At 46.3% G+C, this 137,592-nt stretch overlaps 4 protein-coding genes, 2 long non-coding RNA genes and 1 pseudogene across 29 annotated transcripts; 3 read left to right on the top strand and 4 right to left on the bottom strand.

Annotated features, from left to right (window-relative positions):
• The first annotated feature begins 1,121 nt into the window (after positions 1-1,121).
• LOC100009259 (serum amyloid protein A) lies at positions 1,122-5,653 on the top strand. The gene is made up of 4 exons (XM_089327895.1): positions 1,122-1,153; positions 1,584-1,678; positions 4,824-4,962; positions 5,407-5,653. Exons 2-4 carry the CDS (start codon positions 1,588-1,590, stop codon positions 5,543-5,545), a joined length of 369 nt encoding a protein of 122 aa, XP_089184021.1. The 5' UTR covers positions 1,122-1,153; positions 1,584-1,587; the 3' UTR covers positions 5,546-5,653.
• A 4,185-nt stretch (positions 5,654-9,838) lies between these two features.
• Positions 9,839-15,681, bottom strand: LOC100009168 (serum amyloid protein A). Of its 4 annotated transcripts, none has more exons than XM_089327772.1 (4): positions 15,573-15,681; positions 10,968-11,117; positions 10,533-10,671; positions 9,839-10,088 (listed from the first exon to the last, which is right to left on the bottom strand). In XM_089327772.1, exons 2-4 carry the CDS (start codon positions 11,056-11,058, stop codon positions 9,950-9,952), a joined length of 369 nt encoding a protein of 122 aa, XP_089183898.1. In that variant the 5' UTR covers positions 11,059-11,117; positions 15,573-15,681; the 3' UTR covers positions 9,839-9,949.
• Positions 15,682-19,292: 3,611 nt separating this feature from the next.
• On the top strand, positions 19,293-21,274 carry LOC149128380 (uncharacterized). The gene is made up of 2 exons (XR_016212737.1): positions 19,293-19,393; positions 21,034-21,274. It is a non-coding gene; the product is annotated as an uncharacterized LOC149128380 (long non-coding RNA).
• Positions 21,275-28,662: 7,388 nt separating this feature from the next.
• HPS5 (HPS5 biogenesis of lysosomal organelles complex 2 subunit 2) lies at positions 28,663-79,213 on the bottom strand. 10 transcript variants are annotated; one of them, XR_016230662.1, is made up of 23 exons: positions 78,828-79,119; positions 72,562-72,729; positions 70,776-70,886; positions 70,573-70,637; positions 69,959-70,151; positions 67,996-68,129; positions 62,238-62,450; positions 61,869-61,940; positions 55,132-55,220; positions 52,368-52,546; positions 51,566-51,724; positions 49,797-49,989; positions 49,021-49,144; positions 47,611-47,760; positions 46,253-46,330; positions 45,407-45,987; positions 39,254-39,374; positions 38,890-39,045; positions 37,565-37,684; positions 36,721-36,834; positions 34,824-34,930; positions 30,943-32,033; positions 28,663-29,372 (listed from the first exon to the last, which is right to left on the bottom strand). XR_016230662.1 is itself a non-coding variant. In XM_008275123.5 (23 exons), the coding sequence occupies exons 2-23, from the start codon at positions 72,667-72,669 to the stop codon at positions 29,312-29,314; spliced, it is 3,399 nt and encodes a 1,132-aa protein (XP_008273345.3). In that variant the 5' UTR covers positions 72,670-72,729; positions 79,075-79,213; the 3' UTR covers positions 28,663-29,311. The 10 variants fall into 10 exon arrangements, 6 of the variants coding, with proteins under 6 accessions (XP_008273345.3, XP_069928730.2, XP_008273344.3 ...); XM_008275123.5 differs by having other exon boundaries at positions 30,943-31,213; positions 79,075-79,213; XM_070072629.2 differs by having other exon boundaries at positions 30,943-31,213; positions 49,021-49,123; positions 79,075-79,213.
• Positions 43,297-43,854, bottom strand: LOC127487668 (COX assembly mitochondrial protein homolog pseudogene; annotated as a pseudogene).
• A 75-nt stretch (positions 79,214-79,288) lies between the features above and the next one.
• Positions 79,289-122,414, top strand: GTF2H1 (general transcription factor IIH subunit 1). 11 transcript variants are annotated; one of them, XM_070072659.2, is made up of 17 exons: positions 79,424-79,619; positions 86,075-86,310; positions 88,619-88,787; positions 93,350-93,542; positions 94,395-94,560; positions 95,463-95,556; positions 97,957-98,106; positions 98,551-98,630; positions 104,816-104,943; positions 105,056-105,134; positions 111,265-111,353; positions 111,731-111,848; positions 115,912-116,002; positions 116,451-116,566; positions 118,767-118,859; positions 121,135-121,275; positions 121,386-122,414. In XM_070072659.2, the coding sequence occupies exons 3-16, from the start codon at positions 88,634-88,636 to the stop codon at positions 121,225-121,227; spliced, it is 1,644 nt and encodes a 547-aa protein (XP_069928760.1). In that variant the 5' UTR covers positions 79,424-79,619; positions 86,075-86,310; positions 88,619-88,633; the 3' UTR covers positions 121,228-121,275; positions 121,386-122,414. The 11 variants fall into 11 exon arrangements, with proteins under 11 accessions (XP_089184004.1, XP_089184007.1, XP_089184019.1 ...); XM_089327878.1 differs by lacking the exons at positions 86,075-86,310; positions 121,135-121,275 and adding an exon at positions 82,795-82,922 and having other exon boundaries at positions 79,289-79,619; XM_070072658.2 differs by lacking the exon at positions 86,075-86,310 and having other exon boundaries at positions 79,408-79,619.
• Positions 116,336-126,765, bottom strand: LOC138849370 (uncharacterized). 2 transcript variants are annotated; one of them, XR_011388143.2, is made up of 3 exons: positions 126,502-126,765; positions 125,643-125,761; positions 116,336-116,554 (listed from the first exon to the last, which is right to left on the bottom strand). It is a non-coding gene; the product is annotated as an uncharacterized LOC138849370 (long non-coding RNA). The 2 variants fall into 2 exon arrangements; XR_016230689.1 differs by lacking the exons at positions 125,643-125,761; positions 126,502-126,765 and adding an exon at positions 120,043-120,139.
• Between the last annotated feature and the right edge of the window lie 10,827 nt (positions 126,766-137,592).

Raw genomic sequence — 137,592 nt, 5'->3', positions numbered from 1 at the left:
TGGCCAGGGAGTGCAGTGGAGGATGGTCCAAGTCCTTGGGCCCTGCACCCCATGGGAGACCAGGAGAAGCACCTGGCTCCTGCCTTCGGATCGGTGCGGTGCGCTGGCTGTGGCGGCCATTGGAGGGTGAACCAACGGCAAAGGAAGACCTTTCTCTCTGTCTCTCTCTCTCACTGTCCACTCTGCCTGTCTATATATATATATATATATATATATTCACCAAACTCATTTATGTGCCAGCACATGGTTGCCAGGCAAATACAGCTCATGCCATGACACTTCCACGCTAATGAGGAGGGAGAGAGGAAGGCAGAGGGACAGCAGAGATCGCTCATCTGCTAATCCACTCCCCAGATGCCCACAGCAAGGCCAGGAAATGGGACTGCAACTCAAGTCTCCTGTATGGGTGGCAAGGACCCAACTGCTTCAGCTACCACCTGTTGCCGCCCAGGGTATGCGTTAGCAGGAGGCTGGAGTCGGGAACTTGAACCCAGGTACCCCATCGTGGGCTATGAGCACCCAACCAGGGCCTTAGCCACTGCTGAAATGCCTGCCCTCAACTTTCCTGTTTTTCTGTTCTTCCTGATGGGCCAAGCCTCTGAGCCAGGGTTTTTGCATCTTAGAACTCCAGGCTTCCCACAGCCACACAGAGCAGTACGATGTAGCATCCAGGACACGAGAGACGGAGCAGGGGGAGGGCGAGCCTGTCAGCTTTAGAGCTCAAGGACTTTAGACATGAACACAGGGGGACTTAACCTCTGACACGTCTGCTGGGTGTCCCAGTGGGGCCACCCTAGGGCAGTGACCGGCAGAGCGAGGTCCTGCCTGGAAGAGCCATCCTCAGACAACACCGTCACTGGGCTCCCCCTTCCTCTCCACCCACAGCCCCCATGGCCGCCAAGGCACAGCACATACACCCTGAGCCTGGCCTCCACAGGTTGCACAACTGGGGACGGGATCTGCGGATGAAGAAACCATGCATGTCCGGGAAGCCTCTTCTGTGCTTTCCTAGGGGAAATGACCTGAGGGGCTTTCCAGGCACCAAGGCTGGCTTTGCCTTCTCCCCAAGGTCCCAACAGGGGCATTCAGTATAAAGGGGCAGCCTCCTGTCCCTAGCAGGTAGCGACCACAGAGCTGCTCCACCAAAACCCAGGTGAGGGCTCCTCCATGGGGTGACTCTTTAAAAAACAAACAAAAACCTTACTCTGTTTTCTGTGCCCTTGCAATGCAACTGTCCTGCCTGTCTTTATCCTGAGTGAGGTCTGGGCTGGGCACAGGGGCCCCTGTGGGTAAAGCTTTCCGGTGAGTTGTAGGGCTCTTCAGGGAGTGACAATGTGGTCCTTCCCCCTCTTGCTCCGGCAAGGCCATCTTGGGATTCTCTTAGATTCTGGCACTCAGGGCTATGGTCCAGAGCTGAGGGCTGTGGGTCTGAGAGGGGACCTTTTGCAGGAGCTCCTGGAGGAACCACGGAGACTCCTCCGAGAACCAACACAAGTAACCACCAGGCTGTCTTTGGAACACGGATGCCAAGGGGCTGGGGCCGGTCCTGTCCATGTGTGTCTGACCCTCTCCTTGCATTGCAGCACCATGAAGCTCCTCTCAGGCCTGCTTCTCTGCTCCTTGGTCCTGGGAGTCAGCGGCCAAGGCTGGTTCTCCTTCATCGGTGAGGCTGTGAGAGGTAAGGCTGAAAGGGGAGGGAAAGGCATCCCTGGACCACGAGGATCTGCCCTCGGGTAGTTTCCAGCCCAAGCAGCTGTGAGTGGCGCCTGGAGAAGCCATGCAGGCCGAGCAAGAGCCTGCCTTTCCTCTAGCCCATTCGCCACTGGCCAGCGAGGTCTTGGCCCCTGTCTCTGGGGTGCTGAGGCCCAGGAGAAGTAGCCAGTGATGTTCTCAGATCAGGTCAGGACACCAGGGCTCTGGGTCACCCCGTGGCTCTGGGCTGCTCCCAGGTGGCCCAGTGGGAAAACACTTATCCCTGCCCTCCATCCATGGGAGTTAGGGCCCCTGGAGGCTCCGCAGGGGATCTGGAAGGGAGAAAGGATTTTCTGGAGAGGAACCTAACGATATGGCACAGTTCTGCTTTCTGAGGCAGCGTTTAAACTTTCAGAGGTGTGCAGGACTGGATGGGACTAAGGGTTTGCTGGGTTGCTGCCGCCCCATCGACAGACACCTCGTGGCTGCTGTAGTATGTGCTTTCCCCGAGGGCAGGGTTTCTCACGTGTGTGCGAGGCATCGCTCTTATTTATCAAACAACTCAGAGTCCTGGCATTCGGAAAGGGAAGGGAGTTGGCCACAGCCCCAGAGGACTTGGGGCCTCCGTAAGGTGTGATTTCAGGGGTACATGGTGCTGTCCAGTGTGGCAGAATGGGCCAGGTGTTTCAGGAGCTTAGGGTTAGGATTCACATCAATCAATGACTCAGAGAAAACACAATTATCTTTCCCAGGAAAGCTAAGCCATTTGTGTTAGGTAGAAGATAAAAAGATGGGGATACTTCCTAAAGTCCATGGACAATTGCAATAAAAAGATAAATTTATTTTGGTGCCAAAAAATTTTGAATTCTATGCGTAGTTTTCTCATAATGTGCATTTCCGTGCATTTTTTTTCTACAGGCAGAGTTAGACAGTGAGAGAGAGAGACAGATAGAAAGGTCTTCCTTCCATTGGTTTACCCTGCAAATGGCTACTACGGCTGATGCACTGCACCAATTCGAAGCCAGAAACCAGGTGCTTCCTCCTGGTCTCCCATGCGGGTGCAGGGCCCAAGCACTTGGGCCATCCTCCACTGCCTTCCCAGGCCACAGCAGAGAGCTGGCCTGGAAGAGGGGCAACAGGGACAGAATCCGGCGCCCCAACCGGGACTAGAACCCGGTGTGCCAGCGCCGCAGGCGGAGGATTAGCCTAGTGAGCTGCAGCGCTGGCTCCGTGCATTTTCTGAATGCATGCATTTCAAAACTTTGTCCTCTAAGATAGACATGTTTTAATTTTTTCATACACCTTTTGAGGCACTCTCGTAGGCCTAAAATTGATATAAAATGTCCATCCAAGCAAACCCCATAAAAGTGTAATTAAAGGGCTGCACTAGCACTTAAGTCTTCTTCCTTCTTCCGGTTTCCTGGCTGGGTCATTTAAACAGGCCTGGCCTGACTCTCTCTGTGACTGCCCTTCCTGATTTGGTGACAGGAAGTGGGAACCAACACCCATCAAGTCCCCACAAGGACCTGTCAGTTTGTTCATTTCTAGCAGAATAAATCTGTGAGGCAAGTGTCTGCTCCCACTTTAAGGTGAGAAAACTGAGGCTTAGAGCACCTGGGTCCATTGCCCAGGGAGTTGCAGCCGGGAGGGCGTAGCTGAGTTGAGGTTGGAACGCAGAGGTGCATGAGGCTTAAGGCCTTGCCAGGTCTATCCCCTAGCACCTCCTAAAGCCCAGAGGTTGTCAGCGTCAGCCTGCGGCAAAGTCACCTGCAGCTCCTGAAAACTACCCTCACCTGGAACCCCCACCCCCACCCCACCCCCGCCCAAGAGTCTGGCTCATGACCTGGCCCTTAGGCTGCTCAGTAACTCTCCAGGAGGTCAGCAAGTGCAGCCCAGCCGGGAAGAATTGCGTCACTGCTTCCTCAGTCAGCTTGCAGCATCAGCACATCTACTTAGATTTTCAGGACATTAGTGGCCCTCGTCGTCGGAGGCACGACGCAAGCCACGATTCTGTGCGTTCCGTCTGCAAGGAGAGCCAGGGCGGAAGTGTTCTCTAGCTGTGCAGTTCTTCTCAGGCTCTGCCTTCTGCATCCCCACTCCACTCGGTCACTGCCTGGACCTCCCCCTATGTGGCTTCATTCTACGGCAGTGTGGCGGCCCAGGGCTCACTGCACACAGTCCAGAGGTGTGTTTGGATGTCCCACAGGGTGAATGTGCTGACAGCAAGTGGTAGCGGAAGCCAGGGATGCTTGCAAACACCTACAGTATTCAGGACAGTCCTGGAAGACGAAGACTTATCCGGCCCAGTATTTCAACAGTGCTAAAGTTGAGAGATCTTGTTTTTTCACAATTTTTCCTCCATCATCTTTAAACACTGAGGGCCCATCCAGCGAGGCCTGCACTGTGGGCATGGTGGGGTGACGGCGTTCTTCGATAAGAAGCACCAGAGACAAGTTTTCGGTGGACATGTCCATTTATTAACAACCCGGCAGAGGCTGTTGAAGGGCAGGCAGAGGGGAGTAGCTAGTTCAGGGCAACACTGATTCTGTAGGATAAAGCTGATGTTGGCGCCGCAATGCTTCTCCAATCAGCTTGAAGATCACGTAGCCTATGGAGCCTCCCAGGTGGTCATATGGGTCTGGCCACACCCGCGAGCTGTTTACCTGATGGACAATTACAAGGCCCTTCAACAGGAAGGGGGGGGGGGGTGTGCGTGGGGCTCCTGCCACCTGCCAGCGGTCAGGTCATAGAGTCCTTCCGGGGAGGCATGGTGTGCCATGCCCTCCTAACCTCCCGCATGGGCTAGGCAGTCAGTCTCCTAGCCAGCCAGGCACAGGGTCACCATGAAACACGTCACAGAGCCCATCTTAGTAAGATGCAGCACACAGCACCACAGCAGGCAACCCATGCAACACAGCTGCACCCACCTACGTGACTCCTGTAGAGTGAAATAGAGAAGCCCACTGAGACGAAGGGTTGTTCCTCTCAACCCAGGGTGCCCCAGGGCGCTATGATCCAGGGCTAAAATCTTGAGTCAAGAGAAGCTTATCGATTCTTTCACTCCTCTCTGCGCTGTCTCTCAGTCTCACTGTGTGTCTGACTTTCCTATCACCCATGCATTTCCTCTCCAGGGGCAGGGGACATGTGGAGAGCCTACACTGACATGAGAGAAGCCAATTACATAAATGCAGACAAGTACTTCCACGCTCGGGGCAACTATGACGCTGCCCAAAGGGGCCCTGGGGGTGTCTGGGCTGCCAAGGTCATCAGGTAACTGGGCTCCCAGGGAGGGCAGGGCTGGGTGGGCAGAGTTCACTGCCCTGGGGCTGACAGGGGATGAGCCCTGGAGTGGGGTCCAGTGGGCTGGGCCGCCCTTGACCCTGCCTGTCTGGCCCACCCTCTCCATCCAGGCCCAGTGCAGGCCTTGGGCTCATGGTAGACTCTGAGGATGGCCAGGGAAGCTGGGCCAACCTGCTCCTGAAAAGGAAAACCAGGGCCACGAGCGATGCCCAGGCCCCCCCCACCTGCTGCTCATGCAGCCCAAGGGGCACCAGTGGGGCTGAGCGGGGCTGTCCCAGCAGGGTCAGGGCTTCGGCCCCTCCTGCCTGGGCTGTCCTGGGCTCCCCTCAGAGCCCACCTTGCCAAGGGCTGATTGGGGAGTGGCTGTGGCTCAGTGGCTGCCGCTGACTCCCCTTGCTGCTGCCTGGATTCCAGTGACGTCAGAGAGGACCTTCAGAGACTCATGGGCCACGGAGCAGAGGACTCGATGGACGACCAGGCTGCCAACGAATGGGGCCGCAGTGGCAAAGACCCCAACCACTTTCGACCCAAGGGCCTACCCGACAAATACTGAGCTCCCTACTCTGCTGCCCCTGAGGACTGACCCAGAGTACTGAGTTCCGTGTGCGTGAGCTGGTGGCGGGCATACAACTGGTGTCTAATAAATGCGTATAAGACTGAATCTGTTGAAACTCTGCTGTTCTTTGTGGTGAGGATTGCCTGTCTCGTACAAAAGGTGATCACTGGGGCTGATGCTGTAGCGTAGTGGGTAAAATCATTGCCTGCAGTGCTGGCATCCCAGATAGGCGCTGGTTCTAGTCCCGGCTGCTCCTCTTCTGATCTAGCTCTCTGCTATGGCCTGGGAAAGCAGTGGAGCATGCTGGGCCCCTGCACCCACATGGGAGACCCAGAAGAAGCTCCTGGCTCCTGGCTTCAGATCGGCACAGCTCTGGCTGTTGCAGCCACTTGGGAGGTGTACCAGCAGATGGAAGATCTCTCTTTCTCTGCCTCTCTGTAACTTTGCCTTTCAAATAAATAAATCTTTTTTTTTTTTTTAAAAAAAAAAAGGTGATCCACGAACACCAAGGAGAAGGTCAAGGCTGGGCCTGAGTGTGGCCAGGGAGAGATGATCTCAGTAGCTACAGAGCGAAAACCCCTGCACCCACTCACCTGAGTCAGAGCTGCTCTCTCCAGGCCCAGGTGGCTGCACTGTTGCTGTTTCCAGGCCCTTCATGCCCAGGCCTCCTCACTCCCTGTCAGTGGTGTCCTGTCACCTTCTGTGGCCCCAGGGCCTTAGGTCTCAGTGGTCTCTGCCCGTGGGGACAGGGCACACATTTGTGGACTACTGGGCCATGGAAACCTGCTCCACTGCTGCCACGCTAATCTCCTGTTCATTTCTCAGCATCACCTGGAAGTTCAAATATCACTCAATATCTGTCCAGTCTAAGAACTGCCTTCAAGGAAATTTCCAGGAAGAAGCTCTCTCAGGAAGCATAGGCGTGCGGACATCATGATCAAGTTTCAGGAGCCTCCTGCTGCCTCTGACACGTTGTGTGTCCTTGGGGGAAGCTCCCCACTTCCTAAGCCAATTCCAAAAAAAGGGAGCCCGACGCATGGAATTTCCTGTTAAGGAAAGCATGGCCACGGATCACAGTGGTTTGGGTTCGTCAAAGCACAGAAAGAGTGAGTGATTCTCTCAGTCTTAAATTCCTGGGCAAGCCAAGCAACACTTACTCTGATATTATTATTATTATTATTATTATTATTATTATTAAGGTTCCAGCAAATGAAGTGCTCTGGTCGTTTGCAAGCTAGTGGATGGACTTCTCCATCCTAGTATTATTGCTGTTGCTCCCCCATTCACGGAGGAACGACACTAGACCCTGCACTGTTCTTTCTGCCCGGCTCTTCCCGGGTTAGCTGCCGGCCTCACTCGTGGAGGAACAACGCTGACGCTGTCCCGGGTTAGCTGCCGGCCCCCTCCACCTCCGTGGAGGTGCATGTTGTCTCTCTCCTCCTTTATAGTCCTCTTCCACCAATCCCAACTCTGCTACCCACACGCCGAGTACGCTGCTCTCCTCCAATCAGGAGCAGGATCAGCTCCTGCAGCTTATCAGACTGATGAGGCAGCTGCGTAGAGGTTGTTTGCGCTCTCTCTCAGCGCCATATTGTGGGAGAGCAGATGCATAGAATAAGTCTTAATTCCAGTAACTTAGTCTAGTCTCAGTTGCTCCCCACAATTGCCAGTAATAATATGCTGACTTTCCAAATTTCCGATTTGCAGAAATTTGGAAAGTTGATTTTTAAGTTAAAGACAGTGAGAGAATGGCAGACTTCCCAAATGGCCACAATAGCCAGGGCTGGGCCAGGACAACGCCAGGAGCCAGCAACTTCCATCTTGGTTTCCCCAATGGGTACCAGGTGCCCAGTGCTCAGGCCATCGACCACTGCCCTCTCTGCTGCGTTAGGAGGGAGCTGGATCTGAAGTGGAGCAGCAGGGATTCAAACCGACGCTCCAACACGGGGTGGTGGTGTGCAGGCAGCGGCTTATCCTGTGGCTGCACCGCAATGCCAGCTGCTGGCAAGCTTACAAGGCATTCTTTCCTTGACTCCTGCTGTCTTTCACTGCATTTCACAAAAGTTGAGAGCTTCAGCATGTGCCGCAGATACTAACCACGGGCATTCTCACCACAACAGATGGAGTCCTGACGCCTGCGCTCAGCAGTGCTCTGAGCCTGCTCTCACCAGCCCCCTGCCACCGCTGTCTCCCCAACCCCATCTGTCTTGTCCAGCCCCTTTCATTTCTCCTGGTTCAGTTCTCTACCACTCACTGAGCCCTCCTCCGCCCACACTTCTGCCCCCGCCCTCTGCTGTGAGCACCTCCACTTCCTGTTCACGCTTTGTCTTCCTCCTCCCTTGGGAGCTTCAACTTGTCTTTTCCCGTCGGTGTAAATTTAGCTGTGATTCTCTCCCGGGAGTCCTCTTCGCGCCAACTTTGTGGTGGTAGTGTCTGCAGGTGTTACACCCACATCGCCCCTTCTTTTCCTGTTTGCACTCCTGGGCCGGGACCTGTGTTTCTCCCATGCCAGAGAGGCACAATGTCAAGTTTGATCAGCAGAGGCCACTGGCAGGACTAGAAGGAAACCCCGAGCGGCCCTCGCCACGGGCACTTTCAGTGGTGCTCATAGGCCACGGCAGCTCCCCCCAAATTTCTGTGGTACCTCCACTGGATTTGCACTGCTCCTCCTTGTCAGCTCCGGGGGCCACAACAGAATATCACAGACTGGGTACTTAGCACAGGCACTTACACCTCACCACTCTGGAAGTGGAGATGTCCAGGGTCAAGGTGCAGGCTGGGCGGCTTCCTGGTGAGAATCCTCTGCCTGACGTGCAAACTTCACACCGTGCGCTCACATGGAGGAGACAGAGAGGGAGTCCTCCCCTGTCCTCTTACAGGGCTACGGGACCAGGGCTCACCCACTGTCACCTCACCTATCCATAGTCACTTCCCTACTTCCAGTAGAGCCATACGTGGGATTAGGCCTTCGATATGTGGGTTTTGGGGGACACGATGCATTCCTGAGAACTTTTTCCGGGGAATCCTAGCTCCTGCTCCCTTGTGGGCAGCTTCCAGGCAAGTTTGCAGAACCACAGCTGCAGCTCGGTGAGTCCAAGTGCCCTCCTGGGCAGCGTCATGTCGAATCTCGCAGGCAGCTCAGCGGGGCTCATGCTTGTCAGTGGAGGCTTGTGGCACCTAGCTCAGGTCATTTGCCACCCAACGAGCGACAAATTCAGGCAATCTCAGTCTCCAAAGGGGGCTTTTTTACAAACTGTAACTTCCTCGTATTCTTTGCCCTTGATCCTTAATCTTGTTACAGTCTACAATGCCCAGTATAAAAATTTTGGTTATAAAATTATGTCTGCAGGGGGCCTGTGCTGTGACGTACTTGGTAAAGCTGCTGTCTGCAGTGCTGGCATCCTATATGGGCACTGGTTCTAGCCCTGGCTGCTCCACTTCTGATCCAGCTTCCTGCTGATGGCCTGGGAGAGCAGTAGAAGATGTTCCAAGTCCTTGGGCCCCTACGCCCATGTGGAAGACCCAGAAGAAGCTCCTGGCTTCAGATTAGCACAGCTCCAGCCATTGCGGCTATTTGGGGAGTCAATCAGTGGATGGAAGATCTCTTTCTCTCTCTTTTTTCTCTGCCTCTCTCTCTGCCTCTATAACTCTGCCTCTCAAACAAATAAATAAATCTTTAAAATTACACCTGCATTCTTGTTCTGAACGTGCTCCCAGACTATTGCAAGGGGACAGCTCTATCCTGCACTCTCATGCCTGTAACATCCATGATTTCAATTGACTCAAGCTGCAGAAAGCATAAGACATATCCACAGTGGGTGACACAGCATTTTCACTGTGCTTAAAAAAAAGACAATGAAGCTAGGGCGACTGAGAGTGCTTGGGAGCCATCTGCGTGATAGAATAGACAGAAATGGAAGGAATTTGCAGGTGCTGCTGAGAAATGAACAGCAGACCAAGAGGCAGCAGCAGAGTGGCTGTGTCTTCTTTGCTCAGAGACACAGACCCCTGTGGACTGAGACCATGGGGGCACAGAAAGTGACAGGACACAGTTGGCAGGGAGTGTGGAGTTCTGGCATGTGAGGGCCTGGGAATAGCAGCATTGCCACCGCGTGGTCCTTGAGAGCCAAGCAGGTTTGATTCTGCAGATGCCCTCCCTGTGTGACACGGAGGTCATCTCCGCCAACCAAACACTCAGGCCCAGCATTGACCTTCACCGTGGTGTGCACGGATCATCCTTTGTACCAAACAGGCAGGCCCCACCACAAAGGACAGCAGAGTTTCAACAGATTCAGTCTCATACACATTTATTAGACACCAGTTGTGTGCCCGCCACCAGCTTCACGCACACGGGACTCAGCACTCTGGGTCCCAGTCCTCAGGGGCAGCAGAGCAGGGAGCTCAGTATTTGTCGGGCAGACCCTTGGGTCGGAAGTGGTTGGGGTCTTTGCCACTGCGGCCCCATTCGTTGGCAGCCTGGTCAGCCATCGAGTCCTCTGCTCCGTGGCCCATGAGTCTCTGAAGGTCCTCTCTGGCGTCACTGGAATCCAGGCAGCAGCAAGGGGAGTCAGCGGCAGCCACTGAGCCACAGCCACTCCCCAATCAGCCCTTGGCAAGGTGGGCTCTGAGGGGAGCCCAGGACAGCCCGGGAAGAAGGGGCCAAAGCCCTGACCCTGCTGGGACAGCCCCGCTCAGCCCCACTGGTGCCCCTTGGGCTGCATGAGCAGCAGAGGGAGGCGGGGCTGGGCATCACTCGTGGTCCTGGTTTTCCTTTTCAGGAGCAGGTTGGCCCAGCTTCCCTGGCCATCCTCAGAGTCTACCATGAGCCCAAGGCCTGCACTGGGCCTGGATGGAGAGGGTGGGCCAGACAGGCAGGGTCAAGGGCGGCCCAGCCCACTGGACCCCGCTCAGGGCTCATCCCCTGTCAGCCCCAGGGCAGTGAACTCTGCTCACCCAGCCCTGCCCTCCCTGGGAGCCCAGTTACCTGATGACCTTGGCAGCCCAGACACCCCCAGGGCCCCTTTGGGCAGCGTCATAGTTGCCCCGAGCGTGGAAGTACTTGTCTGCATTTATGTAATTGGCTTCTCTCATGTCGGAGTAGGCTCTCCACATGTCCCATGCCCCTGGAGAGGAAATGCATGGGTGATAGGAAAGTCAGACACACAGTGAGACTGAGAGACAGCCCAGAGAGGAGTCAAGGAATAAATGAGCTTCTACTCACTCGGGAACCCACCTACAATCATAACCCCCTGGATACGGTGGGTAGGAGGAGCATTTCTTATTCCTGGGGGATCCTGCAGGTAACTACCGACAGTCATTGAGGTGGGCACACCTGTGTTGTATTCGACAGTCCACGGTGCTACTTTATGCAACATCATAATTAAGGCTCTTTGGAAGCCATCTGTTCCCTCAGCCTTACCTTGAGTGGCCTCACCGATGAAGGAGAACCAACGTTGGCTGCTGACTCCCAGGACCAAGGAGCAGAGAAGCAGGCCCGAGAGGAGCTTCATGGTGCTGCAGTGCCAGGAGAGGGTCAGAGTCAGCGCCCAGGGACAGGACAGGTGCAGCCCTGCAAAGAGAGCTGTTGCTTGTTTCCATGGGCATCTCAGTGTTCTCACCGAGGAGCTCTGCAGCAGGACCTCACAGCCCTCTACTCTGATCCTCGCATCCCTGAGCCCAGGATTCTCTACAAGGGTCCCAAGGAGGCACTGATGGAGGAAGTGGGAGGTTGGAACCAGACTGTGGCTTTTTTTTTTTTTTAATGTATTTACTTATTTGAAAGTCAGAGTTACACAGAGAGCAAAGTAGAGGCAGAGAGAGAGAGAGAGAGAGAGAGAGAGAGAGGTCTTCCATCCGCTGGTTCACTCCCCAAATGGCCACAATGGCCAGAGTTGTGCTGATCAGGAGCTTCTTCCAGGTCTCCCACGTGGGTGCAGGGGCCCAAGGACTTGGGCCATCCTCCACTGCTTTCCCAGGCCACAGCAGAGAGCTGGACTGGAAGAGGAGCAACCGGGACAGATTCCGGCGCCCCAGCCGGGACTAGAACCCAGATTGCTGGCACCGCAGGTGGAGGATTAGCCTAGCGAGCAGCGGCGCTGGCCCTAAAACTCATTTTTAAAAGCACTGGTAATTCAGGGCCGGCCTAATGGTATAGTGGGGAAAGCTGCCACCTGCAGTGCCTGCATCCCATATGGGCACTGGTTCGAGTCCCAGCTGCTCCATTTCCAATCCAGCTTTCTGCTACGGCCTGGGAAAGCAGTAGAAGATGGCCCAGGTCCTTGGGCCCCTGCACTCACGTGGGAGACCTGGAAGAAGCTCCTGGCTCCTGGATTTGGTTCAGCTCAGCTCCGATCATTGAGGTCATTTCTAGAGCGAACCAGTGGGGAAGGACCTCTCTCTCTGCCTCTGCCTCTCTGTAACACTGCCTTTCAAATAAATAAATCTAATAAAAGAATTCTAAAAGCACTGGTAATTCACCAGAAAGCATTCCTCACGTGTCTCCTGTGCCCAGCACAGACCTCACAGGATAAACCTAACGCAGGATAATTATATTTTGAAGGAAATTAACAATCTTGCTGGGCAACAGAAAACAATAATTTTTTTAAAGAATCACTCCGTGGAAGAGCCCTCACCTGGGTTCTGGTGGAGCAGAGCTGCGGTCGCTGCCTGCCAGGGACAGGAGGCTGCCTTTATACGGAGTCTCCCTACTGGAACCCTGCGGAGAAGGCAAAGCCAGCCGTGGTGCCTGGGAAAGTCCCTAGGAAAGTGCAAAGGAGACTTCCCGGACAACGGCGGTTGCTTCATCCACAGGTCTCGTCCCCAGTTGTGCAACCTGCGGAGGCCAGGTGGGTGTGCTGTGCCTTGGCGGCCATCGGGGCCGTGAGCAGAAGGGACGGGGGAGCCCAGCAGTGGCCCCAGGGCTGCCGGGAGGTGTGCAGTCCGTGGGTGCTTTTCCAGGCAAGACCTTGCACTCCTACTCATTGCCTCAAGATGGCGCTGCTGGGACAACCGGTACTCCTGCGATCAAGTCTAAAGCCCTTGAGCTCCAAAGCTGACAGGATGGCCACCAGATCTCCTGTGCCTGGCCGCCTCCTTCCACTGGTTTGGAGCCTGAGCTCTAAGGCACAGCTACCCCTGCTCAGCTGATTTAGCCCGTTAGGAAATGGATCATCTGGCTGGCTCCTGAGGGGGTCGATGCAGTAGAAGGGACTTTCTGCTTCCCCGGCCCATGCCTGGAGACCCTCGTGGTGGGAGTAAGAGTGTGGTGCCTAATGAGCAGTGCCTGGGTCTTGCTCAGGGGAACGGTGGGGAGAGCTCTTTATCCCCTGGGGAGGGGGTCCTTGCGTGCATCCCTGAGACATCACAGGGCTCCTCCTGCCCTGCAGCAGCTGGTGGAGGAGCACGGGGGTGGGAGAGGCAGTACCCCCACCCAGCACAGGGAGGCCAGGATATGAACAGAGGCAGTGCACACATCAGCTCCCTTGGGCTCCGCCAGTGCAGCCCATCTTCACGCTCTGAGGGCTGGGCCTTTTGGGGTACCCCCCTGGAAATTTCTAGGAAAGGGGCAAGGCCAGGTGGAGGGCGTGAAGGGGACCCCACAGGCCTGGTAGCAAGTGAGTGGCTCTCATCCAGACAATGGTCTTGTGTTCTGGAACCCTCCCCCGATGCCCTCCCCTGTCTGTATGCCACCCCCTTAAGCCCACTGCACGGTCCATTCCAGAGCTTGGTTTTCACACACACTCAGGCAGGACAGCTACTGTCCCCAGAGAGAATGCCCACAGGGAAAAGCTAATGGCCTCCACCCGGTATAGAAAGCTGTAGCATATCATGATCTCCTGGGGTTTATTCCAGGGATCCCAAAATGGTTCACTATCTTTGTGATTTACTCCATCTGTAATGGAGGGAGCACGACATATTTATTTTACTAGACACGGAAAACATCTTTCACAATGGCCAACAGTTAGTAATGGTAAAGAAAATGGATAACAAAGCAAGAAGGGACCCTTCTAACTTGATAAAAGCTAATAAGCACCAATGATATTTATCAGCAGATCTCAAACTGCTCCAGGGAACACTAAGGGTCCCTCGGTCTCTTTCAGGGCATCTGTGAGGTCAGAATCCCTTTTCTTGTAATACTAAGACATGGTCTTTCCTTTTTCGCTCAGGTTCATTGATAACGTTTTGGACTTCACACTGCCAGTGGTCTTTAAAGGCACGATGACTTATTGGGTTCTGGTGTCAAAGAACAGCCATGTGCTTCCGAAAATGTTACTGCACACTACACATCTGTGCACAGCTGTCTTCACACACAGCTTACCCCCATGATGCATTGCAGCAGACAGAATGCAAATCAGACATAAGAATCCGCCACCATCTCTTAATCCAGACACTAAAAGACGTTCAAGTATATAAAACCATGTTACCCTTCTTACCAATTTTTTGTTTGAGGCAAGCTATTTCTCATAACAGTATATTATTTATGTAGACATTTAGTTGATTTTTTAGTTTTAACAGAACTAACAAATGTTTTCAGATTTCTGTTTCATATGGTAAATATTTTTAGATAGAATCTCTTCAATCAACGTTACTTGAGAACCTGACACGTTTTAGAGTGAGGAGGGGTCCAGAGGGAAAGTGTTTGGGAAAGAACGCTCTATAGCAAACAGCAGGTGCAATGAAGAAACTCTGGTGCCTCTCAAGAAGGCCGTGAACGAGACAAGGGCGTCCACCTCTCACTGCCACTCTTGCACGCACTTCTGGACGACCTAGACAGAGCTAAAGATGAGAAGCATGAGGATGGCAAGAAGTGGAAGACATGCACCCACGTGGGGAGACATGGAGGAGGCTCCTGGCTCCTGGCTTCAGATTGGCCCAGCCCCAGCTGTTGTGGCTGTTTGTTTCTCATGGTGATGGGAAATCAGTGGCCCAACCTCTACCGGAAAGGTGTTCTGATGTTATGTCAGGGGACTTGCCACCAGTTACGTGTGAAAAGATGGAACGGGCCAAAGTCCAGGCTTCTGCTGCCAGGTGCTGAGGCTACCGTGACCCAAAGCATTCTCCCAAGCCAGACTATGCAATCTGGAATTCCCCAACCATCTTTGTTTTGTCCAGGGGCGGCCACATCCCCAGAAGTGAAAGCAGGAACCTGGCATAGAAAGTGCACCAGCCAAGGCCTGTGTGTCCTGGGCTCTGGCCCTCGAGGGGGCCACTTCTGCGCTGCAGCTTCTCCAGCAGGAATGGGCTTGGAGGTGGATTTTTTTCTTAATGAGTTCAAGAATCATTCTTAGGCAATGTGGTGTACACATGGGGAAGGATTTAGCTGCAAGAACACAAAAGATGAATTCTTCAATAAACAAAATAACCCCATCCTAGGGAGTTCACTTAGATTCTTCCAGGAATTAGAGATTTCAAAAAGTACAAGGCCTGGCTTAATAGGCCTGTTGCTTGCAAGGTTGAAAGCTGGGCATCCGTTTTAAAAGCTAGCTTCTCGGGCAGGCATTAGACCCAGCAGTTAAGACTCTCACATTCAGGGGCCAGTGTCTTGGCATGGTGGGTTAAGCTATGTCTGTGACGCTGGCATCCCATATGGGTGCAGGTTCAAATCCCAGCTGCTCCATTTCCAATACAGCTCCCTGCAAATAGATCTGGGAAAGCAGCAGAAGATGGACCAAGTCTTTGGGCCCCTGCACCCATGTGGGAGATGCAGATGAAGCCCCTAGCTCCTGCCTTTGGCCTGGCCCAGCCCCTCGGGTTCTCTCCTTTCCTTCCTCTCTCAGAGAAAGCCCTGTTACACTCAGCAGTGCCCTTCCCAGGGGCCCTAAGCTTGTTGTTCCCCATCTCTCACCTTCAGTCTCTCTCTCTCTCTCTTTCAACACCCTTCCTGTGCTCTGCAACCCTCCCTCCTCGTTCCAGGACTCCTCTGACCTTTTCATTCATTCATTCATTCATTCATTCCATAGCTCAGCAAGAATCCATGAAGCAGTGACACCGAACTGCTGACTACAAGCCCGCGCGCTCACGGTACCTGACACCAGGCATCTGACAACACACCCTTCTCTCCTCCCTGGAAAACGAGTCTGCCGTGACAGCGGATGTGCCCAGGGAGGCTGGTCGCGCTCTGATGTCTCATCATAAGCCAGGACTGCCCGCCCCACCACCCACTATCCCCCTCAAGTTCCCTCACTTTCCCCTCTCCTGGATGACCACAGTTTACTTGCAACACTTCCCCCTTGGTCCTCCTCAGTCGATGACTTGCCTTCCTGTTTTGCAGTCAGAAATGAACTTCCAGCTGCTGGCGTCATGGCATAGTGGGGTAAACCACAGCCCGCAGTGCCAGCATCCTGTGTGCGGGCGCTGGTTCGTGTCCTGGCTGTTCCGCTTCCTATCCAGCTCCCTGCTAACGTGCCTGGGAAAGCAGCGGAAGATGGCCCAAGAGTTTGGGCCCCTGCACCCACATGGGAAACCCAGATGAAGCTCCTGACCCCTGGCTTCGGCCTGGCTCAGCCCTGGCCACTGTTACTTCTGGGGAGTGAACCAGCAGAGGGAAGATTCGCTCTTCCTCCCCCTCCCCCTCCCTCTCCCTTTCAAATGAATAAATAAATCTTTTTTTAAAAAAGGAATGAACTTCCAAGGACTCCTACCATCTCCTGCACTGACTCAGTCACATTTATCCCCAGATACTCTGTGTTCTTTTGAGGTTCAAGGGTGACCTGTCCACAGCGCTCCCTGAGGCCAGCCTCCACCTCTGCTCAGATCATGCAGACAAGAGGGAGTCCTGTTGCTGGAGACTGGGACCAAGGTGGAAACATTAGCACAGTCACAGTGTAATCATACAGTATATTATCAGCACCTCACTCATCAAAAGGCAGGTAAGGCTGCTGCCTGAAGCACTGGCATCCTATATGATCGCCGGTTCGAGTCCCGGCTACTCCACTTCCAATCCAGCTCTCTGCTATGGTCTGGGAAAGCAGTAGAAGATGGCCCAAGTCCTTGGGCCCCTGCACCCCTCCCTGTCCTGGGATTCAGCAGCCAGGGCTGATTCTCCTTCATTGGTGAGGCCGTGAGAGGTAAGGCTGAAGGAGGCCTGGGCTCTAGGGGGTTAGAGCCACTGTCTAGGCCACATTGGCCTATGCAGTGCCAGATGTCAGAGCAGAGGCTGAACATGAGGCCACAGTTGGCCCGGCAGGTGTGTGAAATACCATATCTTAAGGCTCAGCTGTCATCAGTGTCAGGGACGCATGGAAATCACCTGGAGAGTGCTGCAGACCCCCACCGACCCTGCAGAGGCTGGGGGAATTGGCCTGAGTGTGGTCTGGTTATCAGGACGTGCAGTACCTCTCCAGGAGATCAGAAAATGTAGACACAGCTGAGAACCATGGGCTTAAACCCAGGGCCACGAGCGATGCCCAGCCCTCCCTCTCTCTGCTGCTCATGCAGCCCAAGGGGGACCAGAACAACATTGTGTGGTTCTTTGAGGTGGGGACTGCCTGTTTGGTACAAAGGGTGATCCGTGCACACCACGGTGAAGGTCAATGCTGGGCCTGAGTGTTTGGCTGGGGGGAGATGACCTCAGTGTCACACAGGAACACCTGCACCAGCCCCTCCAGAATCAGACCTGCCTGCCTCGCCAGGTCCATGTGGCTGCACTGCTGTCACGTGCAGGCCTCCTCCCTCCTTGCCCCTGCTGGCAGTACCCAGTCTCCTTCTGGGCCCTCAGGGTCTCGGTTCTCAGTGAGCTCTGCCTGTGCGTGGAGAACTGGACTGTGAAATCCCGCTCTTCCCGATCGCCTGTTCACTTCTCTGCATGGTAATCAGTTTCCTTCCATTCCATCTAGAAATGCCGTCAAAACAATTTCCCTCTCCTCTAATTACAGCCACTCAGGTAGAGTTTCCCAGGAGCCAGCCCTGTCAGGAAAGCTAGGCCTAGGGACAAAATCAGGACCAGATGTTGGGAGACTTGTGCTGCCTTTGACAGGTTCAGTGTCCTTGAGAGAAGTCGCTCTCTTCCTGAGCCCTTCCAAAGACGGAAGCTTGCAGCATGGCACTTCCTACTAAACAACAACAACAATAACGACTAAACCCATGGCCATTGATATTAGTGATTTGGGTTGATTCAAGCACAGAAATTGTAACTCTCTGATTCATAAATTACTGATTAAACCAACCTTCTTTGTTTTTTTTTTATAATTTATTTATTTATTTATTTGAAAGGTAGAGTTATAGACTGAGAGAGAGAGACAGAGAGAAAGGTCTTCCTTCTGTTGGTTCACCCCCCAAATGGCCACCGCGGCCGGAGCTGCACTGATCCAAAGCCAGGAGCCAGGTGCTTCCTCCTGGTCTCCCATGCGGGTGCAGGGCCCAAGCACTTGGGCCATCCTCCACTGCCTTCCTGGGCCACAGCAGAGAGCTGGCCTGGAAGAGGAGCAACCGGGACTAGAGCCTGGTGCCCATATGGGATGCCGGATGCCGGTGCTGCAGGTGGAGGATTAGCCAAATGAGCCATGGCGCCAGCCCCTCTTTGTTTCTTTTTTAAACAAACACTACAGTTGGGTTTTTGTTTTTGTTTTTTTTTTTGTTTTGTTTTGTTTTGTTTTTTGGTTTTTTTTTTTTTTTTTTTTTTTTTTTTTGACAGGTAGAGTGGACAGTGAAAGAGAGAGACAGAGAGAAAGGTCTTCCTTTTGCCGTTGTTTCACCCTCCAATGGCCGCCACGGCTGGCGCGCTGCGGCCGGCGCACTGCACTGATCTGAAGCCAGGAGCCAGGTGCTTCTCCTGGTCTCTCATGGGGTGCAGGGCCCAAGGACTTGAGCCATCCTCCACTGCACTCCCGGGCCACAGCAGAGAGCTGGCCTGGAAGAGGGGCAACCGGGACAGAATCCGGTGCCCCGACCAGAACTAGAACCCGGGGTGCTGGCATCGCTAGGTGGAGGATTAGCCTATTGAGCCGCGGCGCTGGCCCAACAAACACTACAGTTCTAAGAAGTAAAAGAACCTGGATTGTTAGAGCTGGTAGGTGGACTTCTCTGTCCAGGTATTATTTCAAGGAGTCCCGTGCTGGCTGTTCTCTCAGACGCAGGCTTAGGCCTCCTGAGTCCGCGCCTTCTCATGGGAGAGTTCTCAGACAGTTGTGATTATACACGGGAGTACTTCCACTTCATGATCACAGCTCTTCTTCCTTGGGAAGAAATGGAAGCTTGTCTTTCCCTACAGACGTTCTCTTCAATTCCATTTTATTTCTTTTTTTTTTAAAGTTATTTATTTATTTGAAAGGTGGAATTATAGAGGCAGAGAGAGAGAGGTCTTCCATCCATTTGGTTCACTCTTCCAAATGGCCACAACGGCTGGAGCTGGGCCGATCCAAAGCTGGGAACCAGGAGCTTCTTCCGGGTCTCCCACACAGGTGCAGGGGCCCAAGGAGTTGGGCCATCTTCTACTGCTGTCTCAGGCCACAGCAGAGAGCTGGATTGGAAGGGGAACAGTCCATAAGGGATGCTGGCACTGCAGGCGGCGGCTTTACCCGCTACACCACAGCGTTGCCTCAATTCCATTTTCAAAGTAAAAGTGTATGCCAGTAATTAATTTATTAATTTTGAGTTCCAAATCCACCCTTCTCTCTGGTTGTGGTAACGAGCTGAACCCTGTAAACATTTCTCCTTACCAGTTGGGCAAGATGCTCATCTTTGTCAGTAGAGGGCGCTAGAGTGCGAGGCAGGAAACAAAACCTTTTCTTCCTGCTCTTGCGTGCGTGGCTTCCTTCTGGTTCCGGTGGGGCAAGACTCCTCAGGGCAGGAACCTTGGTGGCACTTGTGGGGCTTTCACTGGTATTCCAAGGCTGGAGCAGCTTCTCGGTGGGTTCGGAGGCACCTTGCCTGGCTTCCCACCAAGTTCAGCAGCTTCCTGCCTCCTACCCCTGCGTGTACAAATTTCCAGTGAATTTGCAGGGAATCCCAGCCGCATGCATGCCCACTGAATTCTGCACCCCTGAGCACGTTGTGTGGATATCTCCCGGGGGGGGGGGTTGCATATCGCCTTTGGCTTGTGTCATGCAGCAAACAGCACCTGTGACAGCCATACGCCTTCCAACACCTTGTGGTGCAAACCTCAGCCTGCCAGCGTCCTTTCCCATGTTGCTTCCTTCCTGTCTTCTGCATGCCCTAGTAGCCAACCTCCTGCTGCTGCTTAAGAATTCTTTATGTCAAACTCTCCCTCTTGAATGTCCCGACTCTTGGCTGGCCCATGAGTGGTAAAAGGCGTCTCCAATGTCTTTGGCATTTTACACACCTTCTCTCACTTCATATCTACAGCAACACAGATCAACTCTCACCCCTCACCCACCCACCTCCGACCCCGGGCACCCTGGGCCTCTGCAGTGATTTTATTGCCATTCCCAGACTCCCTGTGTCCTGAAGGGAACCCCAGCCAGCTGTGACTTCCCCCTTGTCTGCCACCACGTCTTGTCCCGCAGCATCTTCTTTCCGTTAGGCGTTGGGAAGGCTAATCCCACGAGTCTTGGCAGTTGATCCTCTGGTATCATCAATGCCATCTCCTATCTCTAATCCAATTTTTATCCTGTTCCTTTTCATTCTAACTAAAGAGTGGCTCTTGGCCGGTGCCGCGGCTCACTAGGCTAATCCTCCACCTGTGGTGCCGGCACACCGGGTTCTAGTCCTGGTCAGGGCGCCGGATTCTGTCCCGGTTGCCCCTCTTCCAGGCCAGCTCTCTGCTATGGCCAGGGAGTGCAGTGGAGGATGGCCCAAGTGCTTGGGCCCTGCACCCCATGGGAGACCAGGAGAAGCACCTGGCTCCTGGCTTCAGATCGGCACGGTGTGCCAGCCACAGTGCACTGGCCGTAGCAGCCATTGGGGGGTGAACCAATGGAAAAGGAAGACCTTTCTCTCTGTCTCTCTCTCTCTCTCTCTGTCCACTCTGCTTGTCAAAAAAAAAAAAAAGAGTGGCTCTCCTGTTAGTTTCCCTCATCTTTGGCCCAACTTTGAATTCAGAAGCAAGTGTAAATCCCGCTTCCTCAAAGAGCCTTCCCAGTAGCCATGCACCACATTCTGGGGTGGAGTTTGTGACTTCCAACCACTTAGTTCACACCTGCTGACTCATCTGTACCCCACGCTCTACGACCTAATTCTTTTATATGTGTTGGTTCCCTGCTAGTTTTCAAGGCCTTCTAACATAACTCACATTTGAACAGCAACTTACATAGTATTTTCCTGCAAAACTTTTCATTCCCTCGTTTGACAACATTTATTGTTCCAAGTGGGAAGTGAGATATGTAGATAGACACTCACAACATATCTTAATAAGGACCTCAACAGGGGCACATGCTGGTAGCAATTCAAACATTGCAGAGGTGTAGGAAGCCAGTGAATAATAATTATAGGGGCCAGCACAGTGGAGTAGCAGGTGAAGCTGTCACCTTCAGTGCCGGCATCCCATATCCGCACTGGTTCAAGACCTGGCTACTCCTCTTCCTATCCAGCTCTCTGCTGTGGCCTGGGAAAGCAGTAGAGGATGGCCCAAGTCCTTGGGCCCCTGCACCCATGTGGGAGACCTGGAAGAAGCTCGTGGCTCCTGGCTTCGGATCACCTCTGCTCCAACAGTCGTGGCTATTTGGGGAGTGAACTGGCAAAATGGAAGACCTCTCTCTCTCTCTCTCTCTCTCTCTCTGCATCTCTGTAACTCTGCCTTTCAAATAAATAAATAAATCTTTTAAAAAATTATAATAGTTGCCATTTCTTCAGCGTGGATGCAAGACTGCTCTTTATGTTAACTGGCTTGATATAAGTTGCAGAGAAATCTTTGACGTTCTCAGCTGAGGAAGCAAAGCTTAGAGGTGTGTGTGCAGAACGCTCTCTGAGATCACGCGTTAAAGGCGCAGACCAGGGTTGCAGGCTGCTTCGTCTGCCCCTGGAACCTGTGAGACACTTGTACAAGACCAAGAGGTTCAGCACTGGGGCCTCCCTCTCTTCTTCAGGGATCCCTCGCACTTGGTTTAAATGGCTGGGAGAGTGTTTCAATGGCTAAGCATGGCACTGCGTCTTGTTTGTCGCTCTGTGCATAGTGCCACGCAGGCACTCAGTCCCTGCTGTTGGAACGAGAAGATCATGCTGGAAACCCAGACTTGAGTCCACAGTACTCTTGCACATTGTCCTCCTCCTCGTCGTAGTCGAGTTTATGGAAAGAGTCGCCTTACTTCTTCACAAAAATAATTTGTGACAGCAAATTATTTCTTAGCTGTCTGCTGTGCACAGACTTAGTTACTTTTAGTTCAATCTGCAAGAAATACTCTGCAAGCCTTAGTATAGTTTATTTAAGTAGCAAATTTTAAGAAGCAGGGCAGAGAGAGAGGAGAGAGAGAGAGAGAGAGAGAGAGAGAGAGAAAGAAGCGGGGCGGGGTGGGGGGAGTCCCTAAGAGTAGGGACTCAACCCGGGAATTTACCACTAGGCAGTCTTCACATAGCACCAGAAAAGGATCCATACTGAGAATCAAACATCATCAGTAATCATCACGGGCACGTTCAACGCCCAGCATGACTGCGTGTTCCCCAGGGATGGAATGCACACTTAACCCAAACCCAGCCTGAAAGAACATTTGAAGTGGAAACTTTAGGACAGATGGTAGCATGATGCCAAGGGAGAGAATCTTTCAGGGAGGAGAGGAAAGGCAATTGTATTGAATGTTGCCCGCAGGCTTATGATACAAGGGAAATGGGTCCCATTTTTCCTATCACTTGGAGGTCAGTGGTGATAAGAGCTACTTGGCTGGAATGGTGAGGACAGAGGAGGCTGGAGTTGGGTGCCTAAAGCCAAATGACTGTTTCTAAGTCCTATTGGAACCTTCCAAGGAATGTACTAAAAAGTGTCTCAGCATTGTCTACCAGGAGTCCGAAAAGAGAAGCACGTGTCAGTTCATCCAAGGTGGCTCCGGAAATGTGAACTTCCTGGCATTTCTTTGCACCCAGTGGGTTTCTTTGGGGCACAGAGTAGGTCTGTGCAGCAAGGTTATACATCAGGGCAGGTTAAGACAGTACTTCGGAGGGCCAGCACTGTTGTGTGGCTGGTAAAGCCACCATCTGCAATGCCAGAATCCCATGTGGGCGGTAGTTCAAGCCCTGGCTGCTCCACCTGCAACTCTCTACAAATGTGCCTGGGAAGATGCAGCAGAATATGGCCCAAGTGTTTGGGCCCCTGCACCCACATGGAAGACCAGGATGAAACTCCTGGCTCCTGGCTTCAGCCTGGCTCAGCCCCCGGCTGTTGGAGCCATATGGGGAGTGAAACAGTAGAGAGAAGACCTCTCTCTGTTTCTCTTCTCTGTAACTTTTTCAAATAAATAAATAAACCTAAACAAACAAACAAACAAACAAACAAAAACCCACTTTGGAACAGAGGTTAAGACACTGCTTGGGACGCCTGTATCCCCTATTGGAATGTCTGGGTTAAGCCCTGGCTCTGCTCCTGATTCCAGGGAGACAGCAGGTGAAGGGAGACTGAATTGAGTTCTTGGCCCCTGGCTTCAGTGCTACACCTCCAACCCTGGCTGTGGTGGGCATTTGAGGAGTGAAAGTAGATGGGAGTGCTTTCTCTCTGTCTCTGCCTTTTGGAAAAAATAAATAAATTTGTAAAAAAAAAAAAAAAAAAAAAAAGGTTGGACTTGCATGAAATGGATCAAAGCCTATGAGGAACTCATTGTAGTGGTGGCTAGAAGATGAGGGGTCACAGGGAGAGGGACTTGGCTTCTGGTACACAACACAGTGCTGTGCCTGTCCAAAAGGGGTGGGGAAGTGCAGGCCACCCCACGGCCTGGGCTCCGCAAGTTGACTCAGAAATGAAGGGACTAGGGGCCGGCGTTGTGGTGCAGCGGGTTAACACCCTGGCCTGAGGTGGCGGCATCCCATATGGGTGACGGTTCAAGACCCAGCTGTTCCTCTTCTGATCCAGATCTCTGCTATGGCCTGGAAAAGCAGTAGAGGATGGCCCGGGTCTTTGGGCCCCTGCACCTACGTGGGAAACCTGGAAGAAGCTCCTGGCTCCTGGCTTCGGGTCGGCCCAGCTCTAGCCATATCAGCCATCTGAGGAGTGAACCAGAGGATGGAAGACCTCTCTCTCTCCGCCTCTCCTCTCTCTGTGTAACTCTGCCTTTCAAATAAATAAATAAATCTTAAAAAAAAAAAACATTTAGAAATGAAGGGACTGACTGTGTCTTAGACTGGGAAATAGAGGAGGGTAAAATACACTTGGCTGCCAAGAGCAGGAGGGAGGTGAGCAACCGGGAAAGGCAGGGAAATGTACATCACCATGGACTTACGTAATGAATGAGCGTAAATCTTGTGGTCCCACACTTGCAGAAGAGCACAGAGCTCCCTAGGACACCAAGGGAGTCTGGGAAATCTACGGGGCTTCCGGAGGTCAAGGGACACCGTGGCATTCCTAACAGCAAGACTCCATCTGGTACACACCTCCCAATGTTTTGCCAAGAATAACTTCTTTTTGTGTTCTTACAATAAAAGGACTTTGTGAGAATTTGGGATACAATAAGGGTACCATGATGACTGCTCGGGTTGGGGGAATCCAAGGAACACAGGAATCTTATGCCCAACCAGAACCGACAAGGTCTCTGATGGAGACAAGTTACAGCAACTTCATTGTTAGCTGGGGTTTGGCCTCCAAGTTCAAAGCAGAACTGTGGTAAGCTGGGCTGCATGGCGTGGTCTGCACTAGAAGCGCGGAGGTCTTCCTAATTCCAGACCCAGTCTCCAACCCCAGATCAGAAGGGCCATAACACCAGCAGCCAGGAGCCTTGGAGGAGGGGAGCCACAGAACCCGAGTTTGTGCTTGACCCAGCAGGAGCCAAGTTCCCACTGCACACCCCACAGAATGTTTTTTCCAACATTACTCAAGGCTAAAGAAACAGAGAACAGAGCAAGCTCTGAGGCTTGCCCTCTTCCACTTCCTTCAGTGCGGTTCAGGGTACAGTGCTGTTACCAAGGATACTCCAAAATACAGAAGCTTAAAGACACAGACACTTGGGCTTCACTTCACGGTTCGTGGCGGGTACTCCAGCTGCCAGGGGCTCCTGCTTCCTAACAGCTTTCAGCTTCCTACACGTTGTGGTGGGACCACACAGTGAACTGAACCTGGCTACTCAGAGTCTGATCTGAAGACAGAGACATCTTATAAGCAATGTAAAATCTCAGGCTAGGCCCTGGGTGTACTGTGGTAGTCAGTAATTTGTGGGTACCGGTGCAAAATAAAAACGTGGGGACCCTTGTCTCAAAATTAAGAATTTCAAGAGAAATTGAAACCAAGCAAGGAGCCCTGAGCAAATGCACAGGCCCCAAATTCATGAAGCCTGATGTTTTACCAGGAAGTAGCCCAGCCCAGGGGATCCAAAGCACTGATACTGGGGCAGGTGTTTGGCCTAACAGCTACAATACTGCTTAGGATGCCCACGTTCCTTATCGAATGCCTGGCTTTGATGCCCGGCTCCAGCTCCTGACTAATGCACATCAGGACAATAACGATGGCTCAAGTGATTGGGTTCCTGCCACCCATGTGGGAGACCTGGATTGAGCTTCCAGCTCCTGGCCTTGGCCAGCCTGGCCCTGGTGGGCATTTGGAGAGCGAACCAGCAGACGAGAGCTCACTCTCTCTGCCTCTCAAATTAATACACAAATCACTGCTGCGGTGTCACTAAACTCAGGTTTTGCCTACTTGTGTCAGATACGGATAGTGCCTGCATCACTAGGGGAATGCATTAACTTGGTTGACAGTAAGTGCAGAGTCGCCTGCCTGGAGTTACTACAAGCAGGGCGAGATGGAAAACTGGCTGTCTGGAAGAAAGTCCTCTGTGTTAAGAACACAGCAGTGCTAAACCCTCTAGGAAGAACTACTCGGCAGGCTCATCTGGGGGAGCTGTGCTGTATTCAGGAAGTTCAATGTTATCACTTCCACTTATGAAGGTGATGCGAAAACCTGGTTTCAGCTGTGATCTCAATTTCAGTACCGTTCCTGGCAGTGTGTGTGTGTTGGGGGGAGGGGCTGGGAGGCAGATTTTAACCCTTTGTTCTACCACATGCCATACAGAACCTGAAGGAATGGAACCCCCAGGGGGAGGGAGCTCTCAGCAGGTGGGCACTGGGTAAAAGGTCATGTCAGGATTGAGCAAGACTTAACCCGAGAGAACAGTGTGCCGGAAGTTTCCAAAAGTCAGAGGATTTAGGATGAGGAATAAACTTATGATCTGAGGCTAAGAAAAACTGTTGAGAAACAAGTCACAGTGGGCCTTAAAAGTGAAGCTCGCTGGTGCTGCAGCTCAGTAGGCTAATCCTCTGCCTGCGGCGCCGGCACACCGGGTTCTAGTCCCGGTTAGGGCACCGGATTCTGTCCTGGTTGCTCCTCTCCCAGTCCAGCTCTCTGTTGTGGCCCAGGAGTGCAGTGGAGGATGGCCCAAGTGCTTGGGCCCTGCACCCGCATGGGGGACCAGGAGAAGCACCTGGCTCCTGGCTTTGGATCAGCGCAGTGCGCCGGCAGCAGTGTGCTGGCTGCAGTGGCCACTGGGGGGTGAACAAATGGAAAGAAGACCTTTCTCTCTGTCTCTCTCTCACTGTCCACTCTGCCTGTCCAAAAATAAAAAAAAAAAAAAAATGAAGCTCAAGGAGCTGGCATCGTGGTGCAGCAAGTTAAGCCGCTGCCTGCGATGCTGGCATCCCATACCTGAGCACCAGTTCAAGTCTTGGCCGCTCTGCGTCTGAGCCAGCTCCCTGTTAATGCACTTGGGGAACCTGTGTATGATGGCCCCCTGCCACCCATGTGGGAGATCCAGATAGAGTTCCAGGCTCCTATTTCAGCCTGGCCCAACCTTGCCTGTCGGGTCCATTTGGGGAATGCGTCAGTGGACAGAAGATCTATCTCTCCTTCTCTATCGCTGTCCCTTTCAAACAGATACATCTTAAAAAAAAAAAAAAAAGTTGAGGCTCAAGGGTTTGGACTTGATTCTGAGAGCGACGGGGAGCCGCTGGGAGTTCTTATCGGCAGTGTGTGATTAAGGCGGTGCCTACACAGGACAAGGATCCTGGCAGTGGATCTACAGTTAACTTCCCATGAGACCAAGACAGTCGCTCTTCCTCAGAGGCCTCGGCCTATCTGTAAACGAGGATAAGGCTTTATCTAAAGCTAGGAACAGGATCGGGGAGTGGGCAGCAAGCGGAGGGCAGTTAAAGTCAGTTCCTCGATCCTGGGCCGGGGACAGGACCCCTGGGACGTGCGTTTGAACAGGCCACTGCGGTGTTTCGGTGTGTACAGGTTTGTGAATCCCCCAGCCGGGTGATGCTGCATGCTGACGTGCTGATTGTCTGCTGGCAGCGGGGAGGTCGGTGTTTAGGGGTGAGGACGGAAAGGTCACTGGACCTGCAGCAGTGGTCTAGGAAAGAAGTAGTGGGCTAGGAACAGAGACGGGGGAAAATCTCTCGTGGAACAGCCAAACAGCAGAGAGTTGACTTACTTAGTACTTAGAAAGCTAAAGGAAGGGGAAGAGGCAAGGTTCATCGCAAGGTCTGAGCCTTGAGCAGGACAGGGACAGACTCCACACGCACTAGGGCATTAGCCCTGGCAGCCTTGGTCTCCCCGCTCACCGGCTCACGTGAACCCAATGTCTGCGGACGTGATCCCTGCCAGGTGAAGCAGTGCCATCCCAAACCTCGCGCACGACAGCTAACACTATGGCCTGCTCACCACGTCACAGCTGTGTGCGTGCCGGAGGCTGTGCCACAGGCTTCAGTCATTGGCGTCCCCGAGCTCCTCAGAATGACTGCTGCCATTATCCTCATTTTCCATAGGCGAAAGCAACCACTTAGTGAGAAAAGCTGCCTTCCTCAAGTTCATTTAGGGAAAGAAACAGATGTTCAGATCCTTGGCAGTCTGCCTCAGAACGCAAGCTCTTGGCCACTCCGCCGCCCAGCAGCACTGCTGAACAGGGGTCAGGCCCCGAGACACGGCAAAGTGAGGCAACCATGAATCACCGTCTGTGTGGAATTTTTAGGTAACTGAAAAATACATGTTCTTTTCGAAAACACTGCCTAATATTCAAATAGACTATCCAAGCTTACATATTTCAGGGGATTTTTTTGTTTGTTTGACTTGGAAAGTAAATTCAAATCATGTTTTTGTTTCTTATGCTAGAAATTTCTCTCGTACCCTTTGGCAAATGAGGATTACCATGCCCTGAGCTGGTCTGTCAGGAAATGATTGCACAACCCTGCCAGTTCTTGCTGTCTGCTTGTCAGATTTTTTCCTCTGGGCCCTGTTTTTGTCACCACCTAAGGACCAAAGCTGATAGTGAGAGAAGGGCCTTCATGCCGTACCTCAGCCCAAGCTCAGTCAACAAAATCCAATATAGCCAAACTTGGCTGATCCAAGTGGGAAGGTTGTCCATACTTCCCAAAATTCCAATCAGCTCTGCAAAACCTCCTTTCCTGGAAAATCTCTTCAGCCCATCTGGTCACATCAGATCCTCGTTGTCACGTTAAGTACGTGCCCATGTTCTCTGGTTGTGTCATGAATGAAATACAGCTCTTGGCCTACTCCACAGTGAGCTTACCCCACATCTTCCTGCAAATTGCTCATGATGAGCCCCATTACACATTCTGTTCCAAAGAAAACTTTAATCAGATTTTATACTTACAGTGAATATAACACACTAGGTTAAAGTACAGGAGCCTGGGGCCTGTGCTGTGGAGCAGCAGGTTAACGCCCTGGCCTGTAGCACCAGCATCCTATGTGGCCACCGGTTCGAGACCCAGATGCTCCACTTCTGATCCAGCTCTCTGCTATAGCCTGGGAAAGCAGTAGAAGATGGCCCAAGTCCTTGGGCCCCTGCACCCACGTGGGAGACCCGGAAAAGGCTCCTGACTCCTGGCTTCGGATTGGCACAGCTCCGGCCGTTGCAGCTAGCTGGAGAGTGAACCATCGGATGGCAGACCTCTCTCTGCCTCTCTTATCTCTGTGTAACTCTGACTTTCAAATAAATAAATAAATATTAAAAAAAAAATAAAGCAAAGGAGCCTGACAAATGACACTCAGCTCAAACTGCACACACACTTACACAGTCTTTATTGGCACTCAGCTTTTATTGTGGCTTTTTAAAAATAATCTTTTAAAGTGCATGATTCTTTTGAGAATCATTAGAGATAACACATGTCCAGTAATTAATCAGTCAGTTCTATACTGGTTCAGATTACAAAATGTCAAACACTGGGGGAAAACATTAAATTAGTTCAATTTAGATATGAGACCATTTTATTTAAATATAATTTGAAATTTCAGTGCTTCGCTTATTTTACATGTGAATTCCATTATACCAAGTCCTACGTCAGTAATTTCTACATGGCCCTAGACAAGATAAAAAAAAGAATTCAACTCCAGTCAATAGCATTAGCTGTCTTCACGTGACTAATGCAAGGGACACAGTAGGACAGAATCCCCCTAGACCACTAGTGACAGCAAATAATACTGTAGTTCAGGATAAATACTACACAGCTGCGAATATTCACACTCCTTTCAAAATCCAACCGTGGTTGGCAACTGTTGAGGTCACAGAGCCACAAATGGCAAGGTTACAGACACTGGCAAAAGGGGCCCTAAAAACGTGGCAGGGGTTTGGTGGTGCCCTCCTTTCTGTAACAGACGCATCCAGAAGGCTGAGGAGCACGACTCCATCCTTCCCGAGACGTCAAGAAATCCTGCTGAACCTTCTTCCACTAGGCCTGCTGAGACCACAGAAACCGATCACATTTTTCAAGCATGCTTTGTATCAAGGCCCTGCAATCCCAAAGAGAGGAAACAAGCAAATTTAGGTGCAACTGTTCATTCTTCACAAAAAACTTACAACCCACAAAGAACCTGGAGGATTCCAAAGTTTGACTGATTGTGCATCAAAACCACAATCAACGAAGTGAAAGGCCAACTTCCAGAGTGGGAAAAAATAGTTATTATATATCTTATAAGGGGTTAACATTCAGAATCTAAGATAACTCCTACAACAAAAATAATAATCATCAAATAATTCTGATTTTAAAACGGACAGAGAGGGAGGGGTTGTGGTGCAGAGGTTAAGCCACCCCACCCACACTGGCGTGCTGGTTCAATTCAGCTCCTGCAAACACATCCTAGAGGGAGCAGATGACACATCAAGTGCCTGGGTTCCTGTAACCCGTGTGGGAAACCCAGGTGGCCTGGCTATTTACAGGCATTTGGGGAGTGAGTCAGTAGATGGAAGATCTCTTTCACTCACTCTCTCAATCTCTCACTCTGCCCTTCAAGTAGATGAAAATAAACACAAAAAACAAATGGACAGGCCGCTGCCGTGACTCACTAGGCTAATCCTCTGCCTGAGGCACCGGCACCCCGGGTTCTAGTCCCGGTCAGGGCTCCGGATTCTGTCCTGGTTGCCCCTCTTCCAGGCCAGCTCTCTGCTGTGGCCAGGGAGTGCAGTGGAGCATGGCCCAAGTGCTTGGGCCCTGCACCCCATGGGAGACTGGGAGAAGCACCTGGCTCCTGGCTTCGGATCAGCGCAGTGCCCCGGCCGCAGCAGCCATTATGGGGTGAACCAACAGAAAAGGAAGACCTTTCTCTCTGTCTCTCTCTCTCACTGTCCACTCTGCCTGTCAAAAAAAAAAAAAAAAAAAAAAAAAAAAAAGGACAGAGGACCTGCCTGAATAGGTATTTCTCCAAAGATGATATACAAATGGACACAGCATTATAGCAGAAAAGCCAAGTGGCAGCAACCCAAAACAAAATGTTTCTGGCAAATTCTGACACACGCTACACCATGGATGATTTGAGGACATCATGCTAAGTCAAATAAACCGGTCATACGAAAGACTAATATGTATGATTTAGACGAGGCATGTAGAACGGCCAACTTCACAGGAACAGAAAGCACAGTGGAGGCTGCCAGGGGCTGGGGGAGGAGGCGGAGGAGTTGCTGCTTATTGAGTGTGGAACTGCAGGCTCGCAAGATGAAGGAGTTCAGGAGACCGGCTGCACAGCAGCACTTAGCAGCACTTACCGGCTAAGATGGCAACGTTTATTTACTGTGTATTTATCACAATAAAAAAAATACTTGACTGAGACAATTAGATGTCGAGCACCAATAATATTCTTAAAGGATCGAGTCCACATCAGACTTGGGTACTCACATTAACCAGGGTCTTGCTCAGGACGCTGAATGAACTATTACTTCAGCCTCTTTCCTTAGTCAGCTCGGTCACCTGGTCACCTGTCAGTAAGGGGTCGGGGCTGGATGGTGCCTACACTCCAACTGCCTTTCCCCCTGGGTGGGGCTCTACAGTCTCAAGCACTAAGGGGAGCGCGGGGCAGACTGTATTACCTCTGTCTTTTCTCGGCAATCCTCAGGATATCACAGGTTCTGGTGAACTTTTCCGACAATTCAAGGGCCAGACCACATTCCTGCAGCAGCGACCAGGCCCGGTCTGGGCCCATGGCCTTGGCTAAGAGGAGTGCCACATTCTCCACGTTAATGGGGGAAGGCCCATCGCTGAGACTCCCATTTAGCGACTCCTCAGGGGCTTGCCTTGTGCTCTTGTTCTGTACGAGATGGAGAAGCAGCTTCCATTCCTCCACAGTCTCTGGGATCCAACCTACACGGTACACAGGAACAGCATTGGCCTTGATGGCTCAGCACACTGCCTGTAGACAGGACAGGCTCCAAGCCGTTTGTGAAAGCATTCGATATTAAAACATAAAGATATTTAATAGTATAATCTTATTGCCCTAACACCAAAGTTGTTTTCTAAACATTCACGGGATAAATGGCTCACGATAACTAAAGAGAAGCCATGAAATTAGCTTGAGAACTCTTTCACTCAGTAATTACCCACTGCAGACTCTGTGCGAGGAACTAGATATGCGCTGCTGAACCAAGCAGGCACACTCCCTGCTCTTCCGCGGAGCTTACAGTCTGGCAAAGGTGACAGAAATTAAACACACATATAAATATGCATTTCGTATCGTGCTAAGAACCATGATGGAAAAGAACAAGGAACCATTAGAGAGAATGGCTGGTTTTGTTTTGAGGACGTGAGAAGGGCTCCATGAGAAAGTGACATTTAAGCAGAAAGCTAGAAGATGAGCAGAGCTGAGAGGGTGCATGCAGGTGGGCCACACAATGCACAGGGGTGGAGCAGGGGCCACTGGGAAGGGAAGGGGCAAGCGAGGAGGGTCTGAGGACACAGGGAAGAACCTGCGGAGCCGAAGGAGTTTCTAAAAAACCAAAGGTGCACAGAGGTGGTAGTGGGCAGTGAGGATGAGCTCAGCAGGCCAGGCGTCAGGACCAGCTTAGGAATCTGGATTTTATTATGCATTCAGAGAAGGAAGATACATAATTTGTATTTGGCAATCAAATCAACACACCTTAGACAGCAGCTGATATGTGTCATCAGAAGTATCTAGAAAAGACTCCTGTTTAATAGACCAGATGCTTATTTTTAATATTATTATTACACAAACAGAAGGCTTAGGAGCACTCTTATCTGGATGAGGAAGATTTTAGGTGATATTTATTTCCTTAGTACTTCCTGAATTTTTTATATTTTTCCATAACAAACATATCATATTGTAACTTTTAAAATATAAACAATTTATAGCTAATTTTTCTGGTTGTATTTTCTCAAGTATATGTAGGAGAGTCCTCCAAAACTGCCTAGCCTGCTTGCTTCACTCCTAGAACCAAGGTGATCTCAGCTGTGACATCTGAAGCTATCCCTCTGCAGTCAACTGGCTTTGCTCTGTCTCACTGTCCTTTTCCCATGCCCACAGGCTGCACAGGGCCTACAAAAGACTGTGGCTCCTTCTGCTGCCGGGTGAAGGACCCTGATGTCATGCAGTCGGCGTCTGCACTGAGATGAAGATGGCAGCACACAAAGCACACCAGGACCACCCGTCTGAGTGCAGAATGGACTCTCAGACTTCAGATGTAGTACGTCAAAGTCGTGGCCTCCCGACTGTTGATCTGAATTGGATTGATGAAAATTTTTTCTTTGGGGGGATGGAACAGGCAGGCTGGCATTTGACACAATGGTTAAGCCACCATTTAAAACACCTGCCTCTTGGGCTGGCACTGTGCCACAGTATGTAAAGGCACCGCCTGCAGTGCTGGCATCCCAGTGATGGTTCGAATCCCAGATGCTTCACTTCCAATCCCACTCTCTGCTATGGCCTGGGAGAGCAGTAGAAGATGGTCTAAGTCCTTGGGCCCCTGCATCCACAAGGGAGACCCAGAAGAAGTTCTTGGCTCCTGGCTTCGGAATGGCCCAGTTCCGGCCATTGTGGCCATTTGAGTACACCAGCAGATGGAAGATTTCTCTCTCTCTCTGCCTCTGCCTCTCTGTAACTCTGCCTTATAAATAAATAAATAAATAAATAAATCTCTAAAAAATAAATAAATAAAAAGACACCAGCGTTCCATAGCTGTCCCATCTCTGCTCTCCATTCCAGTTCTTGTTAATGTGCAATCTGGGAGGTAGCAAGTGATGGCTCAAGTGCTTGTCCCTGCCACCCTTGTGGAACACTGGACTGAGTTCTAGGCTCCTGGCTTTGTCCTGGCCTAGCCCTGGCTGTTGTGGGCATTTGAGAAGTGAATCAAAAGATGGAAAATCTCTCGATTTCTCTGTCTCTCTGCCTTTCAAATAGATTAAATAAATACATTAAAAAATTTAAGTATCAAAACACCTGTGAAGACTTAGATAGCTGACTATTTTTTATTTAGATTTTATTTACTTATTTTCATTTTATTTGAAAAGCAAAGAGAGACACAGAGAGAGATCTTTGATCTGCTGGTTCACTTTCCAAATGCCTACAATAGCTAGGGCTGGGCCAGGCTGAAGCCAGTAGCCTGAAACTCAACCCAGGTCTCCCACGTGGGTCACAGCGAGCCAAGTACTTGAGCCATCAGCTGCTGCTTCCCAGGATGTACATTAGCAGACACTTGATCAGAACAGAGTAGCCAGGACATAAACCAGGAGCTCTGACCGGGATGCAGGCGTCCCAGGCTGCAACTTAACTCTTGTGCTACATGCACACTCCAGTAAGTCCACTTTAAGTTCATCTTATTGAGCTCTAACTTTTGGCTATGTAAAAAGACAACCTGATGTAGTAAAAACTTGAATAGCAGTTTTGGGTAGTCAGGCTGCATCTGAATACTAGCTCTAACATTTACCAGTTGTGTGGATTTGGGCCAGCAAACTCTTTCTGGGCTCCAGTTATAAGAGCTGGAAAGGGTTAATAAGAGTAACTATCCCAAGAGTTTTGTCCCTCTTGAAACAGCATATGGGGCCAGCTCTGTGGTACAGTGGATAAAGCCACTGCCTGCAATGCCAGAGTCCATATGGATGCCATTTCAACTCCTGGGTGTTTCACTTCCCTTCCAGCTCTCTGCTAATGCTCTTGGGAAAGCAGGGGAGGACGGCCCCAAGTGCCTGGGCCCCTTTACCTGTGCAGGAGACCTGGAATAAGCTCCAGGCTTCTGACGTTGGCCTGGCCCAGCTCTAGCTATTGCAGCCATTTGGGGAGTGAACGAGTGGCTGGAAGATCTCTCTCTCTCTCTGTAACTCTCTCTTTCAAATAAAATAAATAAGTCTTTAAATACAACAACAAAAAAGCATATGGAATGCACATCATATAATGTCTAACACAGTAGGCAATCATCAAATAGAAAAGTTGCCTGTAGTTTATAATTAATTATGATTTCAAAATAAACCAAATAGTACAGATAAAACCCTCTGCAAATCTGACAAGTAGCTAGAATTAAATATATGATCATTTAACTGTTCACTATATATATATTTTTAAAGATTTATTTATTTATTTGAAAGGCAGAGTTACAGAGAGGCAGAGGCGGAGTGAGACAGAGAGAGGTCTTCCATCCACTGGTTCATTCCCCAGATGGCTGCAATGGCCAGAGTTCCACTGATCCAAAGCCAGGAGCCAGAAGCCTCCTCTGGGTCTCCCACGTGGGTGCAGGGGCCCAAGGACTTGGGCCATCTTCCACTGCTTTCCCAGGCCATAGCAGACAGCTGTATCAGAAGTGGAGCAGCCGGGACTCGAACTGGCACCCACATGGGATGCCGACACTGCAGGCAGCGGCTTTACCCACTACACCACAGCACCAGCCCCCACTATATTTCTTTACTGAAAAGTCTGGAGTGACTTGTAAAATACTACAGCCAAAAGTAAGCAGTGGGATTCACATACCATTGTCCCCTTCCATCAGGCTCATATCATTCAGACACACAATGTTGGTGAAGGCCTCTCGTCTTCTCTCCAGCTCCAAACAGAGAGTAAGATATCCAGGCCAGAAACTTTCAAGAAATCAAAGTTGAAGAAAGGAATAAAAGGCAGTGAATTTATCTGGAGCTGCACGGTCCAATATGGTAGACACCAGCCACATGTCACTTTTTATGCTGAATTTAAAAGTTTATAAAATGTGAAAGTTAGTTTTTCAGTTGGTATATCCATATTTTAAGGACTTAATGGCTGAGGCTGGCACTGTGGTGTAGTGGGTGGAGCTGCCACCTGCAATGCTGGCATCCCATATGGGCACTGGTTCCAGCCCCATATGGGTGCCAGTTCGAGTCCCAGCTGCTCCACTTCCAATCAAGCTTTCAGCTATGGCCTGGGAAAGCAGCAGAAGATGGCCGATGTCCCTGCACCCATGGGGGAGACCTGGAGGAAGCTCCTGGCTCCTGGCTTCGGGTGACCCAGCTCCAGCTGTTGTGGCCATTTGGGGAATGAACCAGCACGTGGGAGACCTCTCTCTCTCTCTCTGCCTCTCCTTCTCTCTCTGTGTAACTGACATTCAAATAAATAAATAAATCTTTAAACAAAACAAAACAAAAAACAAAAAATGACTCAGTAGCCACATGTGGCTGGTGGCTATTATACTGGACAGTGCAGAACATTTCCAATGTCACAGAATGTTTTATTTGATAACAGATCTAAGGCATTTAAGAAAATAATAAAAGCTAATGATAAATACTGACATTTGAAACCAAGTACCAATCCTGAGGCACTTTTAAGCTTTATATACTTCATAAACTTTAAGATTCAATACCAAAGTAGCATATTTCTTCTCCAAATATGCAAACCATGGGAGTTCTCTTTTTTGATGCTTCCCTGCCTTCATCTGTCATATCCAGTATCAACAAATCCCACTGTATTTTCCTTTGAACTATCTCTTGCGTGTGCTCCTTTTGCTGTTCTGCCAGTCACCAATTCACTTACACCTGAACTACTTACTGCAACAGATTCCTAGCTGGCCTTCCTTTCTCCAGACTTTTTTAGAAAAGACTTTAGAAACTTTCACTTTCATTATGTAATTTTCACACCAAAGAGTTCAAAAGGGTCTCCACTGATAACTAAATTCTTTGGACCAGCTGTCAAGATGCAGTATGATCTCATTACCCATCACCTAACCAATGTTCTCTCTCATTATTAATGAACAAGTATGTATCTAGTGCCTCCCACTGCACAAATTAGACTCTAAGATAAAAAACAACAGACACACATCCCTCTCTACAAAGGATTATAATCCAAGAGGAGCCATCAGACATTGCCAGGCAATCAATAACTGACTCACGTGCGAGGTGTGTAATAAGCAACACCAGTTTTTCAGGCCCTTGCTCGTCCTGTTTCTCCCCCCTGATCCCCCTCTTCCTGGCTCCTTTACGGACAGAAATCCTGCCCAGCCTCCAGGGGTTACCTCCAAAGTCTCATCTTCTCCCTGAGCCCTTCCCCAGCAATTCTACTGAGCCCATTCTGATCAATCTCATCCCAGAAATCCCACATCAACCATAACTGCTGCTTAATTAAACACCATCCACAGGTCTGAGAACTGTGGCGAGCTACTAGGCAGAGAGCATTGGGAGGAATTAGCAAGGGTCAGCTTCTCCCACACCAAAAACATGTGCAAAATTTAAAAGGAAACAGATGTTTATTTTTCTGTCAGTTAAAACAAAAAGCTATATTTATTTTAATGTAGCAAAGAGAATTCCCAAATGATAAAGCACATCAATTCAGGCCCTTTAACTGCCAGGACATTAACTGAAATGATTCTACTTCAACTTCAGCTTCTATAAAAATCCTTACTTACCCACAAGACCTACAAATTTCAATCATTTTTTCTTTGGTTGTAAAATCTGCAGGAAGTTTGATTAGAAGAAGGATTAGCTGACTATAACCCCAGGAAAACAAGTGTGAATGAGGCCTGTGAAATGAAAAAACAGCAGTAAGTTAGGGGTGAAAGAAGCTCCAGAAAGTGCCTACTAGGCGTCTAATAAGAACAGAGATAATATTCCACTGCCATATCTTTAAAGCATTTTATAACCTAATCATTTCTAAAGTCAGGTGTTTTAGACAACTGAGAGCAAAAGAAAGAGAAGCCTATAACCCATCATTCACAGAGAGCCACTGTATATCCTCCCAGGCCTGTGCCTGGGCATACAAGGCAGGCATTTACAGGGCTTCTACAAAGGTTTTCCTGGAGGGAAACACAAGGAACATTTCTCATACAAGTGCCAGCACCTGTTTTTGTGAAATTCTTCATTTTTTTTTTTTTTTTGTAAATTCTAAAGCAGGTTGGTTGTGTACAGAAATTCCTTGACAAATTTTTGGTGCACACGTGCACGTACACACACACACACACACACTTTTCTCCCTGTGGGTTCATGAAAGAGCTTCAAGGGTCATTTTAATCGTCTCTCAAGTCATATGCAAAGCTGCATTAATGTGTACTCTTCTAAAAGGAATCTTATAAGGTCTGTGACCCAAATATTCACAACCACTAAGAAGTACACTCTAGATACCACCACCACAACTTAGTCAGTCTTTTTCATAGCTATTCCGAAAGTAACCCCTGAGTGCCGAATGTGAATAAACTGTCTCCACTCCAAAGGAACTTTGGAGCTTAGTCCTTAGGAAGAGGACTCTTTCCATACCTGGGGTATCCTTCATCATCCATGGTACTTGTGCTTGGTGGAGCATTGTGGGACACTGCCAAGAGCAGCCAATCCAATCTTAAAGACTCTGGTTGCAGAAGGGACTCAAGGAAGAATGACCTAAGAGAAAGTTGGAGAGAAAGGTCACCAATCTTCATGCTAAGAAAGGAAACATAAAATACAGGGATGCGGGGGCAAGAGTTTGACCTAGCAGTTAAGACCCTGGTTGCGATGCTCCTGTTCCATATTGGAGTGCCTGGGTTTGTGGCCTAGCTCCACTGTCAACTTCAGTTTCCTACTAATTCACATGCTGGGATGTAGAAGGTGATAGCTCAAGCAATTGGGTCTCTGTAACCCATGTGGGAGACCTGGATTGAGTTCCTGTCTCCAGCCTGGCTCAACCCTAGCCATGGTGGGCACTCAGAAAGTGAACCAGTGGATAGGAGCTCTGTCTGCCCAGTTGGCTGTCTCTCTGCCTTTCAAATAAATAAATGAATAATTTTTTAAATGTCGGAGGGATGAATAAAATTTAGAGTTCAATACAACAGATGGAAGAACTTGAAAACTCTCCTGCTGCAAATGTATAGAAATGCTGGTGAAAATAACAGTCTTCTAAATGAATAGCTGAGCCTTAAGATAAGGAGATGCCAGGCTGGCACCGTGGCTCAATAGGTTAATCCTCTGCCTGCGGCACTGGCACACCAGATTCTAGTCCCAGTCAGGGCGCCAGATTCTGTCCTGGTTGCCCCTCTTCCAGTCCAGCTCTCTGCTATGGCCTGGGAGTGCAGTGGAGGATGGCCCAAGTCCTTGGGCCCTGCACCTGCATGGAAGACCAGGAGAAGCACCTGGCTCCTGCCATCGGATCAACGTGGTGCGCCAGCCTCAGTGGCCATTGGAGGGTGAACCAACAGTAAAGGAAGACCTTTCTCTCTGTCTCTCTCTCTCTCACCTGTCCACTCTGCCTGTCAAAAAAATAAAAAATAAATAAAAAAAAAGGTAAGGAAATGCCAAAGGATTCACAAAAACAAAACAAAAAAGAGAAAGAAAAACCCCTGTGGCACATATGCTGTTATCAGAGAAAGCAGAAAGGAGGGAGTCACCAGTCTAAAATAACAAAAAGAACGTGGGTGTTTACAGGGACATGGGGAGATAGGAAATGAAGCATTAGTCTAAAAAGAGAAGAACTGGAAATAAGAACAACCTGCAAAAAGTTCAGATATTGTCCACAAAAAGGTAGTCAACAGGAAAAACATCACACCTGCTTATAAGAGCCCCAATGCCCTGTCAAAAGAAAGAGGAGTTAGCAAGCATGCACTTCTTCTCACCGCTGATCTTCGGGCCTTGATTTCACCAGACTGTCTAAATAGGCCAAAAACTGAGCTGGATGATGGTGACACAGTTGCATGATATCTGAAGGCAAAATGGATGGGTAAAACCTGATCAAGGATCGAAGGGCAGATTCTCCAAACTTCTCATACAACCTGCATTTAAAAGCAAAAATACAAAACAAAACACTTTAGTCTCCAATTTCAATGTTTATTAGAAATGCAAATAAATATACTAACAAGAAGCTGCCCAATATGCAAATGAGTGAAACTTTGGGGACTAAGACACAAAAACAATGCCTGTACGTTAGTTAGTTCACATAAACATATTTAGTTCATATAAACAACATTTAGTTCAACCTACCGGGAAGCATAGGCAATCAACAAAGGACTGTCACAAGGAACCGAGTCATCTAATAACTTTAGTCTTGTTGGGAGATCTCCTTCTTCCATCTCCCTGTATGTAGAATTGGAACTCGCCATTTCTAGAAGATAAAACACATCCTTTCCTCTTCATCTCTAACTTGCAAATATTCAACTCATAAACACATTCATTTAACAATGTTATCATCAGTCAGACTTACTGTATCCACCTATTATGTGCAAGGCCTAATGTTTCTTAAGTGTTATAGGACAAACCATAAAAAAAAGACACGTAATTTCTACTTTTAAGGACCTTAAAAACAAATTGAGAGGCAAAGCATATGGAAAGTTTTAAACAAAACGAAGGAACAGATAACAAATACACAGTGACTATTATATTATCCTTGAAAAAAATGAGTACCTGGGGCTATATATATATATATACATACACACACACACACACACATATATACACAGTATAGCTTATATATATATCTTATATATGTCAAATAACACAGTATATATACAGTATAGCTTATACATAATATATAGCTTATATATATAATGTCAATTCAATTATTCCTAGACTAGTACCAATATTCTTTTAGAATCTAATTTATTGGGGTTGGTGTTGTGATAAACAGGTTAAGCCACCGCCTGCAATGCCAGTATCCCATATGGGTGCAAGTTCAAGTCATGGATGCTCCACTTCCAATCTAGCTCCCTGCTAATGCACCTGGGAAAGCAGCAGAGGATGGCCCAAGTCCTTGGGCTCCTGCAACCATGTGGGACTCCTGAATGAAGCTCTTGGCTCCTGGCTTGGCCTGGTCTATCCTCAGCTGTTGCAGCCATTTGGGGAGTAAACCAGAGGACAGAAGATTGATCTCTCTCTCTCTCTCTCTCTCTTACCCTCTCTTTCTGTAACTCTGCCTTACCAAATAAGTAAATCTTTAAAAAAAAGTAATTATACTCAACGAAATTAATTTTATTAATGTCGCTCCCCCTCTTCGTGGAGGAACGACACAGGACCCTGCGCTGTTCTTTCGTCTGCTCGGCCCTCCCCGGGTTTGCTGCTGGTTCTTCCCGGGTTGGCTACTATCCCTTCCACCTCCGTGGAAGGGCAGTTCCCCCTGGCCACATTCCCCACTTCCGCAGGGGAGCGGCACACCGCCGGCCGGCTCTCTCGGGGGGCTGCACAGGTGTTCCCCTTAGATGTTCCCCTTAGATGTTCCTCATAGATGTTCCCGGTGCATGCCGTCTCTCTCCTCCTTTATAGTCCTCCTCCGCCAATCCCAACTCGGCTGCCCACACGCCGAGTACGCTGCTCTCCTCCAATCAGGAGCAAGTCCTACAGTGTATTAGCTGAACTGGAGGCAGCTGTGCGGAAGCTGTTTACTTCTCTCCCAGCGCCATATTGTGGGAGAGCAGATGCATAGAATAAGTCTTAATTCCAGTAACTCAGTCCAGTCCGGGCTGCTCCCCACAATTAAAAACATCAGTCTAGGGGCCGGCACTGTGGCACACTGGGTTAATGCCCTGGCCTGAAGCACCGGGATCCCATATGGGTGCCAGTTCTAGTCCCGGCTGCTCCTCTTCCAATCCAGCTCTCTGCTATGGCCTGGGAAAGCAGTAGAAAATGACCCAAGTCCTTGGACCCCTGCACCCACATGGGAGACCTGGAAGAAGCTCCTGGCTCCTGGCTTGGGATCGGTGCAGCTCCAGCCATTGTGGCCATCTGGAGAGTGAACCATAGGACGGAAGACCTTTCTCTCTCTCTCTGCCTCTCCTCTCTCTCTCTGTACCTCTGACTTTCAAATAAATAAATACATATTTTAAAAAAAAATCAGTCTAGCAAATATCCATTCCTTGAAGAATGATCTGATTTAGGGGGAAAGTCAAAAATCTTTTAAAACCAAGCCTGCCAAATAAAGTTAGTGAGGATCTAGCTAATACTATTTGTGTGTGTGTATGTTTTATTTTTAAAGAATCTAAAGTAAAATGAGTTTTTGGTCCAAGTAGTTTTTAATTAGTTCTTGAATCTCAAAGTTCAGTTCCAAAAGTTATTTTCAACAAAAGGTTCTAAAATCTAACCTTTGCTTTCTGATATATTTGTTTCTAAAAACATCACTGGTGTGGGCATTGTGGTTTAGTGGGTTAGGCCACTGCTTAAGACATCAACATCCCATATGAAAGTACCTGGTTTGGGTCCTGTCTACTTCACTTTTTTTTTTTTTTAAAGATTTATTTATTGGGGTCAGTGCTGTGGCATAGCAGGCTAGGCCTCTGCCTGCGGTGCCAGCATCACATATGCAACTGGTTTGAATCCCAGCTGCTCCTCTTCCAATCCAGCTCTTTGCTTATGGCCTGAGAAAGCAATGGAAGATGGCCTAAGTCCTTGGGCCCCTGGACCCATGTGGGATCCTGGGAAGAAGCTCCTGGCTCCTGGCTTCAGATCAGCCTAGCTCTAGCTATTGTGGCCAATTGGGGAGTGAATCAGTGGATGGAAGATCTTTCTCTCTGTCTCTTCCTCTCTCTGTAACTCTCTCAAATAAATAAATAAAATCGTTAAGAAAAAATTGAGTTTATTTATTTATTTTAAAGTCAGAAATGCAGAGGGAGAGGAAGAGGCAGAGAGTCTTCCATTTGCTGGTTCACTCTCTGAAAAGGGCACAACAGCTGCCACCCACATGGAAGAACCAGAGTTCCTAGTTTTGGCCTAGCTCAGCCCCAGCTGGGGAGTGAACCAGTGGGTGGAAAATTCCACACACCCCCCTCCACGTTGCTTTACCTTTACATAAATAAAAATAAATAAACTTCCCTAAAGTCATTTTTGGTTCCAGTCTCACTGTTTCTCGTTTAATTGTTTCAGGCAGTTAAGTACCTAAGAAATTCAGGAGGAAAGCCTCATTTAGAGCAGAAGAAGTAAAGGGAAACTTAAGGACTGGGTGGGCTCTAAGCTAGACCTAAATCAAGTGAGTGGTTACATCATCTCAAAAATGCCCACCACACCTGCTCCAGGCAGCTTGGGTATAAACAACAACCACCACTGAGGCTGATGGAGACTCTTCTGCTATTCTCCTGTGACCAGGGTTGGGTATGATCTTATAATAGCAATAAGACACATTTCCAAGTATGTAATGTCACACAATTGAACACATCTGAAGAGCAGTGACTTGCTTCTTATCTTACATTACAATAAATCTACCACAACACAGAAAAAAGAAACCAAAAATCATTTCTTGACTTGCTTTTTTTTTTTTTTTTTTTTTGACAGGTAGTTATAGACAGTGAGAGAGAGAGAGAAAGGTCTTCCTTCCATTGGTTCACTCCCCAAATGGCCGCCATGGCTGGTGCTGCACCGATCCGAAGCCAGGAGCCAGGTGCTTCCTCCTGTTCTCCCATGCGGGTGCAGGGACGGACCCAAGCACTTGGGCCATCCTCCACTGCCCTCCTGGGCCACAGCAGAGAGCTGGACTGGAAAAGGAGCAGCCAGGACTAGAACCCGGCACCCATATGGGATGCCGATGCCACAGGTGGAGGATTAACCAAGTGAGCCATGGCGCCAGCCCCCCAGAAATCATTTCTTAGGCACTTATCTGCTGCATGTGAACTGAAGCAGAAGTGAAACTCTACAGGCGCCGGGGCTGTGGCTTAGTGGGTAAAGCTGTCGCTGCAGTGCTGGCATCCATGGTTCAAGTCCTGGCTGCTCGACTTCCGATCAAGCTCTCTGCTATGGTCTGGGAAAGCAGAAGATGGCCCAAGTCCTTGGGCCCCTGCACCTGTGTGGGGGACCCAGAAGAAGCTCCTGGCTTCAGATTGGCTCTGCTCTGGTTGTTGCAGCCAATTGGAGAGTGAATCAGCAGATGGAAGACCTCTCTCTCTGCCTCTCCTTCTCTGTGTAACTCTGTCTTTCAAATAAATAAATAAATCTTAAAAAAAAAAAGGAAAAGAAACTATACATAAGTCAGATAACATGAAAATTTATCTCTACTTGTGGCTATGCAGGGTTTTTTTTACTTCTATCTCATTTAATAAATCAGAACTTTGAAATAAAGATCTGTATTTTAGGTAATATTTTTCATAATTAGGATAAAAAATTTTTATGCTGAGTCCATTATGCGAGGCGATTTACATTGTAAATGACTTTCACAGATATTCCAGTCTCTGAATGTCACTGGAATATTTTCTACGTGCTGGTGGGAAGTTTCTTTAGTCTTTTCTTAGTAGGAATTCCGCTTTTTCTGAATTCTTCCCTTTCCTTCAGGTATTCCATTCTGCATCCTTCACCAAAGGCTGGATCACTATGGTAGGCAGTTAGATATTCTTTCAATGCAGAATTTTCCTTCCGACATTTTACTACCATAAGGATTCTAGATTCCTTGCAACATTTGGTAAAATCTTGAACTTGTTCAGAACACTTCTCTTTGGCCTCCTCTCTCATTACTTCAGGGATCAAAACGTCTTTTTTGACATGTCTGAGATGCTGCTCTGCGGGGGCGAGCGCCATCTCAGTGGGCAGGAAAAGAGCCACATGGAGGCTCCGGGGAAGTGGGTGGGAAAGGGAGGAGCCTGCACTTGACAACAGGTGCCACTGCCTGGAGGTTCCCCAGCTATGTGCTTTTAATAATGAGCAAAAACCTGCCTAAGTCCAAATCGATGATTAGAAACATGTCATCATCTACTTTAGCAGAATTTTGAACTAAGAAAATTCACCTTGGAGCCGGCATTGTGGCACAGCAGGTTAAGCCGATGCTCACAATGCCAGCATTCTATATCAGACTGCTGGTTGAGTCCCAGCTGTTCCACCTCCAATCCAGTTTCCTGTTAATGCACCTGTAAAGATGGCAGATGATGGCCCAAGTGCTTGAGCCCCTTACACCCACACCGGAGACCTGGATGGAGTTTCTGGCTCCTGGCTTCAGTCTGGCCCAACCCTGGCTGTTGAGGCCTTCTGGGGAGTAAAACAGCAGAGGGAGGATATCTTTCTCTCCCACTCTCTCTGATGCTCTGCCTTTCAAATAAATAAATTTTTTGAAAAAAGGAAAGAAACTTTGCCTCTTCAGAAACATGGGACTACAGCAGTAGAAAGGGCAGTGCATGATGTTTAGAGTATGAAAGCTGGTTTTTGTAGCAGAATGGCTCTGTGACCTTCAGTCAAGTCTAAGGTAGACACAGCTGGCTGTGCACTGAGGTATCTAAGGCAGACATGAAACTCTATACACATTCATTCTCTTCCTCCTGGGCACCTAGATAGATCACATCTCCTGGTTCCCTTTGCAGTTGGCGGCATTGTGATAGACTTTTCACCACTGGAATGTGAAGGGAAGAGATGGAGGCCTCTAAGACAGCGTGTTCTACATGCTTTCCCCTGGGCACAGCAGCCCAATCTCAACCCCAAACCCAAAGGAAGGACAGAGCTTAACATAATGGAAAGAACATGGAATGCTAAACAACCTACCACATGGCAGGGAGCTGCCATTGACTTGGGACACCTGTATATGGGCTGTTAAAATATGAGTGAGAAGTAAACCTATATCTGAGTTATTACCATATGAACATTACAGTGCAGCCAACTCAGCTGTTATTATCTTGAAGTGTTTCAGTTTCTTCACCTATAAAATGGAATAATATCATCCACTCTGAAGAACATTACAAGGACGGAATGAAATGATACCTGAAAAGTATTTACCACCATAGCTGGCACACTCTAGTACTCGATATTTGTAAATACTTAGTCTCCAGATCTAGCGACAGTCCTGGAACCAACCCACTATGGATACTAAGGGATGACCTATAATTTCTGTCTTAGGAAGTTACATGAGGGATTTTCTTGTTCTTATTTATCTGCACTTATCAACGTTTTACTTTAACCCCTATTTCTCCAATATTGCTACATCATTTTCTGAATGTGATTGTGATGGAAACAAAATTCTCTTACAATACAGTTGCAAATTAATATTAATTATTATATTATTAAAATTTATATTATTATTAAAATTATATTATTAAAAGTTAAAATGAATGGAAAACAGAATGGACAGTCGACCAAAACAGAGGTAATTTTCTACTTAAATCTTGTGTTAAGCCCCAGACTTCCCAAAAGCTACTCCCTCTACACCCAAATCTACCCTTGATACGGCATTCTGGTCATTACCTTTCAAACCTGCAATAAAAGTATCCCAAACACGAGGGGTGTTTCCATAGCTAAGCTTGACGACCTCCTTTGCTCTTTTCAAGTCCAGGAGGAAAAAATACTTCCTCAGGAACTGGCAAGCCAGAGTATCTTCAGGAGAGCCCTGCTGCAGTCTGTGATCCACATGCTCACTTGGGCTTCTGATCTTAGAACTCAATACATTCATTTCCAAACACAAAGTCGTCAACTCAGCCAGGTCTTTCTGAAGACCATTTGCTATGGGGCAGGGAGAACATATTTGAAAAAAATTATCCTGTGGCTCCTCCAGACCACTCACAGACTCACACGCTGCTTGGTCCACAGGTTCTTCATCGCCCAGAGAGTCCCTTTGTTCTTTCTCAGTGTCTTCATCCACCACTCCCTTTTGTGACTCATCAGGCAACAGCACATCCTGGTCCACTGTCACGGATGAGCTGCCAGTATCAGCAACATCTGAATCGTCCTTCATGGCAAGCGTTTTTTCCAATTGTGAAAGCCACTCCTGTAAAACCATTCTCAGAGCCCCGGGTTCAAATAAAACCAGAGGGTCCTGCAGCTCGGTCCTATATAAAATAGACAAGTTATGAAATTTATGTTTCGTGTGTATTCTTAAAAAGAAATTATTTCAGGCTAAATAAACCCAACCAATATGATACGCTCATCTGGAATAAACGTTACTTTTCAATTCTTAAAATAACAATTATCTCGGCAAGATGACAAAACAGAGAACATTAACAGTGTCACCTTTTACCAATTCGCAAGACCATTACTGATGAGACCAGAAAGTCTTATGCCCCTTCACCGTAAAGCTTGCTCATTCACACTTACACTGCTGCTGCTGTGGCTACTTTGAGCTCGTGGAACCTGTCTTCTTCTGGGGGTTGACTTGCCACCTCTTCTTTCTCCCTAAAAAAGGTGAAAAGTAAGAATAAAATCCACAAGAGTTATAGGGCATCAGAACTTTCCTAGACAAATACTTCTGAGCACTTACTAACTTGTACTGGGATTGTATCATGTTTCAAGAGACAAACAGACGGGGACACAAAACAGTCCATGGGTTCAAGGTGACTAAGCTCAAGTCAGAGCAAGCTCTCATTAAGAAGAAAGGCATGCAAACAAGTAAGGTAACACAAAAACAAAATAACGAATACTAAAGGGTAGCACTTCCCAACAACACTGTGCCACAGAAGAGAGAAGAAGGAATAATTACTCCGACTAGGCGATCACGGGAAGAGTCCCATGGAGGTGGTGTTTATGTCACAAAAAATAGCACAGTGCTCCAGGCGCAGGACACTCTAGGTGTCAGAGGACACACTGCATCCAGCAGGACTGGAATTCAGTGTGTTTGGAAGGATGAAGCTGAAAAAGGTGGCCACATTCAGGCTGATGAGGGCTGCCTTAAATGCCATGTCAGAAAACTTTTCTTCCATGAACTAAGGCACCCTTTATTTTATCTGACTGCCCAGACTTTCTGGGCCTGTGTGTGGGTCTCTCCCAGTTCCAGGACCACTGTTAGCTGAGCTTGCTTCCTGCTATGGCCCAGAACCCCTGAAGTGAGACAAGGCGAGACCAAACAACATACTTCACAGCCTGAGAGACCAAGGGCCTACTTCATCTGTGCTGCATGAGGACATGCCACCAGCATACCATGGGAAGGTACCTGACAGGACATCAACACCAACAGCTTGAGTGGTTTATTCATTGCCTAAAGAGTCCCTTTCTTCTTCACTATCTTCACACACCTAATATTCCCTTTTAGATCCATCAGGCAACAGCATATTCTGTATCCTGGAGGCCAGCAAGCATTACCCACAGTCACATGCTAGTCAGAAGCAGAACAGAGACAGCGCCTAGAGCCATGGCAGTCATATGAAATCAATCTTAATCTTAAATTCCTCGGACATCCTAGAAGTTTGAAGAGATTACAGGGGAGTGAGAGCATGGTACATGGGAAAGATGGAAAAATGTGCTAAACTGTCTTAATTAGGTGCTCTTTTTCTTAATAGATTCGTTATGGACTGATGTAATTTTTCAAGACTGTGACATCAGAAGTTTTTTCCGAGCTGCACTATCTTCAGTGAGCAGGATCACACACGTGCCTTCTCCTACAGAACGCAGTCCGTGGCTTTCTTCAAACTGACAGCTGACTCCTCTAGAATTCACACAGATTTAATACAAGAGCTTACTCAGTGTCTTCCTCCTTTGGGCAGGAAACTGAACTCACATCCTCTTCACAAGATTGCTCTTCACCTCTGGGTTCTGGTCTCACTTTCAGGTCAGGGCTGGTATGAAGGGTACCAATCTTCTCAGTAGTTTTACGCACAAAGGTAGAAACACTGGAAGGCAAATACCAAAATGTTAACGTGAAAAAAAAATCTCATTACAGCCAAGAATGAAAAATTCAGTACCTGAGATTTTTATGTTCCTATAAGTTCTAGGAAGGCATTTTGGACTTAATATAAAGAAACATTCTGTTTACAGCAACTTCTCCAGTCAATGATATGTATATATTTCACCTAAGTCCCAAGTAAAACTTATATTATAATAATTCAGTATAATTTACTTAATTGCCCTGAAAAACCAATGTTTCAAAGCTAAAGAAAATGTCTTGTGCTGACACTGTGGCGTAGTGAGTTAAGCCGCCACCTGCAATGCCAGCATCCTATATGGGTGCTGGCTCAAGTCCTGGTTGTTCCACTTCTGATCCAGCTCCCTGCAAATGGCCTGGGAAAGCAGCAGATGGCAGCCCAAGTACTTGGGCTCCTGAACTCACATGGGAGACCCAGACGAAGCTCCTGGCTCCTTGTGGCCATTTGGGGAGTGAACCAGCAGATAGGAGATCTCGCTGTCTCTCTCTCTCTCTTTCTCCCTTTCTGTCTCTCCCTCTGTCTCTGTGATTCTGACTTTCAAATATATTAATAAATCTAAAAAAAAAAAGAAAGAAAATTCCTTCCACACTCGTTATATCTATAATGTTTCTGTCAGTTTATGCAGAGTAAGCCATGTGATCATCAGCCCCTTCTGGGCAGAGAATAACAGAATTTCTTCATGACACTCAACTGCCCAGCAGTCACAATACACCCTTCTTAATAAGCACAGTTTGTGTCCAGTAAGACTCAGATAAGCAGTTAAGTAGCTATACAAAGTCTTCTCTCTCAAACTCAAATGCCAATCTTGGTCTCATAGAGGAGGAAAAAAAGAATTCTGAAAAGTCTCCAATTCTGAACCCAAACAGAAAAGGATCAAGAAACAATTAATGATATGGGAAAAATGTTCCCTTCAGGGATAAGGAAAAACAGATTTAAAAATTTCAGTTCTGTCTGGAGGGGGAAAAAATTCACATCTGTATCAACTCAAAATCCCAGCTGCACAAACAAAAGGAAGCTAAATGCCTCAAGGTTGAAATGAGAAGTTAGCAGTTCTCAGGCTATATGAGAAACCAAGTTAACTATTTAGTTAACAGGCTTTAGAAGAAATCACTTAGGGACCTTTTATTTTTTTCTCATTTACAGTGTCTCCATTCTCAGCACAAGGAGCCTAATATGACAACGGAAGTTACAGTAGAACTGGAATTAAATAAACACTAACTGTTTTACCTTTCTTTGACAGCCTGAAGAGACACAAGAGGAGATGGAGAACGAAATGATAATGGAATGCCGAAGGGGAGGAAAGTTTCGCTCTTATCTGTCGCACACGTCACTGGAACATGAGAAACATTGTCTAACGAATGGAATCGGGGCAGAAAGAAACAAAATCTAATCACATGAGCAGCTTTTTAATCTTATAGAAATTCTGAGATGAATAAATTAAAGGAAATGAACGCTTCAATACCAAAATCACAACTGACTCAGATACAAAATGGGCAGAACTCAGTTTACAAGATGCACGGGATGGTCCACATACAACACTTAGGGAGGTACCTGCATTGGCCTACTGACCCTCAATCCCCATAAGTCAAAAAAGAAGTTTAAAGGCTTTATTAATCTCTTCTCAACAGTCCAGTCACAGGAATACTCAAATTGAAAATGGAAGGCATTGGCCCCCAAAACTGTAGCAATTTCTCATTCCTGATGGAAAATAATTTGGTTAGTCAAGATAAAATCTGCTCACTTCTACCTTAAATTTTCCAGCATTTTGATGCATGATTGAAAGTAGGCACTTTATTATCGTTAGCCCAAACATGAGGGGTGAAAAAATAGGCATAAGCCTACTCTTCTAGTGGGGAGCAGATCCACGGACCTGGATGGAAAGTCTACGGCAGGTTAAAAATTGTCAGCACCTTATAGAAACCCTATGCACAAGCCAATCCTTGTAACAAGAACTCAGAGAATAACTGCTTCATGTCAGCAACCACCCCAGACAGAGTCAGCACCTTCATGTCCCTGGGAGCCACAGCACTGATCCGGCGGCGGCTGCTCCTCCTCCTGATGTGGGGCGAATTCTTTAAGTCTCTCATCTTCTGAGAGGGTTTGGCTGTGAAGGGAGCAAGAGTCTTCATCTGACTGACTGCCTCTTCTACTACTAATAATACGGTAAATACCAGAGTCCAAAATGCTGAAACTTTCCTAAAAATGAATTAAAAAAAAAAAAACACACAAAGTAAAACTTTCCTTTATAACACAATGCACCATTTTCAGAGAAATACTCACTCTAAAGTGGAAAGTCAAGGAGAACAATTATGGCTCACCAGAACAAATGGATGAACAAGGTTTTGATGCCTGCAGCTGTGTGCCTTGCGTGTGCCAGTAGCATACGCAGCCATATTTCTCTGGCTTGTCTTCAGAAGGTGCAGGGATTAAATGAGACAATCCTGAGCTGCATGAAGAATCTCAAATCACGTGCTAGGGGCAACATGACTTGTGCTGGAGGTTGTGTGAAGTAGAGTGACAAAACCAGATGTGTCTCCAAGACATACCTGAGTAAAGGCTTCATTTAGCTATCTTTTTTTTTTTTTTTTTTTTTGACAGGCAGAGTGGACAGTGAGAGAGAGAGACAGAGAGAGAAAGGTCTTCCTTTGCCGTTGGTTCACCCTCCAGTGGCCGCTGCAGCTGGCGCGCTGCGACCAGCACACCGCGCTGAACCGATGGCAGGAGCCAGGTACTTCTCCTGGTCTCCCATGGCGTGCAAGGCCCAAGCACTTGGGCCATCCTCCACTGCACTCCCTGGCCACAGCAGAGAGCTGGCCTGGAAGAGGGGCAACCGGGACAGAATCCGGCGCCCCGACCGGGGCTAGAACCCGGGGTGCCGGCGCCGCAAGGCAGAGGATTAGCCTAGTGAGCCGCGGTGCCGGCCTCATTTAGCTATCTAATAGCTGAAAGCAAGTTGCCTTCTTCAAAAAAAGATGGACCACAAGACAAGTTTTGAAATCTCAATGATAAAAGAGTGTAACCTAAGCTGGAGAAATATTACTCCACAATACAATCCTCTTAGAAGTGAGGGTATGGGGCTGGCGTTGTGGTGCAGTGGGTTAACGCCCTGGCCTGAAACACCAGCATCCCATATGGGAGCTGGTTCGAGATCTGGCTGCTCCACTTCCGATCCAGCTCTCTACTATGGCCTGGGAAAGCAGCAGAAGATGGCCCAAGTCCTTGGGCCCCTGCACCTGTGTGGGAGACCCAGAAGAAGCTCCTGGCTCCTGGCTTTGGATCGGTGCAGCTCTGGCCGTTGTGGCCAATTGGAGAGTGAACCAACGGATGAAAGACCTCTTTCTCTCTCTGCCTCTCCTCTCTCTGTGTAACCCTGATTTTCAAATAAATAAATAATAATCTTCAAAAAATTAATTCTAGTATGGTGTTTCATTAAAAGAAAAAAGAAGAAGAAGAAGAAGTGAGGGTAGCAGGGTGAGAGGCTGCTTGGAACACTGACATCCCATATAAGAATGCTTGGGTTTGAGTCCTGACTCTGCATCTGATTTCAGCTTGCTGCTAACGCATGCCTTGGGAGGCAGTAGGTTGGGTCTTTGCCACCTCCATGGGAGATGCAGACTGCATTCTAGTTCAGCCTGGCCTCATCTTGGATGTTGCAAGCATTTGGGGAGTGAAGCATCAGATAGAAGATCTCCTTATCTGTCTCTATATCTTTCTCTCTCTTTCTGATTTTCTGATTTTCAAATAAATAAAAATATAAAGTGAGAATACATACATGTGATGAAATGGAACTTCTTCGACTGCTGCAAGTAGAATCCAAAGGTTCAAATCTTAAGATCAATTCTTCCAGTTGAGAAATTAGATCACTACAGGTTGCAAGGTCCAGCTGAGATTTCAAATGCTCCAATTTATCTATCGTCAAGCTTTTTCTTGTCTAATAAAAGGATAAGAAAAACCCAATGAACTAGCTTACTGTTTGTAATTAAGCCTATATCTAAAGGCCAATGTACTGAAAGAAGTTTAACACAGAAAATAAAACTTCAAAGATAATTTTAAAAAGTCCTTGGGCCCCTGCAACCACACGGGAGACCCAGGCTCCTGGGTCCGAAGCTCCAGGCTCCTGGCTTTGGATCAGCACAGCTCCGGCTGTTACAGCCAATTGGGGAGAAAACCAGTGGATGGAAGACCTCTCTCTCTCTTTCTCTGCCTCTCCTTCTCTATCTGTGTAACTCTGACTTTCAAATAATTAAATAAATCTTAAAAAAAAAAAAGCTAGGATAAGACTTAATGAGAATTATGTTAGGAATTAGCAATTTAATTAAGAATAAGCATTCACACAAACATTAAAAAGGAGTTTTGAAATTCAAATAAATTTGTGGGTAAATATGGTATTCTTCTGTATGGAAAGAGTCCCTTCCTTACCCTCCTCCAACCCAGAGATAACATCTGTCATGCTTCCTTTGGAGAAGGGTTGCAGTACTATAGGTCATACAGACAAGGCTAATAGATAAACAATTTTGTATACAAATCCAGATGGTTTTACCAACCCATGTGAAAAGTGTCTAGCTCTGACTCACTCTGCTGGCAATGATAGAATTTTGGAAAAGACAGCACGTGTGAGCAGCCAGGTTCCATAGGCCTCTCCGTAGCAGTCGTTCCACACAGCGCTCCACAGACAACAGAGAGAGATGGGAGACTTTCCCGTTTAGGTGTAAACAGAACAGCTCGCTCTTGCAGACAGCCACATCCTGAATATCTACAAAAACCATGCAGGTGAATTAACCAAACACTCCTTCTCAATGTTGGCAAGGGCTGAAATTATCCATTCACTCCTTGTATAGGGTTTGGTTTGACTGAATTTAATCTCTTTTTATAATTGCATTTCAATGAAGAAGTCATATTTTAACACTACTCTTAAAAGATCAAGAATAAAAGATATGGAGAAAGAACCACATTTCTCTGATCTAAAATCCTATCTTTAAGGGTGATCAATTTTCATAATAGTTGAGATCTCACTTAAGATAGCCACATCCCGCATCAGAATAACTGGATTTGATCCCAGGGTCCAGCTCTCAATTGTAGCTTCCTGCTAACTGAACCCTGGGAGGCACTGTTGATGGCTCCAGTAACTGAGAGACTGAATTGTGTTCCTTGCTCCCAGCTTCAGCTCTTGTTAGCTCCCCATTGCAGGCATTTGGGGAGTAGGCCAGGGAATAGGAGTTCTGTCTCTGTCTCTCTGATTAAATTTTAAAAAATTCTTTCTAAATAAATAAAATCCTTGGTTAAAATGATATTTTAACAGGCCGGCGCAGCGGCTCACTAGGCTAATCCTCCATCTTGCGGCGCCGGCACACCGGGTACTAGTCCCGGTCGGGGTGCCGGATTCTGTCCCAGTTGCCCCTCTTCCAGGCCAGCTCTCTGCTGTGGCCAGGGAGTGCAGTGGAAGATGGCCCAAGTACTTGGACCCTGCACCCCATGGGAGACCAGGGTAAGTACCTGGCTCCTGCCTTTGGATCAGCGCGGTGCGCCGGCCGCAGCGGCCATTGGAGGGTGAACCAACAGTAAAGGAAGACCTTTCTCTCTGTCTCTCTCTCTCACTGTCCACTCTGTCAAAAAAAAAAAAAAAATGATATTTTCCATGAAAAGGAATTGGAATCTTAAAAATCTACACTGTAGGCTAGACTGTTTCTGAGAGTTACAACCCAATACTCAATGAGTGGATTTTTACAACAGTATGAACATCAATAAACACTTCATGAGAAAACATCTATCTTGGCAGAACATCTGCAAATGACTGAAAAGTAGTTTTCAAGAGACATCAGTAAGGAATTTAATCTATAAGAAGCCAATGATGATCCCACCAGAAAATATGGTTTCTATTTTTTATATGAAAAGTAGAAAAAAAAAACAAAAGGTGAACATAAACTCTCTACTGTGCAGCAATGTTAAAAAAGGTAGATTTTCCTTGTTTCTGATTTTATCCAAAAGAATACAGACATAAATTTTCCCTGTCTCTGTCACATATAACAGTTATTGTTCCAGCGAGGATTTTTTGAATCCCAAATTATTGAGACACAAAACAGGAGTCAAAGCAAAATGTCTAGCAGGGAAACAGATTAACCCATGTGGGCTGAGCGTTTGATGCCCTGAATAAGCTGCCATCCTAGAATGCTTGCATCTCATGTTAGAGTTTAAGTCCTGGCTCCTCTGCTTCCCATCCAGCTCCTGCTAATTGCACACCCCAGGGTCTAGCTCAAGATGACTTAAGTACTTGTGTCCCTATCATCCATGTGGGGGACCCAGACTCAGTTCTAGGTTCTTGACTTCAGTGAGGCCCAGCTATTGTGGGCATTTGGAGAGTGAACTAGAAGATCTTTTCTATCTTTTTGTCTCTCTGTTTCTCTACCTTTCAAAAAAATGAAAATAAATAGGGGGAAGTGCTGTAGTAAACCAGATAAAGCTCCCTGCAGTGCTGGCATCCCAAATGGGCACCGGTTTGAGTCCCAGCTGCTCTACTTCCTATCCAGCTCCCTGCTAATGTACCTGGGAAAGCAGTGGAAGAAAGGCAAGTGTTTGGGCCCCTGCACCCACGTGGGAGACCCGGAAGAAGCTCTTGGCTCCTAGCTTCATATTGGTCCACTTCTGGTCATTACAGCCATTTGGAGAGTGAACCAGGAGATGGAAGATCTCTCTATATCTCTCCTTCTCTCTCTGTAACTCTGCTTTTCAAATAAATAAATCTTAAAAAAAGAAAATAAGTAAAATTTTTAAAATATATTAGCCTATTTGTTCTTTGATAGTAGTCATTAATATCTAAACATAAATGAAGATTGTTCTTAAAATTATCCATGAAAAAATAAACAGCTGAATACAAATTCATAAAAACATGTTTGACAAGTATCTTACAATTGAAAATACCTATGACCTTAATCTTTAAAAGAAATGCTCTCACACCCTATTTTTCAGCTTCTTATACCCCAAGAGACTTCTCCTACAATAATTAAATTGTTCAGGGCTGGTGTTGTGGCATAGCACATTAAGCCTGTGGCGTCAGCATCCTATATGGGTGCTGGGTTTGAGTCCTAGCTGTTCCTCTTCTGATGACCCTGGGAAAACAGCAGAAGATGGCCCAAGTACTTGGGCTCCTGTACCCACACTGGAGAGCCAGAGGAGCTTCCTGGCTATGGGCTTCAGACAGGCCCAGCTCTGGCCACTGCAGACATTTGGGGAGTGAGCCAGCAGAGGGAGATCTTGCTTTCTCTATTTCTATCTCTGTCTCTTTCTCTCTCTGCCTTTCAAATAAATAAATAAATCCTTAAATAATAATAATAATACAATTACCTTTGACTTCACTCCAAAGAAGAACTTGAACATTCTGAGGAATGAAAATATAAATTCCTCTTTTTGTCCAGGTCAGCACACAATGTTCACTGCAGGAGAAAATGGAAGAAGTCAAGAGATTTAGAGTTTGCTAGGATACAGAAGTCCTCTCATTAGCTATTTAGAGTGAAATCATACCATGCAAAGAAAATAACAGTCATCCAACAAATCAGTTCCTAACACCTCCTTCCTGTCTGTACCAACAACTGATAAAATGACGTCAAACTGAGAAACATATACACTATCTCCTAGAAAAACAAAAGGCTGGTATCTGCAAGAAGAAAAGCTTACAGACTACTTATCTGTTTGTTAAATATGATGAATAATACGTGATCCAAAAGGGGCATATTTAAAACGAAGACTAAAATGCTACCACCCATCACTATACTGGCAAGCCACTTATATAAATGGCAATATTTTTTAAAATTTATTTATTTATTTGAAAGTCAGAGATACACAGAGAGAAAAGGAGAGCATAGAAAGAGAAAGAGAGAAGTCTTCCATCCGCTAGCTCACTCCCCAATTGGCTGCAACAGCTGGAGCTGCACGGATCTGAACCCAGGAGCCAGGAGCCTCCTCCAGATCTCCCATGTGGGTGCAGGGTCCAAAGGACTTGGACCATCTTCCACTGCTTTCCCAGGCCACAGCAGAGAGCTGGATTGGAAGTGGAGCAGCCGGGACTCAAACTGGCACCCATATGGGATGCCGGCACTGGAGGCAGCACCTTTACCCACTATGCCACAGCGCTGGCCTCAAATGGCAATATTTTGATGTCCTTAATTGTATAGTTGAAAAAAAGGCTTAGAGCCCTTGGTCAACTATGTGCCAGAGCTTTAGTAAGGGCTCTTCCTATACCATGTAACTTCGTAGCTGCTTATCAAGGTGTATGCATTACTCCTACTTTACATTCAAAAAAAAAAAAAGATGAAGAGAAGAGAAAAGAACACAGGCTTAGAGAGATGAAATAATACGTCCAAGGTCACTCAGCGAATATGGACGAGTTCAAATTTATACCAAGAATGGTCTGAGTTCAAACTTAAGACTTCTTCTCTCTGTGGTTAATAGACTCTACTTCCTCTGTTACTGATCCACCCACTGTTATCTGGAATTCCGATTAGTTTGACCGAATTCTCAGAAAGGCATAGACTGCTTTTGCTTTTTTTCTTTCTTTTAATATGGCCCATAGAATCATCTAATTAGGCTTTTTAAAAAAAAAGTATTTATTTGAGAGGCAGGAAACAGAGAAAGAGAGCTGCCATCCATTGGTTCACTCCCTAAATGCCCACAAACGTCCCTCCAGGGGTTGGAACCAGGAGGTGGGAATGCAGTCTGGGTCTCCCACATGGATGTAAGAACTCAACTACTTGAGACATCACTGCGGCCTCCCAGGGGCTGCATTAGCAGTGAGCTGCAGCCAGGGGTCAGAGCTGAGTATTAAGCCAGGCACTGCAATATGGGACACAGACTTCTAAATTGTTTAGGCCAAACTCCACTCCCATTTCCAGGTTCCTGACCCCCAAAGAGAGGCCAAGCCTGCTGACTTTTCCTCCTCCTAAATCTCACCCCCCCTCCCCCCCGATTCTAGGACACTACACTTCCTTGGTTCTCCACCTTCCTCTCCATCTCTGCTCATTTCCTTCTATACTCATTTGCTGACATTAACATGAGTATATTTCAAGTATCTCCCTCTCTCAAGGATGTTGCTTTTTATGTATACCACCAGTAACTTTCTATTCTTACCTCTGGTCAGTGCATTCCCCAGCTTAATAATGTTTTCACTCTCATCACATCCCAAGGATCAGCAAAAGTTCTGCTCCTATCTGAAATCCACCTACAGCCAACAGCAATGGGCTCCTCCTGCACACAATCTTGTTCTGGTCATCTCTGCCCTTACAGCACTTAATCATGTCACAACTCTTATTTTTTATTGTTGAAACTTGCTATAGAAATAAACCATATCTTTCCAAAAAACCACAACCTTGAGAACAGGACCATTTATTTTTTCCTTTATGTCTCCAAGAGTTCCATATGGCAATGAAACTAAGGGGAATATTTGACAGGTTTTGGGTTCTCACATAAATAATAACCATTTTTTCAATATGAAAGAGAGATCATTATCCTCATAGGAAAATAATCTTTGTCACATGATCAAAGAAATGGTCAGAATTCTGGTCCAAAGTGAGTAAAACTGGGAGGCTACTTTCAAGATTCAGAGGAGAAAAAAAAAAAAAAAAAAAAAAAAAAAACAAGGCATCAGAGGACCCTTGAGTTGAGAGATACAATATCTTGGTTTTGATAACTTTACTTGAAATTCAGTATGAGACATTTCTCAGAAATAGCAACCTAGGCCAGTGCCGCGGCTCACTAGGCTAATCCTCTGCCTTGTGGCACCAGCACACCAGGTTCTAGTCCCGGTTGGGGCACCGGATTCTGTCCTGGTTGCCCCTCTTCCAGGCCAGCTCTCTGCTGTGGCCAGGGAGTGCAGTGGAGGATGGCCCAAGTGCTTGGGCCCTGCACCCCATGGGAGACCAGGAGAAGCACCTGGCTCCTGCCATTGGATCAGCGCGGTGTGCCGGCTGCAGCGCGCCAGCCGCAGCGGCCATTGGAGGGTGAACCAACGGCAAAGGAAGACCTTTCTCTCTGTCTCTCTCTCTCACTGTCCACTCTGCCTGTCAAAAACTAAAAAAAAAAAAAAAAAGAAATAGCAACCTAGATTAAATGGGAATGTGGGACCTAAATAAGAGTTAACACTTGCAATTCATATATTCCCCTTTCACTTATCCCTTCATTGATAATAAACAGACTGGAACATTGCCTAACAGCATTGTTTAAAAAGACAAAGAAAGGTGGCAGGTGTTTGGAGTAGCACTTAAGCATCCACTTGGGACACTCACATCCCATATGGGAGAGCCTGGGTTTAAGTCCTGGTTCCGCTTCTGATTCTGGTTTCCTGTTTATGTGCATGCAGGGAGGCAACAGGCTCAATTAGTAGGGTTCCTGCCACCCAAATGGGAGACACAGATTGAGTTCTTGGATCCTCGCTTAGGCCTGGCCCATTTGGGGAGCAAACCAGTGGATGGACGCTATCTCTCTGACTGCCTCTCTCCCTCTGTTTCTCCCTCTGACTTGCAAATAACTAAAATAATAAATAAATTTCTTTAAAATGTCTCCTTTAAAAAATCAAGTAAAGAGATACCTATATACTCAAAAGAAAATAAAATATAGCATAGAAAGATGTCACCTTGTGAGATTTATGGGTTGATAGTGAAGGTACCAAAAGACACAAGGATATAAATGGGGAAAAAGTAAATAAACAGTAACAAAAAGAAGTCTTCCTGTTCATTTTTTTTAAACTTTGTTGAGTTGGCTATTTGTTGAGAGCTTTTTTTGTGCCTAGCACTGTGCCCATGGTAAAGAAGTTGCGATTTTGGTGCTGGGAAAGAAATGTATAATACATGAATGTGACAACAGACCAAGCCTGCTGCAGGAGTCAACAAAGTATCCAAAGTGGCATTAATAATTGCTTAGGCTGAGGAGAAGGCAGAGACATGAGAAGCTTTGTTTGCAACACTAGGGACAGTAACAGGACCTTTTAACAGCTAAACTCTAAAAAATAACTCTACCGGGAGAACCAAGCCTACTTGGTCCAGCTATTAGAAAAACATAAGGTAAGGGACCTCCCCACAGCCCAGACGTCACACAACAGCCAACAGGTATCTAAGTGTTTGTCACGTGCCAGGTACTAGGCCAAGCACGGAAAATATGGTAGCGAGCAAAACAGACATGGAACTTTCACGGAGCTTACCTTTTAGAGGTAAAAAAAAAAAAAAGCATAAATATTACATGAGTATATAGTTATAATCTGTAATAAGTATCATAAAAGAAGAGTGCTAAAGGAAGATTTTAAAATTATGCTTTATCTAATTATGGACAAATAGCTATCTTTTGTCAATAACTTTCATGGTAAATTATGGATTTATTAATATATTATATTGCTAGAATTAATTTTTAACCACTTCAGTGTAGACCATATGACATATACATAAATCAGTTTTTAATCTCACACTTAGGGGCAATTAGTTAACATTACAATTGTTTTCTGTTTTGAAAGGCAGGAGACAGAGAGAGATACAAATAGAAGGGCCAGTGCTGTGGCATACCAGGTTAAACTGCTGCCTGCACAACTGGCAATCCATATGGGCACCGGTTCAAGTCCCAGCTGCTCCACTTCCAATCCAGCTCTATGTTAATGTATCTGGGAAAGCAGTAGAAGATGGCCCAAGTGATTAGGCCCCTGCACCCATGTGGGAGACCTGGAAGAAGCTTCTGACTCCTGGCTTTGGCCAGGCATAGCCCCAAGCTGTTGCAGCTATTTGGGGAGTGAACCAGAGGATGGAAGACGTCTGACTCTCTGCATCTCCCTCTCTGTAATTCTGCCTTTCAAAAATAAATAAATAAACCTTTAAAAAGAAAGAAAGAGAGAGAGAGAGAGAGAGAGAAATCTGCTGGTTGACAGCAGCTGAGGCAGAGAAACAAGGAGATGGGAACTCAGTGCAGGTCTCCCATGTGGTATGTGGTAGGAACCCAATTACTTTGGGCTGGCACTGTGGCACAGCAGATTAAAACATTGCTTAGGAAAGGTGGTTCAAGTTCTGGCTCCTCTGTTTCCAATTCAGCTTCTTACTAACACACCTGGGAAGGCAGGAAATGATGGTCCAAATACTTGGGTTTCTGCCATTCCGTGTAGGAGACCCAGATGGAATTCCAGCCCTGGCTATTATAGGCAATTAGAATCAGCAAATAGAATATCTTTTGGTCTCTCTCTCACCCTGTCACTCTGCCTTTCAAATAAATGAATAAATGTCTCTCTAATTAAAAAAAGCAGAGGTGCCAGTACTGTGGCTTTGTGGATAAAGCTGCCATCTGCGGCACCAGCATTCAATATAGGCACCAGTTCAAAACCTGGCTGCTCCACTTCCTATCCAACTCCCTGCTAATGCTCCTGGGAAAGCAGCAGAGGATGGCCCAAGTGCTTGGGCCCCTGTACCTACATGGGAGACCTGGATAAAACTCCTGGCTCCTGACTTCAGACTGGTCTAGCTCCAACCATTGTGGCCATCTGGGGAGTGAACCAGTGGATGAAAGATCTCTCCATATCTTCCCCTCTCTCTATATATAATTCTGCCTCTCAAATAAATAAATACATCTTTTTAAAAATCATTTTCTATGAGCAATTGGCCTTTGAAAGAACCCAATCAAGAGTCTACACTTCAGTGTACATTTTAACAACCTTTGCATAATATTCTCCAAAACTGCATTCAAGATCTTATTAGTCAGCCTAAGGGATATTAGAAATATCTTTCACTGATGAAATAAGTAGAGATCAAGACAATGCAGTTAGCTGTAAATCAAAAACTCGCACCGCTTCCCTCAGAACCAGGTGTAAGAACTGGCAAGCCCAGCAGCGGACACCTTGAGAGTGGCACTCTGAGTTGCTATGTAACTGTGGGTTTTGCCAACTAGAGAGCTAGCTGAACCCTGACATTAGCATGTGGCTGAACTGCCTGGAGCAGACCTTCCACGCATCATGCTTACCAGAGTCCCTAAAGGACAGCTGAAATTTCATCACGCCTACAAGTTCTACAAGTTCTACAGCATTTTTGTGCCTGCTAGCTATGTGCTTCTACTTGTGTGTGGCGATTTCAGCCTGGGACTTGCTTTCATTACAGCTTTCCACCAGGTAGGGGGATTGAGAAAACACAACCTATAGCTCTTAGCTCTAAGTGCCAGAAGTTCCCTGGCACTTAAACTGTCCAGTTGGTTTGGAAAGGGAAGTATATTTCTAGGATCCTTTCATTCTTCTTAGATAAAGAACACTTAAAGTAACACAGTTATTTCCTAACTTTCCAAAATTAAATTAATGCAAAAACAATCTTTTTTTTTTTGAGACTAGTCAAATATTTTTTTTAAAAAAGATTTATTTATTTATTTGAAAGTCAGAATTACACAAAGAGAGAAGAAGAAGCGGAGAGAGAGAGAGGTGTTTTCCATCCGCTGGTTCACTCCCCAACTGGCCGCAATGGCCACAGCTGTGCTGATCTGAAGCCAGGAGCCAGGAGCTTCTTCCAGGTCTCCCACATGGGTGCAGGGGCCCAAGGACTTGGGCCATCTTCTACTGCTTTCTCGAGCCATAGCAGAGAGCTGGATTGGAAGTAGAGCAGCTGGGATACAAATCAGCACCCATATGGGATGCCGGCACTGCAGGCGGCATCTTTACCTGCTACGCCACAGCATAGCTAAAACAATTTTAAAAACTTGCTTCTAGGGGCTAGCATTGTGGCACAGCCAGTTAATCCACCACCTGTGATGCCAGCATCCCATATCAGAGCACTGGTTCAAGTCCTGGTTATTCCACTTCGGATCTAGCTCTCTGCTAACACGCCTGATAGAATGCCAGGCTCTCTTTTTCAGCCAGGATCAGCCCTAGCCTTTGCAGCTATTTGAGGACTGAACTAGTAGATGGAGGCCCGCACTCCCTCTCTCTCTCTCTCTCTCTCTCTCGGTGTCATTCTGCCTGTTAAATAAACCAATAAGTATTACAAAAACAAACAAACAAACAAAAAACCTGCTTCTGAACAGGAAACAAAAGGAAAAAGCTAAGCATCCATTTTATTTTGAGGATCAAAGGAGAAACTTACCTAAGATGCAAGAGTCTGGGGAAAGACAAAGACTGGGAGGAGCCAACTGTATGATCATACTGAGGTTCTGATCTAGGAAGTAAACACATCTGTTAATGACGTAATCACACTTTTCTCAATGGCAGGAAACTCTTGCCTCCAAAAAAACCCCAAAAATCAAACCGAACCTTCCCTTACTTGATTCATCCATTACAGGAAAGATGATTGATAAAAGACACTTTTGGTTTCTCTAACTCTTTTAATAAAAAGTCTACTCCATTCTAAAACCAGTATAATAAAGTATTTAATACACACATAGAATATCAGATTATAATCCCAGCCCTCCATGTAAATTCCTCTAACAATTCCAATCACTCCTAAAAACCATACCTGACAGTGATCACAGGGAGAGGCGGCAATGAGAGGAGTTTCTTGAACTGATGTGTACTCATCACTTCCCCATCAAAGTTCACTTCCCACATCCTGGAGCCAGGGCGGGCACAATAGATCAGAGGTTGCTGGCTCCCAGAGCACCTTCCAGGGAAGAAACAAGCTCCATATTCTCCATCTCTTTCCTTGTTTCCAATTTTCCAAAACTTTTCTCTAATGCCCAGAAAGGAAGAGAAAGCACATTTACTTACAGAAAAGTGAAAAAGCCACAGCATTACAAGTCGGCACTGCCAATAAGGGTCCACTTGCTAATGTCACGTTAGCAATTTCCTGGAAAGAGCTACAGAATGGAAATGTCAAGATATGGCTCTGGCTCCATCTTGCCATCAGCTATTTCTGTGACAGGAACCAAACCACTTCATATTAGTACTCAGCTTATTATCTGCAAAATGAGGGACTCAGAAGTATATGAAAAAAACTGATTAAGGCATTTTTTTTTCTTTTAAGCAACAAACTGTCAATATGTGTGGATGACACTATTGTACACAGAGGTAATCCAACATAATCCAAAACTAAATACAATCTAGTAAGAGAAATAAGCAACATTACTGGGTATATGATCAATATTTACAATCAAGAGGACTGCCCTTTACAAATCTACAAAGTGAGGGCTACCAAAGCATCTCAGATACCCTTGAACCCTACTGACTGCATACCCACTCACATGCAACATGCCTTCTGGACACTCCCTGGAAGCTTCTCATCTCCCTCTCCAACCCTGCCCTCCAGTCACTCCCTCATCATAAACACCCCATAAACTCCTCACTGTTCCCACAAAATGCCAGGTCTTCTGGATCTCTGTCGCCTTAGATTACCTGAGTTAGACATACCAAAGAGCTCAGCACATGGCCTGGGAACACAGAAAGTAACAGTGGTGTGGAGAGGGTCTCTTCCTAAAAACTTCTGATACCCATGCTCCATGACAGCACCATCCCTGTTCCTCTGAGAAATGTCCTTGACTCCCATAGGCTGAATCCAAGCTTCTGGTGCTGTTTTCATGGTGCTTACCACCTTATATACAGCAATGATGTCTCTCTGAACAGTAGATTACAACTTTTCAGGACAAAGGCTATTTCCTATTTCTCTTTAGTTGAACTGTTAGTGTGCAGCGCAGTGTCTGGCCCACAGAAAGTACTCGGCACTGCCAACACTCCAGAAACTGAGTGTCTCCTACTGGGGAATGGTCTAACACACTCACTGGCATGAATTTACTATATTACCTCAGGTAACTCCACAAATATTGCTGTATTTACTTACTTTGTGAATAAAAATATAACATATGCTTTATTTCAAGAACATGGATACAAAAGTGCTTTGAAATATATATAGAGCAAGATAAGAAGTAATGGCATTATTATTTATTCTCCTTATTTGCAAAATAAAATATATTTCTTACTGTCTTACTTGTATACTCATGAATCTTGTTTTCTTTATTTTCAAAGAATATGCAACAAGCACAGAGTAAAGTATTCTCATATACCTTATCTTTGTTAATCCTCAAAACTATCACTATATTCTAGTGGGGAAACTGACCTTCAGCAAGGTTTAAAGAGACGCAGAACCAGAACTTGACATTGTATCATCAGGTCCTATTATCCAGTGTTCTATCATCGCGTAATTCTTTCTTTGTTCTATTCACGATTCTGAACGTGTTCATTCTCAATACTGATAGAAACTAGACAATGGCCGGCAGAAGAAGTAAATTTTTATCTATTATTTTGTTAGTTATTAGGAATCCTACTGTTTTTTCTTAAATGCTACTTGTTGGAAGGAAAGGTTGAAGCAAACAAAAAACCCCGACTTTTTGATATAAATAATTTTTAAAAAATTATTGTACTGGCCAGTGCCACAGCTCAATAGGCTAGTCCTCTGCCTGCGGCACCGGCACACTAGGTTCTAGTCCCATTCGGGGCACTGGATTCTGTCCCGGGTGCCCCTCTTCCAGTCCAGCTCTCTGCTGTGGCCCGGGAGTGCAGTGGAGGATGGCCCAAGTCCTTGGACCCTGCACCCACATGGGAGACCGGGAGAAGCACCTGGCTCCTGGCTTCGGATCAGCACAGTGCACCGGCCACAGCAGCCAATGGGGAGTGAACCAATGGAAAAAGGAAAACCTTTCTCTCTGTCTCTCTCTCTCTCACTGTCCACTCTGCCTGTCAAAAAAAAAAAAAATTATTGTACTGTACATTTCCCTAAAAACTGCATTCTAGCTAACAGACAGTGGGTTTATCTAAAAGATGTTGTTTTTGCAATGAGTTCTATGTTTCTGTCATCAAACTCTGGCTATACCCCTGTGAAATGGATACATTCGGGTTCACGATACGATTTTCTCTTGTGTATGCTCAAAATTCCCCATAATAAACTTTTAAGGAAGAATAGGCCTTAGGAACATGGTAGCTGGCCAGGATCCAAGAAAAAGAAAATGACTGGTGAAAACTTCCCTAGGTGAGAAAAGCTGAGGACCTTTGGAACACTGACACAGAGGATTCTTTCCAAGTTGTTCCCCACTCTGGTATTTCACAGCTACCTCGAATACACTCCTGTGCCATTCATTGTACCTCTGGCTCCACCCTGGAGATTTTGGTGAAAGTCAGCAGGGCAGCCCCTGTAGCATAGTAGGCTAAGCCTCCACTTGCAGAGCCAACATCCCATACGGGCGCCAGTTCATGTCCCACATGCTCCACTTGTGATGTCCCTCTCTGCTTTTAGCTTGGGAAAGCAGTGGAAGATGGCCCAAGTGCCTGGGTCCCTGCACCTACATGGGAGACCTGGAAGAAGCTCCTGACTCCTGACTTCAAATCAGCCCAGCTCCTGCTGTTGCGGCCATTTGGGGAGTGAACTAGCAGATGGAAGATCTGTCTCTCTCTGTAACTCTACTTCTCAAATAAATAAATTAAATATTTTTTTAAAAATCTGTCAATTTCAAAAACTCTTTTTTGTTTCCTTGTTTACTTTAGATTTCATTATCAGGCCAGCATTGTGGCACAATGGGTTAACGCCCTGGTCTGAAGTGCCAGCATCCCATATGGGCACCAGTTCGAGACTCAGCTGCTCCACTTCTGATACAGCTCTCTGCTATGGCCTGGGAAAGCAGTGGAAGATGGCCCAAGTCCTTGGGCCCCTGCACCCACGTGGGAGACCCAGAGGAGGCTCCTGGCTCCTGGCTTCAGATTGGCGCAGCTCTGGCCGTTGTGGCCATCTGGGGAGTGAACCATCGGATGGAGGACCTCTCTTTTTCTCTGCCTCTCCTCTCTCTGCTGTGTAAATTTGACTTTCCAATAAATAAATAAATCTTAAAAGATTTTATTATCTATTTGACCTTTGAAAATTAAGGGGAATAAGAGTAACATTTCACCCATATGAATAGGCCATATGTGGTCTTTCCTGCCTAAAGGATACTGTTTTATCAGAGGAAGTAGACAGCTTGCTTTCCTAGACCTTTGTGCCTTTATCAAATTGAGATCAGATAAACTGTAGTGAAGGCGGCTCACTGCAAGTCTTTGGGAATCCTCCTGTCAGATTTCAGAGGGGGAACAAACAAAATAACAGACATTTTCATTACCATCTTTCCAAACATAAGGCGAATGGAAGAGCAAAACCTATCACTCAATGACATTGGAAAGGTGTATTTATGGAAAGCTCTAAGTTCCTCTAGGACCCCTACTAGACAGGCTGCCCTAATTTCTTTGTTAAAATATTTTTGTATTTATAAAAGGGGAACAAATTGTATCTATCTGATAGATCGTTTTAAGAGCATAATGGTACTTCCCACTCAACCTCTCTCCCTCCCTTGCTCCCATCTTTCCTCTTCCTTCCTGATTTCTTTTAATTTTTACAATGACATACTTTTAATTTACTTTATAATCACAAGTTTAGCCCTCTACTAAATAAAGAATTCAACAAGGAGTAAGTATAAAAACCACTGTTACTCAAGAGTATAGACAAGGGCTATACACAATAATCAAATCTCAAAATGTCAATTTCACTCATATACTTTTTTGTACTCTGCATATTAGTAACCACAAATCAGGGAAAATATATGATATTTGTCTTTTTGGGACTGGCTTATCTCACTAAGCATAATGGTCGCCAACTGCATCCATTTTGCTGCAAAAGACAGGATCTGCTGTACCTCCATGTTTATAGAAGCTCAACTCACAATAACTAAGATGAAATCAATTCAGATGCCCATCAACTGATGATTAGATAAAGAAATTGTGGGGGGCCAGCGCTGTGGCATGGCAGGTAAAGCTTCTGCCTACAGTGCCAGCATCCCATATGGGCACCAATTTAAGTCCTGGCTGCTCCTCTTCCATTCCAGCTCTCTGCTATAGCCAGGGAAAGCACTGGAGGATGGCCCAAGTGCTTGGGCTCACGCACCCACATGGGAGACCCAGAGAAAGCTCCTGGCTCCTGGCTCCATTGTGGCCATTTGGGGAGGAACCAGCAGATGGAAGAGATATCTCTCTCCCTTTCTGCCTCTGCCTCTCTGTAACTCTGCCTTCCAAATAAATAAATAAATCTTTAAAAACAAATAAATTGTGGTACATATACACGATGGAATACTACTCAGCCATAGAAAAAGAATGAAATCATGACTTTCACAACCAAGTTCCCAAATATTCTGTACCCAATTTTTATCTTTAATAAAATCTTATTAATTATAAAAACAAGTTTAAAAAAACAACAACACAACTCAATCAAGGCCTTTGGCCTTCTCTCCTGGCACTAAGCCCATGCCTGGCAGTAGAGTTCAGTTAATACCTGTTTTAGTCACTGCCTGGATTGTCTCAGTTACCTCTACTCTACTTTCCCACATCAGATTCCCTACAACTGGGTCCTTTTTTTTTTTTCCTTTCTCTTTTTTTTTTTTTTTTTTTTTTTTGACGGGCAGAGTGGATAGTGAGAGAGAGAGACAGAGAGAAAGGTCTTCCTTTGCCGTTGGTTCACCCTCCAATGGCCGCCGCGGCCGGCGTGCTGCGGCCGGCGCACCGCGCTGATCCGATGGCAGGAGCCAGGAGCCAGGTGCTTTTCCTGGTCTCCCATGTGGGTGCAGGGCCCAAGCACCTGGGCCATCCTCCACTGCACTCCCTGGCCACAGCAGAGGGCTGGCCTGGAAGAGGGGCAACCGGGACAGAATCCGGCGCCCCGACCGGGACTAGAACCCGGTGTGCCGGCGCCACTAGGCGGAGGATTAGCCTAGTGAGCCGCGGCGCCGGCCCTTTTTTTTTTCTTTTTGTTGGTAGGGTGGGGGTGGAGGATTGGGGGGTAGGGGATGGGGGATGACCTGGTCCAGGCTGTGCCAGAAACCCAGCATTGTTGGGGGAGGCAGCTGGAACTTAAGGATAGTCCTGCCAGAGCAGGCAGGGCTCCCGATGGCCCTCAGCCTGCAGGAAGTGGGGCTGTGAGGGTGCCATGGGGTTCATTTGCTCCAACCTCCTGGCCCCTGTTTTTCTGTCCTAGAGATGCCAGGCTTGACCCCACTTTCCTTCCTGAGGGTACACCCCTGATCTCCTCTTGGGGTTCCCAGGCCAAGAGCTGACTCATGCAGATTTTTTCCCTCCTCTATCCAGCCACCTCTGCCTCCCTTACTGGGTCCTTTTTAACATCTGTAAAACTGGCTAAGTGGTTTGAGCTATATAACTTCTAAGTTCCTTCCATTACTTCTGCATTTCTGCTGAATCGTGGTTGGTCAATTTACCTCTCGGTGTCACACAAGAAGGATCGAGTAAGTGAAGATATGAGCAGTCTTCCATCCAAATAATCTAACTGGACGACACAGGAGTCGACTGTTGTTATCGTCTGAACAGGAAATATCACAAAGGCAGCCGCTGCCTGAAAGGCACATGAGAAGGAAACAAAGTGTATTTCATCAGAACACACACATGACCTCTTCCTCTTTACCTTCCCAATAAAAGTAACTTGAAGAGCAAAATAAAAATTTTAAATAGGCTAAAATTTAATTTTCTTATTAGAGTATCAAAGTTTCACTCAAAAGTTTTGTGAAATAACTTGGCCATAACTACAGAAGAAAATTATTTAAAAAAAAAAAAAAGATTTATTTTACTTATTTGAAAGTCAGAGTTACACAGATAGATCTGCTGGTTCACTCCCCAATTGGCTGCAATGGCTGGAGCTGGGCCAATCCGAAGCCAGGAGTTCCTCTGGGTCTCCCACACAGGTGCCAGGGCCCAAGGACTTGGGCCATCTTCTACTGCTTTCCCAGGCCATAGCAGAGAGTTGGATAGAAAATGAAGCAGCTGGGACTTGAACCGGTGCCCATACGGACGCTGGCACTGCAGGCAGTGGCTTTACACGCTACGCCACAGTGCCGGCCCCCAGAAGAAAATTCTTAAGGCTCTCCTATGATTTTTCTAACCTTACAGTTTGGAATGAAAAAGATGAAGTAAGTTTGAGAATACATGAGAGAATTTTTCACTGGTAAATAGTGCTTCTCCCTTTGGGAAAAAGATACTATGTGTAAGGCAGCAATTGTATTCTGGGTCAAAAATATATGAAGTTTTAAACAGTAACCTTGATGGGTCATGATGGCAAGGCCAGAATAATAATTTGATGTGTTCATTAAAATAATTTAGCCAGGAGGCTAGCATGGTGGCAGAGTGGGTCAAGCAGCTGCCTGCAATGCTGGCATCCCACATGAGCACCAGTTCGAGTTCCAGTTGTTCCACTTCTGATCCAGTTCCCTTTTAATGTGCCTGGGAAAATCAGCCAAAGATGGCCCAAGAACCTGGGCCCCTGTTACCCATGTGGGAAACACCTGGATGGAGTTCCAGACTCGTGGCTTGGTCCCAGGCATTGCAGGCATCTGGAGACTGATCCAATAGATGAAAGAACTCTCTTTCTCCCTCTCTCTCTTTTTGTAATTCTGCCTTTCAAATAAATAAATAAATATTTTTAAAAATAATAATAATTTAGCCTAGTGAGCCGTGGCACCGGCCTCCATTTTATCCTCATTATCTAATAAACAGACATCTTTTTTCAATAACCCTATATATATATATATATATTTTTTTTTTTTTGACAGGCAGAGTGGACAGTGAGAGAGAGACAGAGAGAAAGGTCTTCCTTCCATTGGTTCACCCTCCAATGGCCACCATGGCCAGCGTGCTGCTGCCGGCGCACCGCGCTGATCCGAAAGCAGGAGCCAGGTGCTTCTCCTGGTCTCCCATGGGGTGCAGGGCCCAAGCACCTGGGCCATCCTCCACTGCACTCCCTGGCCACAGCAGAGAGCTGACTGGAAGAGGAGCAACCGGGACAGAATCCGGCGCTCCAACCGGGACTAGAACCCGGTGTGCCGGTGCTGCAAGGCAGAGGATTAGCCTAGTGAGCCGTGGCACCGGCCTAATAACCCTATATTAAAGAATACTTGATTTAAAGGAGCCATACAGGTGAATTAGGAAGTACTACAATACAATGTGCAAATTATAGAAGTTAGTTTGCAGATGCCATTCTGCAACAGAATCAAGCTGGAACAGGCTCCCATGGGTACTACACAGAAATGAGTCTCCTTAAAACCTGCATTCTTGGCTCTAGATCAGCCCCCCAATAAATACAGCCAGTAAATTCACATCCCTTAATTGAAAGCCCCATGAGACTACACTTTATATCCAAGCACATACACAAAGAACTGGACTGGTTCTCACCTTGGCTTGTTTAGAAGTGTTGAGTTTGATGGCAGAAACTTTCCCCACGTGATCCCCTACAAACACTCTAAGAAGAGCTGTGTCCCAACAGAGAGCTGTAACTTTTCGGCCTTTGTGTTCTGAAGACACATAAACTCGTTCTGGTTTCCCCCGACGCTCTTGATTCAATTCCCAAACAACTACAAGGCCTTGACTGTGAGAAGTGAGTCACAGAATCAAGTTTTTTGCAATGGTGAAAAGGTATGACTTAGTTAATCACAGTATCAACTATATTAAACATATATGCAACTCTTATTCTTCAGAAAAAAAGGTGTCAAAATACTACTTCCTTGCTTTAGTGACTAGACCAATATAACAGAACTTAAATATTTAAATTATTTCTGTTCCCCTTTCCCTTATAGGATCTTTGAAATGTCACTGCCTCAAATTAGCATCTTTCCACAAACACCAGGATGACCAACGAACGGTCCATCCTGGTTTTCTGGCCTAGAAAGATTCCCCAGGAGAGAGGACTTTCACTGCTAAAAGCGAGACAGCTGTAGGCAAACTGGAATCACTGGTCACCCTAACAAACACTTTTAATTAAAATGCATTTAATTTTAAAAGCTTCTCACCTGGTAGCCACAGCAACATAATCATCATCATGTAAACAACAGGCAACCTGAGAAATTGCACCTTCCTAGAGCATAAAAGGGAAAAGAATCTTTAACTCTCAAGTTTTACATTCTTTTCTTCCAAGTGATTGTTTAAATTGGAGAAATGTACACTTCTGCAAGACAGGCTGAATGGTGGGCGACAGGGCCGCCTCTGCTCTTACCCTGTGTGAGAGCAGCAGCCTGTGCTTCCAGCCTTCTTTCTGAATGAGATGCAGTCCTCCTCCCGAGCTGCCCAGAGCCAGCCACTTCCGAGACACGGCTATGCTTGTGCACTAAATGTGTGAGGAGACAGTGTGAGATAATCATAGCACTCAGCCAGACAGACTGTGCACTGGGAACAAACACTGAGGCTGTGTCCTGCAGGTTCCTCCTCTCCCCCGACCCCCTGCTCAGATTGACACAACATAAGGCACTCATGCTTGAATTCTAGATAAGTAAGAATACCAAAGAACACTTGACTATTAAGTTCTAATGGAAAAAGGCTCAACAAGCTCAGCTGGGTAAATGAGTAATCTGTCCTTGGTGAAAGCTGCTAACTACACCATTCATGTTTTGTACAATTTGGCTGCAGTTCCAGTGCTGACCCTAACAGTGAAAGACCACATGACTCATCAAGGGATTAAAGCACCCACACTAATCATTTGCTCACTCACATCACTTCTTGTCCAGACAATCATCATAAAATGTCCACAGCTCTGACAGCCAAGTGAGACTGCATAGGGCAAAGATGCAGGTCATTGGACTGTCTCTCCATCCCCTTGGCCTGATTCCTCTCTGTATCCACCAAAGAAATCAGGAGCCATGCTGTGCTCAATACCCTGTGGCAAAAAATTATCTGAGACATTCACAGCCCCCTTTGTTTCTTCCTACCATAAAAGCTAGCAATCCCATGTATTTACTTTCCCAGTTTCCATTGCTGCCAGGGGCAGCCATGTGACTCAGTTGCAGCCAATGGAACTAAGCCTGCTGGGAGCTACTTGGAAAGTTTGACTTTCTCAGATAAAAGGCAGAGTCTGAAGTAAAGGAAACCCTTGCCCTTGTTCCCCTCATTCTTGATTGAGAGGCTAATGGGGACATTAAGAATGCAGTAAGTATTACCCCATGCCTGCTGTCATATGGATACTAGCAGAACAGGAAAGAGAGAAAGTCTGGTCTGTGTCCTCAGTAGTACAGTTGGGCCACTGTGCTACAGCCCGAGACACTAACCTCCAAAGAAATACAAATGTCTTTATTGCTTAAGCCACTATGAGTAAAGTAGTCCATGACTTACAGTGGAAAAACTTCTAATATCAACCTTCACAATAATATAATAATATCTCATAATACTTTGCCTATCACTTCCTTATCTTCCCTTTCCTTAGAGGCTAGAAAGGTGCTTTGGGGTGGTAGTGAAAATGTAGGAATGAGAATATTCTAGAATTAGTTATACAATTTTGTTCTAGAAGCTCCTGACTCCAAGCTTTGGCCTGGCCCCTCCATGGACTGTTGCAGGCATCTAAGGAGTGAACCAGGAGACGGAAGGTATCTCTCTCTCTCTGTCTCTCCCACTCTCTCTGTAACTCTGCCTTTCAAGTAAATAAATGAACAAATAAATATTTATGTTTAAAACTGTGATGAGTGTACACTTATTGCTACTATTTTATTTTCAATTGAATACATTACTTTCTGAGAGAAGACACTAAGATCACAGAGAGGGAAAAATTAAGCAGTCAGGATCATGATTTCTAGGGGAGAGAAGAATCCAAATGACAGCTCTAAGATAATTCATGCTATTGCTATGGAGGGTATGACTAAGACAGGTAAGGACACCCAACATTCCACAAAACACAAGGAACTAGAGGGCACAGGCCATTTAACAAGCGCACAAAATTACAGGAGGGCACGGGCCCATTTAACAAGTGCACAAAATTACGAAAATGAAACCCACAAAAGGATTAAGACGCTCACCTTTAGGCGACTGGAGTCCAGCCTCAGGGCTGAGAGTAACGGATCCAGAGACTCAAACTCTGCCAGCACATGGCTGTAGGGCTCTGCTATCACTGGCACAAAAGTCATTTAGTCAGAAAGTCGAAACTTGTTCTGTGAGAGGCACAGTTTTCCTCAGCCGAATAAAACCTGCAAACACAGAATTTAACAAGCTCATCATTCATTCCATACTCATGTATTTAATGAATTCATGCGGTGCACAGGGAAATGGGAGAAAGGGACAAGGATCCCTACTCTGGAAGTACTTTGTACCTAGGTAGCAAAAGATCTCATACAGGTACATTTGCATGCAACAGTGTGCTCAGACATCATTCCATCTAAAATTCCTACAGCATCTGGTCCAGGTTCTCAAGGCCCGCCACAATCCAATCCCATTTTATTATCTGACACTGTAAGCTAAGAGAGCACAATAGGACTTAAAAGGAAAACTGGAGACGAACCTTTGACCCAGTGGTTAAACCATCACAACCGAGTGCTTGAGTTTGATATCAGACCCCAGCTTTTGATTCGAGCGACCTGCTGAAAAAGACCCTGGGGGCAGTCATGACAGCTTAAGTAGTTGTCTCCTGCCACCCATGTGGGAGATTTGGATTGAGTTCCTGGCTCCCAGCTTCGATCTCCCTCTGTCCCCACGACCACTGTGGGCACAGCCCCATTTATAGGGAGCGAATCAGCAGATAGGAACTTTTTACTCCAACAAATTAAAAAAAAAAAAAAATGGGGTAGGCTTTTGGTGTAGCAGTTACGATGCCACCTGGAACATCTAGACCTCACATCAGGGTACCTGAGATCAAGTGCTGGCTGTGCTTCCGATTCTAGCTTCCTGCTACCGCACATCCTAGGAAGCAGCAGGTAGTGGCTCAGGTAGTTGGGTTCCTGCCACATGTGGGACATCCTGACTGAGATGGAGTTCTGGGCACCTGGCTTCAATCTGACCTAGACAAGGCTGCCTGCCACAGGCATTTGAAGAGTGAACCCACATCTGGAAGGGATCTCACTTTCAAATAAAATAACTAAAACTTACCTTTATAAAATCTTTTGATAGGCCAGCACCGTGGCTCAATAGGCTAATCCTCCACCTAGCGGCGCCGGCACACTGGGTTCTAGTCCCGGTTGGGGCGCCGGATTCTGTCCTGGTTGCCCCTCTTCCAGGCCAGCTCTCTGCTGTGGCCCAGGAGTGCAGTGGAGGATGGCCCAGGTGCTTGGGCCCTGCACCCCATGGGAGACCACCTGGCTCCTAGGAGCCTTTGGATCAGCGCAGCGCTCCGGCCGCGGCAGCCATTGGAGGGTGAACCAACGGCAAAAGGAAGACCTTTCTCTCTGTCTCTCTCTCTCACTATCCACTCTGCCTGTCAAAAAAAAAAAAAAAAAAACTTTTGATAAATAAATAAATAAGGAAAACTGGTAAAATCCCTTTGAGGGGCATTGGTGCTGTGGCACAACTGGTTAAATCCCTGGCCTGCAGAACCAGCATCCCATATGGGTGCCAGTTTAAGTCCTGGCTGTTCCACTTCTGATTTAGCTCTCTGCTATGGCCTGGGAAAGCAGCAGAAGATGGCCCAAGTCCTTGGGCCCCTGCACCAGCGTAGGAGACCCAGAAGAAGCTCCTGGCTCCTGGCTTTGGATCAGCTCAACTCTGGCTGTTGCAGTCATTTGGGAAGTGAACCAGTGGGTGGAAGACCTCTCTCTCTCTGGCTCTACCTATCTCTGTAACTCTGTCTTTCAAATAAATCTCTCTTTTTTTTTTTTTTTGGACAGGCAGAGTGGACAGTGAGAGAGAGAGAGACAGGTCTTCCTTTTTCTGTTGGTTCGCCCCCCAGAGGCCGCTACGGCTGGCGCACTGTGGCTGGCACACCACGCCGATCCGAAGCCAGGAGCAGGTGCTTCTCCTGGTCTCCCATGGGGTGCAGGGCCCAAGCACTTGGGCCATCCTCCATTGCACTCCTGGGCCACAGCAGAGAGCTGGATTGAAAGACAGGCAACAGGGACAGAATCCAGCGCCCCAACTGGGACTAGAACCCAGGGTGCTGGCGCCGCAGGCCGAGGATTAGCATAGTGAGCCACGACACCAGCCCATAAATCTCTTTTAAAAAAATTCCTCTGAGGTAAAAGAGCAACCCTGCTGCACTTCTTTGAGTTGTAAATCTTCTTGTCTTTAGAAGTGTCCCATAAAATGCAATCTTCTATAAAGGCCTTAAATTAGAAACCTCTATGAGCCTCCACTGTAGCTCTTCATGGAAGTCTCTTCTCCAGCCTAGCAGGTGCTTAATAAGTAGGTTGAATGAACATGAGTGCACCTACTAAGTGAAATGCAAAGTACAGGGAACTAAAGCACAAAGAATAAGAGATTCAGTGAAAGAAACAAGGTAGAAATAAACAAATAAGAACACAAAGTAGGAAATGACAAATTCCTAATGAGGGAATTTGTAAACAAACACAAGAGTTATCTGTCTGACTACTCTAACATGCAAGTTTTGTCACATGGCACTGATTTGCACAAAAACCAATAAAATTTAAGGCAATTCTACCTATTATTTTTAACTTTTATCAATCCTTTGCTACCAGTCAAATAATATCACAGAAAAATTCAAAAACAACTGTTTATACTTACTCATTTTCTGCATTATTTATACTTTGTTTTGTGGGGGTTTTTTCCCCAGAAACATATATCATTCACTCATTCATTTATTCAACAAATATATACTGAGCACCACCTATATGCCAGGTATGGTTCTATGTCCTGGAGATAACCACGAAGTACAAAACAACATCCTAACCTTCATGGAATATATTTTTTAAGTTTATTTATTTATGTTCATATATTTGAAAGACAGAGACAGAGATGGGTCTTCTGCCCACTGGTTCACTTCCCAGATGCCAAGCCCAAATCAGGAGTACTGACCCCCATCTGGGTCTCTCACGTGGGTAGCAGGGCCCAAGCACTTGAGCCATGATGTGCTGCCTCCCAGGATGCGTTAGCAGGAAGCTGGATTGGAAGCAGAACATCTGGGACTTGAACCAGGCACTCCACCATGGAGTGCAGCAGTCCCAAGAAGTATGCTGCACCAGAATGCCTGTCCCCATGGAACATCATTTCCATCTAGTGCCAAAACATATGGAAGCTTATGATATTTTTCTTTGCTTGCACCAAAGATAGTCTTATTTTCTGCATATAATACCCTTCTTAATAACAGCCAAACTTCTATAAGGATTGTGATTGTGCTTAAAAAATAAGTAAATAAAATAAAATATACTCTTTAGTATGCCTACACTCAAAATATTTGAGAATTCCTGATTTGAGAAAAATTTTCCTTTATTCTTCTCACTCATTCATTTTATAAACTACAAAGTAAAATACCAGGCAGACACAATGGTAGGAGCAAGGCAAGTAAGATAATTCCAGATATCATCCAGTTTATGTCCAAATAGGGAATATAAAATAAATATTATACATACGCACATGGAGGTCTCATAAAAGAAGCATAAGCAAAGTGCTTTATTAGAAATTAGAGGATAGAGGGATCATACTGAGTTAAAGGGAATCACAGACAATGTCTTAAAGGGAAAGAGCATGCGCACAGCGCAGGCTTATCAGAAGGAAAAAGGAAAGGGTGGCAGATAGGGCAGTAACCAACAAAGATCCTGAGATGGAAAAGCAAAGGATCTATTTGGAGAAGACAAGTTTAGTCCGGAAAACACAGGTTGAAACATAGGATAATGGAAATTCAAAAGATAAACCTGGAATGGCAATTTGGGGCCAAATTACAAAACACTGAATCTCAAACCAAGGAACCTACACTTAATTTAGCAGGCAACAGAGAGGCTTTGAAAGCTCTGGTGTTGGGGCAGGGGCACAACAAGTTCTGTAAAATGTTGTGGGCTAAAGCTGGAAAACAAGGAACTTAACGAGTGGGTGGTAGGGAAGTGAAGATAAGGCATTTCAGCTCCCTTACAAGTCTCCTGGGAAAGGAGAAAACTTCTGACTTTCTGAATACAGAGGACTTAAGAGACAGAAAGGAATGGTATCAAGACAACCACATCTCTTCTACTTGTACTCCTGAAATAAAAGCCCAAGATGGATAGGCCATTTCGCCTTGTTCTCAATGAAGGCAGAACATCTTACAATAGAGGAAAATCTTAGGATCTTACTTTATTTAAAAAAAAAAAAAAGATTTAACCAAGATGGGAATGCAAAAGAAAACAGTATTAGCAAAAGAAGTTGCTGGGTGGTAGCGTTCCCCAAACCACCTCTATGCTAACTTTAGGCTCACTCTCTTCTGGATCTACTTATTCAGGTTTACCCAGCCTCCAGGACTCCACTTAACTGCCTTCCCAGAATTCTTAAGGTGGAGGACTCATAGGTAATTCAGTACACATCCACCTAACTCAGAAATTAGTTTTGCTCTAGATCCCTGAGTATTTTCAGCGACTGAAAGCAAGCACTCCTGAAGCTGCCTATTCCATCCTGCAGTGTTCATCATTACAAGGTCTTTTTTAATACAGGTCTGAAATCTGATCACTTACAACTCTTACCATTATGCCTAACTGTGGCTTCTACAGTTGAAGGAAATAATTTTGCTCCTTCCAGAACAGCCTCTCAGTATTTGAAAAGCATTGTCAGGTCTTCTTTTCCAAATTCTTCTGTGTTCTGGCCAACCCGCAGTCACTTTAGCTTGCCTGAGAATGCAGTGCTTAGAACTCAACATGATACCCTTAAGTAGCTGAGTGAGCACAAAATAGAGTAGACAACAATAGCTCCCTAGATCTGGACACTAAGTTTCCATATTATAAACATAGCATTAGCTGTGTTTTCAAAATGGCCATGTCAGGCTGTTGGCTGAACAACAAGGAAGCAGTCAGCTAAAACCCAAAGAAAAATTTTTTTTTAAAGATAAATAAAAGTTTGCTAGTTCAGCACCTAGATATAGTAACATTGAACACAAACTGAAAGTTGCTATTAACCAAATGCAACAGTAGCTAGAAATTTAAGTGCTCGGTACAACAATAGAATGGGATATAAAAAATACCTAGAAATTAAAACCTCAGAACAAACAATACGTTGTTTTAACTGGTATATGGGATAGTTCATTATATTATTATGTCTAACTCAGAGTTTGAAATTTTCCACAATAAAGTTTTAAATGTACTTTAAAAAACAAGCTCTGTACAAACATCCAATAGCTCCCCTTCTTACACATAATCTGATCCCTACTTTTTTTCCAGCCTCATAGAGCATCTTATTCTCCCATTATCCAACTATATTGTACTATTTCTCTTTTTTCCAAAAAAAATTATCTATTTGTAAGGCAGAGCATCAGAGGGAGAAGAAAGAGAAATCTTCCATCATCTGGTTTACTCCCCAAATGGCCTCAAGAGCCAGGAGCCAGGAACTCCGTCTGGGTCTCCCACATGTGTGGCAAGAGCCCAAGTACTCTGGAAATCATCTGCAGCCTCCCCAGGTGCATTAGCATCAGAGCAGCAGGGACTCAGATGGGATGCCAGGGCTCCATGCCATGGCTTAACCCGCTGTGTCACAGCAGCCCCTGTACAAACTTTTCTTTCTCTTTCATAATGTAAGCTGATTGTGACTGTGATTTAGTATTTGCTTCCTTTTGAGCCTTTCTCCACCTAACAAAAACCCTATTTCTGCAAAGCTGACTTTCGATGTTACCTCTACAAAGTCTGTCACAGCTCCAGCTCAGCAAAATGCTAAGTACACAGAAGGAAGCAACAAATGCGTATTACCAAAGTCAGTGAAACTTCTCGGAGAGGTTGGCCCGCCCAAGGGTCACAGAGCTCTCAAGAGAAGGAGCTGAGACTAGAACCCATGGCTCCTGAATCAAGATCTTTCCATTCCCCGATTCACTTGATTATAACCTAAGAGTAGTAAACAGTGTTTGCTGCTCCCACAAAAGCGTTTGTAGAAGGAAGGAGAAGCAAAAAAAAAAAAAAAAAAAAAAAAAAGAAAAGAAAAAAATTAAAGAAATGTTGCAATAGGAAAGTAACAGTCTTTTCCATTTCTATATTGGGATCTTTCTATCCAACAAGTAAGGATCAGAGAACTGTGGGACTCAACAGAGAAAAAGCGACTTAATCAATAATGCATTCATTCACACACCATTCTGAATGTCTACTATGTTCCAGGCCCTGCATGCATCGCTGGAGACACAGGATGAACAAAACAGTCATTGACCACAAGCAGCTCTTCGCCTAGGGGGAACTACTACCTTTTAAACAGCAGTAACTTTAAATACTGCACTCAGATTTCTTGAAGAGAGGAGCCCCAGCAACCAAGTTTTCAAACCAGGCTCACAGATCAGCAGCCCAGAAGTCTCAGCCCAGCTCCACCACATCCAGGTCTGCAGTTCCCAATTCTCAGGTCAGGCACTCTCTCTCGGTCAGCACCGGGCCACTCGGAGTTAAGAGCGAAACCTGAACTTCAATTCCCTCCTACCCGGCCCTTCCCTTGCTTACGTCATCCAAGAGCGCCGGGGACGCGGGGACAACGCCATTAACGGCACTTCCTTGTCACGTGACAGGTTACGTCCCCTTGCGCGTGGCCCCACCCCCTCGAGCCGCCGTCGCAATGACGCTCCCTACGGCCTGCAGTCGGCGAGCCGCCGCGGGTTGAAGACACGGCGCTGGACCGCACCGGAGGAGCTCTAGACCAAATGGGTGGCCCGCCAGGATGCCAGTATCCTTAAGTGCTCAAGACCGGAGAGAGGAAACAAAACAGTCGGGAACCGGTGGGGGAGGGAGGGAATTAGCGGAAGGTGTCATGGCGGCCGCGCTCTGTGGTCACGTGTCCTGCAAGCCCGCCTTCGAACTTCCGGTCACGTGCCCTCAGAACCCTCGCAGCCAGCGATGGAGGCGAGACCCCCCAGTAACAGAGGCGGTGGCGACGGCTGCGGCCACTGGGTTTCCGCCTCTTCCCAGCAGCAGCTCTAAGAAGCGCAGCGGAACTCGACCTGACCCAACACAGCTACTTACTCCCTGCTCAGGGTTGTGGCTTCCACCTGGTAAGTTAAGACCGAAGAATGGGGGTGGGCAAGCGGTAGGCGGTGGTGGGCGGTGAGGAGCTGACAGGCCCCGGGGCCGCCGGACGGCGTGGATCCTGTCCCTTACCCCAGCGTTGCTGTCGCGGTAGCCACGGTGCCCAAGCCTACGGTCTCGTTTGCCCTTTATTATCCCAGAGCGGGGAGGAGGCGACCGCTAAGCTACTTGTCTAAGGCAAGCCTGCCGTTCCACTGAGAGCAGGGACTCAGAGGTTTCTCCACAGCCAGGATCGGGCTTGCCTGGTGAGAAATAAGGAAGTGAGGCCTCTCCTGGGCAGGGGTTAGGGAACGTGCTTAGAGCCGATGTCTGTTAAGAGCAGCTCTCACCTTGGGGTCTGCGCATTCCTCGCTTCTAAACCTGTCAGTCCTTCCTCTCTTAAAAGCCTTAACACTTGTGCCAACCCACACACCCAGTTTTGGTTATGCACAATTTGGTTGTCAAGTTGTGGTAAAAAGTAGACCATCTGTATGTGGAAATACATAATTATTTTTATAAATTTCCCAGTGTTCTCAGAGGCTGAGTGGAGTAAGATACTATATTGATTGGCTCTTAAACGACCATTTTAACATCTATAAAATGGAGGTGGCGGAAAGATAACATTTTTACACACTGGAAGATCCAGTTTTAAAAACTGGAAAATTGAGTAGTTTGAAATATACCTTGCAGTAAGTACTGGCTCCATAGAGATCGATGTTCTGACTATCCAGGCAGGTGAGTTCCAGACCTTTTTTAGGAGAACCATTTCCTCCCACGAAGCCCCGGACCCCAGCCTAGGAAACCGCATGCTGTGGCGGAACTGAGTTTAGCAGGACCAGACCCCGTGCCCTGAGCCTGGCCTCTGCCCCTGAAGCATCTTCTGGGAGTACAATTTGAAAGCCACTGATCTGGACTTTGGTAATTAAGCTGATGTTGCCAGCTTCCAATTTTTACTTAAAATAGAGCAGTTGAGGCTTCCTGGGACTCTAGAAAGAACTTTGTACTATTAGCAGACCAGAATTCCACATTCAGAAAGAAAGAAACGATCAGCTAACCTCACTCAGCTGAGCTTTAGTGGGGCTCACCTTTATAGGTGATAGCTAAATACACATTGCAGTACAAATGTATAAAAGTAACCCAAGCCAATGGAGAAAGGGCTCTTTATAAATACTAGGGGGATTGGTGCTGTCCAGAGGAAGGATTTGTTAAAGGTGAAGCAAATGATTAGCTCCAGGCGTTTGTGAATGCTTCTGATGTGTCCTGCCCTCCAGGCTCAGAGCTTCTCGCTGCTGACATATCGGTGCATCTTAATAGCCTGCTTCTCTGTGTTCTTTTTTTTTTTTCCACCTATCAGCAGAGTGTTGTCTGGTGTGCTGTGAGCTTCCCTAGCATTTTGGCCACCATTTCTACCTCAGGGATCCTGCTGTTAGAGCTGTCTTTGTGTCCTCCTTACTTTATCTCTCTCTTGCCGTCAGTGTGTGGGGGTCAGGCATTGATTTTATAGTCCTTCTCTCACTTGGATTGCCGACTGATGACTCTTCTCTTGATTTTGGACATGGACTCGTGTCAGCCTGCAGTATTTATTAGTGAATGTGAGCCGGTTGCCCTCTGTTATGCATCTGTGCCGCATTTCCCTCCGGCCTCTCCCTGCACTGCCGTGAAATGAAAAACGACTGGGAAAGTGTCCTTAAACCAGTATGTTTAGGTCACTCTTTACATATTTTTAAGGTGTTATTCCCAGTAATGTTGAGTTGCTAAACACTTTGTTGCCTAAGGGCAAGCAGCATTCCCAATCTCCATTTTTTTGTGCTGATAGTTCCAGCAGCTTAAGAAAGAGTGCCAAGGAGTGTATGTTTCACTTGTGTTTTTTTTTTTTTCTCCATTTATCTTTATCTAGGGGTATAGGTAATGGAAATGCAGATGCAATAATTTAAAGGTTTCTGCTCACTTGTTTCTTATTCCTGTCACTAGAATGTGTGAGAAGTAGTAGTCCCATCTGTGAGTTGAGAGCTGTAGCACTTTCTGGAGTTTAACCCAAGATGTATGTGCAAATGTTTCTTTTGTCTTTTTAATAGCAAAGATCTTCAGTGTCTCAGTGGTTTATTGGGTTCTTCCTGTGGGCCTAACTGTGCTGCTGGGCGTTGTATTGCAGTGAACACAAAATAGTGCCTCTGGCCTCTGCCTTCCTTTAGGAAGCTGGCAGTCTGTCAGGGGAGATGTACATCAAAATCATGACTTCAAAAGTGAATTGTGGCAAGTGTGGCAAGGATGCTAGGAAATCTTAGCTAGTAACGTTAACGCTTAAAGTGAAAAAATGAGCTAATTGGTGGGAAGAGGGCCAAATGAATATACGGAGGCCAAAGAACAAGGCATAGATGCTTATCTTCAGGAAAATTTTTTAAGACATATGCAAATTGTACATATTTATGGGCACTGTATGGTGTTTCAATATGTATCTCCTCAAACATTTATTTATGATGAAAACATTCAAAGTGCTGTCTTCTAGAGTTTTTAAGAGAAATACAGTACATTAACATTATCTGTAGTCATCCTACTGTGCAGAAGAACTACAAAACTTCCTGTTCCTATCTATCAGTAACTTAACACTATTAATAACCTCTCCACAGCCCTCCTTCCTCTCCCCCTCCCCTGCCTGTGGTAACCACCATTATACTTTTCAGAAAGATGGCTGTGTTTTTGGACTCCACAAATGAGTGAGATAGTAACTAAGTTTCTTAATGCCTTTGCCGAAGGATTTTGCTATTTAAAGAAGTCTTGTGACAGATTATTTCATAAAGTGAATAATCTTTTAAGTCAGTCTAGATCTTTAGCCACCTGATTTGTTTAAATATAGCCTGCACCAATAATATTTTTCATAAATTATTTTGTGGCTTTTTCAGAGTTCTATTGGGAAGAATTGTTTGCCACCCAAAGAATCTCCTAACTTCATGAAAAATTTGGAAATCAGAGAAACCATTGTAGGGTAGCCCCCGTGGTTTTATTACATCTCCTGAAATTGGTCCTTGTACAACTAACAAGAGGTGCTACAGATGACCAGGGAAACTTGCCAAACAAATTAGCTGTGAGACAATTGACCAGTTGTGCCTAGTGTCCCATAACTTATCTCTAAATTTTTTTTTTTTTTTTTTTTTTTTTTGACAGGCAGAGTGGACAGTGAGAGAGAGAGACAGAGAGAGAGAAAGGTCTTCCTTTGCCGTTGGATCACCCTCCAATGGCCGCCGCTGCAGCCAGCGCACCGCGCTGATCCGATGGCAGGAGCCAGGATCCAGGTGCTTTTCCTGGTCTCCCATGGGGTGCAGGGCCCAAGCACCTGGGCCATCCTCCACTGCACTCCCTGGCCATAGCAGAGAGCTGGCCTGGAAGAGGGGCAACCGGGACAGAATCCGGCGCCCCGACCGGGACTAGAACCCGGTGTGCCGGCGCCGCAAGGTGGAGGATTAGCCTATTGAGCCACGGCGCCGGCTCTCTCTAAATTATTTTTTAAAGTTCCCCCAAGTGAAATGTAATATGAATGATTTTTCATATTATGTGTAAGAGGTGGTTTTTCCTAATTGGTTTAAAGTGGCTTGCTCAAGATCAGTTCAGTTGATCGAATATATTCTCCACTAAATGTGTCTCTGACTCATCTTCCTTATCTTCCCAACTCAGAAAAGTTTTTCTGTCCTTTTCCAAAGCTAACACTCTTCATCTGTGCCTGTAAGCCTAGTTAAAGGGGGACTTGCTCTGTCAGATTTTAATTCATGTTTTCTTTTAAAGATTTATTTGTTTGAAATGCATAATTAGTGGGTGGAGGGGAAATCTTCTATCTGCTCGTTCACTCCCAAATGGCCACAATGGTGAAGGCTGGGCCATACCGAAGTCAGGAGCCTGGAACTCCATGTGGATCTCACACATGGGAGGCAGGGGGTCCTAGGGCTCTCTATCTTCCATTGCTTTTGCAAGGCACATTAGCAGGCTGTTAATCAGAAGTGGAGCAGCTGAGACTTGAACAAGTACCCATATGAGATGTTGCCATTGTGGGCTGTGGCTTAACCCTCTGCACCACAATGCCAGCCCCTAATTCATGTTTTCTAAAATGTTTGTAATGGTATGCAGTATAGTTTTACATTCTATAGGCAGCTTTTAAAATGAACAGTTCCATAGATTTTTTTAAAAAGATTTATTTATTTGAAAGGCAGAATTAAAGAGAGAAGTAGAGACGCAGAAAGAGATCTTCCATCCACTGGTTCACTCCCCAAATGACCACAACAGCCAAGGCTAAGCCAGGCTGAGTCCAGGAACCAGGAGTTTCTTCCAGGTCTCCCACGTGGGTAAAAGGGCCCAGGCAGTTGGGCCATCCTCCACTGCTTTCTCGGGCACATTAGCAGGGAGCTGGATTGGAAATGAAGCAGCTGGGATGCAACTGATGCCTCCATGGGATGCCAGTGTTGCATGTGGCAGCTTTACCCACTACGCCACAGCGCTGGCCTCTCCAATAAGTGTTAAAGAATAACTTCTTAAATAATTTTTAAAACATATGGTGAGGCCGGCGCCGCGGCTCACTAGGCTAATCCTCCGCCTAGCGGCGCCGGCACACCGGGTTCTAGTCCCGGTCGGGGCGCCGGATTCTGTCCCGGTTGCCCCTCTTCCAGGCCAGCCCTCTGCTGTGGCCAGGGAGTGCAGTGGAGGATGGCCCAGGTGCTTGGGCCCTGCACCCCATGGGAGACCAGGAAAAGCACCTGACTCCTGGCTCCTGCCATCGGATCAGCGCGGTGCGCCGGCCGCAGCGCGCCGGCCGCGGCGGCCATTGGAGGGTGAACCAACGGCAAAGGAAGACCTTTCTCTCTGTCTCTCTCTCACTGTCCACTCTGCCTGTCAAAAAAATAAAAAATAAATAATAAAAAAAATAAAAAAAAATAAAACATATGGTGATACATATTGCTGAAAATAAACAATCAAAATAGGGAGCGCTTTCAATTTTACCCACACTAACTTAACCCCTAAACTTTCACATGTTACCTTATAAACATTTGGTTTGATAGGGCATAAGCTGTTGGGAAGACGTTTTAATAACTGTTTTTCTCATTACATAGTACATATTTATTGTAGGTGGTCCAGAAGACAAAAAGAATATTCATATCCTCTGTATTTCTTTTAAACATTTTTTAAAAGATTTTATTTATTTATTTATTTGAAAGAGTTACAGAGAGGCAGAGAGAGAGAATCTTCCATCCGCTGTTTCACTCCCCAAAAGGCTACAACAGCTGAAGCTTAGCCGATCCAGAGCCAGGAGCTTCTCCCCATCTTGCATGCTGGAGCAGGGGCCCAAGGACTTGAGCCGTATTCCACTGCTTTCCCAGGCTATAGCAGAGAGCTGGATCGGAAGTGTAGCAGTCAGGACTTGAACCGGTGCCTATTTTGGATGCTGGCACTGCAGGCCGTGGCTTTACCCACTACGCCACAGCGCCAGCCCCATGTCCTCTGTATTTCTATCACCTATTGGTAATTGCTGGTAAATTTGATGTCTTTCTCCAGTCATATATATTTGCAGAATAATATAGTGGAACGCCAAGGTCAGACTGACCCGGATTCATAGCAGTTTTGCTATTTTCTTGATGCTTGGGAAAGTATTTTGATTTCTCAGACCCAGTTTCCTTGTCTACAGAATGGACTAAAAATAGAACCTACCTCATAAGATGTTCATTAAGCTGGGACTGAATAACATTGTGCCTGTGAATTAGTCCAGTGTCTGACACACATTAGTAAAACATGCAATAAGGTACCCTCATCTGGCAGGTGTTGTGACACAGCAGGTGCAGCTGCATTTGCTGTGTGCTGAATCATGTTCTGGCTATTCTGCTTCAAATCCAGCTCCCTGCTAATGTGCTTGGGACGCAGCAGAAGAGTTCTGTAGGAAGGAATACTAACTGTGAAGAGACGTGGGGAAACTTTAAGGGGTGATGGAACTGCACTGTATTGATTTGGGTAATGATGTATGAGTGTACAGTTCTCAGTACATCGGACAGAACACTTAAGAGGTAGGCATTTCTTTGATTTTCAATTATACTTCAATTTTTTAAAAAATTACTTTAGACATATTCTATGGTGAACCTTTGTTATCAGAGCATCCCAAGTGAAAAATTGCCTTGGTCCTAATTCAGAACATTTTGGAGGAGGGCTCTTTACACATTCAGGTTTGTGTGCACTGACAAATAGCACATCTATAGTCTACACACATCTTGCTCACTAGACTGGAAGCTCTTTTTTTTTTTTTTTTTTTTTTTTAAGATTTATTTATTTATTTGAAAGGCAGAGTTTCACAGAGAGAGGAGGAGAGACAGAGAGAGAGGTCTTCCATCTGTTGGTTCACTCCCCAGATGGTCGCAATGGCCGGAGCTGTGCCATTCTGGAGCCAGGAGCTTCTTCCAAGTCTCCCATGCAGGTGCAGGGGCCCAAGGATTTGGGCCATCTTCTACTGCTTTCCCAGGCCATAGCAGAGAGCTGGATCGGAAGTGGAGCAACTGGGACTTGAACCAGCGCCCATATGGGATGCCGGCACTGCAGGCGGCAGCTTCACCTGCTACACCACAGCACCGGCCCCTGGAAGCTCTTTGAAAGCAAGAATCATGTTGAAAGACATTCATCTTTGGATCGATTGCTCCTAGGCTGAGTACAAATGTATGGAATAAACATATTCACACTGACCCTTTTCCTTCTTGTAGAATGAAGTGACCTGTAAAGACCTACTGAAGGAGAGACCTGTGAAAGGGGAGATCTGGGTGCTCAGAGTTGAGATACCTTCAGAGAAAGCAAGATTTTACTTTTTAACTAAAAAAACAAAAACAAAAAAACACTGCTTCATTGAGAAAGAAATAATAGTGCTTTAAATCTAGTGATCTCTTTTATAATCCTATGAGATGATGGTTTAAGAAATAATTCATTGGGGCCAATGCTCTGGTGCAGCAGGTAAAGCCACCTCCTGCAGTGCCAGTAGCCCATATGGGCACCAGTTTGAGTCACTGCTGCTCCACTTCTGACCCAGCACCCTGCTAATGGCCTGGGAAAGCAATAGAAGATGGCCCAACTCCTTGGGCCCATGCACCCACATGGGAGACCTAGAGGAAGTGCCTGGCTCCTGGCTTTAGATCGATCCAACTCTGGCCATTGCAGCCATTTGGGGAGTGAACCAGCACATGGAACACTTCTCTCTGTAACTCTGTCTTTCAAATAAATATTTTTTTTTTTAAGTAATTCAGTCTTTTTTTTTCCAAATATTTATTTATTTACTTGAAAGAGTCAGAGAGAGAGAAGGAGAGGTCTTTCATCCGCTGGCTCACTCCCCAGTTGGTCGCAATGGCCGGAGCTGCGCCGATCCAAACCAAGGAGCCAGGAGCTTCCTCTGTGTCTCCCACATGGTGCAGGGGCCCAAGGATTTGGGCCATCTTCTACTACTTTCCCAGGCCATAGCAGAGAGCTGGATTGGAAGTGGAGCAGCCAGGTCTCAAACCGGTGCCCATATGGGATGCCGGCGCGTCAGGGCAGGGCATTAACCCGCTGCACCACAGCGTGGCCCCAGTAATTCACTTTGTTTTTCCAAATAGCTTTATATAAGAATTTCTGATTTCCATTGTTTTTAATATCTGCTGTGATTCCTAAGGCTTGTTTTCCCATTTGTATAAAGAGAAGCTCTCTAATTATTTTGAATAATTAATAGCAGAACCAATATTTCATTGTTCCCATTTGTTTTAACCTCTCAGAAATGCTTTCCATAAAGTTTTACTTATTTGCTCAGGGCAAACTTAATTCTTAAGCTGACTTCCCCAAAATTATCCTTTGAACTTTCCCTAAAGAAGTAAATTTTTTAATTATATTTTTAAACCATTCCTTTAGGATAAACACCAGTCATATCTTCACTAAAAATAGTGTGTATGTGACATTTGTATCACAGCTTTCCCCATCCCAGCCTATGGCAAATATCACCATCAGTTTTGGCATCTGCCGTGGAGTCCAGACAGCTCAATGGCTGGGTGATTTTAAGATTCCAAGAATCATAGCCATTACTGTGATATAGTAGGCTAAAGCCTCTTTCTATGACACCAGCATTCTATATGGGTACCAGTTTGAGTCCCAGCTGTTCCACTTCTGATCCAGTGGCCTGGGAAAGCAGCGGAGGGTAACCCAAGTGTTTGGGCCCCTGCACCCATGCAGGAGACCTGGAGGAAGCTCCTGACTCCACCTCTGCCAGATTTGCAGCCATTTGGGGAGTGAACCAGCAGATGGAACACCTCTCTCTGTCCTGTAATTCCACCTCTCAAATAAAAAAATTAAAAAAGAGTCCAAGAAGCATGGAATATGGGGGAGAGAGGGAAGCATGTAGAAACATGAGAGTTTCACAGGGAGTTGGGTAGCCATGTACAAAGAAAATCATCAACCTAAACAAAGAGAATCATTGAAGACATTTCATTTTTAAAAGATGGGAAGCTGGCATGTGAAGTTTTTAAGTGTTGACATCTCAGTTTGTTTTGAGGCACATAGAAAAAACTTAGAGCAGAAATCAGGAAACTTGGGGAATGAACGAGCACATAGAAGACCAGGTGTGTGATTTCAGCTCTGGGTATAGTTGAGGGAAGGGCACACAAATTCTATGGATGTTAGTTGTTCCAATTGAAACAAATTTGGCCTAAATTCAGTAGGGTCCTGTGTAAGTCTTAAAATAAATGAAAAATACCCTTGTATGTGGAAATGCTTTGGGAAATTGCTGAGTGCTATGAACCATAGTGTAGTGTAAATTCATATGAGGTATGAACATAGAATTTGATCATAGAAGATGCCACATGACTTTATCTTCAACTTTGGTTGAGAGAAGAGACTTTTTTTCCCTTCTCGTCAATTTTCTACTTTAGATTTTAGAGTTAGAAGAGACTCTGGGAGTCAACAAAATCCAACCCCAACTGATGTGTGAAATTTTTTTTTCCTGATCTACTAGCACTGTCTAACCATCATGGCAACTTCCTCTGAAGAAGTATTGCTGATTGTAAAGAAGGTGCGACAGAAGAAACAGGATGGAGCTCTGTACCTCATGGCAGAAAGAATTGCTTGGGCACCTGAAGGCAAAGATAGGTTTACAATCAGCCATATGTATGCGGACATTAAATGTAAGTCACCTGTATTAAGGTCTGATATGTGTGTATGTCATGTTTGCTGGTAATTTGTACGAAGTTATACTATCTTTGTGGATTTTTTATTTGATATCCAAAAAAATCAACCATGTAGAAATAAACTCTGAGCCGGCGCCGCAGCTCACTAGGCTAATCCTCAGCCTTGCGGCACCGGCACACCAGGTTCTAGTCCCGGTCGGGGCACCGGATTCTGTCCTGGTTGCCCCTCTTCCAGGCCAGCTCTCTGCTGTGGCCCGGGAGTGCAGTGGAGGATGGCCCAAGTGCTTGGGCCCTGCACCCCATGGGAGACCAGGAGAAGCACCTGGCTCCTGCCATCGGATCAGCGCGATGCACCGGCCGCGGCAGCCATTGGAGGGTGAACCAACGGCAAAGGAAGACCTTTCTCTCTCTCTCTCTCTCTCTCTCTCTCTCTCACTATCCACTCTGCCTGTCAAAAAAAAAAAAGAAATAAACTTTGATCATAGAATATGTACTATTATATAATTTGTTTTTTATTTTTTCACTGAATAATGGAGTGTTTACAGGTTCATGTGTGTCAGTCAGATGAAGATCTCCATATATACTTTGAGTTGCATAATCCGGGGCCAGCATTGTAATATAGCAGGTTTCGCTGTTGACTGTGATGCCAGTGTCCCGTACGAGCACCAGTTCATGTCCTGGCTACTCCACTTCCAATCCAGCTCCCTGCTAATGAGGCTGGGAAAGCAATGGAAGATGACTGGAGTGCTCGGGTACCTGCCACACATGTAAGTAGATCCAGATGGAGTTCCAGGCTCCTGGCTTCAGCCTGGCCCAGCACTAGTTGTTGGCAGCCACTTGGGAGGTGAACCAGCAGATGGAAGATTTCTCTCACTCACTTTCTCCCTTTCTCTCTAACTGCCTTTTTATTATTATTATTTCTTTAAGATTTTATTTATTTATTTATTTGAGCTGAAGAGACAGAAAGCTCTTCCATCCGTTGGTTCACTCCCCAAATGGCCATGATGACTGGGGCTGGGCCAGGCTGAAACCAGGAGTTTTTCCGGATCTCCCACATGGGTGGCAGAGCCCTAGGGACCTGGACCTGGGCTATCTTCCATTGCCTTCCCAGAAACATTAGCAGAGAACTGGGTCAGAAGCAGAGCAGTGGGACTCAAACTGGTATCCATATTGAATGCCAGCACTGCAGGTGTGGCGTAACTCATTGTGCCACAGTGCCGTCCCCATCTGTCAGGAATTTCTACAATTCACCTGACTAAAGATCGTGACGTGGTGGAGACCCAGGAGAGGTGGGGCAATAATCCCTTGACAAGTTGAGGTACCGTAACTGTGACCAGTACTGAGGATTCATATATTTCCCTGGATATAGATTGTTCTAGATAAAATCCAGTGTGGATTTCAAGCAACATGACACCACCAAAAGCAGACAACCTTCAACTTGCAGGGGCCCTATTTATGAATGTCTTTTGTTTATAAACAGCTGTCATACCCTAAGGATTGACCTTCACTTTGCTGCTGCAAATCACCAACATCTCTGTCTTTCTCCATTAAAGTAACTTGGAATCTTAATTTTCAAAAGGAGAAAAATAATCATGGTTTCAGTACTAAGTTATATGATTTTTTGTCTACTATCCTGTTAATAATACCTCCTTTTCAAACTTTGTTTCTGTGGGAAAATGCCTCATAAGTTTCCAATGATAACATTACAGGTTTAACAGTTAAACAACAGTAAAACTTATAAATTGGACCTGGGGCCAGCATTGTAGCACAGCAGGTTAAGCTGCTGCATGCAGCACCAGCATTCATATGGATGAGTCCCAGATCCTCCACTGTTTTTTCTTTTTTTAAAAGATTTTATTTAATTACTTGAGAGGTAGAGTTACAGTGAGAGGGAGAAACAGAGAGAGGTCTATCCGCTGGGTCACTCCCCAAATGGAATGGCTGCAGTGGCCAGAGCTGCACTGATCTGAAACCAAGAGCCAGGAGTTTCTTCCTGGTCTCCCATGCAGGTAGGTGCAGGGGCCCTAGCACTTGGGCCATTTTCCACTGCTTTGCCAGGCCATAGCAGAGAGCTGGATTGGAAGAGGAGCAGCTGGGACTAGAACCAGCGCCCATATGGGATGCCGGTGCCACAGGGCAGAGAATTAACCCATTGTGCCACGGTGCCGGCCCCTCCTCCACTTTTGATCCAGCTCCCTGATAATGTGCCTGGGAAGGCGGAGAGGATGGCCTGAGTGCTTGAGACACTGCATTATGTGGGAGACTCAGATGGTGACTTCAACCTGACCCAGCCCCAGCTGTTGGCAGTCACTTGGGGAGTGAATCAGTATATGAAAGATCTCTCTCTGTGTCTCTCCCTCTAATAAATAAATCTTTTTTTAAAAAAGACAAACTACCTATATTAGCATTTTTCTTAAATAGAACTTGCCCTGTGGCTTTATACAAAACACATTCATTGTGGTACCCACAGTCTGTGATAAAAAAAAAATACCCAGCTCCCATTTCTTCACAGTTCTTAGCTTAGGGATTACATACTGAAATCCATCTGTACCAGTTTTCGTTTTAAGTTGAAATATTTGCAAGAATGTCCGTTTCTTAAAGAAACCATTGGAAGTTACCCTTAATAAATAGTTAAAGTGAAAATCAATGTGGTTCTTACAACTGAAGTTACCTAACTAAAAAAGAAGATGGTGACCACTAAGCAGAAGCTAAGATACAGCAAGGATGAAGTAGTGGTTGAGAAAAGGTAACTAGAAAGGAGTGATTGAAAGATTGGAATGATGGAGCATGCTGGCTGGAAGTGTAAATTGCTTCATTATTGCTGTTCTTAGCAATTAAGTATTTCATCTAAACTATGGAAATGAAAGCATCATCATCATTGTACAGGTTTTTGTTTATTTAAGGTTTAGTAGATGGGTTTTGGCTGAGATGAAAGATTGGGGCATTGTCTCTCGCTACTGTGAGTCACTGTTAGTGGAACTGAGCTAAGACCTCCATTTCCATTTCCCTTATGTAGATAACATTTTGGCACATTCAGCCCCAGATTTTTATTATGAAAGTCTCCAAAGATAAAAAATTTAAATATTTACTTTTTATTTATTTATTTATTTGAAAGTCAGAGTTACAGAGAGAGAGAGGTTTTCCAAACACTGGTTCACTCCCCAGATGGCAGCAACAGCCAGAGGTGAAGCCAGGAGTTTATTCCAGGTCTCTCAGGGGGGTGTGGAGGCCCAAGGACGTGGGCCATATTCCACTGCTTTCCCAGGCCGTAGCAGAGAGCTGGATCAGAAGTGGAGCAGTCAGGACTTGAACTGGCGGCCACATGGGATGCCAGCACTGCAGGTGGCGGCTTTACCTGATATGCCACAGCACCAGCCCCAGATACACTTTTATTGAATATCATTAGGATACCAAAAACATTTCAATAATAAATTTATAGCTCATTGTTACATTTCCTCTGTTGTTCCAATAATTTCTTTCATAGATATTATTTTGATTTTTTTTTTATCAAGCCAGTATCTAATCTAGGTTCATAGAGTTGTGGTGTCTCTCTCTCTCTCTCTCTCTCTCTCTTTTTTTTTTTTTTTTTTTTTTTGCCAAGGTTGGTTTGTTTAAAAAGCAGAGAGAGATATCTTCCATCTGCTGTTTCATTCCCAAATGGTTGCAATAGCCAGGGCTGGGCCACACTAAAGCTAGGAGTCTAGAACTCCTTCCAGGTCTCTCATGTGGTTGGCAGCTACACAAGTGCTTGAACCATTATCTGCCGGTTGCCAAACATTAGTATGAAACTGGAGTGTAAGTGGAATAGCGAGAATTTGAACCGGCACTCCAATAATGGATGTATGGGCATCTGAGATTGTGGCTTAACCCACTGTGCCATGCTTGTCCCAGTTGTGGTCTCTTTAGTCTCTACCATAGTACAGTGTAGGCTTATAGAGTGTCACGTATTCTAAATATGTCTGGCTGTCCATTTAAGGTTTTGTTAAATCTGTTCCTGTACCTCTGGTTTCCTTATAAACTGAAAGATCTGAAGGCTTGATTATATCAAGGTTAAATATTTGGAGCAAGAATAATAATTTGATAACTTGGTTAAAGTGATGACAGCAGATCCCACAAATGCAAAATAACATATTTTTCTTTGTTGTTAGTAAGCCACAGACTATATTTTGTAGTCTTTGGACCATGACTAGCCATTTTTATTAATGATAATATTGATGGGACGCAGTTGTTAAGGGTGGATTCAGGGCTCCTGGTTGGCTGTTTAGAATGCTTTAAAGAGGTTTGCTCCAGTTAAATGGAAACAAAAGCCCAGTAGTATTTGGAAGTGAGAGCAGTGAGTGAAAAGTGCCACACCAGAAGGATACTGAAGAGGAGAAACAGGATGTTAGCAGTGGATTCAGTTAGCTATACTCTGGTTATATGGGATTATTTGAGAAGAGTTCTTTACTGCAAAAACATTGAGGTAGGAACAAGGCAGCTAAAACCCAAAGGAATCCTGTTACACAGTGATTTTGACAGTGTGAATGTCCTCACCTAATCAGTCTCATGCTTCTTTTTAGGCCAGAAAATCAGTCCAGAAGGAAAAGCTAAAATTCAGCTTCAGCTGGTCCTGCATGCAGGGGACACAACAAACTTCCATTTTTCCAATGAAAGCACAGCAGTGAAAGAGCGTGATGCAGTAAAGGACCTTCTTCAGCAGCTGCTGCCCAAATTTAAGAGGAAAGCAAATAAAGAACTGGAAGAGAAAAACAGGTGAAGAAGGAAAAGACTAGCCTTTTGAAGAAATGCTAGGTTTTCTCTGGTCTCCGAGTAGAGTGATAGGTTGTTAACCCCTTTCCACTTTTGCTATGATACTGTAATACAGGAAAATAAGGACTTTGGTAGTATCTTTACCTCTTGTGTTTGTTCTCAACTGTAATATCTTACTAATAAGTGACTTTGGGCCAATGAGAATGTGCAAACCCAGAAGTTAAATTAACTGCATCAAGCCCAGTGTCTGATTAGGAGCATAATTGAGGTGAGAAGGTATTGTGGTTCCTTAATTTCTTTTCCCAGTCACAGAAAAAAGTAAATCATTAGAAGAGTGTTTGTGAACAAGAAACCTGAGAGAATGCATGCTATGAAAAGGGTAGACACATGTAAGATAATGAGACTTTCTGATCAGGTTAACTGTTCCATCACTAATGTCTGTTAGGCTGTCAATACTTACAGCTCCCAGTACGATTACCATGAAAAAATTAGTGCTGGAAAATCTGAAGGATTCCCGCCTCTCTTCCCCACGCACCGTATTTGTTAAAGAGGATACACTACAGTACAAATTATAGCCACACTGATCTTTGTCACTGAGCCACAGAGAATAAGACCAAATCCACACCCTGAAAGACTTTAGTCTTTGTTTCTTCAGACTTATCCTCATCTGTTTCCACTTCATTTGTTCCTCCAAAGAGGGAATTTTGCTGTGAATTGCTAAAAAAATGAACTAAATGACCTCTGCTGCTCATTTTGAAAGAATGGCATTTCCATGTTTCATGTCACTGAAGTCTTTTTACCTAAATGGCATTTTATTCTAGAAATTCAATTATATTCAATATATTCTATCACCAGAATGCTGCAAGAAGATCCTGTTTTGTTTCAGCTCTATAAAGACCTGGTTGTGAGTCAAGTGATCAGTGCTGAGGAATTCTGGGCCAATCGCTTAAATGTGAACACAACAGATAGTTCTTCCACATCCAACCATAAGCAGGACGTTGGCATTTCTGCAGCATTTCTGGTATGTGACCCTTTCAGATTTCTGAATTTTAAAAAGTGAAAACCCCAGTATCTGCTAACAAAGCAATTTCTTGTGTGGAATTTCACATTTCCTAAAATAAATTAACAAATTCAGTATCTGGTAGTCTTTTAAAATGTCTTAAAATTAAATACAGTATTTTTTTTAATTTATATTTCTCTGTATTAGTTGTATTTTCTTGGTTTTTGGACTTGACCCTAGCGTGGTGGGTCAAAATTATTCTGATAATTTCAAATTTAGTGCTTTCTGGTACTTTTTAAATGATTGCTATATTTTACTTTCAGGTGAAAGATTTATACGATCTGAAGAGAAACCAGAGTGTTACTATATCTTACTTTAAATACAGAGTTAGTTGTGTGTAATGATCCCAGAAAAGCTGGACATTCCTAACCTGTAGAATTAGAAAAAGGAGTTCATTTAGTCTACTCCAGTGGAACTAGGGCAGTATTTATTTTACATCTCAACAAAAGCTTGATTGCCAGTTGTATGTTTTGTATCCTTCCTGCATGCTTAGCAGTGAACTGAATCGAGAAGGTCTTTCCTAAAGAAACCAATCAGTTAATGTTAGTTTAATTATTAAACAAGGTTTATAATAATTTGGAAGCTATAGAAGTTTTATATTAAACTTTCACTCTGCCTTTGCTCACACTTAATGCCTGTTTGACCATGTTGGACTTTCAAAGAAGCACATTTTACAGATCATTAAGACTGAAAAGTCATTCTGGGCTTCTTTGAACCCTGTCTCCTTGCCAGAGGTGAAGGTGAGGGACTTAACTGTCCCAGCATTTCAGTTAGAAAGTCATTTTCCATCTTTCTCCATTATCTGACATAGTCCCTGATCTTCTAATATATGCATATATACATGACTCTGGTCTTTGTTTTAGGCTGATGTCCGGCCCCAAACAGATGGCTGTAATGGTTTGAGATACAATTTAACTTCTGATATCATTGAGTCCATTTTTAGGACTTACCCAGCAGGTAAGGAAACACAGTTCTCCAGATGGTTAAATATTCGGATTAATTCTGTAATGTATCAATAAAAAGCAAAATGTTTATCCCTTATTCCTAATCAAGTACAGTGAAATATATAATATTTTACCCAGTATTTGACATATGTTGGATGCTAAGGTCTCAGTAAATAATGTGCTATAATCAGTTCATTGTTAAGATTTTATTATTCTCTCCATTGGTGGTTCTGAGACTTTAGTTGGCCTTCAGCATCCCTGAACAAAATGACATACTACAGAGAGAACGGTAAATGAGTCTCTCCACAGCACTCACTCAGATCACTCCTCAGACTGCATCCAGAGTGACCTTTCTAACTCAAATCCTTTCCCTTGCTGACACCATACTAAAAGTATACTTGGCCAGCACTGTGGCTCAATAGGCTAATACTCCACCTTGCGGCGCCAGCACCCCGGGTTCTAGTCCCAGTCGGGGCGCCGGATTCTGTCCCGGTTGCCCCTCTTCCAGGCCAGCTCTCTGCTGTGGCCAGGGAGTGCAGTGGAGGATGGCCCAAGTGCTTGGGCCCTGCACCCCATGGGAGACCAGGAGAAGCACCTGGCTCCTGCCATCGGATCAGCGCGATGCGCTGGCCGCAGCACGCCAGCCGCAGCAGCCATTGCGGGGTGAACCAACGGCAAAGGAAGACCTTTCTCTCTGTCTCTCTCTCTCACTGTCCACTCTGCCTGTCAAAGGAAAAAAAAAAGTATACTTGACCCCAGGCCTAGTGATCTGTAATGTGCAGCTAAGGGTAACTGAGCAGAGCTTCTTAAACCATATACTGGTCTTCCCACTTTCTGGTCCGACCCATGTTGTCCTTAGGAATTGTCTTCCCTCAGGACTCCCCTCATTGCTACTTTTAAAAAATCCTTATTTCCTTTTAATCATCACAATACCCTATGAAATGGGAACTTTTTTTTTCTTTTTTTGACAGGCAGAGTGGACAGTGAGAGAGAGAGACAGAGAGAAAGGTCTTCCTTTGCCGTTGGTTCACCCTCCAATGGCTGCCGCGGCCGGCGCATCTCGCTGATCCGATGGCAGGAGCCAGGTGCTTCTCCTGGTCTCATGGGGTGCAGGGCCCAAGGACTTGGGCCATCCTCCACTGCACTCCCGGGCCACAGCAGAGAGCTGGCCTGGAAGAGGGGCAACCGGGACAGTATCCGGCGCCCCGACCGGGACTAGAACCCGGTGTGCCGGCATCACAAGGCGGAGGATTAGCCTAGTGAGCCGTGGCGCCGGCCCAAAATGGGAACTATTTTAACCCTCAGTTTATAGGTGAGGAAACCAAAGTACAGGGCCATTTAAGTAATATGCCCCAAGTCACGCAGATAGAAGCTGGCAGACCTAGAATTTTAAATTCAGGCTCTGGGTCAATAAACCATGCCCTTTACACTATGTTCCCTACACAGTAAGCTTCTGGAGTGCTGAGCTGATAGTCTAGTAGGTATTGGGATCTTCATTTCCTGGCACCTAATGCAGTACCAGGGATTGAAAGCACACACAAATACAAATGAACAAGCAAACCAAGATCTCACTGCTAGACTCTTGGTGTTGCTACTTAAGCTTCAAAACTTAATTTCACGTGCAAAATGAGGTTTTGTTAGTAATCTATGTTTCAATAACTTAATTCCTTAAGAATTAGGAATTCACGGAGCCAATGCTGTGGTGTAGTAGGCTAAGCCTCCACCTGTGGCACTGGCATCCCATATGGGTGCCTGTTCGTGTCCTGACTGCTCCACTTCTGATCTGGCACTCTGCTATGGCCTGGGAAAGGAGTAGAAGATGGCCCAAGTACTCAGGCCCCTTCACCCATGTGAGAGACCTGGAAGAAGCTCCTGGCTCCTGATTGGCCCAGCACCCGCTGTTGTAGCCATTTGGGGAGTGAACCAGCAGGTGAAGGCCTTTTTGTCTCTCCCACTCTCTGTAACTCTGCTTCTCAAGTAAATAAATCTTTTCTTTTCTTTTCTTTTCTTTTTTTTTTTTTTTTTTTTTTTTTTTTGGCAGGCAGAGTGGACAGTGAGAGAGAAAGGTCTTCCCTTGCCGTTGGTTCACCCTTCAATGGCCGCCGCGGCCGGCGCACCGCGCTGATCCGATGGCAGGAGCCAGGTGCTTATCCTGGTCTCCCATGGGGTGCAGGGCCCAAGTACTCGGGCCATCCTCCACTGCACTCCCGGGCCACAGCAGAGAGCTGGCCTGGAAGAGGGGCAGCTGGGACTAGAACCCAGTGTGCCGGCGCCACAAGGCGGAGGATTAGCCTAGTGAGCCGCGGCGCCGGCTCAAGTAAATAAATCTTTAAAATAAATAAAACTAAAACAAAACATTAAAAGAAAGAATTGGGAATTCGGTATGTAACTTATGGCTTTTTTTTTTCCACAGTAAAAATGAAATATGCAGAAAATGTTCCTCACAACATGACAGAAAAGGAATTCTGGACGCGGTTTTTCCAGTCCCATTATTTTCATAGGGACAGGCTGAATACAGGGTCAAAGGATCTCTTTGCAGAATGTGCCAAAATAGATGAAAAAGGTAACTTTATCCCTGACTCACCAGTATCTGTCATTAAAGCTTTAATGTCAAATGGGTGCTTGGTCTAGCAGTTAAGACATCGGGACACCCACATCCCATGTTGGAGTATCTGGGTTTGCATCCCACCTCCACTTTCAATTTCAGCTTCCTGTTCATGTGTACTCTGGGTGGCAGCAGGTGATGGCTCAAGTTGTTAGGTCCCTGCCACACATGTGGCAGACCTGGGTTGAGTTTTCAGCTCCCTAGCTTTGACCTGGCCCAGCCCCAACTATTGGAGGTGTTTGTTAAATGAACTGGTAGATGAGAGAGCTCTTTGTCTCTCTCTGTCATGCTCTATTTCTCAACCTGTCAAATAAATGAAATACAGAAAATGCTTTAACGAAATGTTTTTTGATTTCTGAGAAAAACAAGACTTAATGAACTTTTATTTTGTTTATTTTCTAGGATTAAAAACAATGGTTTCATTAGGAGTAAAGAACCCACTACTGGATTTGACAGCTTTAGAGGATAAGCCATTAGATGAGGTAAGAAGCAGTAAATATGAATCAGCACTGTGGTATAGAAGGGTAAGCCTCCATCTGCAATGCCGGCATCCCTTATGGGCACCAGTTCGAGTACCAGCTGCTCTACTTCTAAACCAGCTCCCTACCAATGCATCTGTCAAAGCAATGGCAGATGCCCTAAGTGCTTGGGCCCTTGTACCCACACGGGAGCCCCAGATGAAGTTCCTGTCTCTGGCCTGGCACAGCCCTGTCTGTTGTGGCCATTTAGGGAGTGAACCAGTAAATGGAAGATCTCTTTAGACAAAAAAGAAGTAATAAATGGAGTTTTGACAGAAAGCCTAGTCTTAAATATACAGTTTTTAAATTGTCTTAAATGTAGATGTTCTACTTGAATATAAAATAAGCTAAGTGGAGCTTGTACTGTGGTGTAGTGGGTGAAGCCCCCACCTGCAATGCTGGCATCCTGTATGGGTGCAGGTTTGAATCCCGTATGCTCCACTTCCAATCAAGTTCATCTGCTATGGTGTAGGAAAGCAGTGGAAGATGGTCCAAGGGCTTGGGCCCCTGTGCCCATGTGAGAGACCCAGAAGAAGCTCCTGGCTTTGGATTGGCTCAACTCCAGCCATTGGCAGCCATCTGGAGAGTGAACCAGTGGATGGAAGACCCCCTCTATCCCTCTCTCTCTTTCTGTCTGTCTGTCTCTGCCTCTGTAACTCCTCCTTTCAAATAAGTAAATAAATTTCAAAAAAAAAAAAAAAGCAAAGTTCTTCTGTTGGAAGTGATTTGTCAAAAGTGCTGTTTACAAATGTTACTTGCCATTAAAATTATCTTGAATTGAATTCCTGTATGAGGTGCTAAACTTTTTTTTTTTTAACGTTTACTTGAAAGGCAGAGAGAGATTTCATATTCACTGGTTTACCCTGCAGATGCCCACAATACCCGGAGCTAGGTAAATACTAAATAAATACTCCAGGCCAATGCAGGAGTCTAGAACTCAACCCAGATCTTCCACATGGGTGATAGGGACCCAGGTACTTAAGATGTAACCTGCTTCCCATCAGAATATTCATAAACTGAATAGGACATGGAGCTGAGTCAAATCCAGGGACTCCAATATAAGGTATGGGCATCCCAAGCAGTGACTTACATCACTGTTTGGTGATACACCAAACACCCACCCTGCCAGAACTTTTTAAATACAATTTGCTCATTTTCCCCATTGGTGGTTCTTAATAATTTTTTTTTTAAGATTTATTTATTTGAAAGCCAGAGAGACAGAGATCTTCATTTACTAGTTCATTCCTCAAATGGACACAACAGCTGGGGACTGGTCCACGCCGAAACCAGGAGCCTGGAATTCCATCCGGGTCTCCCATGTGAGTGGCAGGGGCCAAGTAGTTGGGTCCCCTTTGCAGCGGCTTTCCCAGGCACATTATCAAGGAGCTAAATGGAAAGTGGATCATCCAGGATTTTAACCTGTGCTCTGATATGGGATGCTGTGTCACAGGCAACAGTGTAACCTTTTGGGCCACAGTGTTGGCCCCTGATCTTCCTGTTTGCACTCTTATCCTTGATAATTCATTTTCTAGCAGTAAGAATTGTAATTAAAACTAGATCATAATACTCCTCTAGGTAAAACTCTAATGCCTTCTCATTGAACTTAGAATAAAATCAAAACTACTGCCTGGGGCCAGTGTTTGGTGTAGTAGTTAAGATGTTGCTTGTGGAACTGGCGTGGTACAGCAGGTTAATCTGCCACTTGCAGTGCCAGCATACCATATTGAAGTGCCAGTTTGAGACCCAGCTACTTTGCTTCTGATCCAGCTTCCTGATGGTGCACCTAAGAAGGCAACAGATGATGGGCCAAGTACTTGGACTCCTGCCACCAATGTAGGAGACCAGGACAGAGTTCCTGGCTCCTGGCTTCTCTGTTTCTCCCTCTTTCTCTGTTACTCTGCCTTTCAAATAAATAAATAAATCTTTATTTTAAAAAAATTGTAAAACCTATGTCCTACAGTGAGGTGCTTGCACACCATGGGAGACAGCAAATAATGGTTCAAGTACTTGGGTCCCTGCCACCCACACATAAGAGAGTGGAATTGAGTTCCCAGCTTCTTTGTACCTCAGCTTGGACCCCTCCCAATCACTCATGCCCCAAATGCAATTACCTTTTAGTTCCTTGGTAAGCTTTTTGACTTAAAGGTATTTGTACTTGTTTCTCTACCTGTTCTTCCCCTAACTAGCTTCTTTCCATGATAAATATCTGTTATTTTTAATCTGTTTTTTCTTTTTAAGGTTTGTTTATTTATTTGAAAGAGTGACAGAGATCTTCTAGCCACTGGTTTACTTCCCAGATGCCTGTGACAATTAGGGCTAGGCCAGGGCAAAGCCAGAGCCTGGAACTCTATCTCCCATGTGGGTGGCAGGGGTTCAAGCAAAGAGCCATATTCTGTTGCTTTCTGTTCATTAGCAGAGAGCTGAATTGGAAGCAGAGCAGCAGGGACTCAAACTGGTGCTCAGATATGGTATGCCAGCATCATAGGCAATAGACCACAATAGCAGCCCCTCTTTTTTTTTTTTTTTTTTTTTTTTTTTTGGGACAGGCAGTTAGACAGAGAGAAAGGTCTTCCTTCCATTGGTTCACCCCCTAAATGGCTGCTACGGCCGGCACGCTGCGCATCTGAAGCCAGGAGCCAGGTGCTTCTTCCTGGTCTCCCATGAGGGTGCAGAGCCCAAGGACCTGGGCCATCCTCCACTGCACTCCCGGGCCACAGCAGAGAGCTGGCCTGGAAGAGGGGCAACCGGGACAGAATCCGGCGCCCCGACCGGGACTAGAACCCGGGGTGCCGGTGCCGCAGGCAGAGGACTAACCTAGTGAGCTGCAGCGCTGGCCACAGCCCCTCTTTTTTTAAAAAAAGAAAAAAGACTTGTTTGAAAGGCAGAGTGACAGGGAGAGACAGAGAAAGGTCTTTTTTTTTTTTTTTTTTTTTTTTTTAAGATTTATTTATTTATTTATTTATTTGAAAGAGTTACACAGAAAGAGAAGGAGAGGCAGAGAGAAAGAGAGAGGTCTTCCATCCTCTGGTTCACTCCCCAATTGGCTGCAACGGCTGGGGCTGAGGTAATCCGAAGCCAGGAGAGAGGAGCTGTTTCCGGGGTCTCCCACGTGGGTGCAGGGGCCCAAAAAACTTGGGCCATCTTCCACTGCTTTCTCAGGACATAGCAGAGAACTGGATTGGAAGTGGGGCAGCTGGGACTCAAACCAGCATCTATGTGGGATGCCGGCACTGCAGGCAGAGGCTTAACCTGCTGTGCCACAGCGCTGGCCCTGCGAAGGATCTTTTATCCACTTGTTCACTCCCTAAATGCCTGTAACAGTCAGAGCCAGGCCAGGGCAAAGCCAGGAGCCTAGAACTCCCAACTGGGTCTCTCATGTAGGCAGGTGCTGAGAACCCAGATACTTAGGCCATCATCTGCTGCTTTCCCAGGCATGTTAGCAGAAAGCTGGATTGGAAGTAGAGCCACTACAGCTTGAACCTGCACTTCAGAATGGAATATGGGATGCTAGTGTCGCAAATGATGGCTTAGCCCTCTGTGTCATGCTGGCAGTAGACATCTAGTCTGATGACACTTATACAGAGACCTTCCTAACCACCCTATCTAAAGGAGCTTCCCCTTATACAGTCTCTCCTATCATATTATCCTATTTTCCCTGTCATGTTTGTCAGTTTGAAAAATGATCTTGTTTTTACTTTCTTTTACCTGGTAATTGCAGTCTTCCAGAGCGTGAGCACCCCGAGACTTTATGGTGTGCTGGCCTTTGACTAACATATGGCCTGTATAAGTACTTGGTAATTATTTGATAAGTGGGTGAATAACATGAGAGTCTTTTTCTGACAGACCTTTTCCTCTTTAGCCTTATATCTCACCAGTCGCAGGCCCACCTCATTCTGGCTGTACTGAACCACAAATAAAGCTGTAATACAGTGCGTGCTACATTGCCTCTGTGCCTTTGTTTAAGCAATTTCCTCATCCTGAAGTGTTACTCTCTCCCATCTCTGCTTGGCCATGCTCCATGAAGCTTTTTCAGACCTACTCCTCCTCTCTTCCAAGGGGATTGACTACTACTTCTTACCTGCATGTCCTAGCTTACAGCTCAAGTTCTTGCTAATTAATATTTAGGTTCTTGTGGCACAAGGTCGTCTCAGTTTATCAAATAATTACTGAGCACTTAATATATGCCCTGGATAGGCCAGAAAGTAAGAACAAGGTCAGCCTCATGGAACTGAGACTGTAGTGAGGAGTCTGCCTAGGACTGGCAGTTATCAGATAAAATAAGGTAAGAACACAGGTGTTTTTTTTTGAAAGTGACATTTGTTATAAAGAAAGTAGAGAGGGTAACGTTGATGGGAATGACTGGATTAAGTGACAGAAGCTACTTTAAATAGTAAGCTGTCTCTGAAGAGGTGACATTAGAACAAATGTCTAATCGGTCATCCACATAGAGCATGTACTCAATATACAATGTTTAAAACACCCATACTATTTAATTCCCCAGTTTCCCATTTTATAGAACTTGGGGAAGTAGATTATCTTGCCTAGAATAATAGTAGAAAAAGTAATAAAGCCAGATTTTGAATCTTTCAGGTTCCATAGTTCATGTTTTATTCACACTGTATTCTGTTCATTTGCTGTTTTGCTAACTAAACCAAAATTACTCTTTCAAAAAGAATTGCAGGGTGTAAGACTTTTGTGATACTAAGAGTAGCTATGGGCCGGCGCCGCGGCTCGCTAGGCTAGTCCTCTGCCTGTGGCGCTGGCACCCCGGGTACTAGTCCTGATTGGGGCGCCAAATTCTGTCCCGGTTGCTCCTCTTCCAGTCCAGCTCTCTGCTGTGGCCCGGGAGTGCAGTGGAGGATGGCCCAGGTCCTTGGGCCCTGCACCCTCATGGGAGACCAGGGGAAGCACCTGGCTCCTGGCTTCAGATGCGCAGTGCGCCGGCCATAGCGGCCACTTAGGGGGTGAACCAACAGAAAAGGAAGACCTTTCTCTTTGTCTCTCTCTCTCACTAACTCTGCCTGTCAAAAAAAAAAAAAAAAAAAAAAGAGTAGTTATGGGTCAGGTGTCAATAGGCTAATCCTCCGCCTTGCGGCACTGGCACACCGGGTTCTAGTCCCGGTTGCCCCTTTTCCAGGCCAGCTCTCTGCTGTGGCCAGGGGGTGCAGTGGAGAATGGCCCTGGTGCTTGGGCCCTGCACCCCATGGGAGACCAGGAGAAGCACCTGGCTCCTGGCCTCAGATCAGCATGCTGCACCAGCCACAGCGGCCATTGGACGGTGAACCAACGGCAAAAAGGAAGACCTTTCTCTCTGTCTCTCTCTCTCTCACTGTCCACTCTGCCTGTCCAAAAAAAAAAAAAAAAAAAAAAAGATGCTGCTTGGGACACCCACAGCCTGTAATAAAGTGAGTGGGTTTGAGTTTCATCTCTGCCTGATCCCAGCTTCCTGCTCATGCACACCCTGGGAGGCAGCAGATAATGGCGTAAATAGTTAGGTTCTTGCCACCCTTATAGGAATCCTGGATGTAATTGAGCTCCCTGCTTTGGACTAACCTAGCCCTGTCTGTTGTGGACATGTGGGGGAGTGAACCATTAAATAGGAACTCTAATTTTAAAAATTAATTAGAAACACAAGTTAGCGATATCCCTTAATTTTTGTTTATATAATGTTACTTATTTTTAAATGCTTACCTAAAGATATTTAGTAATATTCATGAGAGTTAACTCCCATAACCCAGCAAATGTTTTCAGTTGAACATATGTTTCATAATAGATAAAATCAGACCGCTGAGACTTCTGTTGCATTAGGTTAAGCTGCAGCTTGCTACAGTGACATCCCTCATCAGAGTGCCAGTTTTGAGTTCTGACTGCTCCACTTCCAATCCAGCTTTCTGTTCATGCGCTTGGAAGAGCAGTGAAAGATGGCCCAAGTGCTTGGGCCACTGCCACCCACATGGGAAACCAGGATAGAGTTCTTGCCTGGCTTCAGCCTGGCCCACACCTTGCCAGTGTGGCTCTTGGGGAGTGAGCCAACAGATGGAAAACTCCTCTTGGTCTTTCCCTCTCTGTTGCCCTGCCTTTGAAATAAATCTTTTTTGAAAAATCAGACCCTTATTTTGACTTTTAATCTACTAACTTGTTTCTCATAGGGCTATGGCATTTCCTCCGTGCCGTCTACTTCCAATTCTAAGTCCATAAAGGAGAATAGTAATGCTGCCATCATCAAGAGGTTCAACCATCACAGTGCCATGGTTCTGGCAGCAGGTCTCAGGAAACAGTTAAGTATACATGCCAGAGTGCCGTGAACCGGGCTTCTCAGGCTATCCAGATGGAGCTGTGGTGATATTCTGATTATAGTTTTTAACATTAATTTTCTCCTTTGTTTTAAGAGAAGCACAAAATGGTGAGCCCAGCAGCATTGATGGAAATTCCGGAGATGCCGACTGCTTTCAGCCAGCAGTCAAAAGGGTATGGGCAGAAAATTTGGACCATTTGGGGCTCAGGTTTCTCCAGACACTTTTGACAACCTTATATTTTATATTGCTTATTTCATCTAACTCAACATGTTAAGCATTTTGCCACAAGTGTGGTGCGTTATAAAGAATACTTCCTCAGCTTTGGCTTGCCAAAGCCTTTGACTCAAGTCTATTAACCAACTTCATTGGCTTTTTCCCTGTCACATGTACACTTACCACAAATGTGTGTCTGTGTGCCTGTGTGTGTAAGTGAACTTGTTTTCTAGGAAAGAATATTCTGTGGAGGCAATGTGACAGAAAGAAAAACTATAAAGTTTCGTGTATATGCTTTTTAAAGAAAGTTATTTTTAAACTAGCATTCAGAGCTGGAAGTATCTTCTCATTATTGAAGTACTCATTTGGGGTTGTGGGCAATATCTGGGGATGCGGGAATATGGATAGAGTTAGCTACTTGTTATTCCTTCCTTTTCTGTAACTTTGCCAAACTAGAGACAGTAGTAAACATCTTGATATCTATGGTACATCCATGCAATGGAATTTTTTCCCCCACTTAAAATTTTTATTTATTTGAAAGGCAGAAACAGAGATCTGCCACCCACTGATTTATTCCTTCTGATGCCTGCAATAGCTGGGGCTAGGCCACCCTGAAACCAGGAGCAGGGAACTCAGGCCAAGTCTTAACACATGAGTGCCAGAGACCCAGGTATTTGAGCCATCAACCATTGCACATTTGTAAGAAGCTGGAATCAGGAGCATAGCTGGGACTTGAACCCAGGCACTCCAGTATGGGATTCGGGTATCCTACCTACTAGGCCAGGCCCCCACCCCTATACGATGGAAATTGATGTAGTGATTAATAACTTTAAAGGATTCCTGAGGTGGGCATGTGGCTCAGTGTTTAAGTTATTGTTTGGAATGCCTGCATATCATATCTGAGTGCCTGTTTCAAATCCCAGCCACTCTGCTTCTGATCAGCACCCTGCTAAGCTGTACCTTGGAGGCAACAGGTGATGGCGGAAGAACTTAATTCCCTTCCACTCATGTGGGAGACCCAGATTGAGTTCTGTGGTTTCCTGGCTTCAGCCTGGCCTATCAGGCATTTAGGGAGGAAACCAGCAGATAGAAGATTGCTTTCTTTCTCACTCTCTTTGTTTTCCTCTTTAAATTAAATGAAAATTAAATAAATCATTTTTAAAGTTAAAAGAAATCATGATGTGCAAGACTTTTGGACTTAGGATAATTTGATGTTCAGTTTTTCAACTTCATGATAGATTTACCAGGATATTGAATACATTTTCAATTTAACATTTTTGACAACGTTGGGGTTTTTCAGGAAATAGACCCATGGTCCCAGTAGACCCTGATAAACCCCAACGTTGTCAAAAATGTTAAAGGTTGAAGAGCATGTATATTGCATCTAAAAGAGTTGACTGGGCAGACATTTGGCCTAGCAGTTAAGAACCCTGTGCCCATATCAGAGATGCCTGGCTCTAGCTCCTGACTCCAACTTCCTGCTAATGCAGACCCTGGGTGCAGCAGTGATAGCTCAAGTAATTAGGTTTCTGCCTCTCATGTGGGAAAACTGGAATGCATTCCTAGTTCCTGGTTTCAATCCCAGTTCAGTCCCAGCCCAAGCCCAGTTGTTATTGGCATTTAGTGGATGGGAGCTCTCATTGTCTCTCTCTCTTCCTCTCAAATACTAAAAAATAAATAAAAATTTTAAAAACGGTTCATAGATCAGACTATAGTCCTATAATACAGTTTTTTTAAGACTTATTTATTTATTTGAAAGTGAGAGTTACACAGAGGAGAGGCGGGGGGGGGGGTCTTCCATCCTATGGTTCACTCCCCAGTTGGCTGCAACGGTTGGAGCTGTGCCAATCCAGAGCCAGGAGCCAGGAGCTTCTTCCGGGTCACGCATGCGGGTGCAGGGGCATAGCAGAGAGCTGGATTGGAAGTGGAACAGCCAGGTCTTGAACCAGGGCCTATATGGGATGCTGGCACTTCAGGCCAGGACATTAACCTGCTGCACCACAGTGCCAGCCCCCTATAATATAGTTTTAACATATAACAAAATGTTTATGAGTTTTAAGTGACCTGCAAAAGGAATAATACAAATTATCATCTTGGGGCTGGTATTGTGGCATAGTGGATTAAACAACCACCTGCAATACCAACATCCCATATGGGTGGCTGGTTCATGACCTGGCTGCTCCACTTCCGATCCAGCTCCCTGCTAATGTGCCTGGGAAAGCAGTGGAAGATGGCCCAAATGCATGGGCCCCTGAACCCATGTGGGAGACCCAGAAGAAGCTCCTGGCTCTTGAATGCAGCCTGGCCAAGCCCCAGCCTTGGCAGCCATTCGGGGAGTGAACCAACAGATGGAAGGTCTGTTTCTCGTTTCTCTGTGTAGCTCTGCCTTTCAAATAAATGAAATTTTTTTTGTTTTTTTTTTTTTTTTAATTTCAGTAAAGGAATTGTAAGAAAACCTCACTTCATGTATTTTCAGTAATTTAATGTTTCTACAGTCATGTGTTACCTTTAAAATTAACAAAACTCTGAGCTACTTCTTTGAACTAAAAAAAGCAAAACTAAGTTCTAAGATATAGAAAGAAGTTAAATAAGAATTCCAGGATACCATGCTGTTCTTTTCAATAAATAATCTTGATTTTTGGTTGTGAACGTTTCCAGAATCTTTGTTCTTTGTGTGAATTTTTACAATATTCAGTAAATCCTGCCTATAAATATTCTTTCAAGTCAGTCAGAACTGCTGTGTATTGTATGAGGGTTTTTACAAAATGGGAGGGTCAGAAATAGTTGTTGGGGCTGGCATTTAACATAGCATTTTTTTTTTTAAGCGGATTTTTTTTTTAAGATTTATTTATTTACTTGAAAAGCAGAGTTCATAGATGGGGGTGAGGGGAAAGAGAGCACACAAGAGCACACGCGCTTCCATCCCTGGTTCACTTCCCACATGGCCAGGGCTGGACCAGGCCCAAACCAGAAGCCCACGGCTGCTTCTGTCTCCCACATGGATATAGGGGCCCATGTACTTGGGCTGTCTTCTACTTTCCCAGGTGCCTTAGCAAGGAGCTGAATTGAAGTGGAGCCATTGGGTCTCCAACCAGCGCCAACATAAGCTATAGGTATTGCAGACTGCGGCTTAACATGCTATGCCACAATGCCGGCCCCTCTGAATTTTTTTTTTTTAATTTATTTATTTTAAAGGCAAGAGTTACACTAGAGGAAGAGAGACAAAGTTTCCTTCTGCTAGTTTAATCCCCAGATGATTCCAATGAGCTGTGCTGGGCCAGGCCGTAGCCAGGAGCCTAGAATTCCATCCAGTCTCTCACATAGGTGTTAGGGGCAAGGGGCACAGGCTCTTTTTTTTTTTTTTTTCTTTTTCTTTCTTTTCTTTCTTTTTTTTTTTTTTTTTTTTTTTTTTTTTTTTTTTTTTTTTGACAGGCAGAGTGGACAGTGAGAGAGAGACAGAGAGAAAGGTCTTCCTTTTGCCATTGGTTCACCCTCCAATGGCCGCCGCGGCCGGCACACTCCCATGGGGTGCAGGGCCCAAGGCCATAGCAGAGGACTGGACTGGAAGAGGGCAACCGGGACAGAATCCAGCGCCCCAACCAGGACTAGAACCTGGTGTGCCGGCACCGCAAGGCGGAGGATTAGCCTAGTGAGCCATGGCGCCGGCAGGGGTACAGGCTCTTGGGCCATCCTCTGCTGTTTCTTCCTAGCCATTAGCAGGGAACTGGATCAGAAGTGGAGCAACTGGGACCTGAACTGCTGTCTGTATGGGATGCTGGCATTGTAGGTGGTGGCTTTATGCTTTATCTGCTAAACCACAATGCTAGCCCCTTAACATAGCTTTTAAGATGCCTTTTAGGATGCCGATTTCCCAAATAAGAATGCCTGGGTTTGAGTCCTAGTTCCAGTTCCAATTCTAGTGTCCTCCTGATGTGCAGACAACAGGAGATGGCTCAAGTACTTGGGTCCTTGTCACCCCCAGGGGAGAAATGGGTTGAGTTCTTGCCTCCCAACTTAAATCTGACCAGGCACCAGCTATTGCTGGCACTTGGGGATTGAACCAACAGAAAGATTTTTCTCCCTCTCTTTGTCTTTCTAACTCTCAAGTATGTAAATAAAGTACTAAGCTGTCAAATTAACCTTTTTTGATATATATTTAATAATATACATGTTCTGATTCTAGTCTTGGTAGTTAAAGATGAATTTCATAACCATATAGACAATAAATGGTATAGAACTGATTTTTAAAAATGTTTATGGGGTCTCCCTTCCTTGGACCCCCCCCTCCTTGCTGCTGTGGCAGGAGGTTTCTGACAAATAAATCTTGCTTTGCTAAAAAAAAAATGTTTACATAGTTTGTTTAGTCTTTATAGGCATTGCCTTTTATTTTGAGAAACTTGGGCAATTTGCTACTAACACAGGAGAAAAGGATTAATAAAAACAAAGTCAGAAGTAAGCCCAAAAACATGGGAAATTAAGTATATATCACACATATGACATTTCAAAACCATAAATGATGTTAACTAATTAGGGGCCAGTGCTGTGGCACAGCAGGTTAAAGCCCCAGCCTGCAGTGCCAGCATTACATATGGGCGCTGGTTCAAGTCCCCACTTCTCCACTTCCAATCCAGCTTCCCTGCTAATGTGCCTGGGAAAGCAACATAGGATGGCCCAGGTCCTTGGGCCCCTGCACCCACGTGGGAGACCCAGAAGAAGCTCCTAGCTTTTGGCTTCAAGTCATCGCAACTCTGGCAGTTGCAGCCGTTTGGGGAGTGAACCAGCAGATGGACGACCCCTCTCCCTCCCTCTCTACACCTCCTCTCCCTCTCTCTTCTCTCTCCCTTCTCTCTCTCTCTCTCTCTCCCTCTCCCTCCTGAAATTATTCAAATAAATAAAATCTTAAACTAATAATTTAGTTATTGGTCAGTATTTTGCAGCATAGTGGGTAAAGCCGCCACCCGTGATGCCAGTATCCTAAATGGGCACCAGTTCTTGTCCCAGCTGCTGCACTTTTGATCCTGATAATGTCCTGGGAAAAGCAGCAGAGTATGTCCCAAGTGCTTGGGTCTCTGCACCCATGTGGGAAATCTGAATAAAGTATCTGGCTCCTGGCTTCAGCCTGTCCCAGCCATGACAGTTACAGCCATCGGGAGTGAACCATTGACATTGAGTGGAAGATTATTCTGTGGTTCTCCCTCTTTGTAACTCTGATTTTCAAAAAAAGAAATAAATCTTTTTTAAATAATCATTTCAAAAAATAAATAGTAAAAATCAACTCAGACTTCCTACCTACTCCTTACTCCCAAATAAATTCTGAGTGTATCTAAGATTTAAGCAAAATTTAAACTGTGATAAGCAAAAAAGGTGAATTAGGATTTTTTTTTAATCATTAAAACCAAAAAATTTTTTACCAAACTAGGAAAGTGTTTACAGCACCTAGAATTTTTAAAAAATTATCCAATAGAAAGCATGACCAGATAATTCACTGGCGGGGAGGTAACTTTTACCTACCAGACTGATAAAAATTAGAGATTTAATAATGACTTAGTAGCCGGCGCCGCGGCTCACTAGGCTAATCCTCCGCCTAGCGGCGCCGGCACACCGGGTTCTAGTCCCGGTCTGGGCGCCGGATTCTGTCCCGGTTGCCCCTCTTCCAGGCCAGCTCTCTGCTGTGGCCAGGGAGTGCAGTGGAGGATGGCCCAGGTGCTTGGGCCCTGCACCCCAAGGGAGACCAGGAAAAGCACCTGGCTCCTGGCTCCTGCCATCGGATCAGCGCGGTGCGCCGGCCGCGGCGGCCATTGGAGGGTGAACCAACGGCAAAAGGAAGACCTTTCTCTCTGTCTCTCTCTCTCACTGTCCACTCTGCCTGTCAAAAAAAAAAAAATAATGACTTAGTATCAGAATATAGGAAAACAGGTACTATATGTAAATGGTTGGTGAGAAAATTGGTTCAACTGTTTTTAAGAGTCATCTCTAGAAAGTGAAGCTCATGATGAGAAAACTTTTTCTCTATGTACAGTTTTATTTTTCAATCATGTTCATTACTTACATAAGTTACAAAATAAAAACTGTTCTGTTAATCATTATAGGCAAAGTTACAAGAATCCATTGAATATGAAGACTTGGGAAAAAATAATTCTGTAAAAACAATTGCACTAAACCTTAAGAAGTCTGATAGGTAAGTCCTATTGTTACTAAATTAACTTGAAACAGAGTGGTTAACTAAACTAATCCAGTGTAGAAAGTATACAGCAAGTGAAACACATTTTAATCGATTTGTTACTGTAAAAGTAGGATAGCCTTTTTCCTGAAAAATTCACTCTGTACATCTTGGGGAGGCATCCAGATGATTAAAGTAAGAAAATAAGTTTTGGATTTTTGTTTGTTTTAATATTGACTTTGAGAGAATTAAGTTTTATTTTATTGAGATCTTAACTGTAGTGTAATTTTTGCGTTGAGGGGGAATATTGTATTGGTCACTAAAATGTTTGAAATACAGATGTTTGCACTCTTTTACTCTTTGTAATTAATTATTTCTTCTCTGCTAACCTTCAGGTATTATCATGGTCCGACTCCAATCCAGTCACTACAGTATGCAACAAGTCAGGACATTATTAATTCTTTTCAAAGTATTAGGCAAGAAATGGAAGCTTATACACCTAGGTTAACTCAGGTAGGTGACTTGTACAGTATATTTATTTTATTTAAAGATTTTATTTGAGAGGTGGAGCCACAGACAGGGAAAGACAGAAAGGTCTTCCATCCGCTGGTTCACTCCCCAAATGGCTACAATGTCCGGAGCTGGGCCGATCTGAAGCCAGGAGCTTCTTCTGAGTCTCCCACAGCGGGGTGCAGGAGCCCAAGGACTTGAGCCATCTTCTACTGCTTTCCCAGGCAAGAGCTGAGAACCAGATCGGAAAAGGAGCAGCCGGGACTAGAACCAGTGCCCATATGGGATGCTGGCACAGCAGGCAGGGGATTAACCTACTGTGTCACAGTGCCGGCCCCTTGTGCAGTTTAAAGAACAGCATTCCCACAGTTCCTTTGTCATTTGATGAATACAGCCAGATTGAGCTGTACCACTTACAAGTGTGCTTAAAGACATATTTCTGCTAAATACATTGAGAAAAATTCAAGAAGTAGGGAGAAAAGGTGTTTTTCATGTTCAAGTGCCATCTGAAGAAAAGATAGTAATATAAAACAGGGTCATGAGTTTTTTGGTTGCTCATTTTTTACTTCCATATACTCATTTATTGAGAAAATCTTACTTATCCAAAGGGTTAGGTTCTAAGACCTGAAGTGGATACTTCAAGCCACAGATAGTATTAGGCTGTTTAATGTAATGCATTTTCCATCTTAATAGTGAAATTACTATGCACTGTAGTGTAACTTTGACAGTTTGAGTTGCAACAGCAAGACTGACATAGAGATGGACATTTTACACAGTGGTTAAGACACTGCTTAGAAGACCCTTGTCGGGGGCCAGTGCTATGGCTTAGCAGATGAAGCTGCCACCTGCAGTGCTAGCATCTTTTGGGTGCCGGTTCAGGTCCCAGCTGCTCCACTTCTGATCTAGCTCTCTGCTATGGCCTGGAAGGGCAGAGGAGGATGGCCCAAGTCCTTGGGCCCCTAGGCTTGCATGGGAGGTCGGGAGGAGGCTCCTGGCTCCTGCCTTCAGATCGGCCCAGCTGCAGCCATTGTGGCCCTCTGGGGAGTGAGCCAGCTAATGGAAGACCTCCTTCTCTCTCTCTGCTTCTGCCCCTCTGTAACTCTGCCTTTCAAAAAATAAATAAATCTTTAAAAAAAAAGAAAGAAAGAAAGACAACCCTGTTCGTGTATCAGTGTGCCTGGGTTTGAGTCCCAGCTGCACTTCTAGTTCCAGTACCTGATTAATGCCCACCCTTGGAGGCATCAAATGACAGCTCAAGTGCTTTGGTTTCCTGCCAACCATGTGGGAGACCCTGATTAAGTTCTGGGCTCGTCGCTGCGGCCTAGTCCTACCCTCTATTGTGGACATCTGATGAGTGAACCTGTAGATGGAAGGTCTTTTTTTCTGTCTGTCTCTGTCTCTGCCTTTAGAATAAAAATGAAAGGGGTGGGCTGGGGGGGGGCATTGTGGCATGGCCATCTGGCTGTCTTAGCAGGTGAAGCCGCCGTCTGCAATGCCATCATCTCGTTGGGGTGCTTATTCAAGTCCTGGGTGTTCTGCTTTCAATCCAGCTCCCTGCTAATTCACCTGGGAAAGCAGTGGAGGATGGCCCAGGTCCTTGGGTCCCCACACCCATATGGGAGACCAGGATGAAGCTCCTATTCCTGGCTTTGGCTTGGCTGCTGTGGCCATTTCAGGAGTAAACCAGCAGATGGAAGATCTCCTATCTCTCCCTCTCTCTCTCTCTCTGTAACTGACTTACAAATAAAATTTTTTAAAAAAATAAGGATTTTTAGAAGATTGGAATATTTTTTTTTTAATTTATTTGAGAGTAGCAGGGTAAGAGACATAGATCTTCTGTTTGCTGGTTCACTCCCCAGATGTCCAAACAACCAGGAGCCAGGAACTCCATCCTAGTCTCCTACATTGGTGACAGGGACTCAGTTACTTGAGTCATCCTCTGCTGCCTCCTAGACACAGTAGCAGGAAACTGGATCAGAAGTGATAGAACCAGGTTTGAACCAGGTACTCTGATACAGGATTTGGGGATCCCATGCTGTACCACAACACCTCACATAATATGAATTGTGTATTCTTTCCTCACTATTTTTTTTTTTAAGATTTATTTATTTATTGAAAGAGTTACAAAGGGGGAGAGGGGGAGAAAGAGCTTCCTTCTGCTGGTTCACTTCCAAATGGCCGCAACAGCTGGAGCTGGGCCCATCAGGAGCCAGGAGCTTCTTCTGGGTGCAGGTACCCAAGCACTTGAACTATCTTCAGTGCTTTCTCAGGCCATAACAGAGAGCTGGATTGGAAATGGAGCAGCCAGGAGCTTCCTCCAAGTCTCCCACGTGGGTGCAGGGGCCCAAGTACTTGGGCCATCTTCTACTGCTTTCCCGGGCCATCTCAGAGAGCTGGATTGGAAATGGAGCAGTCAGGACTCTAACCAGCACCCATATGGGATGCTGGCACTGCAGGCGGCACCTTTACCTACTACACCAGAGTGCCAGCTCCCCTTCTTCACCTTTTAAAATTCATTCTTAACACAGATCTTACTAACTTCAGCATACAATTTTTTTTTCTTCCGTTATTAAGTCAAGAGCTTTCACATTTTCACTTAGACTAGAAGAAACACATTGTGGCTTCTCTTTGGGATATCTAAATTGCCAGCATCACTACTCTTGTACTTTATTATTAAGTAAAACTTGAACATTAGCTCTGCAATAACATGACAGTTTGATCTGATCATTGAGACAGCTACTGTGTTAATAAAAGGTGGGTAGCCTGTAGATTAGTTAACAAAGGCTTGTTTTGTCCTAGAGGATGGAGTGAGACAACATAAGAGTATATCATACTACTAAAAATGACACAGAATTTAAAACTTAGGAATTATTTGTTTCTGGACTTTTCCACTTAAAATTTTTTTACTGCAGTTGATCACAGGTAAGAAAATCTCTGAAAGGTGAAACTACAGATAACCTATGTATTTATTAAAGATTTATTTATTTGAAAGGCAGAATGACAGATCTTCCACCCGCTGATTCACTGCCCAAATGGCTGCAACAGTTGAGGCTGGGCCATCTGAAGTCACAACTATTTGGGCCACTGCTTTCTCAAGCACATTAACAGGGAGCTAGATTAGAAGCAGAGCAGCCAGGATGCAAACTGGTGTTCTGATATGGAATCAAGCATGAAAAATGGCAGCTTACCCACACTGCCCTGCAGCACCGGCCCATCTTTTGGATATTTGTAACATTATTCACAGGACATAAAAATTATTAATTTGAAAATTAACCTACATGGGAACCTACGCAGTGGCGTAGTAGGCCAAGCCTCCACCTGTGTCACTAGCATCCCAAATGGGTGCCAGTTCATGTCCCAGCTACATCTCTTCCAATCCAGCTCTCTGTTTATGGCCTAGGAAAGCAGTGGAAGATAGCCCAAGCGCTTGGGCCCTGTACCCACATGGGGGACATTAGAAGCTCCTGGCTCCTGGCTTCAAATCAGCCCAGCTCTAGCTGTTGGGGGCAATTTGGGGAGTGAACCAGTGGATAGAAGACCTTTTTCTTTCTCTTTCCCTCATTCTGTAACTCTGCATCTCAAATACATAAATAAAGTCTTTTTTTAAAAAAAAATTAACCTGCAGTAGAAGATATCCCCAGTATTTGGGCTTCTGCCACCCACATAGGAGATCCAGATGAAGTTTCAAGTTCCTGGCTTTGGCCTGGCCCAGCCCTGGCTGTTGTGGCCATTTGGAGAGTGAACCAGCACATGAAAGATCTGTGTCTCTCCCTCTCTCTCTGTAACTCTGCCTTTCAAATAAATAATAAATCTTTTTCAAAAGTAATTACTGTTACAAAGATTAGCCTTCTGTAAATTTACTGAATTTCTTGTCCTGCTTGCCGTTGTCATTGCGATGATTTCATGGGCCTTCTACAGCCAACAAGCCAGATGTTTCCCACCCCTGCTGTAAAGGATGTGTTTATACAGGAATAGATGTTCTACTTCACCTTTTGGCATAAAGCTGAAATTTAAAAAAAGCAGCAGTAAGGAGGAAAACCAATCTGTATGTCTTTGTTTCTTTCAGGTTCTCTCAAGTGGTGCTGCCAGTTGTACCATTACAGCATTGTCACCCGGAGGAGCACTTATGCAAGGAGGGACACAGCAAGCCATAAACCGTATGTACTGCTATCCCTCTGCTTCAGTGAGCTCTGAAGAGCAACGTAGGCGGAGCGCTCATGTTCTGTTGGTTTTCCTTTGGGATGTTTCAGAGATGGTTGTCTTGTAGACTCAGATTCTAAAACATCTAGATGAGAGTTTAGGTTTCAGAATTTTCTTACTATTATAAACATATGACATACTGCTAGTCTTCCTAACATCATACTAAAAGCCTGTTTCCCTACCTCTTAGAATAAAGGGGAAATCTGAAAGTCCCTCCAGAATCCCATATAATTTTTAATTATGTGATCTCCCTCAGCCACAAAACCATTTCTCAGAATAACACATCCTGGTTTGGCATTGGTCAAAAGCACATGTTCAGATTTATTCTTGGATTAGTTGTTTTTCCAGAGACTATACATGTATGGAAATAGGTTTTATCTTGTGGATGTCTTCCTTCTTTTGCAGAGATGGTGCCAAATGATATTCAGTCTGAATTGAAACACTTGTATGTGGCTGTTGGAGAACTTCTGCGGCATTTCTGGTCCTGTTTTCCTGTTAATACACCATTCCTAGAAGAAAAGGTTGGAACTAATCCTAAGTACAGCCAGCTGTTGTGCTAGCAACTTAGTGAGGTGTTAATTTGAAATCACCAAATTGTATTGAGTGTTGAGTATGGGCCAGCCACTGGGGTACCTACTTTTATATACGTTATTTCATTTAAGCCTCACAAGATCTTTATGGAGTAAGTGTTGATCATACTCATTTCATAGATGAGAAAATTGAGACCTAGACCAGTTGCATAACTAATATAACTTAAAACTTGGACTTAATCTCCAGCCATTGTATGAATAATTAAAATACAATCACATTAGTAAGGTGATTTGGAATTTTTTAAGGGTACAGAAATCCAAATTGAGGACTCAGCAACAAATATAGCACTAACTATAAACACTAAAATCCTTTTACCAAATAAAGGATGATTGACATGGGGAACCATTTGATCTGGCAGTTGGTGCTGGTTGAGATACTCATTCTGTATTTTAGTGCCTTGCTTTGAGTCTTGGCTCTGGCTTCAGATTCCATTTAACTGCTAATGCAGTCCATGGGAAGCAGTGGTGATGGTCATGAAGTAGTCGCATTCCTACCACCCACGTAAGAGACCCTCATTGAGCTCCTTGCTCCTAGCTTCAGCCCTGGCCTGGCCTGGCAGTAGCCATTGTGGGGAAGGTCAGTAGATGAGTTCACTCTCCATCTCTGCCTCTCAAATAATATTTAAAACAAAGAGGGCTGTTGATAAATGGTAAGATATTTATACATTAATTGTAGCAACAGCTTTACTTTGTGGATTATTCTTACAAACAGGGAAAGATAACTATCTCGTTAATAACAGAAGGCAGAAGATTAGGCAACTCACTAAGACTGCTAGTGACGGGCCCAGCATGATGGCAATGGCTTAAGCTGCTGCCTGCAATGCTGGCCTCCCTTGTGAGTGCCTATTGAAGTCCCAGCTATTCCACTTCCCATCCAGCCTCCCTGCTAATAATCCTTGTAGAGCAGCATAAGATGCGCCAGCTGGCTCCGTAGCTCAATAGCCTAATCCTCTGCCTTCGGCGCCGGCACACCAAATTCTAGTCCTGGTTGGGGCGCCAGATTCTGTCCTAGTTGCTCCTCTTCCTGTCCAGCTCTCTGCTGTGGCCCGGGAGTGCAGTGGAGGATGGCCCAAGTGCTTGGGCCCTGCACCCGCATGGGAGACCAGGAGAAGCACCTGGCTCCTGGCTTCGGATCGGTGCAGCGCACTGGCTGTAGCGGCCATTGGGGGTGAACCAACGGAAAAAAGGAAGATCCTTCTCTCTGTCCCTCTCTCTCACTGTCTACTCTGCCTGTCAAAAAAAAAAAAGATGCCCAAAGACCTTGGGTCCTTGAACCCACATGGGCAACCCAGAAGAGGTTCTAGGCTCCTGGCTCCTGCCTGACCCAACCCCCACTGTTGGGGCCATTTGGGAGTGAACCAATGGAAGAAAGGTATCTGTTTCCCTCTCCCTTTCTCTGTAATTCTTCCTTTCAAATAAATCTTTTCTTAAAAAAAATGCTAGTGGCCCAGTAAGTATAAGAGGAAATTTTCAGACCCATTAATAAATAAAACTACAGTGAAAGACCGTTTGTACTTATTAATTTGTAAAAGAACAAAAAACTTAAAATCATTGTTGGCCAGATTGCTGAGAACCTTCCACTGCTAGTAATATTACCTTTTATGGAGTGTTTTGATTTAGAAATTCATCAATTAGGAATTTAAGGAAGTAATTAACAGTGTATATAAATACCTAAGAACAGAGATATTCCTCTGTCACTAAAGTAGAAAAAGTAGAAATGGTATAAATTTTTTTAAAGATTTTTTTTTTTATGTGAAAGGCAGAGTCACAGAGAGTGAGATTTTCATCTGCTGGTTTGCTCCCCAAATGGCTGCAACAGCCGGAGCTGGGCTAATCGGAAGCCAAGAGCTTCTTCCAGGTCTCCCACGCAGGTGCAAGGACCCAAGCACTTGGGCCACCTTCTGTTGCTTTCCCAGGCTCATTAGCAGGAAGCTGGATCAGAAGTGGAGCAGCTGGGACTTGAACTGGTGCCAGTGTAGGATGCCAGTGCTGCAGGTAGCAACTTTGCCCACTATCCCACAGCACCAGCCCTTTTTAAAACATAACCTTCCTATGTGGAAAGTAGTGTTTTTGTCTTGGTTCTTACAGGTTCTCTTGAGAAATTTCTATAATTGTTTTTCATCTTTTTTAGGTAATAAAAATGAAAAGTAATTTGGAACGATTCCAGGTTACAAAGCTCTGCCCATTCCAAGAAAAAATTCGGAGACAGTATTTAAGCACAAATGTAAGACAACAATCTGATTTTCTTTCTGTTTATAGTAAAATTAACTGCTTTAATCTGAGTGAGTAGATACTTTGTTTTTTGCTGCTTGGAGTTTTTTGTTTTTGTTTTTGTTTTAATAAAATGCTAAATACTCACCAATCAGGAATAGCAGTAGATTGTTACTGTTGAGTGACAATTATTTCCAATTGCACACCACTCCCCTCTCTCTAGAGGTCATAACTGACCAGACAGTTGTGATAATCACCTCTATCCTTTTATTTATAGATTTTAGAGCCTATGTATATGTTCTTAAAAATGTGTACCATTAAATTGGAAAAACTTGATAGCAAACCTGTCAACGTGGGGAAAAGTAGAATTGCCCTGACAGTAAACTGACCATTTCTTAGGTTGTGTCTGGCTTCCAGCTGCCTTGATTAATATTGAGGAAAATCAAAAGCAGAAAAATCATCACCAGTACAGTTTTGTGTCTCTTCCCTAATGTTCTAAGTGAATTTTCTCAGAATACAAAACAGCATTACTTAGAAAAGAAGCTTGCCATGTCTCCCCAAATAGGCAAGGGTGACAGATAGATTCTGGCTTGTGGGCCTCCTCAGTTGGCTGTAGCTGCGTTGTGCCTGTAGTGCTGTGGTGACGAGGAGCCATGTACAGCCGTGCAGGAGGCTGTGGTGTCAGCACTCTTCAGGTGTTCGTCTCCCTTTTTTTGATCTCTTCCAGTTGATTCAGTAGAGCCACAGCCCATTGAGCCATAATTATTATACTGTCCAGACATTATAACAATAGATGTGGCAAGTAAGAGGGCTCTTTTAACTCTGGACTGCTTTTATCTTGGTCATTGACAAGCTTAAAAAAAATAATCAAGGACTTCGTGTTCTCCATCCTCCCAGAATTGACCTAAAGACTTTATAAAGACTTCTTTTGTGGGGGCGGGGGGTCTCCCATGCGGGTGCAGGGCCCAAGCACATGGGCCATCCTCCACTGACTTCCCAGGCCACAGCAGAGAGCTAGACTGAAAGAGGAGCAACCAGGACGGAACCGGCACCCCAATCGGGACTAGAACCCGGGGTGCCAGTGCCGCAGGCAGAGGATTAGCCTAGTGAGCCACAGCGCCAGCCCTTTATAAAGACTTCTAACGATGTAAACATTATCCACCACCAAGAAAATAGGTATTTTAAAGATACTCTACTTCAGGAGTCATTGTGATCCTGTTGACTTCAGTTATGCCCATGACCGGGACAGATCTCTGCTCAGTTCTGTAGTCTTGATCTAAGATGTGATGTAGGGCCGGCACTGCGGCTCACTAGGCTAATCCTCCGCCTAGCGGCGCCGGCACACCGGGTTCTAGTCCCGGTCGGGGTGCCGGATTCTGTCCCGGTTGCCCCTCTTCCAGGCCAGCTCTCTGCTGTGGCCCGGGAGTGCAGTGGAGGATGGCCCAGGTGCTTGGGCCCTGCACCCCATGGGAGACCAGGAAAAGCACCTGGCTCCTGGCTCCTGCCATCGGATCAGCGCGGTGCGCCGGCCGCAGCGCGCCGGCCGCGGCGGCCATTGGAGGGTGAACCAACGGCAAAGGAAGACCTTTCTCTCTGTCTCTCTCACTGTCCACTCTGCCTGTCAAAAAAAAAAAAAAAAAAGAAAAAAAAAATATATGTGATGTAGTCCATTATCCAAAGCCTTGAAACCATCCAGGTAGTAGGTAATCGACTAAGTTACATTGACATCTTGTCAGGTTGGAGCTGGAAAAAACTATTAAGAAAACAGAAAAGGACTCCATAAAATTGTGCAGAAGAATTAACTGAAGACAGTTTTGAAAAGCCAAAAGATCCCTGGGACAACAAGTGATTGGCCTAGCAGTGAGATGTCTGTGTCCCACTTTAGGATGCCTGTGTTTAATTCCCAGCTCCTACTCTTCCAGGCCCTAGGAGGCAGTCATTGGCTCAGATAATGAGGTTCCTGCCATCTGCTTAGTCATTGTGGCCATTTGGAGAGTAAACCAATACATGGATTCTCTCTTCCCTTCTCTCCCCCTTTCCTGCAAATAAATCAATAAATAAATAAAAAAGATTCCCCGGTCTCATCCTGGACCTGCTGATTCAGAATCTTTAGGGGAGTACAGCATTTTTCAGATGCTCTGTTAAAAGTTCTGTTGTTGCCACCATTCTTGCCTTAATGAGTTTAACAGTGTTTAAATCTAGAAATCACCAACTGAGTTTGGCCCCTGCCGCCCCATTTGACAGAAGAAATGGGCACAGAGGCCAATGACTGCTTTGATGTTGTCCAGTTGCTGCTGGGTGACAGGGCAGACATTGCGGGTGAGCTTCCAGCCTCTTTCCTGCACATCAGCGTATCTTCCCGTACAGAATGTGACTGCTAGCGCCTTTGCAGGGGGCTTGCACAGTGCCTTGTGGACTGGGCACTGCAGGTGAGTGTGGAAACCACACTCTGATGTACTTGCCAGAGTCCGGTCAGAAGCAGGAACTTCCCCTGCCTTTGCCCAGCAGTTAAGTGTCCCGCTGTGTTTTTGTTTTTCAGTTGGTGAGCCACATAGAAGAGATGCTGCAGACAGCCTACAACAAGCTCCACACGTGGCAGTCTCGGCGTCTAATGAAGAAAACGTGAGGAGTCCATGGCTGTCACATGTGATGTGAGATCGAAGAGAAATGTGACCTGCAGTGACTCTGGAAACCTGGCCTAGTAGACATGCAGATGACCACACAGAGTGACAAGAAACATCTGCACTCTGCCGACTCCCAGAGCTGATGCTATTGTACTTGCACATGGGGAGCTGACAAGAAGAAAGGGACTGATTCAACTAAATGCTGGGGAGGTAAATTAAGGCAGAACCAAAATGAGCTAGGTTGCTAATATATATATATGTATGTATGTATGTGTACATATATATGTGTACATATATATATTTTAAAAGACTGTTTACTGCAGTTACTCAGGAACTGCTTTTGATTCACATTAAGCTGCTTTCAGAAATTTAAAAATACTTTTTTAAAGGGTGCATTGATAAAATCTGAGGTTTTTTTTGTTTTGTGGTTTTTTTTTCTGTGTAAATTGTTTTCCTAAGTTTATGGCACAGGGTAGACCTAAAGTATTTCTCCTCCTTCCTCCCCTTGGATCCTCAAGTTTCTCTGACTTCTAGTTGTACCTTACATCTGCAAGTTAAAAAGAGGGTGCTTTAAATCAGAGGGAGACTGTTGCTCAGCCATCCAGAAACAGTTGTAGTCAGAAGACATCATTGGTCCTGTGTTTCCTAGGGAAATAAGAATTGATAAATATTGCACTGAATGTTGGTGGTCTTGAGGCCCTAAATAATAAAGAGGGAACATGTGAAAGCTGCGTGGGGTTTATATGCAGACTTTTGTCAGAAGACAATAACGCTGCATGTTTTTCTTTGAGTGCAAATGTACATTGCTAAGTTTTTTTTTAAAGATGGCATGTGCTTTGAAAGAAGAAATTGCATTTTTAAGAGTTTAAAATCTTATGAGTGAAAAATATAAGAAATCTTACTTATTTTCACCTCTTTAGAAGAAATAAAAGATGTTTCTCATATATCCTTTTCTGCAGTATCTTACTGTCCTTGGCAAATTGATCATCACTGCATAGCGACTGAACACACGTGCACGCATACACATTTACATACATACACACCTACTCGTATATTCTTGTTCTGGAATCCATGCCGTATTTTGTTCCTAACAGGATCAACTCAGTTATCTAAGACTTTAACATCTTGTATTAAAATTTACACAAAAAAGTAAAACTTTTTATAGATACTCTGAACTGTAGCAGATCTTGTCAACCTCATTATATGTGGTATTTACATGGGTGAGCTGCTCAAGGACTACTCATTCTTAGTTTAAATTTTAAAGGTTCTTATCCACTGGTTCACTCCCTGGGTATCTACAGCTGAAGCCAATTGCTGGAAGCTCAATCCAGGTCTCACGGGGGCCATCACCCCTGCCTCCCAGGGTCGGCTTTAGCAGGAAACTGGAGTTTCAAACTCTGGCACTCTGAGGTGGGACATGGACATTTTTTTTTTCAAGGTTTCATTTACTTATTTGAAAGGCAGAGTTAGAGAAGGAAGGGGGGCCAGGTAAAGAGACGTCAGTCTTCCATCTGCTGTTTCACTCCCCAAAAGGCTGCAATGGCCGTGGCTGGGCCAGGCCAAAGCCAAGGATCAGAGCTTCATCTGGATCTCCCATGAAGGCACAGGGGCCCAAGGACTTGAGCCATTTTTTGCTGCTTTCCCAGGCACATTATCAGGAAGCTAGCTCGGAAGTGGAGCAGCTGGGACACAAACTGGTGCCTGTATGGGAAGCTGGCACCATAGACAGTGGCTTAATTGTGCCACAGCGCCAGCCTCCAGGACATGGGTGTCACAACCACTGGGTTAAATGCTCACCCGTACTCATTCTTTTTTAAGGTATCTTACAAGCTGTTAATTCTTCATACAGTGGTTACAAGTCAAAACCTGCGATGTTGAACTGGAAAAAGGAATAGAGCCCGTGTCATTTTCTGCCTCATTCTTGCTTTTTCTTCTGCAGATCAGACCAGCCATAGTTCAATCCTTTACACCTTCCAGTTCCACAAAGTGCTTTCCACTGCATTAGGACTGCTGCAATTACTCCTAGCAGCAGTGGAGCAGCTAGAAAAAAAGGTCTGAAATTAAAAAGTATGTCTAGTGGGAGAAGCAGACATAAATAAAATGTTCTGTTGAGTACTAAGATTAAATGATATGGGGCTGGCGCTCTGGCAAAGCGTTTTAAAGCTCCGGTCTGCCGGCATCCCATATGGGTACCGGTTCAGGTTGTGGATGCTCCACTTCCAATCCAGCTCTCTGCTGTGGCCTGGGAAGGCAGTAGAAGATGGCCCAAGTCCTTGAGCCCCTGCACCTGCATGGGAGACCTGGAGGAGGCTCCTGGCTCCTGGCTTTGGATCTGCACAACTCTGACCATTGCAGCCTTCTGGGGAGTGAACCAGCAGATGGAAGACCTCTCTTTGTCTTCCTCTGCCTCTCTCTAACTCTGCCTTTAAAATAAATTAAAAAAAAAAAAGATTAAATGATACAGGGGCTGGCAGTGTGGCACAACAATCCTTTATGAGTGCCGTCCCTTACGAGCCTTTATTCAAGTCCCAGCTGCTCTGCCTGATCACCTTCCTGTTTATGTGCCTGGGAAAGCAAAGATGTTCCAAGTACTTGGGCCTCTGCCACCCATGTGGGAGACCCAGATGAAGTTCCAGGCTCCTTGCTTCAGCTGTCGGAGCCATTTGAGTAATGAACCAGAGGATGGAATCAATCAATCAATCTCTCTCTCTCTGTTTCTCTGTCTCTCTGTTCCTCTCCCCATCCCTCCAACTCTGCCTTTCAAATAAATAAATGAATGTTTAAAAAAAAAAAAGATACATATAATTGAGCCTGAAGGAAGAAAAGAATGTGGGGGCATTGAAGTGGGCTTTATTTAGAATGGTAGCATTGCAGCTGAGCCTTGAAAGTAGAATAGGATTGGCAGGATAGTCCTTTGTTCGAGATTGAGGGAGGGGAAAGCATAAGGAGGTGCGGGGGTTTGAAAGACCCTGATGTGTTAGGGGAACAGGAAGAATTTGTTAGATTGGAGGTTAGGAAAATGGATTTAATTCAGGATGTGGATAGCCTTGTATTCTAAGGGCAGAAATTCAGGCGTAACCCGTAAGCCCTGAGGGATCTGGCCAGAAATTTTGAGCCAACAAATTTTTTGAGGGGAGAAGGTGTTTATTGTTTAAAATACAAAGTTCTGACAGTTTGGGAGTCCAGAACCCAGAATCCCATTGGCATAATCCAGACTGGAAATCATATCCAGATTAAAATAGGTTCTGGTCAGGAGAAAAGAGGGGGCTGAGTAAAGGCGTTCATCCCTGAGGTGCACGTGCCCACTCTGAGGAGTCGGGAATTCAGGGCGCTTTACGAGCGAGCCTCCCGTACCGCGTCCAGCGTGCATTGGTGAAACCCGTGAGCCATGGAGCCCTTTACAAATGAACTTCAGTAGCTGTATCAGCGGCTCCCTGCCTTCCCTTTAAGGAAATAACAGCCACTGGTGGGTGAGGGCTGCCCCAGACCAGCCCTGTGCCAAGCATTCCCCACTGCCTCACTTCATTCCCAACCACTGGCAAAGCAGGTGGATACCACAGGTTGGTTGACGGATTAGAGATGATTCCAAGGTTAAATAAGTTACCCAGGTTAGTGGCAGAGGCCTCCAGTTATTCTCAATTGCTGAGGCTTCTCCGCTGCCTGAGTGATTGAGATGTCTCTGTTTCCTACCCAGCCCGGCACTCCATTGCCCCGTTTTTCATTTGATTGCTGTACCATTCCTGCCTCTGATTCTGCTCTGTGCTTCATTTGTCACAAATCACATTATGGAAATTAGTCTGTCTAGTAGGTCCCAAGATCCCAGAGGACTGCAAAATACAGTTATTTTAATATATTTGACGGAAGCATGTCCTGCCCTGGAGAACGTTCCTTCTGGCTAGAAGAGTAGCATCGGTGGTGTTTGTCTGCTTTAGCCTTAGACTACAAAAAACCTGGTGATAACCACTTCAATCTGGAAAACAGAAGAATGTTTTAATATCTGCCTAGAAGGGTAACCCACTTGTGCAGCCCAAGAGTTTAATCCAGAAAGTCCTTTCCTATTGGTGCCTTCCCCATCTCTCACGCTGGCAGTGCCCTGGGATGGCAGCTGCCCATTTCAAACTTAGATTTGCTGTCTGCAGCGTCAAGACGTACATGGGATTCCTCAGGATTACCTCTGCCCTTTCCCAATTTAGCTTCTTCAAGACTCAGCTGTTCTCCCAGTTCTTGAGGCCAGGGAAGTCGCAGTTATTTTCAGCTGTCAGATTGTCCAGTACTGGAGCATTGCCTAGACCTGGTGAAGGAGTGATTCGCCCTCAGTGTGTACCGTGTTCCCTTATTTGGATGCATATTGAAGTTTTAAGAGAGACTAAATGGTTTCCCAACTAACCAGAGAACTCTGCTTGCATAGAGTATTTCACAGAACCCCTAATACCTAATGGTGATCATGGCATTGGAGCTGTTGAGTTGGAGTCAGAGGCCCAGCTCCTGTACCCACCCCAGCAGAGTGAGCATGAAAAACCAACACCAGCAGGCTGCTGTGGCAGGGGTGGGGGCTGATACCAGGAGTGGACTGAAATTGAAGTGTGATATCAATCTGGCTTAAATTTTTACCCAGCTCTGATGACAGAAACAAATGGCAAGATGGTAGGCTTAAACCCTGCTCTCAGCAGTTACATGAAAGGCAAACACACGTGGGGGAAGGCATTGGGCACAGTGTGTAGATCACCACTGAACCGGGGTGTGGTTCAGGTCCTGCTTCTGCTCTGCATTCCAGCTTGCTGCTGCCGTGCACCTCAGGTAGCAGCAAGTCGTGGGCTCCTTGCCACCCACGTGGAGACTGGACTGAATGTCTAGCTCCTGGCTCCAGCATGACCCAATCGCAGCTGTTGTGAGCATTTGAGGTGTGAGCCCACAGATAGAAGAATTTTTTCTGCCTCTCAAATAAATTAGGTAAAAGAAAATCTTAAAAGGTGAACAAGACTGAACAGCAAGACACCCAAATGTTCATTATAGTCACAGATGCATCCTTACCTCACTGGACTCGCCCTCCCGTCGGGTGTCAGATTCATGTTCACTAGGTGCTGGGATCCAAAGGCCTCTCCTTACTCTAAACTCTCCAGTCCAAGCAGCTACAGGAGCAACAGAAAGGGGATGGCAGGGACTGGTGTGGCACCACAGCTGGATCGGTGCTTTGGATGTCTGCGTCCCATGTCAGTGCCTGGTCCAAGTCCTGGCTGCCCTGCTTCCCACCTACTCCCTGCTGATGCGTACCCTGGCAGCCCGCAGATGACAGCTCAAGTTCTTGCATTCTTGCTGCCCATGTTAGAGACCCAAATTGGGTTCTGGCTGTTGCAGGCATTTGGGGAGTGAACAGGTGGATGAAAGATCCATCTTCCTCTTCCTGCATCTCCCTATCCCTCTTTCTTTAAAATAAATGGAGGAGATGTCAAATACAGTATTATTGCCCACTAATACCCACTTTTAAAATTACTGTAGGGGCCTGTGCTGTGGCACAGGAGATTAAGCTGCCTCTTAGGACACCTGTATCCTCCATTTGAGTGCTGGTGAACCCCAGCTAGTCCACTTCCAATCCAGCTCCCTGCTAATGTGCCTGGGAAGGCAACAGATAATGGCCCAAAGTACTTGAGTCCTTGCCACCGCACTGGAGACCTGGATGAAGGTCCTGGCTCCTGGCTTTGACCTGGCCCATACCTGGCTGTTGTGGGCATTTAGGGAGTGAACCAGTAGAAGAAAGATCTGTATCTCCTTTTCCTTCCCTGTCTCTCCCCATCCAACTGGCACTTTTGTGTGAGATGCCAGCGTTACAATGGCAGCTTACTTAACCCACTGTGCCACAATGCCAGCCCCCAATGTTTTGAAAGAAATTGTAAAGTGAGGCGGGCATTGTGGCACAGAAGGTTAAGCTGCTGCTTGGAGACACTGTATCATATATTGGACAGCTGTTCGAGTCGGCACTGCTCAGCTTCCAACTGATGCTCCAGAGACGGCAGCAGATAGTGGCCCAAGTGATTGGATTCCTGCTGCCCACGTGGGAGACCCAAACTGGGTTCTGGTCTCCTGGCCTCAACCTGGCCCAACCCAGGCTATTGTGAACATACGGGCAATGAATCAGCAGTTGGAGGATCTCTATCTGTCCCTCCCTCTCTGTCACTCTGCCTTTGAAATAAATAAAACTCAAAAAAAAGGTAAGTTAGGGGCTGACTGTGGTGTAGCGGGTAAAGCTGCACCCTGCAGTGCCATCATCCCATATGGGTGCTGCTTCGAGTCCTGGCTGCTCCACTTGTGATCCAGTTCTCTGCTATGGCCTGGGAAAGCAGAAGATGGCCCGAGTCCTTGGGCCCCTGCACCTGTGTAGGAGACATGAAAGAAGCGCCTGGCTTTGGATCGGCCCAAGCTGTTACCGCCACTTGGTGAACCAGCAGGTGGAAGACCTCTCTTTCTCTGCCTCTGCTGCTCTGTAGCTCTGCCTTTCAAATAAATATTTCTAAAAAAAGATAATTTTAAAATTTTATAAAGTAGAATTCCTGTTTTCCTGAAGGTTTGTGTAGAGCTGAAATATATAAAATAGAAAATGTCGCTGTTCCCTTGTCCCCAAGCCCCACTCTGCTGAGCTAGTGCTCTGTGCATTTACTCCTGGGCATTTTTCTGTGCACTCAAATTCTTTTTCCAGCCTGCAGCCTGAGGTTTTTCTGACAGCGATACCCACACACTTGACTGCACTGTAAGAGCCATGTTGACCAAGGAGCTCAGCTCCCTAAAGAATCCATTAGTAGTCCTTACTAAGTCCAGTGCCTGTGGCTTTCGGCCATTAGTATGCTGTTTCTTCCTGCTGGTTGGTTGTGTGTGAGAACAAGTTTGGCCTGGGCCGCTGCAGGTCCTAGTGTTCTCCCTGTGCCAGCCAGGTCCCTCTCACCTGGAACCTTCAGCCCCACGTTTAGAATGCAGCGGAGCCGGCGCCGCGGCTCAATAGGCTAATCCTCCACCTTGCGGCGCCGGCACACCGGGTTCTAGTCCCGGTCGGGGCGCCGGATTCTGTCCCGGTTGCCCCTCTTCCAGGCCAGCTCTCTGCTATGGCCAGGGAGTGCAGTGGAGGATGGCCCAGGTGCTTGGGCCCTGCACCCCATGGGAGACCAGGAAAAGCACCTGGCTCCTGGCTCCTGCCAGGATCAGCGCGGTGCGCCGGCTGCAGCGGCGGCCATTGGAGGGTGAACCAGCGGCAAAAGGAAGACCTTTCTCTCTCTGTCTCTCTCTCTCACTGTCCACTCTGCCTATAAAAAAAAAAAAAAAAAAAAAAAAAAAAAGAATGCAGCGGAGTGTTCCAGTGGGCTTTCGGGCCGGCCTGACTCCTCCGCAGCAGAGACGTGGGACAGCCGAGCTGTGGAACACAGCACAGACTTAGGACCGAAGCTGTTTGGGTTTGAATCTCAGCTGCATCACTCACTGTGATCTTGAACAATTCATCTGCACCTCTGTTTCTTCGTCTACAAGATGGGCCTGGGGTACATGAGAGAGAGGCCTGGCGCCGAGTCCAGCAGGTGCCAAGTGCCGCCTTGGCTGTAACATCCTCAGGCAGGCTCCGCTGAGCCGCGCAGTGGAGCACTGCTGCACCTTGGTTTCCTTGCTTACCCTTAGAAACACAAGCAGAAGAAAACTCCCTCAATGGAGCATGCAAGTGCTTTATTCGGGGTTTTTATGTTCTCCCCAAAAACCTGCCCAAATCTTGAGTTTTGATTTATTATTAGTCACTTTTTGTTTTTTGTGGTGTCCTGCATTCTCCAACTTAGGAGCATTTTGAGGTTTTAAAAAACGAATTGCTTATGGCATTTCACACCTGCAATTGCAGTATTTATGAAATAAATTCCACTCAGGGACATAAGAAGAATGTTGCCTTCCTTTTTGCCTAGAGTGTAATATGTAAAATCTGGTTCAAATGTCAGCTTCAAGTAAGAGAATACTGAAAATTAGAATCCAGAATCCTTTTGAAATTAATGTTCCATTTTGGATTTTATGTTTGTTATTTAGGGGGCAGAATGTTTGCGGTGAGAATGGGAAGAGAAGCATGTGCTATTTTAGCCATTTGCTAAAATTGGAGAGGCTGGAATGAAACTGGAGGTAAAAGAAGAAGCCATACAGTTCAGTGTTAGGGCATAGTGGATAAAGCTGCCTCCTGCAGTGCCAGTATCCCATATGGGTGCTGGTTCGTGTCCCAGCTGTTCCACTTCCGATCCAGCTCCCAGGTAATGGCCTGGGAAAATCAGCGGAGAATGACCCAAGTGCTTGGTTCTCCTGCCACTCGTGGGATGCCTGGAAGAGGCTCGTGGCTCCTGGCTTCAGCCTGGCCCAGCCCTGGCTGTTGAAGCCATCTGGGGAGTAAACCATTGATGGAAGATTCTCACTCTCTTTTCTCTCTGGCTCTTTCAAATAAGTCTTTTTAAAAAGGAAGGAAAAGAAGCCATTGCGAACCTGCTGAGTTGGAAGGAGAGCAGCCTTGAAACTTGATCAGATACGTTCAAGAGGTTTCTCTTCAAAGCAGAGTTCCTCACGGGCTCCAGCCAGCGCCACTATACATACTGTAGATGGTAGTGCCACATATCACAGCTAGGACTTGGGAAAGAGGAATTTCCTTAAAAACACAAAAGTCACCCACTTGATGTGTCATGTGAATAGATCCGTGCAGGTCTTTTAAACGTGCAGACGCCACAGTTGAGCTGTCTGGGTTCAAATCCCCACCCTGCCACCTAATAACCATGTGACTCCTTAATCTCCATACATGAGCTTCTTCATTTATAAAATGGGCACAGTAAGAGTATTAGATTTATTGCGAAGACTGAATTCGCTAATAAGTGTAACTGCTTAGAAGAGGGCCTGGAGGCAGGCCCTGCAGCGCAGCAGGTGAAGCCCATATTGGAGTGCCAGCTCAAGTCCCTGCTGTTCTGCTCCCAATCCACCTGCCTGCTAATGCACCTTGGGTCCCTGTGGCCCACATGCAAGACCCGGAAGGAGTTCCCAGGTTCCTGACTTCAGCCTGACCAAGCCCCAGCTGTTGCAGGCATTTGGGGAATGAACCAGCAGATTGAAGAGCTCTCTCTGTCTCTCCTTCTCTCTCTGTTGTTCTTTCCAATTAATAAATCTTAAAGAGATGCAGACTAGGATCTGGCACAAACGGGCATTCACTAGTTTTCCTATCATTTATTGTTCACCCCTGCCCTGCTGCAGCTGGAAGCTGGCTGACTCAGGCTGAAATGCAGTACCAACACTGAGAGAGAACAAGGGAAAGAAAGGAACATCTATTAGATCTTATTGTCAGATGTGTGCCATGCCATGTTCGTACTTCATGCAGATAATTCATTCAACAGTTAGGCACTATGCTTCCATCGACTCCAGCCCTCACCTTCCAGAGCTGCATAGTCTTGAAAAGCACTCTCCTGGCTGATAGGAGAGAGTCCGTGCCCTCGTGGAGCTTCAGAATGAACCGAGGCTCAGAGAGGGGAAATGACTTGGAAGTGGAGAGGCAAGGTTCTTGGTCGACGCTGGAATGCACGCACCATCTGTGCAGTGGGAGATGACCTCTCCCCGCACACTCTCGCTGTCTGCAGCCTGCTCCTGCAGCTGGAACTTTTTCTTCTGCCTGCCATAAATAATGGAGGCAGGATCAGGCCACATACTGACAAGCACAGACAGCTCTGAGGTGGACTCACTGCTTCATTCTCCTGAGGTCCATCGAGCAGACAGCTTCCTGGATCCAAGCCACCAGGGAGGTGCACCAGCTCCAGTTCTGTTATTGGTGCCATCATGCATTCATTAAGCTGTAGGCCCTGGGAAGATTTCAAAGGGTCTTTGTTGTCTTGTTTTCTCCCCGCATTCACTCTCCAAATGGCCGATCCAGCTTTCTGCTATGGCCTGGGGGGTGGGGTGCCAGTGGAAGACATCCTGAGTCCTCAGGTCCCTGCACCCACGTGGGAGTCCCAGAGAAAGCTCCTGGCTCCTGGCTTCGGATCAGCTCAGCTCCAGCTGGAGTGAACCAGCGGATGGAAGACCTCTCTCTCTCTCTCCTCTGCCTCTGCCTCTCTGTAGCTCTGCCTTTCAAATAAATAGGTAAATCTTAAAAAAAAAAAAAAGGGGGGGGTGGGGGGAAGGAAGGAGGGAAGGAAAGTGTTGGGGCCAGCACTGTGGCACCGCAGATGAAGCTGCTGCCTGGGATGTTGGCATTCCATGTGTGCATTGGTTCAAGTTTCGGCTGCTCCATTTCCAGTCTACCTCCCTGCTAATGTACCTGGGAAAGTGGTAGAAGATGACTCAAGTACTTGGGCCCCTGCCACCCACATGGAGACCTGGATGGAGTTCCAAGTCCCTGGCTTCAACCTGGCCCTGCCAATGTGGTCATCTGGGGAGGAACTAGAGGTGGAAGATCTCTCTCTCTCTCTCTCTCCTCTCTCTCTGTAACTGTGCCTTTTGAATACATAAAATAGATCTTTGTGGTTTTTTTAAAGTGTTAAGTAATGATATAGGTGCCATTTGGGAATGGCAAACATTGTGACAATGGCAACTCTACTACTGCTGAGGGACAGCTGGCAAGTGCTGCGTGATCAGAAAAGACTTTGGAAACACTGGGACCTGTGTTCCTCTCCGGCCACCTGGTCCCAAGCTGGAACAGAAGCTGCCAGGACTCTACAGTGCAGTGCAAGCCTCCAGAAATCAGTGTTGTGTGCAGAAGGAATGCAGAAATGCTCCTGCCAGTGTCAGCTTGCCCTTGCAAGAGGCTACCCACGGATTGTGCGGACTAGAATGGCATCACCACCTCCCTCCCCTCCCTTCCTTTGCACCTTGCTCCTGCTGCATTAAGAGCGGGCTGAGGATATGGGAGGGGCTGGTGATTGACAGTTACAAAGAGTGCTCATGTCTTAGCCTCAGGGCAAGCAGCTGGGTCCTCACCTGTCCCAGACCTGCCCGACAGGCAGTGGCAGACTAGGAAGCAGGTGGTGTCAAAGGTCCCTCTTCCTTTTTTTTTTTTTTTCTCTTTTATTTATTTGCAAGACAGAGTTACAGAGAAATAGGGAGAAACAGAAAGAAGTCTTTCAGCTGCTGATTCACTCCCCAAGTGGTTGAAGCCAGGAGCCAGGACTTCCATCTGGGTCTCCCACATGGGTGGCAGGGCCCAAGCACTTGGACCATCCTCTGCTGCTTTTCCCAGACCATTAGCAGGGAACTGGATCAGAACAGGCACCCACTTAGGGCACTGGTGTCATAGGTGGCAGCATCGCCCTCTGTGCCACAACACTGCCCCCAAAGTCCTCGTAGATTGGCTCTTGAGAGCTTCCCAGGAAGTATCTTAAGTTCATTCCATATTGCCCCAACGAGATAGAAAAGGGGCTTAGCATTTATTGAGCACCTACTGTGTGCCCAGAGTTTTACTTCTAACGTCACAACAACCTGTAATAATGTGCGCTGTCCCCATCCCACAGAGGCCCCATGAGATCAAACAAGCTGCAAGTTCTCAGGGTGCGAGGCAGAGCCAGGAACCAGACTCAGGGTGGAGGGAGCCCAGAGCGAAGAGTAGTTGTGGGGTAGGGAGACACTGAGCAGGCCTGCCCCACACTCTGCTGCCCTGGGGTCCTGCACGGCTACCTCTTTCCAACCAGAGAGGAAACCAAACATAAGCGAGGCCAGGGCTGCCTTTCTGAATGTGTGCAAGGGGCAGAGACCAACCAGCATGGGGCAATGGACAGAAGTCCTCAGAGTGCCTCCCATCGCAGAGACAGCTGTCCCAGGCCAGCCCAGCCCTGTAAATACAACTGAATACGGCACTCATATGGTGTTCTGCTTAAACACACACACACACACACCCCAAAACAGAAAAGCGGAAGAGCCCTGGTTGTAGAGGAGCCGTGACCTGAGCCAGGAGTCAGGGCTGGGCCTGGGTGCAAGGCACAGAATTCTGCTCAATGACACCCCACAAATGGCACCACACCCCAACTACTGGAACGCTGCCCACAGCTCACCTCTTGCCCCAGCTCACTTCCTGCCGTGGGAATGTGCTTCATTGAGCAATTACCCACCCTGTAAGTCCTTTGGCTTGCATGAAACCCAGCCCATCAGGTGAGGACTACTATCTTTTTCTTTCCATGAGCCCGAGTCTCCATGGCACCCAGACCTGAGGTCCCCGTGGTGTGACGAGGACTGCCTGGGAGCCTCTTCCTAGGAGAACATGCAGTGCAGCCGGAGTCCCTGCTGCGTGCGCCTCTGTCGCTCCCCCTCTTCATGGAGGAACGACACTAAACCCTGCCTAGGCTTCATATCCGAGTCACGGCACCATTATGTCGCTCCCCCTCTTCGCGGAGGAACGACACAGGACCCTGCGCTGTTCTCTCGTCTGCTCGGCCCTCCCCGGGTTTGCTGCTGGTTCTTCCCGGGTTGGCTACTATCCCTTCCACCTCCGTGGAAGGGCAGTTCCCCCTGGCCACATTCCCCACTTCCGCAGGGGAGTGGCACACCGCCGGCCGGTTCTCTCGGGGGCTGCACGGGTTCCCTTAGATGTTCCCCATAGATGTTCCCGGTGCATGCCGTCTCTCTCCTCCTTTATAGTCCTCCTCCGCCAATCCCAACTCGGCTGCCCACACGCCGAGTACGCTGCTCTCCAATCAGGAGCAAGTCCTACAGTTAATTGGTTGAACTGGAGGCAGCTGTGCGGAAGCTGTTTACTTCTCTCCCAGCGCCATATTGTGGGAGAGCAGATGCATAGAATAAGTCCTAATTCGAGTAACTTAGTCTAGTCCGGATTGCTCCCCACACGCCTCCTGCGCCTCGGAGATGTGATGAGCTTCTCTCCATGTGGCGGGAGCAGGAGGAGGGATGTCCAGGTTCTAAAAGGCCTGGACAGGGCATCTGGTGCAGCGGTGAAGATGCCACTTGGGATGCCTGCATGCCATATCCGAGTGCCTGGGTTCGAGTCCTAACTCCACTTTGGATCCAGTTTTGGAATGTGCACCCTGGAAGGCTGCAGAGAGAACACCAAGTACTGAGTTTCCTGCCACTCATGTGGAAGACCCGGGGGGATCTCCTGGCTCTTGGCTTTGGCCTGACCCAGTTCTGCCCAGCCCTGGCTGTTGCTGACTTTCAAATAAGTGTATAAATATTTAAGGGAGGGGGCAGAAGGACAGAGAGTTTGGGCCTCCTTAGAGGTCACTCAGGGCTCCGTGCTTCCCCACCCCCACCCTGAGACGTGACCAAGCGGCACAGATCCAGGCTGGCAGGAGCAGCTCCAGATGGCCGCCAGCATTCCTGGTGCTCAGATCAGCGAGTGAGCAGCTCCGTGTGCATTTTCTGCTTCGTTAGGTCAGTGAGAGCCCTCTTCATCATAGCCTGGCAAGGGGCTTGGGAGCCTCCGGAGGGGCATTGTGCCTGCTGCCACCTGGATTTCAGGGCTTGGAAGCCTGGCTCTAGCACAGTGGGCTGTGTCCCTTTAGGCGTGTGACTTTCCCTCCCTTCAACTCAGTTCCTGTTTCTGTAAAATGGGGATAATGATGTTCCTCATCCTCATATGGTACAGGTGTTAAATGAGATAATGCATTTACAGGGTTTTGAACATGATTTTTAAAAAAGATTTATTTAGTTATTTATTTTGAAAGTCAGAGAGAATCTTCCATTCACTGGTTCAGTCCTCAAATGGCTACAATGGCTAGTGTTGGGCCAGGCCGAAGCCAGGAGCCAGGAGCTACAGCTGGGTCTCCCATGTGGGTACAGGGGCCCAAACACTTGGGCCATCTTCCGCTGCTTATCCCAGGCCATCAGCATGGAGCTTGACTGGAAGTAGAGCAGCCACATGGGGTGCTGGCATCACAGATGGTGGCTTTACCGGCTACCCCACAATGCCGCTTTGCATTAACCCTAACCCTTTAGGTGAAGATTATTAGTAGGTTTGCACATATTAAGTGTTCAGTAAATCCGGGAGGGATTATTACTACAGTTCTCACAAAGGCTGGGCCCACGAGGTTTGGTCTATAATCAGTGTCTAAGACATGCCCTTCAGCTATCAAAAGTAATTTCAGAATAGCTCAGAGCCATGACACTATGGGAGGGTGGAGATCCTGGCATCACGTAATGAGCCTAACCAGAGTCCTCTCTGGTCCTCTCTGGTCCTCGCTGATCACCACTGGCGGAAGTTAAGGCATTTCTTGCAGGCTTCCACCCTGCCAAATCCCCTCACCCTCTTATTATATGGACCCAAACCCTTCTCCCTCCCTTCTGATTCTGCAACCCATAACCAAAGAACAAGTTGAATGAGAGGGAACTGCCCTTGAAGAAGACTGGGAAAAGAGGCAGAGCAGGAAAAGGATTTGCAGGCAGCGGGAAAGGAGCGGGAAAGGTGTGACCTCGTGCCCGCCACAGGATTTGTGCGGTTACTGTTCTTGAGCAGAACTGGGGGGCTCACTCTCTCGCTCTGCCTCCCGGTGCTGTCATGGCAAGCGGAGAGGTGCATGGTGGGGCTGAGAAGAGGAGTGGCAGGAAGCAACAGCAGTGCCGGTTTGCATTCTGATTTGTTTTCCTGCTGGAGACAATCAGCGGAGACACCCCCACGCCCACCCCCACCCCTGCACAATGGAGCAGGTGGACTCTCGCTCCCTCCCCTGCTCTTTCCCTCTGCCTCTTGCCGCCTCTCTCCAGCTCTGTAGGCTTTGATTTGACCTTAATAAACAGCACCTCTGCCGAGAGCTTACTCAGGGACTATTTTATGGGATTGTTGCCTAATTGTTTGCAATCTCTCCCCTGCACCGCCAGCTCCAGCACCCCTAGGAGAGCAAAGTCTAAAGCCAATCAACAAGCCAGAAACTTCAACTTTGGCCTATAGCCCTGAAGTGGCTTTCACACTGGAGCCCCTCAGCCTATCCTGAAGAATGAATTTCCCACAGGAGGGAGAGGGCCAGCTCCCAAGGAAGGCTTCCTAGACTGCCCAGACCTTCCTCAGAGAACTCTTCTCGGTCAGAAGTCTCCTGCAATGACCCAGTTGAGTTGCCTCACCAAGCAGTCCCCAAGAGTCAGCAGGACAGCAGGGTGTGCACAGCCAACCCCTTAAGGTCTGCAAGGAAACTAGGCCAAGGATCAAAGCAGGAAGGCAGCAGGGGGTGATAGGCATTCGGCATAGCAGCTTAAAGTGCTGCTTGGGGGGTGGGGGGAGGGGCACTGTGGCTTAGCCGGTAAAGCCGCCACCTGCAGTGCAGGCATCCCTATATGGGCGCTGCTTCAAGTCCTGGCTGCTCCATTTCCAATCTAGCTCTCTGCTATGGCCTGGGAAAGCAGTGGAAGATGGCTCAAGTCCTTGGGCCCCTGCTGTGGGGAGCAACTGAGACTAGACTAAGTTACTGGAATTAAGACTTATTCTATGCATCTGCTCTCCCACAATATGGCGCTGAGAGAGAGAGACCAAACAATCTCTGCGCAGCTGCCTCATCAGTTTGATAAGCTGCAGGAGCTGATCCTGCTCCTGATTGGCGGAGAGCAGCACGCTTGGCGTGTGGGTAGCAGAGTTGGGATTGGTGGAAGAGGACTATAAAGGAGGAGAGAAACAACATGCACCAGGAACATTCGGATAACATCTGAGCAGCCCCCGAGAGAGAGCCAGCCTGCGGTGTGCCGCTCCTCCGTGGAAGCGGGGAAAGTGGCAGGGGGTGCCGCCCCTCCACGGAGGTGGAGGGGTCGGCAGCCAACCCGGGAAGGACCAGCAGCTAACCCGGGAAGGGCCGAGCAGACAAAAGAACAGCGCAGGGTTTAGTGTCGTTCGTCCATGAGATGGGGGAGCGACACCTGCACCTGTGTGGGAGACCCAGAGGAAGCACGTTCCTGCCTCATGGCTTCGGATCTGCGCAGCTCCAGCCGTTGTAGCCATTTGGGAAGTGAACCAGCAGACTCTGGTCTGAGACTCTCTTTCTCTCTTTGCCTCTGCCTCTCTGTAACTCTGCCTTTAAAATAAATAAATAAATCTTTTTTTAAAAAAGTGCTGCTTGGGAGACCTGCATCTCATCTCATGGTGCCTGGGTTCAAGTCCCAGCTGTACTTCTAATCCCACCTTCCTGCTAATGTGCATACTGGAAGGCAGCAGATGCTGGC

This window comes from Oryctolagus cuniculus, chromosome 1, assembly GCF_051225735.1.
Source record: "Oryctolagus cuniculus isolate XC-2025 breed Fujian yellow rabbit chromosome 1, ASM5122573v1, whole genome shotgun sequence".
NCBI classification, from domain to species: domain Eukaryota; kingdom Metazoa; phylum Chordata; class Mammalia; order Lagomorpha; family Leporidae; genus Oryctolagus; species Oryctolagus cuniculus.
This window is presented reverse-complemented; position numbering and strand designations above follow the sequence as displayed.

Coding starts and splice junctions, on each gene's coding strand:
- LOC100009259 (XM_089327895.1), top strand. CDS start 1,588: ATGAAGCTCCTCTCAGGCCTGCTTCTCTGCTCCTTGGTCCTGGGAGTC. Junction 1,679..4,823: donor CATCGGTGAGGCTGTGAGAG/GTAAGGCTGAAA, acceptor TTTCCTCTCCAG/GGGCAGGGGACATGTGGAGA. Junction 4,963..5,406: donor TGGGCTGCCAAGGTCATCAG/GTAACTGGGCTC, acceptor CCTGGATTCCAG/TGACGTCAGAGAGGACCTTC.
- LOC100009168 (XM_089327772.1), bottom strand. CDS start 11,058: ATGAAGCTCCTCTCGGGCCTGCTTCTCTGCTCCTTGGTCCTGGGAGTC. Junction 10,672..10,967: donor CATCGGTGAGGCCACTCAAG/GTAAGGCTGAGG, acceptor TTTCCTCTCCAG/GGGCATGGGACATGTGGAGA. Junction 10,089..10,532: donor TGGGCTGCCAAGGTCATCAG/GTAACTGGGCTC, acceptor CCTGGATTCCAG/TGACGCCAGAGAGGACCTTC.
- HPS5 (XM_008275123.5), bottom strand. CDS start 72,669: ATGACTTTTGTGCCAGTGATAGCAGAGCCCTACAGCCATGTGCTGGCA. Junction 62,451..67,995: donor TTCTTGTGTGACACCGAGAG/GTAAATTGACCA, acceptor TCTGGGCATTAG/AGAAAAGTTTTGGAAAATTG. Junction 34,931..36,720: donor GAAATTTGTAGGTCTTGTGG/GTAAGTAAGGAT, acceptor ATTTCTTGAAAG/TTTCTGGCCTGGATATCTTA.
- GTF2H1 (XM_089327878.1), top strand. CDS start 79,289: ATGCCAGTATCCTTAAGTGCTCAAGACCGGAGAGAGGAAACAAAACAG. Junction 93,543..94,394: donor GAACTGGAAGAGAAAAACAG/GTGAAGAAGGAA, acceptor TTCTATCACCAG/AATGCTGCAAGAAGATCCTG. Junction 116,003..116,450: donor GACACAGCAAGCCATAAACC/GTATGTACTGCT, acceptor CTTCTTTTGCAG/AGATGGTGCCAAATGATATT.